The sequence below is a fragment of the Oncorhynchus mykiss genome, chromosome 22 (genome assembly GCF_013265735.2).
Source record: "Oncorhynchus mykiss isolate Arlee chromosome 22, USDA_OmykA_1.1, whole genome shotgun sequence".
Taxonomy (NCBI): Eukaryota; Metazoa; Chordata; class Actinopteri; order Salmoniformes; family Salmonidae; genus Oncorhynchus; species Oncorhynchus mykiss.
Genome location: NC_048586.1, coordinates 17,226,573 through 17,370,751, shown reverse-complemented (window position 1 = coordinate 17,370,751; position 144,179 = coordinate 17,226,573). Strand labels below are relative to the sequence as shown.

Below are 144,179 nucleotides of genomic sequence, written 5' to 3'. Positions count from 1 at the left end.
ACAAGGAACCCAAAAGAAACACATCTATCAGATTGGTTTGGCACCTTTCGCCCGCGGCGATGCAGCATACACTGGTATTAGTTTTAAATACAGATTGCTGGCAATAACACAGCAGAGGGGTCTCTGTCTGGTACACAAACCACAGCCAGGATTGCTTCATATAGCCGACTCTCTGTAAAAGTGAGACACCTTCAATCAAAAAGCTCAAATCAACATAGTTCTTTAGCTCTGTCAACTGTAAACTGTTATTGATCCCAACAAATGAAATTAGTTCACGCTGATCGATCGAACACATTATCTGTTTTTTTTCTCCAGTCTATTACTAGCAAGTGGAAACTCAAGAGGCATCAATAAATATAGCCGGGTCACCCAGGATAGATTCCCTCTGCAGCCAGAGGGCTGTAAAAACAGGTGGCCAAACATAAGCACTTGTACTTAAAGGTAATGGACCTGTATTGTGACTAAACGTTAAGTGCTCGAAGGTAGGACACAGGATGGAGCTCCGTAGCACCTCCAAGGTCTGTCTGCAGGCACTTGTGTTTTGTTTGTCTCTCTTTTTGCCCCCGCTAATATCTCTCTCTCACCCCTGTGTAAGCCTTCCAGCTGGCATGCTGCTGTGCTTGGCAGGTTGGGGGAACATGAGAATTAAACCTATATCGCACCAGCTACCAGTTCTCAAATATCAGCGGAGTCCAGCAGTTCACAAGGGACGAGTGGGAGGAAAGCGTGTCAACGGTAAAAAAAAAAAAACAGTTCATCCTGGCAGAGCTTCACTGAGCTGTTCATAAAGTTTTCATAAGAACGTGTGCGCGCACTGCACATCCTTCACAAGCATTTTTCAAAGATGGATTACATGGATGGAGCCATCAGACCCATAACTAATGTGTGTGCTCTAATTCATGGACAAACGTGCTGGTAGAGTTGCTGGAAAGGCACAGGCAGGACAGGTAATGGTTTCTCCAGAATACAGTAGGAGGAGGGGGAATAGTGACTCTCCATAATTCCTGTCACTAACAGGCTTAGCGTTTCATCCTTTCATTACCAACATTCTGAACTGCTACAGTAAACCCTCTGCCACCTCTACTGCACTGACCAGACAGGGAAAAGCATGATGTTGTTCTGTAACCCCACTAAAGCAGCCTTCTCAACTATTGGGTGCCCCCCTGCCCCCCTTTCAGTACAACCATGGCTCATGGCCCAGAAATGCATTCATTCCCTTCTTCTAAACAAACAGAAGCCGTTCAACCCAAATATCAATAGTATCAAAGTCATTCATACAGTACTAGTAAAACTAAAGGTTGGGGGTGAGTTTTATCCTATAAAAACACGATTCAGTTGACATTCTTATGAAATTCCATAGGACTCTTTGTGATCATGACCTCTTCAATACCTGAATGAGCTTAAAGACAGATCCAGATACTGTAAACAAAGAGATACAGACTATACCACAGGAAATGACACGTTTGGCTGACATGACACCATAAAAGGTGCCTTTGCCTGGTGCCTGAGAAGAACTGTGGTGTAATTGTTCCATCCTTAGTAAAAAAAAAAGCTGTCCAATGTTCTCGATACTCTCTGTCTAGGTCAACTGAAATAAAACCCTTCGACCATGTTAAGAAGCCTTGCCTGAACTTAACCCGAAACTACCTTCTTCAGTCCTGTTGCATTTCGTCTGGATACCAGGAGAAGAGTGACACCTTGTCCACAAACCAAATGGAGACTTCTAGAAATATGACTATCCGCCCCTCCACTGTGATAGAGCAAGGCTGATAAGTCCTTTATTATGGAAAATTATTTTAAACAGCGTAAAATGTTGGAGGCTCAGTTTTTTCCCGTGTTTCTGCCACTATCACTCCAGCTATTGATAAGATGTCTAAATTTATTGCGGAATAATTCTGCAGGAAAAGAGATAAAAGGTTGCTGAATAAAATATGAGGTGAAGGCTGTAAATTGTTGCAATGCATATCATCTCATTCAAATGTAGGACGCAATTACCATCTGCTACACTCATCAGTTCCCTCCTTTATGACTTAATTATATGTTTAATGCTATCAGATCAAGGAAAGGGCAAAACAGATGAATGAGGGAGAAAGAGAGAAGATTCCGCAACAAGACAAAAGGCAGATGAAAAGTAACAAAAATAATGGAATTGATCTCATTTACCGGGAAATGGAAGAAAAGTTAATTTAGATACAATGTTCCCTAATCTTCTTTGCCATTGTGAGATAATAAAGAAGCGTGTTTGCCAATAGGTCTCATACAAATTGAACAAAAGGAGTCAAGTTCCTCAAAACACGCTGTCTCCGCACAGTCATTTCTAAAGTATTGTGACGGTGCGAACGTTTTCAAAACGTTGTGTGATCACTGGCAAGGACCAGTCTGGTGCGAATCTCTCATTAGCATCAGTGCACGATTTAGGTAAAAGTCGGTTACAATGCTAAACTTAATTTAACTCTCTCACTGATGGACAGCCTTAAATAAAAGTCCAATGTAGCCCTTTTTTTTCCTCAATATCAAATCTTCTGGCTAACAATTCAGTTTTTTTTGTATCACTTTGGATCAATTTTCACATGTATGTGGTACATTTTCACAACTCTAAGCACAACAATCTAAACTGGCTCGTTTCAAAACATGGCACATTTTCAATTGACTAAAGCAAAACAAATCAAATTCACAAAGTCACTTGTTCGCTGCACCAAATGATTCTTTCAATTTGGATGTATATTCTGCTTCTCAAAATGCAATATTCACTTTACTTTTGATATGATGTTCTTGCCATTTGTTAACAATGCGATGAACGATCACTTAGTCAAACTGCTCAAAACTGATTCAGTAACTTCTGAACCAAAATGATGTATTGGGTAGTTAACATGTATAGTTTAATAACTGCTGAACACTGTAAATTGATAAATAAATGTATCAATTTGACATCAATTTATGTTGGAAGGTAAAACCAAATTCATAATGGATGTGGCTGTAAATACTAGCTCATTCTCCATCAGCCAGTGTGCTTCAATAGGACAAAGTGGAAAGAGTTCCTATTAACTGCCATTTGTAATTCTAATGTAACGTACAATGCACCGCTGAAATGCCTGGGTTGTATATAACAATATTCCACTCATTATCTGAATTTCATTGATTGAGCATAGATTGGCGTCGCACACATCGCTCACCCCTGAGTCAATAATGCCAAATCAAAGTTGTCTGTGAAATACAATGACAGCGTTTTGTTGTAAGCTGATGAATTTCAAGGAGGCAGATCAGTTGACATGTCAAGTAGAAAAGGCGATCTTGTACAATGTTGCATTGGGCAGAAATGGCATAAAACACTGTGCTCAACCAGCACTTGAAAAAGAACACTTTGGAAATGTGTATCTTGTATTTTTTGCTATTTGATTAAATGGTAAAGTTAGTTAAAATTACTAAATGGGGACTAAACAAAATGTTGTCATTGTATTTCACAGACAACTTTGATTTGGCATTATTGACTCAGGGGTGAGAGATGTGTGCAACGCCAATCTATGCACAGGCAAAGGTTCTGAACATAATATAATATATTATAAGTGTTATCAGTTTAGAGTTTTGCACTTCTCATTGATGAACATTTATGGAGAGGCAGCGCGACGAGATTTCAATTTATGTAATATGTACATAAACTTTTCAATTTACATGACATCCTTGCCTTACCTTTCATTGTGGATGGCAACGTGACATTCTTGCTCTGCAGCTCCAAACTTACAGTAAATATCATTAGCCATTGACTGGCCAGTAACATTTTATTTTTATTGAACCTTTATTTAACATACATTAAGCTTGCAAAGTATTCAACAATGTGAGCAACTTTTCCTCTAAAACATATTAGCTAATGCAACCAAGCCACATCACACTCTTGAAAAATGTAACATTTCACATGCAGGTGCAGACAATTAAAGGGTTAATTTTCTTATTCATACACGCATCAGCTAAATGTAGCTTGCAAGGTAATAACGCAGGTAGCATGCTAGCTAAATGGGTTAGTATATGAAGCATTAACGTTTAATCCCTCTCATAAGAATATAAAACTACAGTTTCAGTATATTAAAGTTACCTTTGAACAAACCAGACTTTATTTGATCAATATCATGGAAGTCATTAAATGAGGTGAACGCAAAATTGTGACTGAAAACATTGATCATTCCCTAAGTTGATCAGCTTTTTGCTGCATTTGCCTGGGCGGTGGCTTAGACCAACCAAAGGGGGGAAACATTGTTGAACTATGGCGACAATTTCAGGTTCTAACTGCAATTTCAGGTGAAAACTCAAGTCTCAAATATAATTCAAATGTCTATACATTTCAGCTGTTTCAAAAACTATGTCTCCTATTCGTATTTTTACTGTATGAACGTTGGGCTCAACGAGACAATTCTGTTTACACTGCTCTGCTTAGAAGGGAGCAACTGTCAGGGTAGTGTCGTGATCGACCACTGGAGGTAGCCTTCGAGACCTGAGAAATAGTTTACATTACAGTAATGTCTCTCGAGAATCGATACCTATCGAGAATCTCTCGAGAAACTGCCTTTAATTCTCGTCAATGAGAATAGACCCCTTAGAGTTTTGAAAATATACCACATACATAAGAAAATTGTGCCAAAGTGATTGAAAAATATTGGGAATACCTTACTGTGATTGTTTTCTATTAAAATCATCAAAAAGAAACTAAATAGCTTTTTAAACAAAACAGCAATTTCTCAAGAAAAAATGTAGCTAGGTCTGTCTGGGAGTGTTCTTATTGGGGAGGGGAAAACTGAAACTAGCTGTTATTGGCAGAGAGGTTTGGAACTCTATTTCTTATTTGTCTATTAACACATTTCCCAACTGGTGATGTCACCAGGCAGGCCAAAACTCAACCCCACCAAAACAGGACATTTCAGGAGGTCATTTCAAACAGCTCTTACACTAAAAGGGCATTATCATAATTGTCTCCGTTTCACCGTATTAATCCAACCTCATAGTGTGGAAATATATAAAACACAGGAATATCACGTTTTTGACTGCACCGGGCCTTTAAGAAATCAGTCTATATATCCTTATACATAAAAATCAGTCATAGTAATTGGAAATACTTAGCAGTATTTATGATAAGCATTGGCTTATTGATGATACACTGTCCATATATTTAGGCAGATCACATCTTTTTACTTGTGTTTTTATATTGTGTGACATCCCATCCTATGATGTGTCTGCTTATGTAACAGCATGTTCAAATAAACCTAAACCAAACTCACACCCCGAATTGGCTAAAACTTTGTTTGGATGCACGTGGAGTCCAAACGGCTAAAGGGGTATGTGGCTGTCTGGCCAGTGGGCATCCCAGGTGCCAGCAGGCTCCATGTCCTAACTGTGTACCTTTGGCCAGAACTCATTACAGCTTGACATTTAGGACTCACTGCCCATGCCAAGTCAGCCCACTGGATTGAGACAAATTATGTAGTTATTTTTTATGTCACACATTAACTCGTGTCCAGTGGGAGCCACATTTGCATCACCTTCATATCACCTGGTTAAAGGAAATGGATTTGACCATGGTGTTATGCTTCTTGCCTCCTTCTCTGGATGATGTATGTGAAGTTTTATTCACATAAGCTGACTAAATACTGTGTCCTGTCAGCCACATTCCCTGTGTCCGGGAAGCAGCCCCTAAGAATGGTAAATTCCTGCTGTCATGTGACGAACCCTATAGAATCAGAGCAATGAACTAGTGATGCACATTAAGCGGTCACGTATCGTTAAAACTCATCTTTGTAAGAAGGCAACCGAATATTCAACGTTAATATTTTTTAAATATGACTGACAAGTTGTTCAACTTTACCCGAGGAAAATGTGATGATGTTCCCCCAAAATAAGAAATAAAAGAGAGACATAAGAAATCGAATGAACAAAAATGCATTTAATTGATTCTCCTCTGACAGCATAACCTATATTCTATCTTCAATTACATCATCTTCATCTAAGTATAATGATAATGAATATGTTTGACCATTCTACATTTTGAAACTAGTCCAACTATTCATATGAAGACAGAGGACTGAGACGACAGAACGAGACAGATTTCTTTGAAAACATCTTCATTTTTATATTTTAATGGGTTACAATGGGACTATGATTTGTCTAACAAAGTGCTGGAATTTCTCATAAAAGGTAGGGGTTGGATTTTGGACCACTCAACCAAAAGAAAGAACACGAAAAGCACAAAAGCTCCATCTTGTGGTGTGAAATGAGAATGTAACGTCAGAACAAACCAGTAGGCTACATTCCCAGATACTCTATTGTGAGGGGATACTACTGTGAGTAGTCTGGATACTATACTAAGCCTCTGATAATATAATTATTAGAACTATCAGTAGTCAGCAAGTGGAAAAATACTACATGCAGGTAAAATATTGTTTCATGTCAATCTGTGAGATTGAGTACAGGAAACTATTGTGGGACCTGATACCAATGATAATATTCTTGCACACAAGAAATAACAAAATGAATGAAAAGAGCACGTGTGCAGGAGAGGTTTAAAAAGGTGAAAGCGTTGTAAGGCACCTCCCCCTTTCAAATGTTTATAGAACAAAAACAATTGATGCAAACGAATTAGGCTAATTAACTGGGAATCTAATATCCCCCTCCCCCCCCCCCCCGGGAGCAAAAAAAGTTATCATATGTAACGGACCCATGTGAGTTGTGAATGATATGGCAGACAATGTTCTGCCTGGTTGAAGGCCTAGTTTCATCATTATGAAGGCCTATATTGCACATAAGGAAATCAGTCAATTGAAATGTATAAATTAGGCCCTAATCTATGGATTTCATCTGATGAAACATGGGACCAGCACTTGCATGTTGCGTTTATATTTTTGTCCAGTGTATATGAAACGCTTAATGGCTGATTAAAGCCAGACAACCACTGTACTGGTAGATATGCAGGAGATGTACAGTCTCTTGAGTTGACAGTCATTAAGTAAACTATCTCAGTGCTTAGTTAAGAGATAGACTGATAACTAAAAATGTAGTCTGGATCATTTATCTGACTTGTACATTGTTAGGGGAATTTGAGATAATAGACCATTAAACGAAGCTGGAGTAAAAACCCAGTTGATGCATGTGCCATGTACATTTTTCACACAAATGGAAAATATGATACAAAGAGAAAAAGGGAAGTAATTGATTTCAAATTAATTGTGCAAAGGTCTCCCTGATGGGTACCATCTGTCAAAACAAGCTGTACGTTCAGTAAATCTAATCATAATGAATTAAACGGCTAACAAATTACATACATCATAGTTAACACAGGGAGAAACTACTGCAATGAACTGTTATGAAACAAATTAGGTTAAACAATGAAAGAAAATGACATCACATAAACTAAATATTACACTCATTTCCGCAAGCCATATCTCTTAATGAATTCTCTAATTAATTTAATTCACACATTGTGCATAATTTGACACTGAAAATGTCAGTGGGTCAGACTTAACCATATTCTTACTGGCTGTCTGTTTCAACAAGAGACATATTAGCAAAACATGACCTCTATGTAAATTACAGAGACCAACTGTTGTCATTTTAATTCCAAGGTCTGATTAGCATGTCCTAAAGATATCATTTTATATTTTTTTTTACATTTGACACATGCCAGTGCCAAATTAAGAGCTTCGGTAATGTTTTGTGCATAATCCCTCTCAGTTTTAAAGAAAATGCCTACCAGTAAACAAGGACAACTTAGAGCATATCCAGAATTTAGTACTGTACCTTTCCCTATAACACAACATAGACTGTATATTCACCTTGAACCAAAAGGGCAATCTATCCCCCAATAATCACTGCATGTTTGTGGGTGCCGCAATAAAAAATAATAATGAATACATGAATAACTTGTCCAATGAATAGGACATATAAACTGACACATGCATTGTGAGGCTTCAGGGCTTTCCTGGGACCAATCATTTAGCCAAGCCACTAATGAAAGCCCATGTACTGTGGGTTAAGGGCCAGGGGCGGATTGGCCATCTGGCAATTCTGGCAAATGCCAGATGGGCTGGACCATTTGTGTGTCTGGTCGAAATTGACACAGACACACAAATATTTTTTTATATCGAAATAAAAGATGAAAAAGGCAGACTGTGGGCCTGTTAAGACTTCGTAAAAAAAAAAATGTTTTTAAACATGCTCAATTTCTCTGTAATACTAATCGATAGTGAGACTGGCTGATCAGTGCAATTGACCCTTCTCGATCAGTGGGAAATGGAAGGATGAGCCGGCCTGGTTGTCTGATAGGCTGAGCTGACGGCACGGGAACATACATTCAAAGTCAATCGCGGCATCAGAGTGCATTATCCTCATGATTCTTGAACTGAAAGTGTCTGCCCCTGTGCCTGTTTCACTGTGCTGATTGAGCCACTCTCCTTTCTCCCGTTGTGCTTAATTGAAAAATGGGTTATTCTGATCGTATAACATTTCTACATGCAATTCGGGAAAACACAGCTTTGGAAGCTTCTTCCCCTTGTCTCAGTCAAAGAGAGGGGGTCGCAGCTTTCTGTAGGTATAATTTTTATTTCTCAACTTTCAATATTCAGCTCAGTTGCAACTATATTACAACAAAGATATGATATGGCTTTGAGATATGGAGTGGTGCGGGAATAGGCCTATAGTTCTCATGGGTAGTAGCCTACAACTGCAAAGTTTCTTTAGGACATTACATTTACTGTTGGATGAATGCATGGCCACTAGCAGTGAGTAGTCCATTATATTTACATTTATCAATCTAGTTCATGAGTTTTGATTTTCCACTTCCTCAGAGGTGGAACCCCAAATTAATTAGCCTATGATATTAGTTAGTGCACATAAAGATGGCATTCATTTTTATTGAACAAAACAAAAATCTGGAAATTCTGGAGTCCTATTTCGAGAGTAAACTATAGCAACTATAGTGTAATTATCAACCTAAAATTCATGCCAATCACTGGATAAAGTTGCACGTCAAAATGTGTTGAGTCATGCATTCCTGCTTGGATGTGTAAGATTAAACAACTTATGTCTTGAATAGCTCAGGAGTTTATTTATTACACTTCTTAATAAAGCACTATAAATTACTATATAAGATGATATGACTGGTGCCACCAACTGTAAAAGTGAGTGGCACCAGTGACACCAAGGGAAAATGTTAGTCTGGAGCGCTGTACTAATTAACAGTTACAGGAGGTGTTGATTCAGGGGAAAACTTATGACAGGCACTAATTTGCAATATAGCCAAAGTCGTTACCTTGCCTTTTATAACATATAAAGCTTAAGCAGAAAGGCAGAAAGTCAGACAGATAGTGAAATGGACTGGAGTGGATAAAAATGCCAGGGTCTAATTCTTATCCAAGTCCGCTCCTGCTAAGAGCAGCAACCAGGAGAGACAACACAACAAGCTTAAGCAGAAAGGCAGACAGACAGTGAAATGGACTGGTGTGGATAAAAATGCCAGGGCCTAATTCTTATCCCAGTCCGCTCCTGCTAAGAGCAGCAACCAGGAGAGACAACACAACAAGCTTAAGCAGAAAGGCAGACAGACAGTGAAATGGACTGGTGTGGATAAAAATGCCAGGGCCTAATTCTTATCCCAGCCCGCTCCTGCTAAGAGCAGCAACCAGGGGAGACAACACAACACCCATCTTGCCTTGCCTCCCCGCGCTCTCTCTCTCTCTCTCCAAATGTTCGTGACATTTAATGGTCTAGTTGGACCCAATAAGGCTCCTAAGAGATGCCTGGTGAAGAAGTATTAACTCTCGTTTGAACAATGTGGCAAAATGTATAACACCCTAAATGTATTATTTTTCATTAGATGGTCATAAACAATATCTAGTAATGCTGCATAGTTCTAGAAAGGTCTGGAACTCACCTTTCTGATAAAAATGTATATTCATGTATTAGGTGTAATCACTTTTGAGGAAACAAGCTCAAGTGCAAAAATTATGAAAATGTAAAAAATCAAATATGATTATTTTCAATTCAACACAAGTGAAGAAATAGGGCTTGGAATTACTGAAATGCTCTCTAAAAATTGTACACACGCGTTACTATAAGAGTTTCTCTTTCGTATAACTGTTAAAAAATTATATGATCATAGTTAGTGAAATTTAGCAAATGTGGCCCCATTTCATGTAACTGATGACAGAGCATTTTCTGCCAAACCTCCTCTGAGTGACGCACTGACACTATTTGAATGCCTGTGGACTCGTTACAACTTCAACTTTACGATAGAAGTGATTTCGTCCCGTTGTGACCAAGAGAAAGTGGTTGTGTTTTAGTGCTACAAAATTATTTTGTATTTTTTTCATGTTGGGAGCTCATAATCCGACTAAGAATATCACAGCAAATTGAAACCAGCTAGACCGGCTCCGTCGTTCAGAGGGAGGACAAATCGATTCTTTGTTTGGATAGGCTAGAAAATGTTACGCATCACTCCATATGCAAATGCAGGGTGTGAAACCCGACACAACATTCTAATATCCTTAATGTTCTTCGTAGAACCTTAGGGCACTTGAACTCTAAAAAAGTAAAGGTTCCTGGAGGATCCTTTAGGGCAATGGTTCCCAAACTTTTTATAGTCCCATACCCCTTCAAACATTCAACCTCCAGCTGTTTACCCCCTCTGGCACCAGGGTCAGCGCACTCTCAAATTCAGTTTTTTTCCGTCATTGTCAGCCTGCCACACACACACTATGCAATACATTTATGAACATTTATTAAACATAAGAATGAGTGTGAGTTTTTGTAAACGCGGCTCATGGGAATTGACAAATAGCTCTTATAGGACCAGGGCACAAATAATAATATAATAATAATCAATAATTGTGGTTTTTATTTGACCATCTTACATATAAAACCTTATTTGTTCATTGAAAATTGTGAATAACTGACCACAGGTTAATGAGAAGGGTGTGCTTGAAAGGATGCACATAACTCTGCAATGTTGGGTTGTATTGGAGAGAGTCTCAGTTTTAAAACATTTTCCACACACAGTCTGTGCCTGTATTTAGTTTTCATGCTAGTGAGGGCCAAGAATCCACTCTCACATAGGTATGTGGTTGCAAAGGGTATCAATGTCTTAACAGCTCGATTTGCCAAGGCAGGATACTTTGAGTACAGCCCAATCCAGAAATCTGGCAGTGGCTTCTGATCAATTTCCATTTTCACAGAACTGTTTGTTGCAATTTCGATGAGGCTCTCTTGTTCAGATATTGGTAAGTGGACTGGAGGCAGGGCATGAAAGGGATAATGAATCCAGTTGTTTGTGTTATCCGTTTCGGGAAAGTAACTTGTGTAATTGCGAACCCAACTCATTTAGGTGCTTCGCTATATCACATTTGACATTGTCCCTAAGCTTGAGTTCATTTGCACACAAAAAAATCATACAATGATGGAAAGACCTGTGTGTTCTCCTTGTTAACGCAGACAGAGAAGAGCTCCAACTTCTTAATCAAAGTCTCAATTTTGTCCAGCACATTGAAAATAGTTGAGGAGAATCCCTGTAATCCTAGATTCAGATCATTCAGGCGAGAAAAAACATCACTCAGGGGCCTTGCTTTAATTAACAAAGTTAACCATTTTCACTGTAGTCTCCAAAACGTCTTTCAAGCTGTCAGGCATTCCCTTGGCAGCAAGAGCTTCTCGGTGGATGCTGCAGTGTACCCAAGTGGGGTCGGGAGCAACTGCTTGCACAAGCGTTACCACTCCACTATGTCTCCCTGTCATGGCCTTTGCGCCATCAGTACAGATACCAACATGAGCAGCATTTGGCTACATACGGATCGTTAGTGGAAAATATTTAAAAAATATATAAATGGACTGTTTGAAAATGTGAAGAAGAAAATGTTAAAAAATAATTGTTATTTATTATATGATATTTATTATTTTTATCCCATTTGGGAATACCTGCTTTAGGGGTTTTTCAAAGAAACCAATAAAAGGACCCCTTTTAATGGATCCTCGAAGAACATTTGAAAAAACTTTTGAGGTACATTTTTTAACTACCCCCCCACATTATTATTAAAAAATGTACCTCAAAAGTTTTTTCAAATGTTCTTCGAGGATCCATTAAAAGGGGTCCTTTTATTGGTTTCTTTGAAAAACCCCTAAAGCAGGTATTCCCAAATGGGATAAAAATAATAAATATAATATAATAAATAACAATTATTTTTTAACATTTTCTTCTTCACATTTTCAAACAGTCCATGCATAACAATAACAACAATAACACAATATTTTAATTCTCAGTGTTTATTATGATTTTAGAGGCAAAGCATAATAAAAAAATCTAAATATGAGGTAAACTCCCAGCAGAGCCCCAAGTCCAATGGGTATATCCTCTGGCTTGTTGATGTTAATGTGTTGATGTTCTCCGTATCCATAGCCAGAATGATTTTGCAGTGCATGATCATCAAACAGGTTTCCTGTTGTAATTCATCAGAGATATAGGGAGGGTGATGTCCGTGAATTAAAACAATTAGAATTATACAGATGTTTAAAGACGCTAATGACCCTCTGTGGCTAAGTCATGCTGATGCAATTTACTTTAGGGGAATCCAGCATCCTAACAGTGCACTGTGCACCCGCTAAATTTACTTTCCAATTCACAAGAGGTTGAAACCAGATAACTGTATATAATGATGAGATTACATTTTACCTTTATTTAACTAGGCAAGTCAGTTAACAGCAAATTATTATTTACAATGACGGCCGCCCGCGGCCAAGCCCTGACCGGGACGCTGGGATAATTGGGCACCGCTCTAAGGGACTCCCAATCACGGTCTGGAATTGAACCAGGTCTGTAGTGCCACCTCTAGCACTAAGATGCAGTGCCTTAGACCGCTAGCCCAGCATCCGATACATGGTCTACACATACTGAGACAGAGAGGCGCTGTTTCGCTCGCTCGGATGCTTCAACTGCGATGTATGCTTTTTTTTCTGTCCGGGCGCGTCTTGGTCAAATAAATTATCAATATTTCAATGTTTTATTTGAACGGGCAAGGAGGACCTGGCCCGCCCATAACGCTGGACCTGGGCCACACCCTCTTCCACGCCACCTTTCCTGTGCACTGAAACGGTTTGCATACAATTAAGCTATCTGTCCAATCACTGTGTGTGCTCTCAAAGTGCAAAGTTGAAATGTGTCGTAGACGGGAGGTACTTCCACGACAGAATAGGGGTAAATGTGGCTAAGAATTGAATGGATGTCTGTGGTTTTCGCATTCTCTTCAAGGAAATTATGTAATTTCTCATTCAAAGACATTAGTAGAGGGCAAGTAACAGAATGCAAGCTAATTGCATTGCATTCCCAGAAAAGTGGACAGCGCATGGATAAGCTACTTGATACATTGTAACATTCAGGGAAGTAAATGGACAGCATGGAATTTCACAAGTAAGTTTTACTGATACATTTTTCGCGTTATTGTTTATGGGTTTTTTTTGCTACAGAATGCACACTAGTTCAATGAAGGATATTTGACAGAAGATTCCCGAAAGTAGTTTGGCCAAAGCAATCTTCTCGGCGTAGAATGCCACGCAGGCAATAGCCTACTACTACTACTACTACCCAAACTAAAGAAACGAAGTTGAATGGGGGTTGATAAGTAGGCTATGACCCGCGAATGCATTAATAAGATACTGTGACATTATATCTAGATTTAGGCCAACTAAAATGAGGGCGATAAAGATAAGGAAATACTTTAGGGGTAGTGGGAGGGTACTTGCATTTGTTTTCATTGCATCTATTATTTGGCTGCTGTTCGACATGGCAGCGCTTCGCCTGTCATTAAATGACGTTAACAGCCAACTTTTAAAAGAAAGCGTAGTGAAGGAAAGGCAGGCTGTCAGACAGCAGGCCACGAAACGTACTAAGTTAGTGCATAGGGGGTTTAAAAATCCAGTACAGAGAGTAGACTTGGACCTGGACGAGGCAGGTAATAAAGATCCACTCCAGGATGAAAATAAAGTCCTTGAAGTGTACAGGAAGCGAGGACCCGCTGTCAAAAATGACCCACAGTTTATGGACAAAGTAAACTCGCATGAGCAACAAGGAGGGAATGCCCAACCAAAGTTAGAACGTGCTGTCATCTTTAAGCATAACCAAATCGAGCCTGTGCATCATGTCACAGTACACTTGAGTGTGCCTTTGAATACGAAAGTGCCTGTCAAAGATCCTTTGCCCGTCAAAGATGTGTCAAAAAAGGCAGTAGACTTGGTGCTGGAGGATGGGAAAGTAGGACCTACGGAGAGGGATAAGATTGTGGCATTCCCTGCAGCAGTAGGCTCAAACTTTACCAAAGTGCCACCTGGTGTTCAGGAAGGAAAACATGTTGAAACGCCTGCCTCAAAAAATACAGGAGAGAACCAAGAGGGAAATATAGACCTACTGCAAAAAGGCAAAGAAAATATTGACTCCAAGACACAGAAGAAAGTCAAAAACTCACTTGAGCCTGGCAAACAAGAAAGCTTTATTAAAGACAAAGTTGCAGTGGACTACACAGTTAAACCTGTCAAAAATGATGTACTAAAAGGAGAAGAGGTGATTGTCAACAAAGAGGACAAACAGATCAATGAGCTTGATAAAGGTAACCCTGAAGCCCTAAAGGAGTCCTTACCACCTACAGCAAAGCCAAAACGCCAACAAGGAGTTCCCACAAATTCCACAGTAGTTCGAAACACAGGCGTCCACAAAGTGCTGGCATTAGACATGACCCAAGCGCCTAGAGATGCCAACGCAATTGGGCAATTTGGGCAAGCAGCCATGGTGCCCAGTGACAAAGAGCAGGAGGTGAGGAACCGTTGGAATGAGGGCCATTTCAACGTCTACTTGAGTGACCAGATCCCTGTGGACAGAGCCATCCCAGACACCAGACCTCATACGTGAGTCACACTGTTGCCTGGACCACACCATGATTACTTACTCACCCCCACACTCCTGTCACTCATACAGTATACTAATGGTTAGTGTTAAGTAACCTCTCTTTCCATTGTTGTTCTCCAGGTGTTCTGAGAGTGTGGTCCATGATTACTTGCCCACCACCAGTGTGATATTCTGCTTTGTGGACGAGGTGTGGTCCACTTTGCTCCGGTCTGTCCACAGTGTCCTCAACCGGTCTCCACCACACCTTCTCAAAGAGATCATCCTGGTGGATGACTTTAGTGCCAAAGGTAAGAATGGGGAAAGGCTATAGAATTGTTTAGATGTACAGTACCAGTCAAAAGCATGGACACCTACTCATTCAAGGTTTTTTAAATGTATTTTTACTGTCTTCTATGTTGTAGAATAATAGTGAAGACTTATAAAATATGAAATAACACATGGAATCATGTAGTAACCAAAAAATGAAAATATATGGTAGGTTCTTCAAAGTAGCCACCCTTTGCCTTGATGACAGCTTTATGCACTCTTGGCATTCTCTCAACCAGCTTCACCTGGAATGCTTTTCCAACAGTCTTGAAGGAGTTCCCACATATGCTGAGCTCTTGTTGGCTGCTTTTCCTTCACTCTGCGGTCCAACTCATCCCAAACCATCTCAATTGGGTTGAGGTCGGGTGATTGTGGAGGCCAGGTCACCTGATGCAGCACTCATCACTCTCCTTCTTGGTCAAATAGCCTTTGTACAGCCTTTACATTGTCCTGTTGAAAAACAAATGATAGTCCCACTAAGCGCAACCAGATGGGATGGCGTATCACTGCAGAATGCCGTGGTAGCCATGCTGGTTAAGTGTGCCTTGAATTCTAAATAAATCAGACGTATCACCAGCAAAGCATCATCACACCACCTCCTCCATGCTTCACAGTGGGAACCACACATGCAGAGATCATCCGTTCACCTACTCTGCGTCTCACAAAGACACAGCGGTTGGAACCAAAAATCTCATTCTCAAATCAAAGGACACAATTCCACTGGTCTAATGTCCATTGCTCGTGTTTCTTGGCCCAAGCAAGTCTCTTCTTATTATTGGTGTCCTTTTAGTAGTGGTTTCTTTGCAGCAATTTGACTATGAAGGCCTGATTCACACTGTCTCCTCGGAACTGTTGATGTCTAGTACTTGAACTCTGTGAAGCAGTTATTTGGGCTGCAATTTCTGAGGCTGGTAACTCTAATGAACTTATCCTCTGCAGCAGAGGTAACTCTAGGTCTTCCTTTCCTGTGGCGGTCCTCATGAGAGCCAGTTTCATTAAAGCGTTTGATGGTTTTTGCTACTGCACTTGAAGAAACTTTCAAAGTTCTTGAAATGTTCCGCATTGACTGACCTTCATGTCTTAAAGTAATGGACTGTCGTTTCTCGTTGCTTATTTGAGCTGTTCTTGCCATAATATGAACTTGGTCTTTTACCAAATAGAGCTATTTTCTGTATACCAACCCTAACTTGTCACAACACAACTGATTGGCTCAAAAGCATTAAGGAAAGAAATTCCACCAATTTAACTTTTAACAAGGCACACCTGTTAATTGAAATGCATTCCAGGTGACTACCTCCTGAAGCTGGTTGAGAGAATGCCAAGAGTGCAAAGCTGTCATCAATGCAACGGTTGCCTACTTTGAAGAATCAAAAATATATTTTGTTTAAAAAATACATATATATTTTTCGTTGGTTACTACATGATGTTATTTCAGAGTTTTCATGTCTTCACTATTATTCTACAATGTAAAAAATAAAATAACCCTTGAATGAGAAGGTGTGTCAACTTTTGACGTGTGTGTGTGTGTGTGTGTGTGTGTGTTACACACATTTAATATGATGTCTTTGGGAGGGGCTTTCCTGGTAAACTGTACAGATGGTGTAATAGGAATTTCCAAGTGAACAATAGAGAACAGCAGTTGCAGATTTAGTCAACAAAAAATCAACAGGTAAACAGAAGGAGAGCAAATGTCTAACTGGCCTCTTGGAGACGGGCACTTTTCTATATACTAATCAGACAGCACCAAATGTTCTGTAAACACCAGCCTGAGAAGCGTGTAGGAAGTCAATAACAAAGTCGGTGACTAAAATAAAGTGCATTTAAAATCGATGTGTTCGCAGTCCTTGTACCTCCAGTCTGCGTCAATCATTATCAACGGATACTACAGAGAATAATCCTTAACGTTCCACAAGTCTAGTGACCATCAACCCGCACCTTGAGTTTCACAAACAGAACACTGGAAATGATGTGTATTACAGGAAGGGGAACTGTATAAATATGCTTAACATTGTGTTAAAGTGTTGTGGTTTTATATAGAGGTTTGTATATTTTCAGCCAGTAGTTTTGAAAGTAGTGCTCACAAGTCTAAACAATCTTCAATGTCATCCATTTCGTATATGTTACGTCCAGCAATTCGTATGACCTGTTACCAATTCCAATTGATACAATATTTTACGACTGTGTAAGTGCTTTCACTATGAAAGGGATGAGCGTGAAACTCAATTGAACAAAATATTTGAACTATTGATTGTAAGGATTGCTTGGCGTTCTACACCAGGCGGTGATTAGATGTTTTGTTATGCATGTATAAACTGTAAAATTACACGTGGAGTTCAAAACATAAGGTTTAAAAAAAAAATATACAGACGAGGTTTTCAAGATCCTGTTCATTCTCCTTTAATCGCTATAAACTAAATATGAACTTTATTAATCTTGGAGACATCTTAAAGAGTTTCCTGAACAGGTGATGTCGCTCTCTGCCCAAATGACTTATAGCTTACAATTAGGGCCTGGAGTTTTTCCTGGCCAGGTGTCATGGCCGGGAGGATAAACTCAGAGCTGTAAACTTACTTGCCCTCAATCCACTCTCTCAGAATATCTCAAGGACCATCTGGATGTGTACATGTCCCAGTATCCCAAAGTACGGATCGTCCGTCTGAAGGAGAGGCAGGGCTTGATCCGAGCTAGGCTGGCAGGAGCCGCCATTGCCAAAGGTAACCAACCACATCCTGCCGTCACCGCTTTCTCATTCATTTGTTTGCTGTATAAACAAAATATCCTATACAAATAATCTCAATCCTGTCCTCCCATGTATGTGGCAGCCAAGCGTCCCTGTGGATTTTGTGTTTGTCTTCAGCGGGTTTGTTTGCATTTCTCACAGGTGACGTTTTGACCTTTCTTGACTCGCATATCGAATGCAACGTGGGCTGGCTGGAACCTCTGCTGGAGAGAGTGTACATGGACCGGAGGAAAGTGGCCTGCCCAGTCATCGAAGTCATCAGTGACAAGGATTTGAGGTAATGTGTTATTACCATTATACATTATGCCTGTGTCCCAGAGCCCCATGGGCCCTGGTCAAAAGTAGTGCACTATATAGGGACTAGGGAATCCTTTGGGACGCTTCCTGGGCCATATGGACAAAAATGCATATCAGGATAAATTGACTGAATTATCATGATAACTAATGATAAATTGAGCGTTAAATGTATAACATTGATGTGCATCAGTTACTTTTCTAGGAGCCTCTGAGTGTTGTAGCTATCAATTGTCCCATTTAGTATTAGCAGCCTTATTCCATTCTCTAGTGTAGTCTGCTTATCGTAATTATGAGTAAAATGTCCTCGGCGTAGTCGGTTCGGTCGGCATTGATCATTTTCGTTTTATGGTTCTAGTTTGAGTTATTATTCAACCTCATTGTCCACATTTTGGTCTGTCGGTACCCTGTGGGGGGCACAATGTCTCATAGTGATATTTCTAAAGGTCTATGCACCTAGTGGGCCATTCTCGCTCGGACAAAGCTCACTTAGCTGACTATGTCCCTAGTGTTGCAAAATGTGCAACGGCAACGGTAGCTGTCTGTGTGTTACCTACACGTAACACATCATTAGAACACTTTTATTCACAGCTATCCGTCTGACACGTTTTCAACAGACCTTTGACTGCAAGGGTTCGTATTGGAATTACCTGTCTACATTGGTGTTAAAAAGAGAGAGTGATCACCATAGAGTCCTCAGCTTCTTTTTATACATCCAGATTTGATGCAACATCCTGTTTACTGGAAGTCGGTCCTTGTAATGTTGATTTCAGGCTCCTGTGTGATTTTAATCCGATTCATCTGAGTTGTATGCATTTCATTCCCTCATGCATTATTCCTCCAGTAGTGTAATATTTGGTTGATTGTGTTTTGTGTTTTTACAGCTATGTGTTGGTTGACAACTTCCAAAGAGGCGTGTTCAAATGGCCCTTGGTGTTTGGGTGGAGCACGTTATCAAAGGACACCATCAAGAAGAATCACATGAAGGATTCAGATCCCATCAGGTAGTGCTGTATTTCATTACACCCCTCGTGACTGTTCATTCACATAGTGATAGTTGCAGATGAGTTCAACAACATAAGGGCCCTGTTCCAAAACCATCATACCATACATGATTGGATGGGTCAAAGCTAGGTTACGCTTACTTATTACTTTCACCAATCCAACCAATTGAGATCAGTGATTACTTGAAGGGGCCAAGGTCTGACTCATATCCTGATTCCTTTGTGAGAGTTGATAAGACCTAGGAGGTGCAAAATGTTTTGCAACAGAAAATTAAAACAAGTATTTGTAATTGGACAAGTTCAGGTAGTCCTTCCCTGTTTCAGTCCATTTTCTTCCGTTTGGTGCCTAATGAATACAACCCTGGACTGTGTTTTGTTCCTCAGATGTCCTGTCATGGCAGGAGGCCTTTTCTCCATCGATAAGAAGTACTTCTATGAACTGGGCTCTTATGATCCTGGCCTGGATGTATGGGGTGGAGAGAACATGGAGATCTCTTTTAAGGTAAGTTGTAGAACTGGGCGATATGGTCAAAAGTCCATATCGCGAGAAATTGTCTGAATTGATGCGATAATGATAAATGGAAGGTTTACTTTTAACATTAATGTGCAGCCCAGTTGTTTTTGTAATGGTAATTTAAACCAGAGTTTGCTATACTGCTACTTATTGTAATGAACGATATCAGCAAAATGCCTGGGTTAAATGTGTCTAATTGCCGGTTTATCGTCCCAGCTCTAGTCATTTGGACACATTTTCCCATGTTTTATTAGCGATTAGTCTGTTTGCAGATCAATTTGAACAAGAGGTTTGTTATTCGACAACCTGTCCCAGGATTACACCGTTAACTCTGACTCATGATCAAGGCTGCTTCGCAAATGGCATCCTATTCCCTACATGGTGCACTACTTTCGCCCAGAGCCCTATGAGAAAAAAATAGGGTGCCATTTGGGATGCTTCTCAAATGATCTGATCACACCCTATGTTTTCTTTTTTTTGCAGATTTGGATGTGCGGAGGTGAGATCGAGATCATCCCGTGTTCTCGAGTGGGCCATATTTTCCGAGGCGAGAACCCGTACAAGTTTCCCAAGGACAGGCAGAAGACGGTTGAGCGTAACCTGGCCAGGGTGGCAGAGGTGTGGCTGGATGAGTACAGGGACCTGTTCTACGGCCATGGATACCTCCATCTGCTGGATAGGAGTGTCATCGACATCGGGAACCTCACAGACCAGATCGAACTCAGGAAGAAGCTTGAGTGCAAGAGCTTCAAGTGGTACCTGGACAACGTGTACCCAGACATGGTCGCTCCACTGGTCAAAGCTGAGGGGCTGGTAGGTGTACTTTTTTTACAGTAGTAAATCATATTAATGGATTAGGTTTACAGTATGATGCTCAAAGCGTTTAAATTGTATTATTGCTGCAGTTTATAACTACGTTTGACACACTTCTAATCATTGTCTTTTATTAAGTGATTTTTTTTATTTTTTGATTCATCAATAGGAATCTAGTTTTTACTTTTAGGCTGTTTACCTTAGACTATATCGCATTGTCGCTCTTTTTCGGGGAAACGATTGTTACTCTTACTTTGTTTGTTTCTCCAGTTAAATTATCCCTCATCTCGATGTTGAGAGACAATTGTACTTTTTTTTCTGGGGGGGGGGGTGTTTTCTTGTCTCCTCTCAATGCCTCTGTAACTCAGACAGATGTCAATTGTACTCTTATCTGAACAAAGAGTGGCTGTCTCGTCAGGCTTGTGACAGTTCTGTCAGCATTTGTTGAAGGCACAGAACGAAAGAGAAGCCTTTCCACTGTCAATATGGTGCAGTGACACTACCTATGTAAGCAAATTTTATGACTGCTCTAGGCATTGTCATGTGATGTTATACCTGTGATCCTCCTTTGCTAGGTTTTCAATCGCGGAGTCAGAAAATGCCTCGCTCTGCAGGATGGCTCCCTTGCCTTTCAGACATGTGATCTCAGCAAGCTGGTAAATACTCCCAGCTTCCCCATTTGATATGAAATGCTTTTGTTTAATGGCTATAACACATGGCATAGCTCCAGATGTGCTCACTATGGGATTCCTGTTTAATTCAACACACACCCAACCGGTCTTGAAAAACCCCCGTAGTTGTCATGAAGTCTAATTTATATGATCGACACTAAGGATGCGTCCCAAATTACACCCAATTCCCTAGATGATGCACTACCCTACAGGCCCTGGTCAAAAGCAGTGTAGTATATAGGTAATAAGAGAGCCTGCATCCCTAATTGCAAACTCTACCCATCTGTCCCTAAACCTCAGAGTCAACACTTCAATTACACCTGGATGAGGCACGTTCGCCAGAAGGATGTCTGTGTCACTGCTCATGGCAAAGGGACCAGTCTGGCTCTGCAGCCGTGTGACAACACCAAGCCACAGCTACGATGGCTCCACAAGGCCACCAACTCTGCTCTGGTAGGTTCACTTTACAATGGTTGTTTTCTGAATCTTGGTTTTGAGATAGAGTATTAAGTCATTCCTGAGCCAAGCCGCTTATAAGTGTCAGCGTTGCATGCAGCATATTTCCAGTGTGTGAGGAGGAAATTCAGCAACTCTTTGGTGGATGGCAGATGTTGAGAACGGATTCTTTACTGTTGAAACCAACTGTTTTCGTCCCCTCGCTTTCATCAGGGTTTTTGCACATGAATTCGCAACACCTTGGTTGGAGCGGGAGGTAGCCAGCAGTGTTCCTTTCAGTTGCTGGATGAAAGTTACCATTATGCTGATGGTGATTTCAGTGGTATTCCCCCTGTGTTCTCTTTGCTCAGGTGGAGCACCTCATAGCGGAGCATAGTCCCCGGCGTCTGTGCCTGGAGGCTGGGGCTCTGGATGACAGCATACAGCTGAAGGAGTGCCAGTCTACCAGTCCCTACCAGAAGTGGCAGTTCACACATTACCACACTGTGTGATGGGAGTACAGGGCTACAGCACTGTTCCTGCATTAGAGATTGACACTAAAGTACTTGACTGTATGCATTTGGATGTGTTCAGTGTATTTCTGCAATGGGATATGCATGGTGCTGCTGGTATGTTGGTGTGAGGGTGGTGTTGGGACGTGCAATGCTTTTTTACTTCTCCTTTTTATCATGATCAAGCTTCACTTTGAATTTTTAATTTTTGCATGACTGAGGCCCCGGAATGATTTGAAAGGACAGCTGTTACACAGTGTAATTACAGTTTTGTATTTGATGGCATAGTTTACTGGTGTAGGCTATACAAATAAATAATAGTTGCATACTCGTATACAGTGGCTTAAGGAAGTTGTATCATTTGATTTACACAACATGCCTACCACTTTGAAGATGCAAAATATTTTTCCTTGTGAAACAGACAAGAAATAAGACAAAACAACTTGGGCATGCATAACTATTCACCCTCCCAAAGTCAATACTTTGTAGAGCCACCTTTCGCAGCAATTACAGCTGAAAGTCTCTTGGGGAATGTCTCTCTATAAGCTTGGCACGTCTAGCAACTGGGATTTTTGCCCATTATTCAAGGCAAAACTGCTGCAGCTCCTTCAAATTGGATGGGTTCCGCTGGTGTACAGCAATCTTTAAGTCATACCACAGATTCTCAATTGGGATTGAGGTCTGGGCTTTGATTAGGCCATTCCAAGACATTTAAATATCGCCCCTTAAAGCAACACTTGAGGGGTTTATGCTTAGGGTCATTGTCCTGCTGTAAGGTGAACCTCCATCCCAGTCTCAACTCTCTGGAAGACTGAAACTGAGACTGTATTTAGCGCCATCCATTCTGACCAGTTGCCCAGTCCCCGCCGATGGAAAACATCCCCGCAGCATTATGCTGCCACCACCATGGGGATGGTTTTCTCGGGGTGATGGGTGTTGGGTTTGCCCCAGCCTTAGTGTTTTCCTTGATGGCCAAAAAGCTCAATTTTAGTCTCATCTGACCAGAGAAACTTCTTCCATATGTTTGGGGAGTCTCCCACATGCCTTTTGGTGAACACCAAACGTGTTTGCTTATTTTTTTTCTTTAAGCAATGGCTGTTTTCAGGCCACTCTTCCGTAAAGCCCTTCCGTAAAGTGGTCCTATGGACAGATAGTCCAATCTCCACTGTGGTGCTTTGCAGCTCCTTCGGGGTTCTCTTTGTTGCGCCTCTGATTAATGCCCTCCTTGCCTGGTGTGAGTTTTGGTGAGCGGCCCTCTCTTGGCAGGTTTGTTGTGGTGCCGTATTCTTTCCGTTCTTTAATAATGGATTTGATGGTGCTCAGTGGGATGTTCAAAGTTTCAGATTGTTTTTATAACCCAACCCTGAATTCTCCACAACTTTGTCCCTGACCTGTTTGGAGAGCTCCTTGGTCTTCATGGTGCCCCTTGCTTAGTGGTGTTGCAGACTCTGGGGCCTTTCAGAACAGGTGTGTGTGTATATTTACACTGAGATCATGTGACACTTAGATTGCACACAGGTGAACTTTAAAAAAAACAACTAAAAATGTGACTTCTGAAGGTAATTGGTTGCACCAGATCTTATTTAGGGGCTTCATAGCAAAGGGGGTGAATACATATGCACACACCACTTTACCGTTTTCATTTCACTTCACCAATTTGGACTTTTGTGTGTGTCCGTTAAATGAAACACATTTAAATTACAGGTTGTAATGCAACAAAATTGGAAAAATGCCAAGGGGAGTGAATACTTTTACAAGGCACTGTGTGTACGTATGTATGTGTATATAAGCTCTGTGGTTTACTGAAATTACTGTGAGCTTGTTTATAGAGGGTGTGACTCTCTTTAGCTTTATAGCCTACAGTTACACCTCTACTAACTTATCTGTGTGTGCCAGCTCATGCTTTTCACTAGTGTACAGTTGTTTTCACTTTGAGGTCTTTGGTTTTACATGCATGTTCACCAGCTTTGCAAAAAATGAATTCTCATGCCGTGGCAAATCACGAATGTGCCTTTTTGATGATTTACATGAGTAAATATTTGTTTCCTGCAGATGTCCTATATACAGTTGAAGTTGAACGTTTCAGGAATTGTATTTCACAATTCCTGACATTTAATCCTAGTCCCTGTCTTAGTTCAGTTAGGATCACCACTTAATTTTAAGAATGTGAAATGTCAGAATAATAGTAGAGAATTATTTATTTCAGCTTTTATTTCTTTCATCACATTCCCAGTGGGTCAGAAGTTTACATACACTCAATTAGTATTTGGTAGCATTGCCTTTAAATTGTTTAACTTGGGTCAAATGTTTCAGGTAGCGTTCCACAAGCTTCCCACAATAAGTTGGGTGAAATTTGGCCCATTCCTCCTGACAGAGCTGGTGTCACTGAGTGAGTCAGGTTTGTAGGCCTCATTGCTCACATGCTTTTTCAGTTCTGCTCAATTTTTTTTTTATAGGTTTGAGGTCAGGGCTTTGTGATGGCCACTCCAATACCTTGACTTTGTTGTCCTTAAGCCAACTTTGGAAGTATGCTTGGGGTCATTGTCCACTTGGAAGACCCATTTGTGACCAAGCTTTAACTTCCTGACTGATGTCTTGATGTTGCTTCAATATTTCCACACAATTTTCCTTCCTCGTGATGCCCTCTTTTGTGAAGTGCACCAGTCCCTCCCGCAGCAAAGCACACCCACAACATGATGCTGTCACCCCCGTGCTTCCCGGTTGGGATGATGTTCTTCGGCTTGCAAGCTTCCCCCTTTTTCCTCCAAACATAACAATGGTCATTATGGCCAAACAGTTCTATTTTTGTTTCATCAGACCAGAGGACATTTCTCCAAAAAGTACGATCTTTGTCCCCATGACCAGTTGCAAACCGTAGTCTGGCTTTTTTTATGGCGGTTTTGGAGCAGTGGCTGCTTCCTTGCTGAGCGGCCTTTCAGTTTATGTCGATATTGGACTTGTTTTACTGTGGATGTAGATACTTTTGTACCTGTTTCCTCCAGCGTCTTCACAAGGTCCTTTGCTGTTGTTCTGGGATTGATTTGCACTTTTCTCACCAAAGTACGTTCATCTCTAGGAGATAGAACGCATCTCCTACCTGAGCGGTATGATGGCTGCATGGTCCCATGATGTTTAGACTTGCGTACAATTGTTTGTACAGATGAACGTGGTACCTTCAGGCGTTTTGGAAATTGCTCCCAAGGGTGAACCAGACTTGTGAAGGTCTTGGCTGATTTTTTTAAATCTTGATTTTCCCATGGTGTCAAGCAAAAGAGGCACTGTGTTTGAAGGTAGGCTTTGAAATACATCCACAGGTACACCTCCAATATACTCAAATGATGTCAATTAGCCAATCAGAAGCTTCTAAAGCTATGACATAATTTTCTGGAATATTCCAAGCTGTTTAAAGGCACAGTCAACTTCGTGTACGTAAACTTCTGACCCACCGGAATTGTGATACAGTGAATTAAACTGTCTAAACAATGGTTAGAAAAATTACTTGTGTCATGCACAAAGTAGATGTCCTAACCGACTTGCCAAAACTATAGTTTGAACAAGAAATTTGTGGAGTGGTTGAAAAACGAGTTTTAATGATTCCAACCTAAGTGTATGTAAACTTCCGACTTCAACTGTATTTTAGCACTCCATTTGACCGCACAATTGCCCATATCTGTTTCAGTGCCAGATGGCTGGATATTTTATGCCACTTTGATTTCATGTAAATAGATCTGTTTTGTCCGTGTACCATTTTTACTGTTTGAAATATCATTTTGATGTACAAAGTTAAATGCATGCAGTGTGCATGAGTCTGTGTTGGCATTACATATCACAGATAGCTTTGCTAAAGACATTTTCTTTGAGATAAAATAGTATTGCATTATGAGTCAGCTCCGGGTTGAAGTTTTCCCTAGGTACAGATCTGTGATCAGCTTCCCCTCCCCAATTATAACCTCAATGATTAGTGGGGAACACTTCAAACTGACCCAAGATCAGTGTCTACGGGCAACTTCACCCTTCACTTTATGGCTCGCCTGGTATAATAAGAGCTGCTTGTTTTTTTTACTATGGTTGTAGGTTTAGTGCATACTGTATGTACATTTCTTTAACAATAGAGGGAACTGTTGATACCAAAGATGAACGATGGGATTTTCTTTCTCCAAACTCACACACATCAATGTTAATTTCCTTTTAATGAATAGATATTAAAGTTTTATTTTTCCACATTTATGCAACAGATATTCCAGGAGAACATGTACGCTATACTCATGGAAATATTACAGTATGGAAAGGTATGTCTGTTACAGCGTTATAGGGGTTTAACATTATTAGTTGGTTCAGTTCTTATAGCCCAAGGCGAACGCGTGTGTGTGTGTGTATACATTTTAAATAGCAGAACTTTACATATAGGGTTGATCACCTGAAATTCAGATTTGCAGTGCTTAGCAAAGTGTATTGAAATGTTTACAGGCCAGGAGCCCCTGGGGAATGCAAGTTGTAATGTTTTGCTAGTAGGATTATTAGCTCCCCAAGCCTCTTTTTTAAAAAAAAAAAAATGTTTTATCTGCTTATCAAATACCTGCCTTACATAATCAAATGTTCCCTGTTAATTTTCTAATTAAATAACAACACTATTATGCATATTGAGCTCCTCTCAGCAGTCTTTTCAAGTCTGTGAGAACTCTTTACATGTCAATCATTCTTTTCGCTTCAGTAGGGACTTAACGTTACAGTGAAATGTCAATATTTGAAATATGATACTGAAAATCTGTTAGGATTGTGTATTAGACAGACTTAACCAACGACGACAGGTGATCGTTATTCCAATTTGCATAGCGACTGGTTTAGCATGCCCCCATCCAGCTCCATGCAGTTGAAGTAAAGCTGCACCATCTTCAAGATATTAACTTGATGTAACGTTATAGATTCATCTTGGACTCAAACTCGTCGATCTTCTGGCGAGTGTTACCTTTGCGTATCTTCCTGTAGGAGACGGTGCTATATTTGGAACTGGTGTTGTGGTCGGAGGATTTCTGATGACGGGGCCGGCCAGACTTCTGTCCTTCTGAGGACTGGGAACTTGTACCCTGACAGGCCAGGGAATCCTGGGAACCTTTGTCTGTGTCCTCCTCATCCTGACTCGCACTGTTGGGCTCGTCACCAGAGGAGCATGGGGCCTCTGCCGCCCTGTATAGCTGAGGTTCCTCAGGTACAGGCGGGGGAGTAGTAACAGGTGTCTGCTCCTGTGTATCTTTCACCTCCATCTTTTGTGAAGCAGAAGCTTAAATGCAGAAGTACACATTTGTCACAATTTTAATGTTCTGAGTTCTCTCATTATAGTGTACTAAATAATATCAATCTGCTTATAAATGTGGTTATGGTAATTTTACCAAAAATATTCATTGTGGAATGAATGTGCTGGATTATCGATACTGACAATTTTACTTTGATTGAATGGAATATTCTCCGTATAATGCTGAGTTCCTTACCTTTGTTCATCAATGTGTCCTGTCTTGTATGTTTTTGTGGCTCTGCAAGTGTTTGAGTTGGGATTTGTGCCAATGTTTCTGTCTGGACTGTCTGGGGCTTAGTTCGGCCACTGGCGGTGTGATGTGGCCCAGTATCACCCTTACCCGAAAGGGAAGAGCTCCGACGTTCTCCTCCTTCCGTGATGGGATCTTTCCCTGTTCCATTCTCCATGACTACACCAGCTGTCTCAGCCTTGAGTAGGCTCACCTTCCCATTCTGTGGTTGAGCTGATTTCTCAGTGGACCCACAGACCAAGGGACAAGACCTTCCTTCCCCATCTAATGGAGCATCACCCTCATCATAGAACACAGAGTCATCTCCCTCCTCCTCCTCTTCCACAGCCTGCTCCAGAGACTGGATGGCTCCCAGACTCATCCCACTGATGATCTCCACCACCTGGGATGCCACCCTGTTTGTATTCCCCTCCATCCCGTCCCGGTCTAGTGGAGGAGGATTGCTCTTTTCTCTGTCCATAGTTCTTTTTTTATCTCCCTTTTGTGGTGTTGAAATAATCAGACTTCTCCGACTTCGTCAATTGTCCACCTTTTGATTTTTCCCGACGAGTATTTTGTCGTAGCAGTTGCCAGACAGTTTGAGTGTCTTCAGCCGGCCAATGCGGTCATCCAATCAAAATACTAATTCTCGGTCCTAGTTATCCCATTGGCTAGTAAGGGAGAGTACCATCCTGCATTTTAATCAATGATGTGAGGCCGAGCTGTCTTTTTTTTTTTTTTTTTTGTGCTAGTGTGCGATGTAATTCTTTAAGCATGTTTGAGCCAATGAAGAACAGAGGTTTTGTGTTGGACCAACAAATGGCTCTTTGTCTGTGTGACTTGGACAAGTGAACTGATTGTACTGATTGTTTAGTATAATCCATCCTGAGTGACCACCTCCCCTGTGCCATTCTGAGACCAGATGAACGTTCTCCTGTAGGTTTACTCATGTGGAAAGCAGGGTAAGCTACGGCGTTGAGGGCACATGCTTAAGGATCCCTTAAGAGATGGTAACAAGAACACCTACCGTTGCTGGCTAAGTTGCATCATTTCATATCACATATGACAGTAAGTCACTTTGTATAAAAGAGTCTGCTAAATGGGATAGTCATATAGCTGTGTAAAGAGAATATAAGGTTTACATTCTGTATGCTCTCATTCTCTTTTCTTTGTTTACTGTCTTCTCATTTGACTCCAAGCTAACAGAGAATGTAAGAGAAAGGAAGGATAGTCTCAGTATAGCGCTGACCACCCTGTTAACCTCCGTCTAAGCCGTTAGTGCCCCCCCACCCCCCCTCTTCTACGTTAACAAATGGAATTTAAGATGGTCATACAATGGATCATTTAGCTATTTGATTTTAAATTAAGACCCCTTTAGGCCCCCCCGCCAAAAAATGTAAAGGCCAAATTATTTTAATCAAATAACTTTTTTTGGGGGGGGGGGGGGGCCTAAAGGGGTCTTAATTTAAAATCAAAGAATGTTTAAGTGTCTGTCCTATATCTAGGAGATATAAGAAAGCTCAGGGTGTGTATATACACTTTTTTCGCCGCAGAACTACTTCCATTTGTTACTACGGGTTACCTTCACAAGTGTCGGGACTCGTCTGGAGGTCGTAGAGAAACAGAACACCATGTTTTTATTAAGGGGTTAATCTGGTCCCTGGTCTGGAGGAATAAGCATGGAGTGCTTTGGGATTCCAATCTTCTGGTGTAGGTCAACAGTATATGTACATTTCCTTTAACTGTCCTACTTATATTTCACAGACACACTTATCAACAGCAACTTACAGGAGCAAATGGGGTTCAGTGCCTTGCTCAAGGGCACAATGAGATGTTTCACCTAGTCAGCTTGGGAATTCGAACCAGAAACCTTTTGGTTACTAGTCCAACGCTCATAACCACCAGGATACCTGCCGCCCCACTTCAGAACCCCACTGGCATCACATTAGGCAAGATATTGTGAACCTCATTCTTTTACAGTGTGGCATTGTACTGTATGTTCTGATATAATGCTTGCAATGCCATCTAGTGGATGTTAATCTTTTTTTTTTTCACTCACAGATGTACTTAAATAATAGAAGGCAGTATGAGAGAGAATATGTAAATAGTTGGTTCCTAAACTGTCGCTATACACTTTATTTGTGTAAAATTATACAGTCACTTGTCTTCAGGGAATTTTAAACATGTCTTTTGAATCTCAATGCAAATGGCAAACATACATTCAAAACAGTCGAGTATCATTCCATGGCACTCTGTTAAAATGCCATGAATTAGAGGGAAGACAGTTCTTATTTGTAGTATAACTATCAAGACTGAAAGTAAGTTGTAGATAACCTGAAACTTGGGTATGGGTACAAAAATAGTCAAGAAAGTAGCTCCTTCTCTGCCCACATCCTGTTTTGAACTATGAAGTTAGCTACCTGGTTAAGAACTCACACTTTTTAGGTGACAGACTTGCATGCATCAAATATGCAAAGCATAACACTTCTCAAGTTATATACAAGCAAAATATTGAATTGAGGAAAATCATGGCTTTTCATGCATAGTTATCACCCTACATACAATGGTAACATTTTTGGAAATGGCAAGCACAATCTTTGTTGCACTGTCTGCACACACATGAACTGAGTTCCCGTGTTCTATATTCCAAATAATTGTTACCCTTAAGGATTAATGCTGTTTTCTCATTATGAAAATTGTGCATCATGTATACAGTATCTATAGATAACTGAAGGCCTTTGTCCAAGGGATATTTCTCTTTATCCCAATAATGTTCACTGAGTGGCTACTCCTGAGCCAGGGGCACGGTGTCCATATTGGCAATGCTTCAGTCTCAGCAGGAAATGTTTGTATTGAACATCACATCAGACACAGACCTACTGTAGTGTTCGTTCATAGGTCAGGTGTCCTCCTCCTCCACTGAGTGGTTGAATCCAGGGATGAACTTCAGGATGTGTTTGCGGACGCTGGCTCTCCTAGCCTTCCTGGGGAGTGTCCCGAAAAGGGAGGCTCTGGAGGGGTCCCAAGAAGAGGAGGAGAGGGAGCCACTGCTGCCAGCCAGGCTATCGCTATGGGGACGGCTGAGGCTGGCCAGGGCCCTGGGCATTTCCTGGGGGAAGTCTGTGGAGAAGAAGCAGCTATCATCTGGACTGGCCACATTGCAGGGGCTGGGAGAGCTCAGGTCCCCAAACACACTGTCCTCTGTCATCCCACTCCGGCAGCTACTGTCACTGGAGAAACGGTGGCCACTGTGTCCAGACGGAGACAGTAGAGACATCAGGGAGTCCATAGAGGGGTGTAGAGAACTGTCATTCAGGTTACCTGGAGACAAGGGAAGGGCAGTTAGTTGACTTCTCCAACCACAGTATTCATGTGCACTGTGACGGATGTGGTTGATTGACAGGACATTTTTATATCAATTACTTCTCAGTTAATGCGTCACAATGACAGTAAATGAAGCTCGTTAATGCACCTCAGCGTTTACTTGTCATTTTCACATCAGCTAATGAGACAGGAAGTTCTATGGTTTCACAGCTGGGCAAAACCCCTCACCTTGCGTAAGGCGGTTTTCCTGTAATGTGAGTGCTTGCAACTCCACCCATTTCTCTCCCAGGGTATGCTGTGTGGACAAAAAACATAGAATGACATGATAATTAAACATGATCGACTCCGCTACACATTAGACATGATTGAAGTCAGCTATACAGTACTGAACATAGCCTCTATAATAGTGTGTTTCCCTGTGACCCAATTCATCTACATTAGGATTTGTGCATGGAATTGTGTAGTATACTTAAGCAATAAGGCCCAGGGAGTGTGGTATATGACCAATATACCACAGCTAAGGGCTGTTCTTACGCACAACGCAACGCGGAGTGCCTGGATCTAGCCCTTAGACGTGTGGTACAGTATATTGGCCATTTCCACTAATCCCGAGGTGCCTTATTGCTATTATAAACTGGTTACCAACGTAATTAGAACAGTAAACAGTAATGTTTTTATCATACCCGTGGTATATGGTCTGATAGACCATGGCTTTCAGTCTTCAGGGCTTGCACCACCCAGTTTATAAATAGCTATATGGAACCGGTCTATAGTTTTGTAATGTGTGCTCTTTTTATGGGGGGTGGAGTTATGTGGTACTGCACAGTGCACACCACCCATATTTCCCACTATGATCTGTTATTGAAGCCAAACATCCGCCCTGTCAGAGAGACACACCTTGAGCAAGCTCATCTTCTTCTCCAGTTCAATCCTCTTCACCACCGTCCCACACACCGTCTCCATCCTGAGATTACACAGAGGCAAGATGAGCACAAGCAGACATACACATCCTACTGACCCTTCTAGAGGATAGAGTAGATTTATGTTTCCTAGAGGGAGCTATTCAGCAAGGTTGAAACCAAGGCTAATGCCAATATCAAGGTTTTATAAGCATTTTAATATGTTGAACGTTTTTCTCACATTCTTCGGAGTTACAGACAGTAACCCTTTGGGTTTTGGGTGTCATCGCTGGTTTTACTCACTGTAAAAAGTTGGTGGATTCTCGAATCAGGTCAACGATGCGCTGATGGGTCGACCCCTCAATGCTGACCCCATTGATGGTGACGATAACGTCACCTACATGCACAACGACAGCGAGAGGAAGATAGAGAAAGCGAGAGCGTGGGAGATATGTTTAAAGGGTTAACACGCAAGCAACCAATCTTAATCTCGGCTGTGGTGCTGGGAGTTTGACTGACCCAAAAATCAGCATTGTAGAATGATTATTTCTTGCTAAAGATATTGTAACACAAACGTCGACCACAATAAAATGCGTGTGGGAGAGCTAAAGAGAGACAGCGAATGTGAGTAGTTAGGCGTCGACTTGTTGGCCTTTCTATACGTGAAAGTTCGATGTATTGTAATGAGTGTAGCGGGGACATCTCTCTGTGTGAAAACTATACTTGCGCAGCGTTGAAGCTGAGTCTGGGCCATAGGGAGAGGAAGTGGGTGGGTGTCTCACCGGTGGTCAGGCCTGCACTCTCAGCCGAGCTATCGTCCTGCACCTTGCACACAAATGTGCACATCTCCACCGCAGTGCTGTTCTTCAGCTGCACACCATATGTCTACAACAAAAGGAGTCACACTGTCACTAGGCCGGACTGACAATGCAGTGAAAGCATTTAAAAAAAACTTTTTTTTAAATGTATTTCTTAATAAATAAAAAAAATGATCTTACCTGAATTTCAAATCCAAACGTCTCATTGTCTTGCTTTTGCATTGTGACAGTAGTCCTATATGTTCAGGAGAAATGGGGTTACAGACTTGTCCCACCTTGGGTTATTAAAGCACAAATTGTGTATGTATCATAGTGTTAACGGTGTAAATGTTATTACAGATGAGAGGGCTTGTATTTACCGCTGAGGGTCCGAGTAATCCACCAAGGAGTTTGAGCGGGTTCTGTTGGACTGGAGAGTCAAATGTATATTTCATATATTTGTACAGTATATATTTTAGAAATACAACTGTGAAAATAGCTATTCTCAACCTGGTCACAGCACATGTATTTCATTCCATGCAAAATAGACTAGATGGACGCCAGTCTCTTTATATTCTCGGTAAGAAATTTGACATATTTTCATCGTAAACATATACATCACAGGTATTTTTTCCCCAAGTATTTTTCCTGCTTAGTGAACTAGTTTGTCCAAAAAATTTAAATTTGTCAAAAGGCTTTTTGTCATTGCAAGTTCTCGGTTGTGGTTGTACAGTACATGTTAATGCAAACCTCTCTGATGCCACTCTGAAACCGTTTTATGTCGTCTCTACTAACATCAATGACCTCTAAGAATACTTATAGCGTACATGACAATTGATATACAGAGTAACTGTTAACTCTATCCTGTTTCTCTCAAAGCTTTCTCGCTTACCTGTTTCCAGCCTCTTGGCAGAGTCCCGGGAGTAGTCCCCCCATTCTGACTGGGTTTGTCATGGCGTCCCCTCAGAGAGCCCCGATACCATAGATGACCCTTCTTCCGCGGAGAGACCTCCATAATGTAACTGTCCTGGCTGCCCTGTCGCTGGAGCCCATTGAAGTTCGTGGTGGATTGCATGGTGGAGTGGAGCTCGCTCCCTCTTCACAGCGCCATAGTGTAGCTCTGGTACAGCTAGTACAGTAGAGTAACTATGCATGTGTTGTGTATGTGGTGTGTCCCTGCCACTGCTGCGCAGCTTAAAGTAAATGTGCCAAAGCGGAAATCCACACCATGCGATTATGATGCTCCTGTGTTAGCCGATCACAGCCCTTTGCTCACTTTCTTTCCACCCTTTTGTGTCTCTTTTTATTTTTCTTGTGTACCGTTTGTCTGCTCTGCTGTGGCCAGGAAAAGGAAAATCGGGCATACTTTTTTTTTCTCTCTCTTTTCAAACAGCCCCCTTTTTTTGTGCAGTCTGTACGATTTGATTTATGGTCTGTCAGAAATCAGCAATGCATGAAAAACTGCCACCTCTGTGGTCTAGACTAGCATCAGCACCTGCTTCCACTCACTCCAGTTTCTGTTTTCCGAATGGGTTGGAGTCAACCTGAGCCTCTCTGGTCCGCCAAGCAAAGAGATTTGTCTTGTGAGGACAGACAAAAGCAGGCTTTCGCTCGGGGCTAGAGACTTGCTTTACAAACACACAGCATGGGTCAATGGCTAGAAGGCATCAGACATGGTTTGATCCAAGAGGAAATCACACACAGGCCAACAGTCAAGACTAAAATCAATGTCAGATATGTGATGTGTTGACAATTTTTCTATTGTTCTTTGATAGTGAAGTATTTTTTTCCTCATACATTTTTACAAGATAAACTATATGTATTTTATGATCGTACAGACAGTACCTTATCCATTCAAGCACCCCAGAACTTTGTGTTTGAGACACAAAACAAATTCAGTAGGAATTAGTCAAATAGGAACATCAGAATGTCCCACACTTAATTTTTTTTACATTTTTTAAGTTCACCCTATGGACGGGCTCTGGTCAAAAGTAATGGATTATGTAAGGAATAGGTTTCCATTTGGGACAGGCCCAATATGAACCCTCTGGTAATACCCTCCTCACGAAACAGACCAATGAACAGCAGTGTTGCCTCATTGCATTCCCCTTTGGCCCATTGAACGTGTGACCCTTAGCAGTGCCAGCTCCCAAGCTCCCACGGGACTGTCTGGCCAGTAGAATCTCCCTCCACTGTAACACTGTACAGACAAGGAGATCTTCCCAAATGGCACCCTATTCCCTATATAGTGCACTTCTTTTGAGCAGGGCCCTGGTCAAAAGTAGTGCACTATGGCAGCCCAATTCTGATATTCTTTTCCACTTATTGGTCTTTTGACCAATCACTACAGATATTTGTTACAGCTGATCTGGTTGGTCAAAAGACCAATTAGTGGGGGGAAAACGATCAGAATTGGTCTGCCTGTCTAAACGCAGCCTAAGTAAGAAATAGGGTGCCATTTGCGACGCGTCACATGAGTTGCAACAAGAAATGTAATGGTTGTCACCCTTAACATATTGCAATACCTCACCATCAAGACAAATGTGTAGAACAAACAAACAAAAAAAGTCCCAACATATCCGCACTATTTCAAATTTTAGATGATGCCGATCGGCTTTAAGTTGCTGGGATATGAATTGACCAATTATCTGAACGTAGGAAGTTCACAGTCAGTTGTTGAAATAGGCTTTGCCTAGTTGGAGATTCACTCCTGTCCTGCCCTTCAGTGTGAGACTGGAGCAGTGGAGTTTTATAAAGTGTGTGCACTACTGGAAGTGGTTTTATGACAGTTTTATCTCAACTCTGCAGATCATTCAAATCAATTATTTTGAGCACATTAACACTTTCTCAGGAAGTCACTTCACCATTGAGAAAACCAAGCCTGGCTTCTGAAATGTAAAAAAAAAAGCCACATCTAAATGAACACGTTATGACTGTCCATGTTCTCAGTCACTGTGCCGTAGAATCGAATGGAGAGTCAGTTAAACCCAAGCACAGCACATTCAGGAGCGGCTGACTCATCTGAGTAGTGCTGCAAACAGCCACGGTGGCAATGCTTACTTCCTCCAGTTAACAGACAAAAGTGTCTATAATTGTTAAGTGCGCTGTAATGCTTTCTGAACCACAGATTCATTGCAGGGAAAAATAGATAGTTTACCTGAAATGACAATTTATTGTGTATGCCAACTAAAATGCTCTCATTCAGGAAGATCAAATCGTGCCCTGATTCTATCATAATCTGTCATGGGAATTACATTTGGTAAAAATGATGAAATATTAAACTACTCAGAAAAATCTTGTGTTCAATGAAAAGTTGTTTATTGATTCACTGTTGTCACGTATTCATAATAAATAGTGTAAAACGGAAAGACAATGCAATGACACATCATATTGACAGATATCATGTCCGAGTTCACAACACTAAATAGCTGTATTTTATTTATTTAACTAGGCATGTCAGTTAAGAACAAATTCTTATTTACAATGACAGTGAAATTGTTGTTCTGCCTTGTTCAGGGGGCAGTACGACAGATTTTTACCTTGTCAGGTCTAGCAACCTTTCGGTTACAAGTCCAACGCTCTAACCACTAGGCTACCCTGCCGCCCCCAGTTACTAGTTACTCTAGTCAACAGAAAGAACGATGCTAATTGATTGGAGGATGACATTTCCCAGCATTAATCCTTCTTTATGAAAGTAGCATCGCATTCCCAGAGCAGGCAAAACGTGTCATACACAATCTTCAAAAAAGATATTTGACCAGAAATTACACAAATACTATTTTCTTTGGAATGACTGATGGTCTTAACAGAAGCAAATCTATTCTGATATTTTTTTTTCCACTAACGGGTCTTTTGACCAATCAGATCAGCTCTGAAAAACAGCCTGTGTGAAAAGATCTGATATGATTGGTCAAAAGGCTAATTAGTGGGAGAAAATATCAGTATTGGGATGCCTGTGTAAACTCAGCCATAGAAACTGACTCGACTGTAGGCCTCGACACATGACAAAAGCATGACTGTATTCCAACTTAGACAAATAACATTTGTTTGTCCACAGGATACAGGCAGAGCACTAAATACTGCAATGTCAATATATATTTTAGTTTTTTGTTGTTACATAATTTGTCAAATGATTACACAGATATTGAGTGAAACAAATCATTGTTTTTACATACAAAATGTCATTGTAACATTGACTTAATGATACGGTTATATGTGCAGCAGAGCAGCGAACCGGTCATTTACACCCCATGAAGCAACTACAGAGGCTACATTGACCATGCTTCATAGATACTGTACTGCCACCATCCCATCCACAACACAGAGTAAATCTACATACAAGTAATTAAAAGGCAGGGTATGGATCAGTAAAGTGTATTATTGATATGGATCAGTAGTGTATTATTCTAAAACAGCACTCATCTTAAACAATCTCTGTAATGAATTGGAGACTTTGTTTTTTAAAGTCAAATGACACCACAGACAATACATATGTACATTGGCAACATGTCTGTGCTATAATTCTGATTGAACATGCTTCAGGCCTAAACAAACAGAGCACCAGGCCTGCCCTGTGGTGTACAGTAGACACCCACACAATATTTCCATTCCTAAGCCTGTTATGGAAAGGGTTCACAAGCCAGATCTCACAATGGTATTAGTGTTCACATGAGCAGCCTGAACACAGTCCTTGTTGAAACGTACGGCTGTGCTGACGACTCACTGTAAAATTCCTCTTTAGTAGATAACCAACAATTAATTAAAAACACATTTTCGACTGAAAAGCATTTACAAGGGGCTTATCATATTCCAGGCGATTAACAAATGTCAATAAAAAAAAGTGACCGTGTTTCTTGATAACACAAAAGCTCTAGCTAAAAAACAATTTCATGTGAACAATTTGAAAATGTTCAGTCATGTATATTATCTTGGGTAAAGGGTGTACTGCTTGAGTAACTCATAACAACAATGTACTGCATGAAAAAAACATATCTAAATGAAAAGATTAATTAAAATAAAGTACAAAATGTATATATTTTCACATTGGCCTTTCATAGTGTCTCTACATAGTACAGCATTCAATTAAAGGCCTTGGATATACAGTATAAATATATCCCTATGAAATAAGTGTTTCCATAATTATGTATTAAACAACAAAAACATCTAAATATACTGAACAAAAATATAAATGCAACATGTGAAGTGTTGGTCCCATGTTTCATGAGCTGAAATAAAAGATCCCAGAAATGTTCCAAAAAGCTTATTTCTCTCCAATTCTGTGCACAAATTTGTTTACATCCCTGTTAGAGAGTGTTTCTTCTTTGCCAAGATAACACATCCACCTGACAGGTGTGGCATATCAAGAAGCTGATTAAACATTACAAAGGCCACTCTAAAATGTGCAGTTTTGTCACACAACGCCACAGATGTCTCAAGTTGAGGGAGGGTGCCATTGACATGCTAACTGCAGGAATGTCCACCAGAGCTTTTGCCAGATAATTTAATATTAATTTGTCTACTATAAGCCGCCTCCAATGTCATTTTAGAGAATTTGGTAGTACGTTGAACCGGCCTCACAACCACAGACCATGCCAACCCCGGACCTCCACATCCGGCTTCTTCACCTGCGGGATGGTCTGAGACCAGCCACCCAGACAGCTGATGAAACTGGGTTTGCACATCGAAAGAATGTTCTGTACAAACTGTCAGAACCGTCTCAGGGAAGCTCATCTGTGTGATCCTTGTCCTCACCAGGGTCTTGACCTGACTGCACTTCGGGGGCGTAAGACTTCAGTGGGAAAATGTCACCTTCGATGGCCACTGGCACGCTGGAGATGTGTACCCTTCACAGATGAGTCACAGTTTCAACTGTACCGGGCAGATGGCAGACAGCGTGTATGGCATTGTGTGGGCGAGCGGTTTCCTGATGTCAACGTTGTGAACAGAGTGCCCCATGGTTTCGGTGGGTTTATGGTATGGGCAGGCATAAGCTAAGGACAACAAACACAATTACATTTCATCAATGGTAATTTGAATGTAGAAATACCGTGACGAGATCCTGAGGCCCATTGTCTTGCTATTCATCCATCACCTCATGTTTCCGCATGATAATGCACAGCCCCATGTCGCAAGGGTCTGTACAGAATTCCATGAGCTGAAAATGTCTCAGTTCTTCCATGGCCTGCATACTCACCAGACATGTCACCCATTGAGCATGTTTGGGATGCTCTGGATCAATCTTTATGACAGTGTTCCAGTTCCTGGCAATATCCAGCAACTTCGCACAGCCATTGAAGAGAATTGGGAAAACATTCCACAATCAACAGCCTGATCAACTCTATGCAAAATAAATGTGTTGCGCTGCATGAGGCAAATGGTGGTCACACCAGATAGTGACTAGTTCTGAGCCACGCCCCTACTTTTTTTTCAAGGTATCTGTGACCAACAGATGCATATATATATTATCCCAGTCATGGGAAATCCATAGATTAGGGCCGAATCTATTCGTTTCAATTGACCGATTTCCTTATATGAACTATAACTCAGTAAAATCTTTGAAATTGCTGCATGTACATTTTTGTTCGGTGTAGTTCTCTCTTCTGTAATATAACAGAAGTTGTGCTTCTCAGAGAAGATGCTGTTGTTAGGGAAAATACATCTAAATCATACATTATTTGTGCGGTTGTGTTTAAAAGAGACAATCTGTGTTTGCTACATAGTTGTTTTTTTAAAACTTTTATTCAATTGATGATATTGACTCTTGAAGAATATAATTTATACATTTTGTCATGAGCTTAGTAAGACTGTCGTACCACATCAGAACCGAAAATGCAAGCTTGTTTTACTCCATTGTTAGTAAACAATGCAATTGTTTGCATTGTATAGCCTCAAAACATGGTGAAAACTATCATTTTGATATCATGGATGATCAGTCGTTGCATCCACACCCGTCTATGAATTGGAGAGTAGTTACATTTCTCCATCTCCATCCCTCAGCTGTTGACAAAAACAGGGGTGGGTTGCCGGCTTTGTCATTGTTACACCTACAGATTGCACCTTTAAAAATCATAAATTTTATTATACAACATATTGGACTATGTTTGACTTAAATACATAGTATAGTTGAAATAGGCATTATTTTCAAGTCTTATATAAAAAAATATATATATAGATGACAAATATAATAGGTTGGGGTGGGGGAGGGAGGGGTAGCTCCCAAGTAACAATTATCTTTATGGGAATAGACCTTGTGTGTCCTGTACAAATCAGGCATAGCAGTGAGTGCGTTACTCAGTAACATTTAGCATTTACAGTCATTTTGCATGTTGCCTAGCACTACATACAGTATAATATGGCACGAAGCGTTCAATGTGCAACTTCAAGCTTTGGGCACTTAAAAACATCTGAGGTAGCAGAGGAAATCGGTACATTGTAAATCATCCATCTTTCTTCTGATAGGTCACAGTTTCATTTCCTGTTCCTCTGGATTGGTTGATCCAGTTCCAGGCAGTCACACACTGCAGGGCTGGACAGGAGTGTTCCCTGCTGAACAGCAGCAGGCTCTTTTGGCATCACAAGCTGAGCATGCTCACTGCTGGGTCGTATTCATTAGTGCACTAAAACGCTCATCTAAATATGGCCGATTCACGATATACATCTTGATTTTTTAAAAATGTTTTCTTTAAATAAGCTTTGTTGCACAATTAAAAGGTCAAGACACCGCATTTCCAACGGTCAGGAATAATCGAATGAATTCAAGACTTTTGAAGTTATACCTATGCTAAATATAAGCCTTCCACAACCATAAGACCCATTAATAATTACATTGTTTTATCAAATAGTATTTAACCTGTTTGTTTGCAATAATCACTGATCTGGCTTTCAAGTCTATGAAAATGCCCTTTTCTTTTTCTTTACCCGAACCATGCACTAAAAATGACCAACTTCTCTTAACAGGCATTATAGGAAATTAAAACAGGTCTCATAAACAATCTCTCAAGCACAAGCCCACGCGCTAGTGAGTAGCCAGCTAATCTCTACATTTAAAGTCTAGCCAATTTGGATCTATTTGCTTGCTAGCAAGGTAGCTAGAACAGTTGAACTGTTCTGAACACAACCTCCTGTCCGTCTCCAACTGTTTGAACAGCATACTAGCCTGTCCACTTTGTTCAGATGTTGGAATCAAGTGGCCTACCTTATATAAAATGCGGCTTCTTATGCTCGTTGCACATTTATAAAAACAGACTAGACAGCTAGCACATTAACAGAATGTGGCTAAAATGCTCCTAGCAGAACTTGGTACCAAGTACTGCATTTCTGTCACAGTGTGACAGAAACTGTGCATTAAATGTTCCACAATCATGTTCACTGATCCTCCAGTTCTAGGAGGGTCTGGGAGTCGAGACATAAAAAGGGTATCGTTAGAAAAGGTAACTTCCCCTCTGTTACAGTAAAATAATGTCTCATTGTGTTTGGGTGTCCATGTGACCAATTCTGTTGGACCAACCCTCAAATGCAAATAGGCTTGGTGTGTGTGTGTGTGTGTGTGTGTGTGTGTGTGTGTGTGTGTGTGTGTGTGTGTGTGTGTGTGTGTGTGTGTGTGTGTGAAGGTGCAAACAGCACAGAAGGAGCGAAGGAGATGAGACCAAAAAGACTTCACGAGAACAAGCGGACATGAACGCTCATAAAACAAAACAAATCTTGATTCTTGCGATACAGGCATTTGTAACACCATACTAAAACCTACATTTACTAACACAACAAAACCTTTTGTAATGAGAATGTCTTATTGGATAGGTTTAGGTAGTCCCTCCCCATTTTCTTTTGTTTGGTTTCTAATTAATACGACCCAGCTGAGTGTTTCTTGTTTCAGCGTGGTCTTGAGGATGCTTTGCTCCAGACCAATAACAGTACATTCTGGTGCGCCAGCCAGTGGGCTAGCTAATCTTTGATGTCCTTGAGTACAGTCACCTGAGAGACGGTTTTCTTGACCCTCAGCGCGGTGAGGCGAGCTGCAGCGTTGGCATACCAGCACTCGCGCATCAGCTTGCCTATCACCCGCAGTGCCTGGTGAATCAAGAAGGATCATGTTAAATCAACAGGTCAAAATTGTACATTTTTGGCTATTTAGCAGACACTCTTGTCCAGAGCAGATCAACTTAGAATTACAGTAAGTGCATTCAAATGAGTTAGGTTAGACAACCCCATATCAGTCATTGCAAGTAAAACCTTCCTCAAAAACAGAAGTTCAATTTACAGAGGTACAATTCTAAATGCTAACCAAGCTAATATACATAATATGGCTCTGTAGTGGAAGCTAAATGATTCTTGTTTATTTTTTTTAAGTCTAGGGTTGTAAAATTTGTCCAAAAATTCCTAGGCTTCCCGTTCTGAGGATTCCCGGAGTTCCTGCTTATTCCCTACCGATTCCAGGAATCATCCAACCGGGGTTTCTGGAAAAGTTGGAAAAGTTGCAACCCTATCCCAGTCAAAAAAAAAATCTCTCACCTCACAGCTCTGCCACTGGTTGGGAATGTTGGGTCTCAGTTTCTGGTCACAGACGATCTTTCTCATGTCCTCCACAGAAGGATCTGAAGGCACCATATCATAGTAAGGCACCTGAAAATCTTCTTGAAGTCCTGTGGGTGGGGGGGGAAACAAGCACATTTCTTCATTTCCCTGGCACAAATGTACCATCCTTCATCATCAGTTCCATGGCAATATGAGAAATTGTGTTTACTTAATATCAGTGGTAAAATTATAATTGATTAATATTCATTAAATGATGAATCACTGAATAAAGTATATGCATTGCCTACCAAATAAACCAGTAACTGCATCAATCACTACTCCAGTGTCATTTCTCTGAGTGCATTAGCTGCACAGACTAGACTTCCCTTTCATTTGCTTAAATGTTGCTTTTGTACTAAGAGTTAAATAACTTGAAGGTGTCGCAAATGGCACCCTATAGTGCATACAGGGAATAGAGTATTAGCTTCAGCTTTAAATACTGCCATTTCTAGTAGCCTTCCATTGTATTTGCTTCCGGTCGCTTTTGTACTAAGAGTTTTAAAAAGACGTACCCCTGATGGAACACCTCCTTGCCAGTTCCCAGAATACAAGGCCCAGGGAGTAGATGTCTGCCCGCTTGAATGACTCAAAGCTGCCAATATTGATCGTGTCATCCAGCAGTTCTGGGGCCATGTACCTGCCGAGGGAGGATGAACACGTTAACTACTAACCAACAGGGTATTAGTGGGAGTGAGTCAACACTGACGCATCTGAAGACACTCAACGTCCTGGCAGAGATACACAGACAGGCAGGGTTGGAAATGATCACCATCCACCCGCCAAATGAGAGTATAGTTTGTCATCGGCGGGTAAGAATGTACTATAGCTATATTTCACACGCCATGTTGGCAGGTGGTCACACAGAGCATTTGGGAACTGTTTTTTTCTTCTATCCAAAGCCCACACGTAGTGGTTTGTCGAACTGACAAGAAAGGCTACTAAATGTGTGACTTTGTCGTTGTTTCTTGGACAGTGTTCACATGCTAGGTTGTTTATCAAAGTTAGTTTGAGTTTGCTGCAACTGTCTGCTGCTAGGAAGACATCGCAGTCTGAGATGATTTTTTTCTTCTCCATCACAGACAAGCAAGTGCCACAGCTGGTCCCTTAAAGGGCCAGCTGAACATTTTTGTCTCACCTAATGACTGTGCTTGATTGAGGATGGATCACTCCCACAAACTTTTATTAATTAACCTTTAGTCGTTGCTCTCCTTGATTTATTATTGTGCTTCTACATTTCTACTCATGAGAACATCATGTACTTCTTGTAAAAAAATGTCAGCATTGAGCCCTGAACTAAAATAGAAGCTGTATCACTCAGCATTTTGTGGCAGGGCAGGCACTTTGTTGATTCTTGATGTTCAGCTGTAGAACTGTTTATCTGTTTGGCTTGTTGGATCGAAATGATTCATGTTAACATACATTGCTTAAAAAGAAGCAGGTCACAAAAATGAAAGGAAATTAAGAAATATAAACAATTACTTCTTACTAGTAATACATTTTTGGGGGGTGATTTGTGGTGTAATTGCGGAGAAAAATACATTTTGGACAGTAAAATAATCTTCCTCCAGTGGCTGCTGGACCAAAAAGTTCATTTCCCACCCTGCAGACAGGCAGCAGACAGGCAGCAGGCACACAGAGACACACAGACAAAGACATTTTATTATTATATAGACAGAAGACAGGGCTCCATGTGAGCAGCGGTCCCATCACTATATTAACAGTTAACAAACGACACATGGTGTCCTAAAAATAGGAGCTCTGAATGATGGAGGTAGCGCGTGGAAGAGGATACCTGTCGGCTAGCCATCAATTTCATAAACAAACGAGGGCAAGGGAGATGTAAAGACTTGGATGCTTCCCAAATGGCACCCTATTCCCTAGTGCACCATTTCTGACTCGAGCTGTGGCATTTTGGACACACTCAAAGTCAACGTGAGACCTTCCTGATTGTCGGCCAATATTGCTCCCTCCATCTCTCTAAAAAGATATAAAAAGATCAAATACTAATAATTGAAAACGTTGATCAAAGTGCCCAATAGACAAGCCCATGGTATTTTCTCTCAGTTAAAAGCTGCCTAGTTACCTCTTTGTTCCTACTCTGTGATTGGCCGGTATATCAATGATGTTGGTACTGGAGTCGTGTTTCACAGCCAATCCGAGGTCTGCTATGACAGCCGTCCCATTCTTCTTCACCAGAATATTTTTAGACTTGATGTCTCTGTGGGCAATGGCAGGTTTCCCTGTAAAACACAACACAACTCAGTTTTATTACATGTAATTTAAATAACTTGCTAAAGTGATACATGGGTGTATTGTCACTGTTGTATGGCCCTTGCAAAATACATGTCTAGTGCTATGAATGGATGCACACATTACAACATAGTTATTCAGGGTTGGGTAAGTTACTTTCTAAATGTAATCTGTTACAGTTACTAGTTATCTGTCCAAAATTGTAATCAGTAATGTAACTTTTGGACTACCCAAACTCAGTAATGTAATCTGATTACATTCAGTTACTTTTAGATTACTTCCCCCTTAAGAGGCATTAGAAGAAGACAAACATTATGTTACCAATTGAACAACATCTATTGCAGGATAAAGCAATGTTAAAGTTTACATAGCTGGCCATATATGGATGTTAAATTTTAATTTATGGGTTGGTTATGTAGGCTTCCTCTAACCCATCGCTTTCTACTACATATAATAATACGATTAAGTTCTATCTTTACATTAAAAACCAAAGTCTATCAGAATTCCAGTCATTCCAGTAAATGTTATACCCTTGATATTCAAGAATAGGACTTGGAAATATGGAAGTATAGATTAGCCAAATTGTTTTACCTGAGCATAACCCCAAAACTAAGGACTTAATAGCCAGGCCTACTCTGTTGTTCATGATTTTGTTGTCATGGAGGACTGATTGGGCTCATTGATTCAGGTTGAAAAATAATGCTGCGCTCATGGAATGGTATGCTTTGAGCACTACTGAAAAGTGCTACTTACATGTGAAAAATGAATGCCATGTGCTGCATTTGCTATAGGCCTATTGCTTACCTATTTGGTGGTGACAATTTGATATCTTGATAATGTACAGCTTTTTAAAAGGGCAAATCCACAGATGAAACAATAACAAAATGGTCGCCCCTGTTTTGGTAAAAAACTGAGGGATGGGCCTGGAGAAATGTAACCACTCTAAGATTAATAGACAGAGCTATGGATGCAAGGACTGACCATACATAATGTGCTGATGCTTTGATGGTGACACTGATATTTTTAGAATTCAAGGCATACTTAAACAGCATGGCTACAACAGCATTCTGCAGCGATACGCCATCCCATCTGGTTTGCACTTAGTGGGAGTATAATTTGTTTATCAACAGGACAATGACCCAACACACCTCCAGGCTGTGTAAGGGCCAGATGACCTGGCCTCCACAAACACCAGACCTCAACCCAATTGGGATGTTTGGGTTGAGTTGGACCGCAGAGTGGCGGAAAAGCAGCCAACAAGTGCTCAGCATATGTGGGAACTGTTGGAAAAGCATTCCTCATGAAGCTGATTGAGAGAATGCCAAGAGTATGCAAAGCTGTCATCAAGGCAAAGGGTGGTTACTTTGAATATAAAATATATTTTGATTTGTTTAACACGTTTTGGTTACTACATGATTCCATATGTACTATTTCATAATGTTGATGTCTTCACATAAAGAAAAAACCTGGAATGAGTGTGTCCAAACTTTTGACTGGTAATGTATATATAATTTATAACTCCAAAATGGATGTAGCAACTACAGACTGCCCCTTTAAGTCTATCAAACGTGTGCGAGTTTGAGCATGTCTCCATTAGGCATATGGATTTTTTTTTTTTTTTTTATCGGCATGAATTAGATTGAGCAATAAAAGCCCCACTTTTATTCCATAGGCTGGGACCCGCACTATGCAGCTGTTACAAGAGCGCATATTTCACTGGCTGTCCACTGGTTTCAAAAACAATGATTGATAGGCAGCTTAAACTTCTTGAATTCAACCATTATTGGGTTCAATATATATTTATATTTGTGAACAGCCATCCACAACAACCACAATCCATAAGTCACAAATAGCTAAATGACAGAGCAGCAGTGTGATTCACGTTAATGCGCTATGTAGATATCAATAATAAGTGTTAGCTGTATCGCCGTAGACTACACCACTGCTGTCATCCTTACCTCCAAGCGTTTATTCAAGTTGGATAATCTTCTGATGCCGACAGCAGTCGCACCATTGGAAGACATAGTTTGGGCTGTAGCCTACAAAAGCCCATTCCTGCTCCTTTCCCACGAGTCATCAAACACATTTGGTGTGTAATCATAGTGGTCTCTGACTTGTGGTCAGACTTGCTCAAGGTGGAACAAATTTAAACTTGGACCTTCTTTCAATGCTGATTTGAATGTCATTGAGAAAACAGAGAAGTGTCAAATATTTCTTTTTGCAAACATCCTTTCCGAATTTAAAAGTAATCCGTGAAGTAATCATCTAGTTTTTCAAAAGTATCTGTAATCTGATTACAATATTTACAGTAACCAGTTTTTTGTAATCCCTTACATGTAACGGACTACATGTACATGTAATCCGTTACTCCCCAACCCTGGTTATGGTTATATTTCATGTCTATTCAATAACTTGCTAACATCGACAGATGTTTGTTGTCACTGTTATATTGCCCTTGCAAAATAGATGCTAACAATAGATTAACAGTAGTACTGTGCAAACATGTTAAAGAAAAATAATCCAGAAGAAACCATTTGTATAGAAATAAGGCTATCTTTGTGACTGCAACAAGCTCACATCCGCAAGTAACTAGCAACATAAATAAGTGTGCTTTGGAAAGTAGCTTTTCTAAGATTAGAAAGAGGATTTTCTATGGTTGTTCTGTTATAAAAGGAGGCCCTCGCCAAGTCCCTGTAATTATAGTTCTGACCTTTGGTGAATCATTATTTCCACTACGAGAAAACATGCCAATCCTGTGGGATGTTCAATAGAATATCTAAAGTGGAAATGGCATCAGTCCAAAACTAGACTGACAGATACATAGGTTTTCTATTGTTATTGAAGCCTATACCACACTACAAATAAGCCTTGTAGTGCGTGGTATATCTGTGGACCTGTAGGATACAGAGACCCTAAATATGCTACATTATATCAATCACTCTGAATCTAATAATGATAGTCATCTTAAATTTCCATTACGGGAAGGTAAAAGGTGCCAACACCTCACCCTGAGTGCCAATGATCTCCATGTGGAGGTGTGCCAGGCCGCTGGCGATGGACAAGGCCAGAACGATCATGCCGTCCACAGACACCGTGTACCTGTTCAGGTAGTCGAACAGGGAGCCGTGCTCGTGGTACTCGGTCACCAGCCACAGCTGGGTCCAAGAGCCGTTATCTGCAGAAGACAGCAAAAGGGCATGGTCATACACCTGGGGTTAGTGTACGTGTACAGTCATACTTGAGAAAGCTTCTTGTCACACCTTAAAACAATGTACATGACATGAAATGTAGTTAGGGCCAGGAGTTTTTCCTAAGTCACGACATAGTCAAAATAGCATATCAAGGGCAGTTATATCAAGGATGCGTCCCAGATGGCACCCTATTCCCTATATAGTATATAGGGCGCTGGTGAAAAGTAGTGCACTATATAGGGAATAGGGTGCCATTTGGACCAAATATGTCAATAAGTTCCTTTGTTATCAGCTGCAATGAATCCCAGGATATTCTCGTGTCGGAGCATGATGGTCTGATAGATCTCTGCTTCTCTGAACCAGGACCTCTCGTCACGGGATGAAAAGATCTTCACCGCAACGTCCTCCCCTCGCCACTTCCCTCGCCACACCTCCCCGAAGCGGCCCTTCCCAATGGTCTCCTGTAGCACGATTGTCCGAGCTATTGTCCTTTGTACCAGCAGTGGTAGCCCTGTAAAACAAAACAAAAATCAGATGAATCCGTTGCAAATGCTCCGTCAGGAACATAATCCAATTATAATCTCTGAACTCAGTGTGTTGTTACTCACACTTGCTGCCCAATTTTCAATATTAAAACATCAAATTGATGTAAAATGCTAAGTTGGTTATGAGGTCCATCTATCAGAGCACCATTACCTGCTCTCCCCCGTGCATGCCTAAATAGAATCCCCATTAGAGACCCATGGGCTTGATGGGGGATGCCCATTGTAGTGATTATGTTTCTATGACTGTACATTGAACCATACATGTATAGACTCTCTCTTACCGGAGCCTGAGCCGGAGGTGCTCATATCGTAGATGAGGTCTTTAAGACACTTATCGGGGGACATAAGACTTTGGTCATCCAGGGGCTCCTCCGCGTCATTCTTGTGGGCCCGGTTGTAGGCACAGGGCTGGCTCTGCACCACACACACACCCAGCAGGATGCTCACACAGAGCAGGGTAGAGGGCACCAGGATGACTGCTGCCAGCTCCAGTCTGCCCCAGCCGGGCTCCTCCGAAGGCCTCTCTACATAGCCTACACAGACACAGCAACATACTGTAAGAACACTATGTAAGAAACAAAGAGGGTCTTACAATAACAAGACTTGATCAGTAGATGAATGTGCAATGGCCCCACACATTTGGGATATAAGGTTTAAAAAGGTGGATGGGGATTTTTACATTAGGGATAAAAATTAAAAAATTAACTTCCTGAACCCAAATCATACATAGGCTAATACTTAATTATTTCCATGTCCTCTAGTGGTGATTTCCAACCACTTTACACCCATTACTACCAATAATGTAGTCAGTCGTTACATGCTGTTGCAGCTTCTGATCAAAATGTGAAATCTCTACCAAAACAAATTAAAATTGTATTTGTCAAATGCGCCGAATCTAACAGGTGTAGACTTTACCCTGAAAAGCTTACTTATGAGCTCGTTTTCAAATGTAAGAAAATTAGCATATAGAAAATACACAAGGAGTACCAGTACCAAGTCAATCTGCAGGGATACAAGGTAGTTGAGGTAATACGTACATGTAGGTAAGGGTTCAAATGTATTAGGCAATCAGGATAGATAATAAACAGAGTAGCAGCAGTGTGCGTGTGTGTTTGCGTGTGTGTGTGACGTCAATGCGCATGTGTGTGTTTTGTGTGTGTGAGCGTGCGTGTCTGTTGGAGTGTCAGTATGTCTGAGTCTGTGGGTAGAGTCCAGTGAGTGTGCATCGAGTCAGCGCAAAAATGGGTTAATGCAAATGACCTGAATGCCAAAACAGAGGTGCTCAAAGTTGACCCATTTTGCATACCACACCCTACATCCATGTCTTCATCACTGAAAAAACGGTTGAGTTTGATATCATTTGAAAGCTTACAAACAGGGTTATCAAACAAGTTGTATCATTTGACTACATTATTTTTTACGAAAAAAACGTGTAAACACGTATGTTGTAGCCAAGAACCTATTTTACATCATCCGAGGTGTCCGTGTTGTGCCCGTCATCGGTAGAATGAGCCTATCCCAAGTTCAGACCACTGCAATTTAGCCGGTACACTATTGAAATATAAATTAAAATGTAAATGTTCACTTCTAAATATAGCTGTGAGCAGCAATGACCGGGATACACAGGATGACAGAAAGGACAAAGCAAGCCCTCTAGCATGTAGGCGCTACCTTCCTTTATGGACAATCAGAGGAAGCATTACCATGTTTACCTCTCAATACCACAAGGATGACGCTAGTGAAGTTTAGTCTAGTATTGATTTTTTATACCAATTCTGTGGTCAATTTGGCTAATGGTTTAAGTTAAGGAAATATTTTTAGGAAATATTTTCAGTCTTATTTTCAAAATGTTTCACATTGTTCATCTGCATAATTTTAATCTAACATTAATTTTCATGAGACAAAGTCTACTTGATCTATAGCTATTGCTATAGTATCCTATGGTGCCACTGTTGCCAATGACATCTATAGTGCCACCAACTGGTCTGGTGCAGCTAAGGTTGCAGTGAATTTATATTCATACAGCTTCTAAGGACATATACATAAGGCATACATACCAAATTTCATGGCCTCATGTCCATTGGTTCAGTTCTTATATCCCTGGTGTGATATGGTGCCATCTAGTGGTGTAGCATGGCCCACTTTTAATGCAGCAACTAATCATTCTCAAATTCATTAGGCTAATTACACTGAACCAAAATATGAATGGAACATGTAAAGTGTCCCATGTTTCATGAGCTGAAATTAAAAATCCCTGAAATGTTCCATACGCACAAAAAGCTTATTTCTCTAACATTTTGTGCACACATTTGTTTACATCCCCGTTACTGAGCATTTCTCCTTTGTGAAGATAATCCAGTCACCTGACAGGTGTGGCATATCAAGAAGCTGATTAAATGCCATGCCATTATACAGGTCCACCTTGTGCTGGGGACAATAAGAGGACACTAAAATGTGCAGTTTTGTTACACAACACAATGCCACACATTCTCCAGCATTGAGGGAGTGTGCAATTGGCATGCTGACTGCAGGAATGTCCACCAGAGCTGTTCCCAGAGAATTTAATGTTAATTTCACTACCATAAGCTGGCACCCCTGGTCAGTTATGTGAAATCCATAGATCAGGACCTAATCTGATCAACCAATCTGATTTATGGTTCATGAGAAAGATTTTTTAAGTATACATTTTTTCATTAGCATATGTGCATCTATAGTTACAGTGCGGCCATATTTGAATGCAACAAAAACAAATCTCAAAACCATTAAACACTGATGTAGTGGGTCTAAATACAAAATGTGTGGAGAATCTGACGTATGGTTCTGGAGGAGATGATTACAGGTGATTTTCAGCCTTCGCGTTATATATGTAAAGAATGTATTAATAGTTTCACTGTTGTTGTTTTTTTTTTTACATAAATACCAAATTCAGCGTGGTTCATCTTAGGGATGTCCATGATAGCGATGATAAGTTTCAAGTTGATACGCCACTGTGGAGTGGATTTAAATGGACACATAAAAATCTGATTTTTGATAAGTCAGCCATCTTTTTACCCAAACTAAGCTAATACGGATCATGGGTCTACATTCCGAATTTGGTGCCATTTGGTCCTATGGTTTATGAGAAGACGTTTTTCTAAGGTTTTCCCAAATGTCCAAGATGGAGGAAAATCTATCCTGATAGACATTATGGGTCCTTGATGCAAATTTCTTCACCATGACGAAAGACCCCTACATACATAGTTTCAAGTCTCTAGGTTACACGGGCAGATATGAGGGTTTAAGAGAGACTGCTTATACAAGCACCACCTGTTGGCCAATCGGTGCCACTATTTTTTTACCAAGTAACTCATGGCATCTAGTTTCTGTGTGCCAAATTAGAATCTAAGAATAACAATATAGGTTCATAACTTCGCTGTGAACCCCTAATTACTACCAGAAAGATGGCCACCGGTCCACCCTCTGTTTAATTTAAACTTGAATAGGAATGTCAATTCTATTATCTATATTTCTATGATTTCAAAAGGTTTCCTATGGAAGATTGACAGTTTAATTTAAAACGATATATATTCTCACTCAAATCAACATTGGCTGATGTGTTGACCTCCAACCATCTTTGTGGTACAATTTGAAAGTTGAAATTAAAATGTTATTCACATTTTAGTACATTAAATCAAACAAAACATGACGCCCACCCTGTATTGAAGAGCATGCGATGTCTCAAACGATGGTGAGCACAACAACTAAAATAGGGTCTACAACATACAGTCAGTGGCCAGAACCGTAAGGCTCTCCAGAGGGTAGTGAGGTCTGCACAACGCATCACTGGGGGCAAACTACCTGCCCTCCAGGACACCTACACCACCCGATGTCACAGGAAGGCCATAAAGATCATCAAGGACAAGAACCACCCGAGCCACTGCCTGTTCACCCTGCTATCATCCAGAAGGCGAGGTCAGTACAGGTGCATCAAAGCAGGGACTGAGAAACTGAAAAACAGCTTCTATTCTCAAGGCCATCAGACTGTTAAACAGCAACCACTAACAGTGAGTGGCTGCTGCCAACATACTGACTCAACTCCAGCCACTTTAATAATGGAAAAATTGATGTAAAAAAAATGTATCACTAGCCACTTTATACAATGCCACTTAATATAATGTTTACATACCCTACATTACTCATCTCATATGTATATGTATATACTGTACCCTATATCATCTACTGCATCTTTATGTAATAAATACATGTATCACTAGCCACTTTAAACTATGCCACTTTGTTTACATTCCCTACATTACTCATCTCATATGTATATACTGTACTCGATACCATCTACTGCATCTTGCCTATGCCGTTCTGTACCATCACTCATTCATATGTTTTTATGTACATATTCTTCATCCCTTTACACTTGTGTGTATAAGGTAGTTGTTGTGAAATTGTTCGGTTAGATTACTCATTGGTTATTACTGCATTGTCGGAACTAGAAGCACAAGCATTTCACTACACTCGCATTAACATCTGCTTACCATGTGTATGTGACAAATAAAATGTTATATGATTTATTCCTGCGACCAGTCACTTTTCAGCCCTGTTTACATGTACAGTAAACCGAGTATTCAGACAAAATTAGTATACAGTAGTAACAGATATGGAGAACCTTCCGAATACGATTTTTACACAAGTATGTTTTGTAATTATCCGTGATCGTGATTTTCAGCTGCCAGCACGCATGTTTCTTTCACTCAGTGTGAAGTGCTGTGTGCTGTAAACAACTATTGGATAGTTCTTCTGTCTGTAAAGAAATGGGCAGGGTATCGGTTGAGCCTGCTGCAACAATTGGATTTAAACAAGCCGCTCTGGCTGTACCTTTCCTTGTGGCGTTGCACTGCATCGCAGCGCTAGCTGTGCCACCAGAGACTCTGGGTTCGCGTCCAGGCTCTGTCGCAGCTGGCCGCGACCGGGAGGTCCGTGGGGCGACGCCAAGACAAGATAGTAATTACTAACAATTGGATACCACGAAATTGGGGAGAAAAGGGGGCAAAATTTAAAAAATTTAATTACAAATAAATCTTGGTGATATGTCCAGTCAGGTCCATAATTATTAGCACCCTTGATAAAGACAAAAAAAAAGATATGTTATTGATAACAAGGGTGCCAATATTACCCTAGCGCACGCCCCTTGTGAGGATAACATCGTCACCGTTTCGAATCCGAGTGCTAATGTTTTTTTATCAATCTCCAGGCGGTGCTCTGACATGACATGAAAATAGAGCTCTTTGGCCACGCACACCAGTGGTGGCGTCAAAAAACAGAAGCATATGCAGAAAAGCACCTTATACCTCAGGTCAAATGGTGGGGTATCTTTGACGTTATGGGGCTATTTTGCTTCCACTGGTCCTGTGGCCTTTGTTAAGGTCAACGGCATCATTCATGCCATTCATTACCAAGTATCAGGACAATTTAGATAAAAATCTAGTTACCTCTGTCAGGAGGCTGACACTTGGCCGCAAGTAGATATTCCAGCAAGACAATAACCCCAAGCACACATCAAAATCCACAAATACATTTTTAATTGACCACAAAAATCAACATTTCGCAATGGCCTTCTCAGTCTCAAGTCCGCTTGAACCCCATTGAAAACCTGTGGTTTGAATTGAAGATGGCAGTCCATAAGCGCAGGCGAAGGACAACATGGAGGAATGGTCTAAGATCCCTCCCTATGTGTTCTCCAATCTCAGAAACATAAGGGGAGGGTGATAGAGTATTGAAAACAGGGATGACAATCATTTTGACCCCTATCTTTCTTTAGATTTTTTGTATTAGGCTACTTGTTCAACCACATCTATTTCTCTGAGCAATTGTATTAGTATAACGTTTCCAAATTTTCTGGAGCATGCAATATAGCTCAGTATTTATATTATTTATTTTATATAGTCTTTGTTGCTCATCTTTATCAAGGGTGCCAATAATTATGGACCTGACAGGATCTTGACTCTGAAATCATCCATGTACTGCCAGACACGTCTGTACTGCCAGACATAATCCTAATGCAGTGCAAGTATAACCTTGTCATTATGTTTAAATAATGAGCAGTTGACATTTTACAGTCCTTGATTTTTTTCAGTGGGTGGATAGGGACAATTTGGTTAGAAACAACCATTTCAGGGACAACAACATCTCCTTCTCAAAACCTCACACTTTGATAACAGAATGCTAGAATTCCCATGGCACTACTAGTGTAATAAAGTAATACAAAATGACGTCATAATAAAGTAATGGAAAATAATGTACTAAAGCAGTATTCTTTCTATGTTGAACAGTTATTTTTCAAAGTTGAAAATAGCCATAATATCAACAATACCAAAACTGCACTCAGCATAGAGCTGTTACACAATTTCACGTCATTTTAGCTGCTTGCAACAGAGTTGCTTTTCTATTGCTTTGTGAAACAACCCCTGTAATATTCATGTGTGTCAACATACTGAATTGTAATTGGTTGCATTCTACCGTCATATCATACTGCACTATGATTGGTTAAGACCACCCAGGTCATTGGGTATTTTCCGTTGATCATGACCGAAGACACATGAACGCGCCAGTTATAGCTAGCTAATAAAGAGCTATGTTGTTTTATAAAGATCCTGTCATGCTGCATTTTATACAAAGCGTGCAAAACAAGACACTCCCCTGACACTAATAAGCTGCTCATCTGAAACTTTAAATTTCATCTGGATGCATCCAACCTTGATTGGCTGTTGCTTGCAACTAGTTGCGCAAATCAAACCCTTTTGTCACATGAGCCATTCGATGGTTCAGAATTTCGACCAAGTTGTCATGTCAACACAGCTGTCAGTGCTGTGCAGCACAACCCACGATCTGCGTTGACAGAACAGAGACTAGCACCACAGATTGAACAATGAGACAGATATTTCACCGGATGGAGATGTGAAGCATCCGCTTGGCGTTTCCACTCACTACCAAATGTGGTAGTGAGAGGAAGCCCACTAGCTGGCAATGGGAGAAGATGGATTTTACTGTATTGAGATGGATTTTGGCTGACATTCTGCTAATTGAACTGTGTTAGCCATCTTAGTTCGTTGCTAGAGTGGTTAGCTTGTTGCTAGCTAGCTAGCTGTCTTGGTGTTTGCATTGTCATTTTGGCTAGCTAGCAATATTTTACAGGCTGCATGTCTTATATATATCCTTGCTGTTACAATAACTAAATGGTTGGATAAACAAATCATTTGTGAAACCCCAATGTAACGCAGCAGATGACATGGGGTGAGAATGGAATTCTCAAACAAGCAGCTTCAATTTGATTGGCTCTTGCATGCAATTTTATCCTAGTGGTTAGAGCGTTGGGCCAGTAGGTTGCTGGATCAAATCCCTGAGCTGACAAATTCAAAATCTGTCGTTCTGCCCCTGAACAAGGCAGTTGGCCTACCGGGGAACAGTGAGTTGTCATTGTAAATAGGAATTTGTTCTTAACCGACATGCCTAGTTAGATAAAAGGTTACATTTTTTTTTGTAAATGAGTTGCTTCATGTAACAGCAAAGTTGCTTGAGATGATGTCACTTGCAACCAAAGGAGGTTGGTGGCACCTTAACTGGAGAGGAAGGTCTTGTGGTAATAAATGCAACTAAAATTGTATGAAGTTGCTTTGTGTAACACCAGGCGAAAGCTCAAGTGGTGTCATGTTTGTTTAACCTGGTGGTCTTAGCTATCCCCAATACAGCAATAGTCTTTGAGTGTCCTCATCTAGTAAGATGTCTTGCAACATCGACAGAGTGAGAACTGTACACAGAGTCAGATATGTGAACACAAGTCGACAACCCAAGTCAAGTATTTCATAACATGTCTTTCCCTTTTACCTAAAAGCCTATTCTAGGTCCCAGTAGAGCAAAGAAAATCACTCAAGGAAAAGTGCAAAACAACAGGAAATCAGCCTCTAACCTCCATTGCCCTACTGGTTAAAAGATACTGGAATGTTTTTCAACATGCATATCAGTTGGATGCACTTAGGACATATCTACTTCCCCGTGTGCTTTGAGTAGGCCACTAATCTTTTTTGTCTAATGTTGGGAGGCTACTTTGGGGGCGGCATGTGTTAGGGTAGCAATCTCATGTCATTCATCGTTTTTGACAAATTCAAACGTTCTTATCCAAATCACAATACCTCTATCTCAATGTTTATGAGACGGTATGAAAATAGGCACATTTATAGAAATCCACATCAGCTGTTTGAAATAGAGTACCTCGTTTCATTTTTCCCCAAAACACAGACGGCTCCAATGGTTTACCTCAACATGGAGGCAGTCATTCTGACAAGACAGATACAGTATTTTACACGCACAGACACATGTTACTATAGATTTTCGGTATGTTTTTACATTTCTAAAGGAATCTTTGAAGACTAGCCCTTGGTGGGCTAAAAGAGATCCTAATCGAATAAAACGTCTAACATTCCAACTGTAATGGGCTAACGTCATCTCATCTGCCCTTTCAGTCATGTGGTCTACTCTTTACAATAAGAACCAAAAACATAGCAGCAGTGGTGTAAAGTACTTAAGTCAAAAATATTTGAAAGTACTACTTTAGTCGTTTTTTGGGGTATCTGTACTTTACTATTTATATTTTTTGACAACATTTACTTCACTACATTCCTAAAGAAAATGATGTACTTTCTACTCCATTTTCCCTGACACCCAAAAGTACTCGTTACATTATGAATGCTTAGCAGGACAGGAACATTGTCTAATTCACACACTTATCAAGAGAATATCCCTGGTCATCCCTACTGCCTCTGATCTGGCGGACTCACTAAACACAAATGCGTAGCTTGTAAATTGTCTGAGTGTTGCAGCGCGCCCCTGGCTGTCCGTAACTTTTTTTAAATAAGCAAATGGAGCCATCTGGTTTGCTTAATAAACTCAGCTAAAAAAGAAACGTCCCTTTTTCAGGACTCAAAGATAATTCATAAAAATCCAAATAACTTCACAGATCTTCATTTTTTCAGGTTTAAACACTGTTTCCCATGCTTGTTCAATGAACCTTAATTAATGAACATGCACCTGTGGAACAGTCGTTAAGACACTGACAGCTTACAGATGGTAGGCAATTAAGGTCACAGTTATGAAAACTTAGGACACTAAAGAGGCCTTTCTACTGACTCTGAAAAACATAAAAAGAAAGATGCCCAGGGTCCCTGCTCATCTGCGTGAACGTGCTGTAGGCATGCTGCAAGGAGGCACAAGGACTGCAGATGTGGCCAGGGCAATAAATTGCCATGTCCGTACTGTGAGACGCTTAAGACAGCGCTACAGGGAGACAGGACGGACAGCTGATCGTGCTCACAGTGGCAGACCATGTGTAACAACACCTGCACAGGATCGGTACATTCGAACATCACACCTGAAGGGATAGCTACAGGATGGCAAAAACAACTTCCCGATTTACACCAGGAACGCACAATCAGTGCTCAGGCTGTCTGTAATAGGCTGAGAGAAGCTAGACTGAGGGCTTGTAGGCCTGTTGTAAGGCAGGTCCTCACCAGACATCACCGGCACCGTGCTCTTCACTGACGAGTCGTGGTTTTGTCTCACCAGGGGTGATGGTCATATTCACGTTTATCGTCGAAGGAATGAGCATTACACCGAGACCTGTACTCTGGAGCGGGATCGATTCGGGGGTGGAGGGTCCGTCATGGTCTTGGGTGGTGTGTCACAGCATGACAATGCCACCAGCCATACTGCTCGTTCTGTGCATGATTTCCTGCAAGACAGGAACGTCAGTGTTTTGGCCATGGCCAGCGAAGAGCCCGGATCTCAATCCCATTGAGCACATCTGGGACCTTTTGGATCGGAGGGTGAGGGCTAGGGCCATTCCCCCAGAAATGTCCTGGAACTTGCAGGTCTCACAGCAAGAACTGGCAAATCTGGTGCAGTCCATGAGGAGGCGATACACTGCGGTACTTAATGCAGCTGGTGGCCACACCAGATACTGACTGTACTTTTGATTTTGACCCAGGGACACATTATTCAATTTCCGTTAGTCACATGTCCATTTCCGTTAGTCACATCTCAGTTGTTGAATCTTATGTTCATACAAATATTTACACATACATGTAAATAAATGCAGGTGACAGTGAGAGGATGTTTCTTTTTTTGCTGAGTTTATAAGGAATTTGAAATGTATACTTTTATTTTACTACTTAAGTATATTTTAGCAATTACATTTACTTTTGATACTTAAGTATATTTAAAACCAAATACTTTAGGACTTTTACACAAGTAGTATTTTACTGGGTGACTCACATTTACTTGAGTCATTTTCTATTAAGGTATCTTTACTTTTACTCAAGTATGACAATTGGGTACTTTTTCCAACACTGCATAGCAGTAACACTTCATTTGGATAGTAACATTTTAACTAAACATTTACTAACCGTAGCCATAAACTTACCCCAACTTTAACCCTTATTCTAGACCTCACCCTAATCGTAACCTTAACAAGCAGTTACTTATCAACATGTTCAACTTCATAAAAAAACAAGTTTTCCCATCTCAATTTACTATAGTAAGTGCCTATTAAGTGCCAAATAAAAAGTAACAGGGTTGACCATGTCATCTTAAAATCAGCCATAAACCCCCTTGTGACATGGGGAATGGAAGCTTGTTGTGTACAACAGGGAGTGATAATTGAATGCAAGCATAACAACAAAAATGTGTTCAAATATGTCTAACCTATGGGTAAACAGGATTGACATGTTACGCTCGACCACACCACAAAACACCAGAAAATGGCCAAAAAGAGTAGAACCAGCTCATCTGATTTTACCCTATGATTTGACAATTAGATGTTCAATGTCTCTTTTGAAAACAATTTTTGTTTAAGGAATATATTAAAATGAGAGTTTAGTTCACATAACAGGGTTGACCTTAAAATGAGAGACAGACAAAAATAAATGACGGGTCGCCACTGAGCTCGGGCAATTTGGAAGCATTTGGACCGCTCTGCTTCAGTCCCTCTAATCAATCTGGTAACCAGGGGAACTGTTATTAAGGGCTGAGAACAGGCACTGATGAATAAAGGGTAGAGTGTAGTCAGTACATCTCTTAAACAGAGCGGCCTCAGCAAGTGTACCGTTTCTTTTCCAAAACATCAGCAGGCAATTCAACATGCTAATCCAATCCATTCATAACCAAAGGGGATCAACAATTGATGAATGTTACTTTTCAAGAATGTTGCTTTCACTATGTGTTTGATTATTTTTCACATTAAAACACCAGGGTCTAAAATGATAATGATGATTGGTATGCGATGTACTTAAATGTATATTGGATTCTTGTAATGCAGTTATTACTAACCCTGGACCTGAAGAACTAAAGGATGTTCAATCCCAGCACTAAAACACCTGTTTCAACGACTCTAAGCTCCTCATGACACTCACTGTATATAATACCTGTATAGAACAAGTCAGATGTGTCAAATCAGAGGATATGAAGAGTACCTGATCTTCTATTCTAGGATATTGGGCTATTTAGGGATTCCAAAAAAGTGAAGAAAAAAATATTCTGAAATCTTTCTTGCCTACTACTTAAAATGCATACTGTGTACTAATCGTACGACATACTATTTATAACATTCTGTTTAGTATAAATGTAATGCATTAAGCAATAAATAACAGCATACTAGGCTCCTCCTTCTGAGAACGTGTCATCTAATACGTCAATTCCCACCATTCGTTCATTTTGGTACAGAGCGTCAGCTATTGTCAGACAGACATGGGCCTCAAAATATGATTATCTTCCTCAAGTGTGCAGCAAAGTCTACTAGGTGAAAATCTGAAAGGAGTGTGACATCCTGGCATTTAAAGCACAATACATTTTCCAAAATTTCACATACTATAAAAACATTAGTAGTAAAATTGGACTGAACATCACATTTCCATCCCACGTGTGATCAAAGAAGACATTCACAATGTAATCAAATTAAATAAATTAAAGAAACAATGTTTAGCACTAGTTTGCGTCAAGCCTGTCTTGAGTATTTGGCCATAGGTGCTCATCGAAAGCTCAGTAAATATCCTCATTGTTCATGCACCTGGGGGAAAACCTTTTGTCACGACGGATCTAAGCCCGACATACAATGCCTTCAGAACGTATACGCCCCTTGACTTTGAAAGTTTCTTCAAGTGCAGTCAAAAAAACCATCAAGAACTATGATGAAACTGGCTCTCATGAGGACCGCCACAGGAATAGAAGACCCAGAGTTACCTCTGTTGCAGAGGATAAGTTCATTAGAGTTTAAAGCCTCAGAAATTGTAGACCAAATAAATGCTTCAGAGTCCAAAGTAACAGACACATCTCAACATCAACTGTTCAGAGGAGACTGTGTGAATCAGGCCTTCGTGGTCGAATTGCTGCAAAGAAACCACTACAAAAGAACCCCAATAATAAGAAGAGACTTGCTTGGGCCAAGAAACCCGAGAAATGGACATTACACAGATGGAAATCTGTCCTTTGGTCTGGAGTCCAAATTTGAGATTTTTGGTTCCAACCGCCGTGTCTTTGTGAGGCGCGGTGTGGGTGAACGGATGATCTCGCATGTGTATTTCCAACTGTAAAGCACAGAGGAGGTTTTATTGTGTGGGGTTGCTTGCCTGTGACACGGTCTGTGATTTATTTAGAATTTAAGGCACACTTAACCAGCATGGCTACCACAGCTTTCTGCAGCGATATCCCACCTGGTTTGCGTTTAGTTGGACTATCATTTGTTTTTCAACAGAACAATGACCCAAAACACACCTCCAGGCTGTGTAAGGGCTATTTGACCAAGGAGAGTGATGGAGTGCGACATCGGATGACCTGGCCTCCACAATCACCCGACCTCAACCCAATTGAGATGGTTTGGGATGAGTTGGACTGCAGAGTGAAGGAAAAGTGCTCAGCATATGTGGGAACTCCTTCAAGACTGTTGGAAATGCATTCATCATGAAGCTGGTTGAGATAATTCCAAGTGTGCAAAGATGTCATCAAGGCAAAGGGTGGCTACTTTGAAGAATATAAAATATATTTTGATTTGTTTTAACACTTTTGGGGTTACTACATCATTCCACATGTGTTATTTCAGAGTTTTGATGTCATCATGATTGTTATACAATGTAGAAAATAGTAAAAATAAAGAACAAACCTTGAATAAGTATGTATATGTTCTAAAACTTTTGACCGGTAGTGAGTGGAGTGTTGTTTCTCTTTGCTTATTTGAGCTGTTCTTGCCATAACATGGACTTGGTCTTTTACCAAACAGGGCTATCTTCTGTATACGACCCCTACCTTGTCACAACACAACTAATTGGCTCAAACACATTAAGGAAAAACATTCTGCAACTTTTAACAAGGTACACCTGTTAATTGAAATGCATTCCAGGTGACTACCTCATGAAACTGGTTGAGAGAATGCCAAGAGTGTGCAACGCTATCATCAGGCAAAGGGTGGCTACTTTGAAGAATTTCAAATATAAAATATATATTTTTTGGTTACTACATGATTCCATATGTGTTATTGTCGTCACTATTATTCTACAATGTATAAAATGGTACAAATAAAGAAAAACCCTTGAATGAGTAGGTGTGTCCAAACTTCTGACTGGTATTGTATATGGAAAATAAAACTAAAATATTTTGGTTAGACAATTATACAACCCTCAACCCTCAATACAGGTTATAATCACCATTGGCAGTGACTACAGCTGTGACTCTTTCTGGGTAAGTCTCTAAGAGCTTTCCAAACCTAGATTGTGCAACATTTGTCCAATTCTTCAAGTTCTGTAAAATGTGTGGTTGTTTATCATTGCTAGGCAACCATTTTCAGGTCTTGCCATAGATTTTCAAACAGATTTAAGTCAAAACTCTAACTAAGCCACTCAGGAACATTCACTGTCTTCTTGGTAAGCAACTCCAGTGTAGATTTGGGCTTGTGTTTTAGGTTATTGTCCTGCTGAAAGGCAAGTTCATCTCCCAGTGTCTGGTTGAAAGCAGACTGAACCAGGCTTTCCTCTCTGAGCTTGCCTATGCTTAGCTCGATTGCGTTTCTTTTTTATCCTGAAAAACTCCAGTCCTTAATGAATACAAGCATACCCATAACATGATGCAGCCAACAGTACACTTAAAAATATGGAGAGTGGTACTCAGTAATGTGTTGTATTGGACTTGCCCCAAACATAACACTTTGTATTCAGGACAAAATGTTAATTGCTTCCCCACATTTTTTTGCAGTACTTGTTGCAAACAGGATTCATGTTATGGAATATTTTTTATTCTGTACAGGCTTCTTTTTTTACACTGTCAATTAGGTTAGGAGTAACTACAATGCTGTTGATCCATCCTCAGTTTTCTCCTATCACAGCCATTAACCTCTGTAACGGTTTTAAAGTCACCATTGGCCTCTCCGGCAAATGATTTAGGAAGGACACTTGTATCTTTATAGTGACCATCCAAAGTGTAAATAATAAGTTCACCATGCTCAAAAAACAATAAAAAAAAAAAAAAAGGGGGATATTCAATGTCAGCTTTTTATTTTTACCAATCAACCAATAGGTGCCCTTCTTTGAGAGACATTGGAAAACCTCCCTGGTCTTTGTGGTTGAATATGTGTTTGAAATTCTGAGGGACCTTACAGATAATTGTATGTGTGGGGTACAGTGATGAGGTAACAAAGGGGTTGAATACTAATTGCCTCAAGACACTTCAGCTTTTAATTTCTTTTTTATGTTGAAAAAAATCTAACAACATAATTCCACTTTTTTTTTTTTTTTTTTTTATTTTTTTTTTTTTACCTTTATTTAACCAGGCAAGTCAGTTAAGAACAAATTCTTATTTTCAATGACGGCCTGGGAACAGTGGGTTAACTGCCTGTTCAGGGGCAGAACGACAGATTTGTACCTTGTCAGCTCGGGGGTTTGAACTCGCAACTTTCCGGTTACTAGTCCAACGCTCTAACCACTAGGCTACCCTGCCGCCCCGCCACTTTGACATTATGGGGTATTGCGTGTAGGCTTGGTGACATAATAAATCTCAATGTAAACCATTTTAAATTCAGGCTGTAACATTTTAAAAAATGTGGTAAATGCCAAGATGTGTGAATACTTTCTGAAGGCACTGTTGGTCTAGATTGAAATCAATTGCATGCCTCATCCACGGCCTGAAGGAGGGTGGTACGCTCATCGGGATGGCAATCATACATCTTCCACCTGTATTGTAATTGTGTATTGTATTTTATTGTACTTATATATTGTAGTGGCCCTGTACGTGGCTCAGTTCATAAGAGCATGGCACTAGCAATACCAGTTTTCCCACTGGGGTCACATACCAAAATGTGTGGACTCTACATGGCATATATTACAGTGGTACTGTACTGTATTGGCCAATGCAATTTTAGTAAAGCAGTGGTGAAAAGTGAGTGTATCATTTTGTGTATTGTACTTAGTCAATTGAAAATTGCCTTTCTGATTATCTGTTTTGAATTTGACTAAAAGTTGTGAAAATTTACCACATACTTGCAAAAATTGCACCAAAAGTGATAATAAATAAAATGAACTATCAAAGCTTCGTAACTACCTGGATGCAGATGCAGGGTCTCGTTGTTGCAGAAGTCTGTGAAGCAGCAGTTCCTCTTGGAGACGTTCCGGGAGCTGTAGCAGAAGACCTGTCCCCTCATCTCAGCCGGGGACAGACAGGACTTGACGGCCTCCTCCTTCCCGTTGATCAGCATCACAGAGTTCCAGCAGGCCCCGTCCGCGCCTGTCTCACAGGTGTTGTTGTTACATAGCTGGCACACACACTTCAGAGCTGGAACAACAGGGTGACATCAGACGTCTGGCTTAATGACATGTCTTCGTACAACTCTTACGTTTGTGATTTTCTAGAGCCTTTCTTGCCAGGCTTTGCATACCACTTAGACTTCTGAAGAACATTAACAGCTGTATAACTCATGTTTTAGGACAAAGCCATATCAGCTACAGCATGGAAAACAGTCTTTTTTAAAAATCAATTCAGGGGCGGGGGAAACAAGTATAATGCCTGTTCATTTAGAACCCAGATATTAACACCCAGATAGTCCTGTGCTCTTCCTGGAGATTCTACACACTCCTGTCCTGATTTGATAAAGCGATGAGGACAGCATGGCTTTCCTACTTATAAGGTCTATACTATCAGTCTGTGTCCATCTTTTATAAGGGCAGAGAGGTTTGCCTGGTTGGACCTGTAGGGAATCTCTCGGATCACTCTCTCAGGTCCCTGCTACATGTCTGAGCGAAGCTCGATTTCTCTGAATATCAGAACGCCCTCAGATGTTCGACAACACTACTGATGGGAAGATGAACAGGCTAATCCATTCCAAATGTATGTTGCGTTCAAAACAGTGAAATGTGGTAATGACTTCACTTGTCCAAGTATGCCTTTACAAGATTCCTGGGTGACTTCCTCCATCGTGAAGTTGGAATTTCACTTTTTAATAAGAGTACGAATTCATTTTTTGTATATACACACACACACACAGTCACAAAAGACTTTGGGCCCGTTTCCCAGATTGCGCATATTCCTGACAAAGCGAGCAAACTTTTTGCGGCAGAAGTAGGCATCAAATAGGTCTGGCTACCTGACACTGACTAAATGATGACCAAAACACACCTTAATTGCAGGGTCAGTCCCCGATAAGATGTACTTTATTGTCCCTTAACTTAGTGAACGGAATCGTGTCTTTATGCTCACAACTCAACCGAGACACACACACACACACACACACACACACACAAACCCGAGGGTCTGGAAGCAATGGGTCAGCTGCAGTGCAAAGCCCCTAGAGCAATGGCAGGCAATGGTATCTAGGATGATGCCAGCGACCCACCGGTTGCCAGCGCACTCCAGATTTTGCCCGTCTGAGCTGGGATCGAAACTAGGCTACCTGCCGCGCCATCTACCATTGAGTGTTTACATTATACACTGGCTATCGCGAAAGAAGAGGGTTGTATGGCAAGCATGGACAGGCACACTAAGATACAAGAGAGTTTCTAGCATAAGAGGCACACTATTGTGAACAGTTGGATGTCTGGTAATTTATACCTACTCATAAAGGCAGCAAATTACACAGTGCCTATGTACAATAAAGATCTAACTAATGGGGAAACCAGCTCTGACATGCAGGCAACCTGTGGCTCTGGATACTATGTCTTGATTGCCATCTGTGGTTCACAATCATGACATATCACTATAAAACCGCACTGCAATTGTTACTACAAGCAACTCATATACTGTAAATGGTTTAATGGTCACCTCAATTATCTTATAGTGATGATTGGGTCTCACTTGTTGTTCTTGCTTATCCCCATGGGCTTGTAGAATTTTGGATAATGATTAATTGTCATGCAAATGACCAGAATTACTGTAATAATTGTTCATTTTTGTTGAAAAATGTAACCTTGTAATGCATCTTAAAATGTGTTAGACATACACTCCCCTCCTTATGCATTTGGACAGTGAAGCTAAAATGTTTACATTTGGCGCTATACTCCAGCATTTTGGATCAAATGTTTCATATGAGGCGACAGTACAGAACATCATTTTATTTTAAGGGTATTTTCATTCATATCTGTTATACTGTTTAGAAATGAAAGCACTTATATCTAGTCCCCCTATTTGAAGAAGTCATAAGTATATTTGGACAAAATTCACTTAGTGTATTAAAGTAGTCAAAAAGGTTAATATTTACTTTAAGTTTAATTTATTTGCACAAAAGAAAAACAGGTTATAAACAACAATATAGACAAAAAAATAAGTATATATATTTAAAACCGTGTGCAGGTGTGGTTGGAAGCAATATACCACAGGAGGTCGGTGGTACCTTAACTGGGGGAGGACAGGCTCCTGGTAATGGCTGGAGCAGAATCAGTGGAATGGTATCAAACACATGGTTTCCATGTGTTTGATGCCATTCCGTTTGCTCCGTTCCAGTCATTATTGAGCCGTCCTCCCCACAGAAGCCTCCACTGCAATATACAATACACAAGTACAAAAATAAAAAGGTTTGTTAAAACACATAAAACCTGCTAATTATAAATGTTAAAAAGTATCAGTAGTCACAAGAAAAAACTATTAAATGTGTGAGTGTGCGAGAGTTAGGCTATATAGAGGATGCCATGATTAAGAAAAATGATGAATAATTCATTAATAATGATGAGTGAGAAAGTCACAGAGGCTACAACCAAACATGCCAACCTTTGTCCCTCTAACCCTCTCATCAGTCATGAAGGTTGCTTCCACATAAATGTAAACGTGTTCAGAAACATCTTCACGTGTGCTAGCAATGCAGAGGTCCTGGGTTCGAGCCTCGTGTGAGCCGAATCTAAAAGAAGGAGTGGTCCTCACTAAGCAAGCACCGTGCTGTCCTTTACTCAAGTAGACCCTTCTTCGAAATAGCAGCTATCAGCAGAATAAGTGCCAATGCCAGGATTTTAGATCATAGTACACTATAATATGACATAGCTTCGGTAGTCTCTTCAGTAGTCTGCACCATCAAGGCACAGACCATACAACATTATGGTAGGATATGGTCCAACCAAAACCCTTGAAAATGGCTGGTATTAGAAAAGATGAATGAGTAATATCTAACTATTTTCTGTAAACAGGACTAAGTAAGAAAAACAACTCCTACTTTATCAGGGGCTTCACTGTTGAATATAAAGAGCCTCTAATCATGAGATAACATTACATCTACCCATTCATAGAAAATCAACTTTTCATCATAGTACTGTCAATAAAGTTTTAAAAGCACCGTAATAATAATAAATAAACATGTAAAAGGTATTAACATTTGTGTTCGGTTCATTTTACAAAGGTGGAACAAATTGAGCCTCAGGAAAATACAATTCATTTTAACACTATAGAGTAAATTAGGTTTATGACATAGTAGCCTACACAAGTCATATTGCAGATGAACCTGTGAACGTCTATCAAGTTGATTCAAAAATAAACCACGTTTAAGACTGATCTTTTAACATTAGCTATTTTTCAGATGATTATAATGTAGATATTGCATACTGTTCAGGGGTACAAAACGTGTTCACAAAAAGATATGTAGCAAACTGTATCATACATGAACGGCAGTCAACATATTACTGAGTCTCCTCAAACTATCAGGCTGTAAATTTGAAGTCCAACTATCAAACGTTCCAGCATAAGCAGTACTCGACTTGAACTGAAATAGGTCCCGGTAATCATTGTGGGTGCCGGTACGGTTTATATTTAGGTGCAGGGGCCGCACAATGCTTTTGAGCTAATATTCTATAAAAGGAACAGGAGCTCAAGCAGTATAACGTTTGAGTTGCCAGTCCTCCGATGAGCTCCTGCACGTCAAGCACTGAGCATCAGACACAGCAAAAGAGCCTATAATTACCGCCTAAACAACCCATGATACATGCAGTGGTCGCACAGTTTCAATAAGAAACCCAGCGAACGTTTCCCATATAGCCTACCTGTGCTCAGCTGTGCGACAGATAGAAATATCAACGCCGCTTCAACCGTGGGGAGCCTGGTACGAGTCATGGCCGGAGGAGCACCATCTGCTTGGTTCGCGGACGCCTGTCTATACCGTTTTCCTAAAGTAAATCATTACTTTCGTGGTAAATCCGTCATGTGCACACTTCGCATTGCTCCAATCTAAATAACAAGTGAGAGAACTGAATACGCAGCAGGGTGATTTGCTCCGCCTCTGTCGACTGGAATTTAAAGGGATTAACGCTCCAGCCCACCGATAAAGACATGCGAATGAAATAGTGCTGAACGAACGCCCCTTAACTGTCGAATGTCTGAGAAGTTGTCCTCTATAGCCTATGTCAATGGCAACCATTTCATCGTGGAGCACACTTGTTTGTCATAAATAAACATTTGCGCCTACATTTAACAAGTTTCAAATTTATAAAATTGTCCTGTGCTTGGGTTAAGGTTTTCCCAACAAAATCATAGCAGTACAATTAAAACATGTTTGTGAGGACTGACGAACCCACCTCTGCAACTGGCACCACAATCAGCTGCATTCTCCTTTACCTATTTAGACATTTCAGAAGACAATATTGCTGCAGTAAAGCAATATTGTCATCAGTCAAAACATTAAGATAAGACGATGTAAAAAAAATACATCCAAGTCTAAGATAAGCAATATTTTGTTCTCCCATTTCACGATCTATAAACTAGTTTATAAATCGTTTCAACGTTTATTCGTCACGTCAGTGGCGGTTCTAGCGTGTATGGCTAGATGCTGTACAGATGCCGAAGCGGTATGATCCCACCTCCTCTGACAAGGACTGGGCCTCAATCTTTATCACAGGGTCTTTGGTTTGATCCTTCACCTCAAATCAATGTTTCTCTCGCCGCTGCTGCCTGATACCTCAGTGGCTCGACACCCTTAACGTTACTCTCCCACCTTGTCTCAGTCCACATCTTCAAAGTGATGTCCACATGTTTTTTCAGGATGGCCCATCACTATGTGGAGGCTGAGAACAAGGCGTACAGTTTGTATAAGATGCCAAAGTGGCATCGACAGAGCTTTTAACAGCATCAGCCACAACCAGGTCCAATGTGTGAGCCCCACATCGCACAAATAGAACTCTTGGATTCATTTCCAGGAGTCTGGCTTGGACACCTTTGTTTTTTCCTCTCATGTTGGCCCCATTATCATAAGACTGTCCTCTGCAGTCCTCAAAGGGAATTTTTAGCTCCTCTAATCTTTTGAGAATCAGGGATGCCAAATGTTGGCCTGTGGACTCCCCTGCTTCCAATAACCCCATAAAAATGCTCCTTTATGTGGGGCTCCTCCTTCAGTGAGACAATTTTAATCACAACTGACAACTGTTCAGTGTGGCTGACATCTGGGGTGCAATCTAGAATGAGAGAGAAACATTGTCAGCTTGATATCACTCACCATAATTGAAATGACCTTGCTGCTCAACAAACCAATGAGTTCCTTCTGTATTTGGTGGCCAAGGTACCTGGCATTCTGTATTTGGTGGCCAAGGTAGCTGGTGGTGTGACTCGAGGTCCCTTTTTGGAAACGGTTAAGGTGCTCTTTCATGACTGGATCAAATTGTGCCATCAGTTAAACCTTTGAGGAAATTTCCATTTGATTGAGAGTACAGTGTTTGTGTGTCCCCTTAGTGCCAGATTTCTAATTGCCGGAGACTGCACAGTAGCAGTCAGACGTGTCAACACCTCTCTCTTATCCTCCATAAGTGCTTTCCCCTTTTTTGATCCTCATTGCCAGTTCTTTCCATGTTTTCATGCAGTTTTGGTGTTCTGGACTGTTGTCGTGTGAAGTCAAAGAACGTGCATGTTTCCAGTCTGTCAGTCCTGAGTTTTCTAAATTCATTTTCTTCTTAGAAACGAGTGTGCAGCAGAAGCAGAAGAGGCTGTTTCTTTCAGAATACACCAACCAACTTCTAGGGTTTTTTTCACCACTCACCAAGATCTTCCTGAAATACTGGTGGTGGCAACTTCTTCCAACTCTCATTCCTTGGGAAAACAAAGTTAGGTGGTACCGCTCTTGGTCCTCTGCAAACTAGTTGTTTACGAATCAGTCAGAACAGAAGGCCAGTCAGCAGGGTCTGTAGACAGTGGTTCATCCTCAGCAGCAGGGTCTGTAGACAGTGGTTCATCCTCAGCAGCAGGGTCTGTAGACAGTGGTTCATCCTCAGCAGCAGGGTCTGTAGACAGTGGTTCATCCTCCGCGGCAGGGTCTGTAGACAGTGGTTCATCTTCAGCAGCAGGGTCTGTAGACAGTGGTTCATCCTCAGCAGCAGGGTCTGTAGACAGTGGTTCATCCTCAGCAGCAGGATTTGGTGGGGATGCTGCTACAGTACAGGCATTTCTAATGGAGAGCACATAGGCATTAGTTTACACAGTGTATTCACAGCATTTAGTGGTGGAACATCCCACATACATACCCAGTAATAATAAAATCATCACTGTTACCTACAATATGGAAACCTCAAACTTTGCAAAAGGGAAATTATTTATTTTGTTTACGTAATGCAGGGAAGCACACAAACACATGTGCGTGTACCCACACACACCTACGTGCACCCACACACACGTGCACCCACACACACACACACACACGTGCACCCACACACACACACACCTGAAGAATCCTGCTGGGGAGAAGTGGAAGCGATCAATACAAATCACAGAAAACCTTTGTCACCTCAATGAAAGTTAACCAAATCAATAATGTGCTAGTCAGGTTGTAATCGTTTTGCTGCAGGCTACACACAATTGAATATAATTTCACACAGTTTCATCATGACAATGTTATGTAAGCTAGTTGGACAGAAAACGGAATACTTTAGCCCCATGTATAATATCATAGCAAGCAACATAGTGTAACAAACATAAGTGTTATACTAGCCTCTCTCATTACTCATAAGAGAGATGACATAGCTGCATACCTTTATCTTTTATGCGTTTCTCCTCTTCTTCTTTCCTCTTTTTCCTAAACTGGGCACCTGATGGCTTAGACCTTTTCTTATCCATTTGTGTTGATTTGGCAGTCGAGCATCAATACATTACCCATCCCCCAACACTGTCAACCAAGAGTCAAGACTAAACCAATTCACCTTGGTGGTGTGCAGACTGGTTTTATATTACTCTTAACCATTTCGCAGAAAAAAACTGAAATAAAAAAATGCAACAATATGTATGTGAAACTATATATTCACAGTTCTATGAATTAATTGTGGTTTATTTGGTAGCATTTCATCGTGTGACTGATTTTACTAATCACATTAGTACTGTACAAAGTTAAATGTGCGCTATTTGATAGATTCCCCCGCTCCCCCTTCCTCGGGCTTCCAGTGGGGAGACCGGAGGTCAACCTACCCCCCATCTCGTACTTCTAAGTGGGAGACCATCCCAGGCAATAGCCTGCCTAGCTTACAAACTAGAATCAGGATGCCCACTCCAACAAGGTTAATTGACCCACAGTCCCACACAGTGACATGATATTATTGGCGTAACGTGCAAATTAGCAATAGAAAACCGATCGCACAAATGTCACCATTCCAATTTTTTTTTGTGCCCCGTGCAACAGGTGTAAAACAGTACAGTGATAATTATAATTATAATAAAAACCACAAGAACTATGATGCGAGTTAGAAACATGAGAATTCAAGTATATACAGGTCAGTGCCAGTACCTCATTCAATGTGCAGGGGTACTGGAGTGCCTGAGGTGGGTATAGACAAAGTAGTAACTGGTAGTAGGATATACAGAGCTTTCAGAAAGTATTCATATCTCTTGACTTATTCCATGTTTTGTTGTGTTGCAATCTGAATTCAAAATGCAAAAAAAATAAATTATAATCTCACCCATCCACACACAATACTCCATAATGACAAGGTGAAAACATCTTTGAAAATATAAAACAGAAAATAAATGTACATAACTATTCACACCACTGAGTCAATACATGTTAGAATGACCTTTGGCAGCGATTACAGTCTTTCTGGGTAAGTCTCTAAGAGCATTGCACATCTGGATTCTACAATATTTGCACATTGTTTTTAACATTTTTATGCTGTCAAGTTAGTTGTTGATCATGGCTAGACATCCATTGCCATAGATTTTTAAGCCGATTTAAGTAACTAGGCCACTCAGGAACATTCAATGTCATCTAGGTAAGCAACTCCAGTGTAGATTTGGCCTTGTGTTTTAGGTTATTGTCCTACTGAAAGGTGGATTTGTCTCCCAGTGTCTGGTGGAAAGCATACTGAACCAGGTTTTCCTCTAGGATTTTGCCTGTGCTTAGCTCCATTCCGATTTTTTTTTTTTATCTTGAAAAACTCCCCAGTCCTTGCCGATGACAAGCATACCCATAACATGATACAGCTACCACCATGCTTGAAAATATGAAGTGGTACTCAGTGATGTGTTGTGTTAGATTTGCCCCAAACATAACACTTTGTATTTAGAACATAAAGTTAATCTTTGCCACATTTTTTGCAGTTTTACTTTAATGTCTTATTGCAAACAGGATGCATATTTTGGAATTTTTGTATTCTGTACAGGCTTCCTACTTTTTACTCTGTCATTTAAGTTGGCATTGTGGAGTAACTACAATGTTGTTGATCCATCCTAATTTTTCTCCTATCACAGCCATTAGACTAACTGTTTTCAAGCCAGTATTGGCCTCTCCGGCAACTGAATTAGGATGGACACCTGTATCTTTGTAGTGACTGTGTGTATTGATAACACATTGAATAATACATCAAATAAATAATAATTTTAGCAACAGCGTAGGTTTTGTGTCTAAGTGGGCACAAACCTGTGGATGTGCATAGAGTCAGTGAGGATAGTCTGTGGGAGAGGGAGAGCAGTAGCTGTTACCCACTGGGCACACCCCCTCATTTCAATGTGGAAATGTGTGTAATATTTGGTTGAGACGATCAATGCGATTTCAAACTTTATTCACCCACTCATAAAGACAGCCAGAAGTTTGTGTTTTCACTATGCTTTCAACCATCTAAAAGCACAGCAAATTCCAATGGAAAAACATCTAAAAATGTGTAATCACTACGCTTTCAACCATTTATATAAAATTAAAATTGGGAATACAATGTCAGATATTTTCTATTTATACAACAATTTAACGTGTTAAAGCACAACCAAATGACTTGGATTGCAGTTGAGATTACATTAAAAGTACACAGTGCAAGTGATCAATGTTGTACAAGATTCTGTGCAGATTATTTAAGCAATTGTGAAGATCTCCTTAGACCTGCGACCTTTGCATGCTCTTGAACATGCATGCTTTCTATGATTACGTAAGACATTTATTGTTACAGTAACCTCAACATGTGGCAATGGATTTGTAACTCATTTTAAGGTTGAATAAATACAGTTACATTAGCTTGTAACATAGGCTATTTACTGCATTTAAAAAGTAATTTTGAATTGTGTTTGGTTGACAAAGAAACCAAATATCAAACATTTCTAAGGATCTCGCATGCTTGGATAGTTTCATTTGAACCACTGGCTTAATAGTATTCTTTAACTTGTATTTTTGGTTTAGATGGAGACATGAATGCAACTTGTCAAGTTAATAGGTTATTTACTGTATTACAAAAGTGATATTGAATTGTGTTTGCTGAAACCAAATATTAACATGAAGGAGATGTAGCTTTTATGCCACTGACTAAGTCCGGCTTTAATTCCAGTTAGTCTACAACTGAATCATTGATATGTTCGATTCACATCTCCATCTCAACCAAGAATCAAAGTTAAAGAGTAGGACTAAATCAAATCAAACTTTGTTGAAAGAGCATTTAAGGTTAGATTAGATTTACATAGTTCTAGTATTTAACTTAAATAGATTTTTGGTTGAGATGGAGACATGAATCCAACATGTCATTTATTCATTTGTAGACAAGCTGGAATTAAAGCCAGACTAAGTCAGTGGCACAGATGGAACTATCCAAGCAGAAGATACATCTCCTTCAAATGTTGATATAAATCACAATTCCAGTGGGTCAGAAGTTGACATACACTAAGTTGACTGTGCCTTTAAACAGCTTGGAAGATTCCAGAAAATGATGTCATGGCTTTAGAAGCTTTGGATAGGCTAATTGACATCATTTGAGTCAATTGGAGGTGTACTTGTGGATGTATTTCAAACTCAGTGCCTACCTTCAAACTCAGTGCCTCTTTGCTTGAATTCATGGGAAAACCAAAATAAATCAGCCAATACATCAGAAAAAAAAAAATTGTAGACCTCCACAAGTTTGGTTTATCCTTGGGAGCAATTTCCAAACACCATGGGACCACACAGCCATCATACCGTTCAGGAAGGAGACACGTTCTGTCTCCTAGAGATGAACGTACTTTGGTGTGAAAAGAACAAATCAATCCCAGAACAGCAGCAAAATACCTTGTGAAGATGCTGGAGGAAACAGGTACAAAAGTATCTATATCCCCCAAAAAAGCCAGACTACGGTTTGCAACTGCACATGGGGCAAAGATCGTACTTTTTGGAGAAATGTCCTCTGGTCTGATGAAACAAAAATAGAACTGTTTGGCCATAATGACCATTGTTATGTTTGGAGGAAAAAGGGGGAGGCTTGCAAGCTGAAGAACACCATCCCAACCGTGAAGCAAAGGGGTGGCAGCATCATGTTGTGAGGGTGCTTTGCTGCAGGAGAGACTGGTGCACTTAACAAAATAGATGGCATCATGAGGAAAGAAAATTGTTGCTTCAATATATCCACATCTCAAGACATCAGTCAGGAAGTTAAAGCTTGGTCGCAAATGGTTCTTCCAAATGGACAATGACCCCAAGCATACTTCCAAAGTTGTGGCAAAATGGCTTAAGGACAACAAAGTCAAGGTATTGGAGTGGCCATCACAAAGACCCGACCTCAAACCTATAGACATTTTGTGGGCAAAACTGAAAAAGCATGTGCGAGCAAGGAGGCCCACAAACCTGACTCAGTTACACCAGGAATTGTGAAAAACGTAGTTTAAATGTATTTGGCTAAGGTGTATGTAAACTTCCAACTTCAAACTGTATGTTAGATTCACGTCTCCATCTCAACAACAACAAAAAAAACAAAAAAACAATCAAACTTTAAAATGCACTTTAAATAAAAGTCCTGTTCTTTAAATTCAATTATTGGTTGAGATGGAGACGTGAATCCAACAAATTAATGACTAACATTTTAATTCAACCAAAGCTTGAAACCTTAGGCATATACATTTATGTATTGTCAATTTTTAGTTGAACCATGGGTTGAATTGAAACAATAGCTGGTGATGACTTTTGCAAATGCTATATTTTAGAGTCTAAATAGACTCACTGATGATATATGACTTGTAAAAAGTATGGTTACATTTCGATAGCAACAGTAAATATATTTAGTTATTTAAAAAAATCTCGAGAATCATTCTCATTATAGCACATTGGTGTGACAAATATCGAAGATAATTAGGGCTGGATGGTAAACCAAATGAATAACTATAGATAGATCAACTGTCCAGTAGGAGGTGCAGCTCAGACTATTGTTTTTTTTCCTGATAGTGGATATAACGTTGAAGATTGACATAGTTTCAAAAAAAAATTGTACATGTTGAAAATTGTACATTGTACATGTTGTACATGTTGAAAATTGGTTACAATGGGGACCTAATCCTGTGGTTGAAATGTTCGTTGATTCAACCAGTTTGTGCCCAGTGGGTAGCCATTTAACAGGCTTATGGCCAGGGGATAGAAGCCGTTTAGGAGTCTGTTAGTCTGAGCCTTGATGCACGGGTACCACCTGCTGGACGGGATAATGGAGAACAATCCCATATCTCAGGTGGTTGGAGTCTTTGGGAACTTTTCGGGCCTTTTTCATACACTGCCTGGCATGTACATCCTGGATTGCTGGAAGCTTGCCCCCAGTGGTGCGATCTGACATCTGGTCAGGATGCTCTCAATGGTGCAGTTGTGAAAGCTCCCGAGGATCCATGCCAAATTGTTTCAGCCTCCTGAGGGAGAAGTGTTGTTGCCGTGCTTTTTTCAAGACTGTTCTGGTGTGAGAGGACCATGTTAAGTACTCAGTGATGTGGACACTGAGTAACTTGAAGCTCTTGACCCTCTCCACTACATCCCCATCGATGTGGATGGGGGCGTGCACCCCCGTTTCCAGGAGTCCACGATCAGCTCTTTGGTCTTACTGACGTTGAGCGAGAGGTTGCGGTCTGACCAGCTCCCGGTTGGCTATCTCATTGCCATTGGTGAACAGGTCTAACACTGTCGTGTTGTTGGCAAACTTGATAAGAGTTGTGGGTGGCCACACAGTCGTGGGTAAACAGGGAGTACAGGAGCGGTGTAAGCACATAGCCCTGAAGGGCCCCCAGGTCAGCCTGGCAGAGGTTGTTGTTGCCTACTCTCACCACCTAGGGTCAGCTCATCAGGAAGTCCAGGATCCAGTTGCAGAGGGAGGTGTACAGCTCTAGGGTCCAGAGCTTCGTGACTAGCTTCGGGGGCACTATGGTGATAAACCAAATGTTCGGGTGCCTGGGATGGAGGTGATGTGTGCCATGGCCAGCCAGTCAGAGCACTTCGTGTTTAAAGATCTTAGTGCTACAGGACGGTAGTCATCGTGGCAGGTAGCAAGAGTTCTTGGTAAAAGGAATGGTGGTGGTCAGCTTGAGTCATGTGGGGATTACAGACTGGGGAAAGGAGAGGTTGAAATGACAGTGAAGGTACCTTCCAGCCCTGGAATATCGTTTATAAACTGCTCATAAACCCTATATCATGTTTATAAAGGGTAGCTTGATGCAAAGTGCTGTATATACCAACTAATTGTCTATCTAAAACTAATGGACAGACAAACCTGGTACATTTGTAATTCACCAGGTATACCAACAACACAACACAATTGTTTTAATGAATTGATAAAAACCCATGGAGAATGCAATCTGCAAATAGGGTCTATACCTGTAAAATACTGTTTCTGCTGTTACAAATGTGTAGGGCTTCACCTGAGCTGAACCTTGCAGCTATTAGTGTACAAAGCCATTACACCAAGGTGTCTGACTGAGCCACTGAATGAAATCACAAGTGATTTACTTCAGCCTCTGCCTTTACACTCGTCGTGCCAAACCACATGGTACAATAGCCAGGCCTAATGGCTAAAGAGTTTGGCATGTTACCCAGACAACACTAGCACCCTAGATGCACTACACTAGCACCCTCATTCTCTGTTCTACAGTACCTCAGGCATCGGCATCCCTCCTGGTCAGATCACACGGTTAGGAAAAACTAAGCTACTCGGCAGCACCATGCCCGTTATGGCACCAATGTATCGAATTTAGAAAAACGGTTTAGAAAAATGAGCCCCCTGCTTCTGATGTAGTCTGGGACTGTCCATATTAGGTCCCTAATGTAGATCGAAGGGCTGTAACTTCCAGAATGCAGAGGTCATCCAACTGGGCAACAGAATAAGGTTAAGGGTATTCCATACACAGACCCAGGGCAACAACCACTCAAGAGTACTGTTGTTGACGGAATTCTTTCAGGACAGTGGAACTTGATAAAATAAAATAAAGCGCTTCTTTATTGACCAATGCATCCTTATAGCCTTCATCGGTTTAAACAAATAAACAAACATCAACTTCCACTGTCCTCAAAGAATAGATTCATTTCTCTTTACTTCAATTTGCTGGTCAATCCATGCACCTTGGTTGAAAAGCAAGGTTGAGGCAGTGTTCCCTTCAAGGTTGAGGCAGTGTTCCCTTCAAGGTTGAGGCAGTGTTCCCTTCAAGGTTGAGGCAGTGTTCCCTTCAAGGTTGAGGCAGTGTTCCCTTCAAGGTTGAGGCAGTGTTCCCTTCAAGGTTGAGGCAGTGTTCCCTTCAAGGTTGAGGCAGTGTTCCCTTCAAGGTTGAGGCAGTGTTCCCTTCAAGGTTGAGGCAGTGTTCCCTTCAAGGTTGAGGCAGTGTTCCCTTCAAGGTTGAGGCAGTGTTCCCTTCCCTTTCAAAGTGAATCTGACTGATGGTCTCCCATACAGCTACCTGCATGAAAATCACTACACACCTTCAAATCAGAGGTGACCACATTGTCAGTGCATTTCCATAGTAACCTACAGGAAACTGCTCAAATAAAAACCAACATAAAGAGTCTGAAATCAGCCGTTGAGCCACCACGAGCCAGAACAGCTTCAATGCACCACTCGTGCCCTGTGGATGGGGGAAATGTCATCCTAGGCATAGCCACGGTAGCCAAAATATTGTCCTGCCCAGAATGTATATCCGTGACCCTAAACATGATGGGATCAATGATGGGTGAATTGCTTAATTAACTCAGGAACCACGTGTTGAAGCAACTGCTTTCATTATACTTTCCCTCATTTACTCAAGTTTTCCTATGATTTTGGGCAGTTACCTGTATTTCAAACGCATTAACAAACCCACTGAATGTAGAGGCTATTTTCGCTTTCTTCAAGGTCAAGGCTACCGACGCGCTCGGGGGGGGGGGGGGGGGGGGGGGGGAGACAGCAATTGAGTGGGAGAAAGAAAGAGGCAGGTGTGTGTGTGTGTGTGTTTTCCGTGGTGTCCGTTTGAAGCTGAAAAAGAAACGGTCTCTCAAAGAAAGCAGTTTGCCAGCTTAGTGACGGAGTTGTACAAATGCACTCTGGGAATGAACGTGCAGAATGAATTCAAGGCCATCTGTTGAAGGATCATCATCACCACAGGCAACACTTTGCTTCAATGTTTTAATTTAAAAGCTACCAAAACCTAAAAGCTGAGGGGAAACAAGTACACAAATAATAGGCATTACTGTCGTCTTGCAGTACTGTGTTGGGTATTACAGTTTAAAATCATTCTGCCATTTGCTATAATTTGTAGGCCTACTGAGATGCACAGTGAGTAATCAAACGGCCTGACACACAAAGCAGAAAAATGAGACCTTGCTAAAAAAAATTAAATCTGGTCATTGTGGATCCGATGTCCACAGTAACACAGACAGGAGATGGCTGAAATTGACCAGTTAATATGGACCATGAATGACTCCCAAAACGGCACACTGTTCCCTATATAGTGCACTACCTCTGACCAGATCCCTATTGGCCTTGGTCAAATGTACTGAAAAAGGTGCCATTCTCAGGATGTTTGTAAAATATGCAACAACAAAAAAATTGTGGGGGGGGGCACAGTAAGTCCTGGCAGACAACTGACATAGCCATTGCTTTGCCCTTCACTGGTCCCAAGTTGATTCCCGAGTATGAACCACCGCAGTTGGCACCATTTACCATTCTAGACCTGCCTTTTGTTTCTCTTCTGGCAAGTGCTCCACAATTCAAGCAGTTCAATTTATAGTCATTAGGGCCTAGCGAACCCTCTGACATTTTCCCAAATGGAAATGAATTGGTATTTTACAGTCGAGATTGAGAGGTGTTCAGTATGGAAATGGATTAACATGCCCTACATACTTCGCTGCATTTCATTATTTGTTTAGTAGTTCAATGACTGGACACAAGAAAATGTCCTTTGTGCACTGAACAGCTTACGTCTCTGCGGCAGGTCAGTAAAGACTGCACTATGCAAAGGAACTGTCTAGTCCGGGGGGGACAAAGGAAAATATTCAGAGCTGTTGAAATGAAAATATGCTCTTAGTGGTTTGCGTAACAACCACTACTCGTACTCACCACCAGCATATTGCTTATCCTGACAGAGTTGCAAAACTGTTAACGTTCCCAAACTTCCCAGTAATCCTGGTTGGGAGTATTCCAGGCGTACCGTTTATTCCCACCTATATTTTGGGATTTGGAAAGGTTACCTGATTTTTGCAACCCTGTCATGACTTGTAAAAATGCTCAGGTTTTAGTAGATGGTGGACAAACTTCGTGGCAATCATTCCAATGATACGTTTTAATTATGAGAGTAAAATGGTTCATTTGATGTTGTGACTATGACATATGAGACAGATAGCATCTATATGTTTTTTCTATTTAATGAATAGAAATCACTCCTTGATATAAAATATTGAAGAAATGGAAAAAGCCTGAAGATCCACCTCAATTACTTAGACACGCCTTAAGACAATATTAGTGCCCCTGTATGAATGGAGTTCGGTGTCATCTAGTAAATATTTTATTTGCTCTTTTTAGCATTTTGTCTCAAGAAAGCTGATGAAACAACCAAACAAAAGAACAGGTACATAATGTCAAAATGTGTGGTGATATACAAAGTTTCTACGACAGGATACGTTAAGACAACAACCTCCGAAGGACGAATTAAAGAGAGGGCCTACAACTGTCCGCAGCACAATCCTACAACAGTGCGTTAGCTAAATAAGTTACAGCTTGGACGAAATACCAAGAGAATTGGTCTAACAATTTCGTAAAACAGCGGTGCAAGAGATGCAGTCCCAAGTAAAACTTAAAAACATTTCCCTAATTCTGATTACTGTTACGATATGGAGTTCGTGTGGCCTATATTAAAAAATTTAAAAGAAAAAAAAAAAGTTTTTGGCAAGTTGTGTTTTTTCCCCAAATACATCCGCAACAGTGCATGTCAGGAATGCAAACATTGCTAGTGCAATAACAGCGATAAAGCACGGCCAATATTGCTGAATGAAATACGTTCATATGTTTCTCAAACTTAAGTCGCGTCAAAAAGAAAAATATGAGTAGCTCTAAAGCGACAAACGGTACTCAAATGCCCAGGTAACAGTCTTCTTTGAAGAACGTTAGTTCAATATTCCTATGTCTTTAAAGTGATAGTCACCTACATTTCCAAGACTATTGGCAGTGTTTTAAATGCCCTGTAAGCCATCTTTGGATGCCAAAATGTGTCCCACCAAGAGTGTTTCAAATAAATACAATGTGCCACTTCACGAGCACTGAGCCCAACCAGTCCCTTTTCTCCTGTGTGTTGTCCAGGAAACCAAACTGCCTGACATCTTTAAAAGGTCAATAGGTCTTCGCTCCCTCTGCATCAACGAGGAACAAGCTCAACAGTCCGCTTTCATTTTGTCCAGAGAGTTGTCGATTTTTGTCAGAGTCTTTTTGATGCGTAGCGCCGTTAATCTGGCAGAGGGATTCTGATACCAGCACTCCTTCATAAGTTTGGCGATGGACGTTAAAGTCTGGAAAAGAAGAAGAAAAACTGAGCAAATCTGTTAAGAGTCCCACTCCACTTGTTTTGAGTCTTTTCCCCATTTAAAAATGTCCTGAATATGTAAGTATAGTAATTTGCACAACAAAACAATACATTGGGCAAAATACTATTTTTAAGCCTCAACCGCAAAAGTCTATTGTTCTGCAAAGGGTAAAGCAATTATTCTTAAACACTAGAATTCTAAGCACAAAAGATTTTAACTGCCCATCAGACCGTATTATGTATTCAATGGTCCTGAGAAATGAGGTGGGTGGCTGACAGGCTGTTTTCAAAGACTCAAGTGAACTGAACGTCTGATGAAGCAGGACAACCTAGCAGGCAGTGCTGAATTCTGCACGGCTTCTAAATTGACACATTTGGAGCAGCTCCTATTCTCCATGACAACATATTAGCTAGTTCCCTCTCCACCAGTAAACATTTAACTCAGATCGCCTCGTCTGGTCTCGGTGTACTCACTGGGTCTGAGAACCATCTGTTGGGGATGTTGGGTCTCTGCTGGTCCACACACACAACCTTCTTCATGTCTTCAAAGCTGGGGTCACTGGGCACCACATCATGGAAGGGAGGTTTGTAGTCCTCTACAATGCCTACATAGAGTATGGGTGTAAATACACAACACAAATGTCCATAAGATGACACAATCATCAGCATGACAATTTAAAGTAAGTAAAGTGACATAAAAAGTGTCAAACAATATGTGAGATAGCACAAGAAATTGCTAATTTCCTAACAAAGGGGATTTGTTTTAATAGTTTCTCTCACCTGCTACTGTGTACCAGGTGGAAAGTCATGTGGAAAGTAAGATTGCGGTGTCCTGCATTAACCAATACCCTGTGTGTGGCTGTCAGCCAGGTTCAACTATAAATAACCACGAAGTCATTTAAAATGGGAGTGGAGAAAGCAGGATCCATTTCAGATAAGACGCCAGCTCCTTTTAGCACCAGACTAGACCACAAACGCATGGAGAAATGTGTGTTTGTCACTCCTCTAAAGTCACATTGTCTCATTGATGAAATGAGTGACTGACTAAGTCTCAGCCCAAGTATGGATTTGAATTATTGGCTTGTTCTGCCAACGGTTGATGTAACTTGGTGCTTAACAAAGTGATATATGGCAGTTATGCCATCAGATTGCTGAAGACTTTCTGCGAAAATAACACTTCCTCTGAAGTGGTGAAATCAATCTTTAAAAAGCCAGCTGGACACTAAATTATATTGGACATATTTTTATAGGATTTTACTACACCCTGACAGGGGCATCAGAGAATATTCCAAGAAAAGCACACGTGCCGACAGACAGGCAGGTAACATACAGTACATATACCTAAAGCAACTGTATGATGCAACTACTATAGGAAAGATGTTTACCATGCTTTGTCATATTGTCCTAAATGCATGAAATTCTAGGTGGTGTCTTTTTTTTAAATCCTACTTTTTTTTTTATGGATACCTTGTATAGTTGCTGCACTGTTCGAGAGGAAAGCTTGCAATTAATGATCAAATTGCACCGTGTACACAACGCCGTATTCTGTGCATATGACAAATCGACGTGGATTGGACGGAGTGGGGAGTGAGAGAGGGAACAGAAGAAACCATGGACCATGGATCGTACAGACCGTTGCTGACCGTCCTCCTGGCGATCTCCCACAGGACCAGGCCAAAGGCCCAGATGTCCACTCTCTTGAAGGACTCAAAGCAGTCCGTCTGGATGGAGTCGTCCAGGACCTCTGGGGCCATGTAGCGCTTCGTGCCCACTTTAGGGTTGTTGCCCACGTCTAACTCGTTTGTGTCTTGGAAATGCATCACAGCGAGACCTGGGACAGAAAAACAGGCTTCCGTTAGGATATCCTATCTATATCAAAAATGTTCAAAATAATTCAAATACAAAAAAACAAAAGAGCAAAATAATTTAAAAGAGGATAAAAAAAAAGTGTTCTAAGTAAATAACCCAAATGAATTTATCCAAAGAACAACTTAACAGCAGTGACGGCCGTGACCGCAGTAGTAGTCTCAATTAGTAGCAGTAGATTGCGTGTGCCACCTGAAATAGCTCACACTTATCTTTAGCACAGAGAACATTGGAAGTATGCGACATGGTGCACAAGAGTACCCCTTAATGCATTTTTGGTTAAGATTTAAAAGAGCCACCGGCTCTGCTGTTCTTCATCTAACGATCAACAAACATGGAGGGAAATGGGTTGGAGTGTTCGGTGGCATAGCCCACTGTACTAGCAAATCTTTCCAACAACAAACAGAGCCGGACATCCTCTCCACCCACAGACAATGTGGACAACATTCCCTGCTATTTTTGTATATATTTTTTTATCACAATACATAATATGGACACAATAACAGAAAACGGTCATGTAAACAACACATGTTGAATGAAAGCTCATTATACTTATGCTTCCTGTCCGGAACACTGTGCTCTTACCCAGGTCGGCGATGCAGCACTGGCCGTTCTTGTTGACAAGTATGTTTTTGCTCTTAAGGTCTCGGTGGGCGATGGCCGGCTTTCCCTGGGTGCCGAAGATCTCCACGTGGAGGTGTGCCAGGCCGCTGGCGATGGACAAGGCCATGCGCAGACAGCTGGCTGTGTCCAGGGTGCTCAGCTGCAGGTAGTCGTACAGGGAGCCCATCTCGTGGAAGTGTGTGATCAGCCACAGCTGGGTGCTCGAGTTTCGGGAAGTCATGTCCGAAGCGATGAAGCCTGCAGTCAAAGAGACAGACACAGAGCTGTTCGAACTCAAGGAAAGGTCTTCAAAATCAATATGACACAGACATTTTGTCACTAAGATGTAACACTAAAACACTGCCGGACAGAAAGAATTCGCTCCTAAGTCATATGTTCCCTTAGTCTCCCAATGACATCAATGCATGACTAAGTGAAAAGTGGAAGTTTGGATTTGTCCCATGGAGAACAGCTCCTGTCCAGAACATGGCTGGAGGTACATACCCAGGATGTTCTGGTGCCTCAGCAGCACTGTGTTGTAGATCTCCGTCTCTCTGAACCAGGACTTCTCATCTCTGGAGGAGAAGATCTTCACAGCCACACTCTCCCCCTGCCACTGGCCCCGCCACACCTCACCATAGCGCCCCTTACCTATAATAGGGCGAAGGAAATAAAAAAAGGAAATAAAAGGAAAAAAAGATTAGAGCAAAGCAGTACGTCTGAAATGTCACCATATTCTTAATATTTGTGCACTACTTTTGACCAGAGTCGTATGGGCCCTGGTTAAAAGTAGTGTACTATATAGGGAATAGGGTGCCATTTCATACAGCCATTTTTAATGAATTACTGAAAATGCGATTCATCAAATACAGTGGGAAAATAGAGCCTCTCTGACAGGAATAAACCCAATGTTAATCTCCAACGCAAATGTCAGATTATTATTATTTTTTTATTTCACCTTTATTTAACCAGGTAGGCAAGTTGAGAACAAGTTCTCATTTACAACTGCGACCTAAATAAAGCATAGCAGTGTAAACAGACAACAGAGTTGCACATGGAGTAAACAATAAACAAGTCAATAACACAGTAGAAAAAAAGAGTCTATATACATTGTGTGCAAAAGGCATGAGGAGGTAGGCGAATAATTACAATTTAGCAGATTAACACTGGAGTGATAAATGATCAGATGGTCATGTGCAGGTAGAGATACTGGTGTGCAAAAGAGCAGAAAAGTAAATAAATAAAAACAGTATGGGGATGAGGTAGGTAAATTGGGTGGGCTATTTACCGATGGACTATGTACAGCTGCAGCGATCAGTTAGCTGCTCAGATAGCAGATGTTTAAAGTCAGTCTATCATGTAAAAATGATGAATTCTTTGTAAAAAAAAAAAAATTATTTAGAGAGTTTCACTGATTTAAAATGTATTTTATAAAGGCAGTGTTACACAAAATTCTAGACCAATAGAACTGTGTGGAACACACAGTACAATTTCATTTTGGTCATGCTACTCAACCTTGACCTTCTGCATAAACTAAATGAATAACACTACAGGTACCGTAACTGCCCAAATAAAGGAAACACGTCAGTAAATTAGAGATACAAAGTATATTGAAAGCAGGTATTTCCACACAGTGGTGGTTCCTGAGTTAATTAAGCAATTAACCCATCATTAATCCCATCATGCTTAAGGTCATGTATAATAAAAACGCCCAGTTGCCCATTATTTTGGCTACCCCGACTAGAAGAGATCTCAGTGACGTTGAAAGAGGGGTCTCAAAAAGATAATTTAATTGTTTTTAAATGTTTTATCTAAACCTTTATTTAACTAGGCATGGTCAGTTAAGAACAAAATTCTTATTTACAATGGACCGCCTACCCAAGCCAAACCCGGACGACGCTGGACCAATTGTGCACCGCCCTATGGGACTCCCAATCACGGCCGGATGTGATGCAACCTGGATTGAGGTTTAAAGTGTGTGTGTCTAAGTCACCATATCTCATCCCAATTGAACACTGATGGGAGATTCTGGAGCGGCGCCTGAGAAAGCGTTTTCCACCACAATCAACAAAACACCAAATTATGGAATTTCTAGTGGAAGGATGATGTCGCATCCCTCCAATAGAGTTCCAGACACCTGTAGAATCTGTGCAAAGGTACATTGAAGCTGTTCTGGTGGCTTGTGGTGGACCAACACCCTATTTTAGCCTAGAAGGCCAGTAACCGAAAGGTTGCTAGATCGAATCCCCGAGCTGACAAGGTCTGCCTCTGAACAAGGCAGTTAACCCACCTAGGCTGGTTAAATAGGGTTAAAGGTTAAATAAATAAAAACAATTAAGACAATATGTAGGTGTTTACTTTATTTTGGTAGTTACCTGCATAGCCCCATTTACATTAAATGAAACATATTTTTTTGTGTGTTAAATTTTTGTTTTACCCCCCCTTTTCTCCCCAATTTCGTGATATCCAATTGTTAGTAGTAGTAACTTGTCTCATCGCTACAACTCTCGTATGGGCGTCCTCCGATACACGACCCAACCAAGCCGCACTGCTTCTTATCACAGAGCGCATCCAACCCGGAAGCCAGCCGTACCAATGTGTCGGAGGAAACACCGTGCACCTGGCAACCTTGGTTAGCGTGCACTGTGTCCTAGCCTGCCACAGGAGTCGCTGGTGCGCGATGAGACAAGGATATCCCTACCAGCCAAACCCTCCCTAACCCGGACGACGCTAGGCCAATTGTGCGTCGCCCCACGGACTTCCCGGTCGCAGCCGGTTGCGACAGAGCCTGGGCGTGAACCCAGAGTCTCTGGTGGCACAACCACTGCGCCACTAGGGAGGCCCCTTAAATGAAACATGTTTGTTAAAAATATTTTTGTTGGCAGTTTATACTCGACTAGACCCACAAATCAAATGTGTGCAATGTTGGTTTAGGGAGTTGAGTGTTACATTGGCCATCTGGCCATGTTTCAGACTGAACTCTAGGAAAACTAAGAGAAATATTAAGAGACACTACTGAAAAAAACTAACTATTCTAAGAAATCTCTCAGGGTCAGAGAACAGCAGTGGCTCTGTTTTGCAACACAAATCTCTGTTCCAACAGTGCTACACTTTAAGAGGTCTTACATTTTTTGGGGGGAAAAACATTTACTCCAAAACCTGCACTGAGGCTAAACGTACACCTTAGCCACTGAACAAAGAGATCAGGCTCTGATTGGATACTGACCCACACACTCGTTGAGTGTGATTTGTCGGGCGACAGTTCTCTGAACGAGGAAGGGGAGTCCGGAGCCGCTTCCCGACGTACACGAGTGGTCTAGCAAATCCTACGAGAGAGAAGAGGGACAGACAAAATAAATGAACTGCAACCAGAGGAATATGACCGGCCTGTACTCTCTCTAGATGAAGGTGGCCCAGCCCTCAACACAGCAGAGCATCTGTGATTCAGTTAATACGGCTGGCCTCCCTCCTTATGATGTGGCCCACGTTGGGGAGGCTGAGTGAAATGGTTGATGATTAGTGCTCAGACTCCAAATGCTGGCTATCTAGCTGTCAGTCTGGCCATTCTGAAGAGTCAGTCAGTCAGTCTGGCCACCCTGGAGCAGCAGAGGGCCCTCTGGGTAAACAACAGCAGTCCCTGGTGATTAGTGAACTGAGGGGGCTGAGAGATTTGATCTAATCCCAGCCCCAGACTCCAAACAGACGCAATGCTGCTAAGCCTTTTATTTTTTTAACTCCTCTCCGGGCATCTGCAGGGCATCATGGCTGACACAAGGGGGTAGTGTTCCGCAACTCCATCAAACATGCCTGAGAAAAACAGAGGACTAAAATGGAAAAACTAAAAAGATGCCACATGCATAAAACACACGCTGTGTACAATTTGGGAAAGGAGAAAAATACTAAATAGAAGCCGTAAAACCAATGACAACACATTTTGTTGTTAGTTAAAGTCCCTGTTTAGTGGGAGGGCAGATCTGGGCTGTTCTGTTGAAGGGGGGAATTCAGCCACAGCATTACCACAATAACCACATTTTTAGGCATCCAGGGCTACTGGGGGAGGTGTTTTAGGGAAATGTATTTTTCTTTTTTACTGTCACCATGGTTTATAATAACTTTTATCCGGGTTGCTGCCAAGCACTTTTTAATTATACTGAAACAAAAAAAAACATTACGCAGCAGCATATTTGGGGTTTACACTGCCAAGTGCTCTGATGGGCTTTGAAAAATATCTAGAAATAGATCCAACATCAGCAATTCCTCTAGCGCACCTCAGCCCATCAGTGTTATCAGTGAGACTGGTCTCCCCAATGGAAACAGTCAGCCTGTTTAGGGTTTTCCTTAAAGTTTTTAATTTAAAAAATAGATGGGATTGGTCTGGGTCTTCAGGTGGGTGGACTGCTGAAATTAATCAAACAAATGCTGATTAGAGATGCTAAGCTCAAAGCATTATTTCACTAGAGTAGCCAACATACTTGCAAACAAAACGGGCCATTTTGTTGAAATCATGTGTATCTGTGAAACACATGTGCTCAATATGCTCTGGTAAAACAATGGGCATATTCTCCATCACAGTGGTGGAACAAATTATTTCATTCCCAATTCCCACACAGGAATGTAATCCTGACAGGGTTGATATAGGTCTACTACATGTGCATGACTACCTAGCACAAATTCAGACACAAAATGGTCTTCGGGCTCAACATAATGACAGTTTGAGAGTGTATAAATGGTGTTCAGTACTGGACTGCGTGGATTGGAAACATACTATCCACAGCTCCCCGACGAGCCCAGGCCTGGCATGCTCTTATTGTAGGGTAGCAATGTCCCAAAATTCCCTGGTTTTCCAGAATTCCTGGTTAGAAGAAGCCCGGGAACAGGAGGGAATAAGCAGGTAATCCAACCAGGATTTCCGGGAAATCTGGTAATTTTGGGAAAGTGACCAGCATTTTGCAACCCTAATGACCATGTCTTCCTCACCGCCAGTGTGCTCTCCCCCACGTTGGAGGCGATGAGGCCGTCTATGGTGCCGTACTCAGCTTCTCGGGCCGTCAGCCTCTCCATCTGGTTCTGGTGGATGCGTCTGAACACCAGGATGGCGATGCCAGAGAGGACGACCAGCACGATGACCGGAGCCACGATGACGATGGCCAGTGTCGTCAAGCTGTAGTTGGGCAGGTTGCTTGCTACGAGGATGAGAAAGAGGTTTAGGTTTATTTGAACATCCTGGTACGTATTGTATGTAGAAACATAAATAATGCGATGTCATACAATATATAAAAACGCATTCAAAAAGATATGATCTGCCTAAATATATGGGAAACAGACAAGGAAGAGGGTGTTTTTTGTTGTTGTCCCTGCACTACTGTCCAAGTCAGAGACAATTAAGCAATAAGGCACGAGGGGGTTTGGTATATGGCCAAGGGCTGTTCTTGAGCACGACAACAACGCGGAGTGCCTGAATACAAGCCCTCAGCCGTGGTATATTTGCCATATACCACAAACCCTGAGGTGCCTTATTGCTTTTATAAACTGGTTACCAATATAATTAGAGCAGTAAAAATACATGTTGTCATACCCGTGGTATACGGACGGTGTGATATACCACAGCTGTCAGCCAATCAGCATTCAGGGCTCAAACCACCCAGTTTATTATAAAGTATATCACACATCATGCCAGAACCAGATGAAGACAAAATAAAATCTCCAGCAACATAATCGCCTTTAAACACGAACTACATTCAATCCAGTACCGTGTTTGGACAATGAATTTGAAATCTGCAGTACAACCAAGTTCCTCCTCCGTTCAGCTTAGCCAGGTGCCCAGCTGCCCCGGGGGATCAAAACACAGCGTTTACTAAAGCCCTAAGCTTTGGGAGGCATCATTCAAGGAGAGGCGATGATAATTAGGCATGTTAAAGAACACGTTCTCTCCCTCCTCCCCCGTCCGCCTGCCTGCTCTGCCTGGACCAAACAGACTGAGGAACCTGGCTCCAGGGTTGAGGGGGAGGCCAAGGTAAGAGCACACTGCAGCATATATCCACGGGTGGGATAGGCCACACATCAACAGGCTGCACCATCACCATGCCTGGAGATCTGACTACCACACACTCCAGGGAGAAAAAAACTGCCTAGCCCTCAGCACAGACAATGCTCCCTCTTTTCTCCCATGCATACTGAACTCTTTCTCCTTCTCATAGCACTCTTGGGGAGTGGAATTCAATGAAGCTCAACAAGCTCAGAATAGACAGTATAGAAAACAACAGATTTTAGACCGAAATGATGGCAGAGTGTCAATGTCTCAATGTTTTCTACTGTTCTTGTTAATGCAGAAACATAGTTTTTGGTAGATGCTAAGATCTTCTTGTGTGTTGTGTGTTTAACAAAAACAGGGACTAACCTCAAAGAAATAGATATTTAGGAAATAATTCATTTTTATACATACCTAGCATACTTTATTTTTTATTTTTTACTGTGGATAGGAGAGGAGAGTGAGTTTTAGAGAACAGAGCTATACATTTCATTCAGGCCGTATCCCAAATGACCCCCTATTCCCTGGTCAAAAGTAGTGCACAATGTAGGGTATAGGGTGCCAATTGGGACGCAGACACAGTGTCCTCTCCTTTCCCAGGGGGCTCCGCTCTACACTGCCTTACAGGTCTGTGTCAGACCGAGCAAACAATCTCAGAGAGGACATAGGAGGAAGTAGACCGTGACTAAACACAATTCTAATGTTTGTCTCTTTTTTTTCAGGCTGTCCCCTCCTCTGCTGTGGAGGTGCTCGGGGTGTAACCGCCACACAAGCCTGAAAAGCAGACCAACAGAGGACCATGCCGCAAACGACTATGGCAGACAATTTCATGCACCGCAGCATCGCGTCCTCGCTGGAGAATGGCCAAGTGGACACAATCAATAGAGCACCTGCCTCTTCACGTCAGTCAACCGATCACAGACAGCAGATCACTAAGAGTATATGGTGTTTTCTTCTTGGCAGTAATTCTAATCAAATGTTATTGGTCACACACATATTTAGCAGATGTTGTGGGTGTAGCGAAATGCTTGTGTTCCTAGCTCCAACAGTGTAGTAGAATCTAACAATTCACAGCAATACACACAAATCTAAAAGTATTAAAAATGGAAACGAATAAGTAAATATTAGATCGAGCAATGTCGGAGTGGCATTGACTAAAATACAGTAGAATACAATATATACATATGAGATGGGTAAAGCAATATGTAAACATTACTAAAGGGACGAGGGTTCCATTATTAAACTGGCCAGTGATTCCATGTCTATTTATATAGGGCAGCAGCCTCCAAGGTACAGGGATGACTAGCTGGGTGGTAGCCGGCTAGTGATGGCTATTTAACAGTGATGGCCTTGAGATGTAAGCTGTTTTTCAGTCTCTCGGTCCCAGCTTTGATGCACCTGTACTGACCTCACCTTCTGGATGATAGCAGGGTGATCAGCCCGTGGCTCGGGTGGTTGATGTCCTTGATTATCTTTTTGGCCTTCCTGTGACATCGGGTCTGTAGATGTCCCGGAGGGCAGGCTGTGTGCCCCCGGTGACCGCACCACCCTCTGGAGAGCCCTGCGGTTGCGGGTGGTGCAGTTGCTGTACCAGACAGTGATACAGCCCGACAGGATGCTGTCAATGGTGCATCTAAACCTTTCTGAGGGTCTTAAGGGCCAAGCCGCATTTCTTCATCCTCCTGAGGTTGAAGAGGCACTGTTGCGCCTTCTTCACCACACTGTCTGTGTGGGTGGATCGTTTCAGATTGTCAGTGATGTGTACGCCGAGGAACTTGAAGCTTTCCACCTTCTCTACTGCGGTCCCGTTGATGTGGATAGGGGCCTCACAAGGGTGCGTGCTCAGCCCCCTCCTGTACGCCCTGTTCACCCTGTTGTACGCCCTAGCTCCCTCTGCTGTTTCCTGAAGTCCACAATCAGCTCCTTTGTTTTGTTGATGTTGAGGGATAGGTTATTTTCCTGTCCCCGCTCTACCAGGGCCCTCACCTCCTCCCTGTAGGCGGTCTCGTCATTGTTGGTAATCAGGCCTACTACTGTTGTGTCGTCTGCAAACTTGATGATTGAGTTGGATGCGTGCGTGGCCACGCAGTCGTGGGTGAACATGGCGTACAGGAGGGGGCTTACCACGCACCCTTGTGAGGCCCCAGTGTTGAAGATCAGCGAAGTGGAGATGTTGTTTCCTACCTTCCTGACGGGCCGCTCCCCAGGTAGTGAAGTCCAGGACCTAGTAGCACACGGTGGGGCTCAGACCCAGGGCCCCGAGCTTAATGATGAGCTTGGAGGGTACTATGGTGTTGAAGGCTGAGGTATAGTCAATGAACAGCATTCTGAAGTTGGTATTCCTCTTGTCCAGATGGGATAGGGCAGTATGCAGTGCAATGGCGATTGCAACGTATGTGGATCTATTGGGGCAGTAAGCAAATTGAAGTGGGTCTAGGGTGTCAGACAAGGTAGAGGTGTTATGATCCTTAACTAGCCTTTCAAATCACTTCATGATGACAGGAGTGAGTGCTACGCGGCGATAGTAATTTTGTTCAGTTTCAAGTGCCCCCACCAAAACTGACAGACCAGGCAAGTAGACATTAATCACAGAGGCAACAAACAGACATAAGATAACCCTGAAGGAGCTGCAAAGCTCCACAGAGGAGATTTGAGAATCTGTCCATAGGACTTAAGCCGTACATGCCACAGAGCTGGGCTTTACAGAAGAGTGGCAAGAAAAAAGCCATTGCCTAAAGAAGAAAATAAGCAAACACGTTTGGTGTTTGCCAAAAAGGAATTTGGGAGACTCCCCAAATATATGGAAGAAGGTACTCTGGTCAGATGAGGCTAAATTTGAGCTTTTTGGCCATCAAGGAAAATGCTATGTCTGGCGCAAACCCAACACCTCATCACCCTGAGATGTTTTTTCCATCAGCGGGGACTGGGAAACTAGTCAAAATTGAAGGAATGATGGATGGTGCTAAATACAGGGAAATTCTTGATGGGAACCTGTTTCAGCCTTCCAGAGACTTGACACTGGGACGGAGGTTCACCTTCCAGCAGGACAATGACCCTAAGCATACTGCTAAAGCAACACTCAAATGGTTTATTAAGGGGAAACTTTTACATGTCTTGGAATGGCCTAGTCAAGTTCTGCCTTGAGGAATGGGCAAAAATGCCAGTGGCTAGATGTGCCAAGCTTATAGAGACATACCCCAAGAGACTTGCAGCTGTAATTGCTGCAAAAGGTGGCTCTACAAAGTATCGACTTTGGCGGGGTGAATAGTTATGCACGCTCAAGTTATTTATTTTTGGTCTTAATTCTTGTTCGTTTCATAATAATAGATATTTTGCATCTTCAAAGTGATAGGCATGTTGTAAATCAAATGATACAACCCCCCGAAAAATATATTTTAATTCCAGGTAGTAACGCAACAAAATAGGAAAAACGCCAAGGGGGTGAATACTTCTGCAAGCCACTGTACCTTTGCTTTCTTGGGTACAGGAACGATGGTGGACATCGTGAAGCAAGTGGGGACAGCAGACGGGGAAAGGGAGAGAATTAATATGTCCGTAAACACTCCAGCCAGCTGGTCTGCGCATGCTCTGAGGACACGGCTAAGGATGTCATCTGGGCCAGCAGCCTTGCGAGGGTTAACGCGCCTAAAATGTCTTACTCACGTTGGCCTTATACAGGTTCAAAATAGCAGACACGGACATGCACCTAAACTGGAACGCAGTGGCTGTAAAGTAACATGCTATACATGACGTCAGAGCTCAAGGTCTCGCTTCACAGCGCAGTATGGGTTTTGATTGACAGCAGTTCTGAACTTGAACACCACTCGCTACAAGATGTTTCCGCCCCATTTCTGCTGCTAAATGGGCAACTTTTGCAAATGTTTTGTTTTCTGAGTAAGGGAAATACTGCAAATAAAAGAGGACTAGATGTATTTTGTAAGATGAGACGTTGAGGATTATAATAATTACCGATTTGATGTCATATAAGCAAGCCAAACAGCCGTTAGTCCAAACGTGAAATTCACATTTCCATATCACACAACTCATGTAATATACCGTGTGAACGTTTACAATCACTATGTTTGATGTACAGTTACAAGATGGCATCATACCCTGGGTGGTTCTGAATAGAATGTAGCCTATGTTTGTATTGTAAAGAAATCTGGCAGAGAACAGGCATCTGAATGCAGTCTACTCTATTTCGCACCACAGGAAGGTGTTTGAGGGGAGGACGGATCATAATAATGTCCGGAACGGCGCAAATGGAATGGCATCAAACACCTGGAAACCATGTGTTTGATGCATTTGATGCCATTCCACTGATTCCGCTCCAGTCAGTACCCCCGAACCCATCCTCCCCAATTAAGGTGCCACCAACCTCCTGTGATCCGCACCAAAATGACGATCTGCTTCTCTGAATTGCCTTTTGAAAACTACGATTATATTTTGTAATTTAGCTAGGGATGTTGACAATAGAACACGTTTTCAAATCATGCCCACCCGACCAGGCTGCGATTTATAAATGAACTGTTTTTTGGAATGTGTAAAACAACAGTAATTGTGTAGAGGCGGGGATGCAGGGCTGTGTTCCAAAGAAAACAACTACAAGTCTGCTTGCTATAGTTCCTCAACGGCACAGCTAGGCGAGCTCAAAATAGCACCTTATCGTTGAAGACTCTTCTTTGAGTGATAAAAAAAATGCAATGAAATCACGTAGGAACTGTGTACATTTTGGAGATGTGTGGGGCCACTTGGAGACACCAGTTAGACCTCTCACTCAAATCCTTAACATTTTTTTGTTTTAATGGTTTATGCACCTACACCAAATTGTCCAATGTTATCATGATACTGAACGTATCCAGAGTATTTTCAGGTTTCGATATCAACAAACACGGCAGTAACTAAAAATGAACATAAAATCCAGTGTAATGTTTGGATTCAGTCTTTTGTCCGGTTAACTGTTTTGTTCTCATCTTTAGTCTAACAATTTCCCCATAATCTACAAACTGTTCCCTTTTGATTGCTACCATGGTTATGCATATGCTTTCCATATTTCTTCTGTAAGAAACATTGAAATGTAGCCCTATCCATATAGGCCAATACAAGGGGTGTAAGTGGTTAATTAATAACCTTGGTTTAAATGCAAATGTGCACCATATAGATTATGAATGAATGTGCACCATTGTGTGTGTCCCAAATACGGTGCCAAGTAGCCAGTGCATTAACTTACCGATAACAGGCAGCTCCACAGTGATGTTCATGTTACACAGGTGGCCCTGGCAGCACTCCACGATCTGGTCGCGGGAAGGCGGCGTCTTGCAGGTCATTCTGCTCTGCTCGTACACCTTGAAGCAGCCCTTCTGGTAGACCAGGGCTCCGTCGCTGACTGTCAGACTGGAGAAACAGTGCTGGCCCATGCAGCGCTGCCCGGTGGCACACGACCGCCCCTTGCACACGCACTCGTGCTCGCCGGCGGACTTCACTTTCTCCTCTGGACAGGAAACAGAATAGATAATTATTGCTCATGGAGTAGGGTGATGCTAGAGCTGCCCCAGTCAACTGGACGTGCTGTTATTGTGAAGTGGAAACGTCTAGGAGCAACAACAGCTCATTCGCGGAGTGGTAGGCCTCACAAGCTCACAGAACAGGACCGACAAGTGCTGAAGCGCATAAATATTGTCTGTTCTCGGTTGCAACACGTACTACCGAGTTCCAAACTGCCTCTGGAAGCAATGTCAGCACAAGAACTGTTCGTCGGGAGCTTCTTGAAAAGTGTTTCCAAGGCCGAGCAGCCGTACACAAGCCTAATATCACCAGGCACAATGCCAAGCGTCAACTGGAGTGGTGTAAAGCTCGCCGCCATTGGACTCTGGAGCAGTGGAAACGTGTTCTATGGAGTGATGAATCACGCTTCACCATCTGGCAGTCCAATGACAAATCTGGATTTGGCGGATGCCAGGAGAACGCTACCTGCTCCAATGCATAGCACCAACTGTAAAGTTTGGTGGAGGAGGGATAATGGTCTGGTGCCGTTTTTCATTGTTCAGGCCCCTTAGTTCCAGTGAAGGGAAGGGAAATCATACAATAACATTCTAGACTTTGTGGCAACAGTTTGGGGAAGGCCATTTCCTGTTTCAGTATGACAATGCGCCGTGCATAAAGCGAGGTCCATACAGAAATGTTTTGTGAGATCGGTGTGGAAGAACTTGACTGGCCTGCACAGAGCCCTGACCTCAATCCCATCGAACACCTTTGGGGTGAATTAGAATGCCGACTGCGAGCCAGGCTGAATCGCCCAACATCAGTGCCAGACCTCACTAATACTCTTGTGGCTGAATGGAAGCAAGTCCCCGCAGCAATGTTCCATCATCTAGTGGAAAGCCTTCCCAGGAGAGTGGAGGCAGTTATAGCAGCAAGGGGGGGAACAACTCCATATTAATGCCCATGATTATGGAATGAGATGTTCGACGAACAAGTGTCCACATACTTTTGGTCGTGTAGTGCATCTTCGTAAATATGAATCACCTCTGATATGCAAACCTATCTTCTTAAAAAAAATAAGTTGCAAGTAATATATACAGTGGGGCAAGAAAGTATTTAGTCAGCCACCAATTCTTCATGTTCTCCCACTTAAAAAGATGAGAGGCCTGTAATTTTCATCACTGGTACACTTCAACTATGACAGACAAAATGAGAAAACAAATCCAGAAAATCACATTGTAGGATTTTTAATGAATGTATTTGCAAATTATGGTGGAAAATAAGTATTTGGTCAATAACAAAAGTTTCTCAATACTTTGTTATATACCCTTTGTTGGCAATGACAGAGGTCAAATGTTTTCTGTAAGTCTTCACAAGGTTTTCACACACTGTTGCTGGTATTTTGGCCCATTCCTCCATGCAGATCTCCTCTAGAGCAGTGATGTTTTGGGGCTGTTGCTGGGCAACACGGACTTTCAACTCCCTCCAAAGATACGGGGTCGAGATCTGGATCTGGAGACAGGCTAGGCCACTCCAGGACCATGAAATACTTCTTACGAAGCCACTCCTTCGTTGCCCGGGCGGTGTGTTTGGGATCATTGTCATGCTGAAAGACCCAGCCACGTTTAATCTTCAATGCCCTTGCTGATGGAAGGAGGTTTTCACTCAAAATCTCACGATACATGGCCCCATTCATTCTTTCTTTCTTTTACACGGATCAGTCGTCCTGTTCCCTTTGCAGAAAAACAGCCCCAAAGCATGATGTTTCCACCCCCATGCTTCACACTAGGTATGGTGTTCTTTGGATGCAACTCAGCATTCTTTGTCCTCCAAACACGACGAGTTGAGTTTTTACCAAAAAGTTATATTTTGGTTTCATCCTACCATATGACATTCTCCCAATCTTCTTCTGGATCATCCAAATGCTCTCTAGCAAACTTCAGACAGGCCTGGACATGTACTGGCTTAAGCAGGGGGACACGTCTGGCTGGCACTGCAGGATTTGAGTCCCTGGCGGCGTAGTGTGTTACTGATGGTAGGCTTTGTTACTTTGGTCCCAGCTCTCTGCAGGTCATTTACTAGGTTCCCCCCCGTGTGGGTCTGGGATTTTTGCTCACTGTTCATGTGATCATTTTGACCCCAGGGGGTGAGATCTTGCATGGAGCCCCAGACCGAGGGAGATTATCAGTGGTCTTGTATGTCTTCCATTCCCTAATAATTGCTCCCACAGTTGATTTCTTCAAACCAAGCTGCTTACCTATTGCAGATTCAGTCTTCCCAGCCTGGTGCAGGTCTACAATTTTGTTTCTGGTGTCCTTTGACAGCTCTTTGGTCTAGGCCATAGTGGAGTTTGGAGTGTGACTGTTTGAGGTTGTGGACAGGTGTCTTTTATACTGATAACAAGTTCAAACAGGTGCCATTAATACAGGTAACAAGTGGAAGACAGAGGAGCCTCTTAAAGAAGAAGTTACAGGTCTGTGAGAGCCAGAAATCTTGCTTGTTTATAGGTGACCAAATACTTATTTTCCACCATAATTTGCAAATAAATTCATTAAAAATCCTACAATGTGAATTTCTGGGTTTTTTTTCTTCTCATTTTGTTTGTCATAGTTGAAGTGTACCTATGATGAAAACTACAGGCCTCTCATCTTTTTAAGTGGGAGAACTTGCACAATTGGTGGCTGACAATACTTTTTTGCCCCACTGTATTTATTTAAAAACTACAATAAGTGAGAGATGAAGCTTCAAGTGAGGGCAAGATTAGGAAAAATTATTGAAATTATTTCAGTGAAACCAGGGTAGTGCGTTACCTTTTGCTGGTGCTTCCACGGTGACGTTCATGTTACACAGGTGCCCCTGGCAACACTTGACTATGTGGCTGGGAGAGGGAGGGGTGGCGCAGGTGGCTCTCCCCTGGTCGTCATCCTGAAGGCAGCCCTTCTGGTGACCCACATACCCGTCACTGATCTTCACAGAGGAGAAACACCGCTGGCCTGTACAGCGCTCGCTGCCCTCACATGACCGTCCCTCACACACACACTCATCGTCTTGCAAGGCAAGTGCCACTTCCTCATCTGTTCAATAAGAGAGGCCAGACAAATCCATGAAACCTTTTAATTCTCATTCATTTAAACAAATATAACGACTCTTTAGGTAGTTTTGTTTATGGAAGCATTTCACTAATGTACCCAAATGGCCTACACGCAAATGAAAAACTAAATGTAAATGTGTTATTAACTAAATCATTGTGCAAAGTGGTGATGTGCTGCCTAGGTAGGTAGATATATGATGTGGTAATGTGAGTGACTCAGCATGCTGATATTGCTTAGCCTACATTGAGGGAGGGATAAAAGCGTGAGTGTAATGATTTCAATGAAAACAGTGCGGTCACCTCTCTCTGGGTCTGCCACTGTGACATTCATGTTACAAAGGTCGCCATGGCAGCACTCCACAGTCAAGTTATGGGACGGGGGACTTCCGCAGCTTATGGACCCTTCGTCACGCCCCACAATGCACCCCTTCCGTCGGAAGAACGTGGCGTTCTGGATGGAGACGGCCGTGGCGTTCTGGATGGAGACGGCCGAGAAGCACTGCTGGCCAATACAACGCTCTCCGCTGTCGCATGATGGCCCGTCGCAAACACACTCATAGTCGCTCACGCTGCCCTTATCTGCACAGTCATTAGACCAGACAGACATTCATTTCAAACTCAAACAACATCACAACACATACTGATGGACAGAACTGAAAAGAAACACATTTAAACACCAAAGGCATAAAATACGCAGACATTCGGCATTGTTAAAACTTCTTCGGGATCGGTGTCCCTTCAATGGGACGATTGAGCTAACATAGGCTAATGTGATTAGCATGAGGTTGTCAGTAACAAGAACATTTCCCAAGACATAGACATATCTGATATTGGCAGAAATGTTTAATTCTTGTTAATCTAACTACACTGTCAAATGTACAGTAGCTGTTACAATGAAAGAATACCATGCTATTTTTTGAGGAGAGTGCACAAGTTTGAACATGAAAAGTTATTAATAAACAAATTTGGCACATTTGGGCAGTCTTGATACAACATTTTGAACAGAAATGCAATGGTTCATTGGATTAGTCTAAAACTTTGCACATGTACTGCTTCCATCTAGTGGCCAAAATCTAAACATTATTATACATTATGGTCTTTCACTTGCATTTCAAAGATGGTACAAAAAAAATACAAAAGAACGTTTTCTTTCTTTCTTTGTATTATCTTTTACCAGATCTATTGTGTTATATTCTCCTACATTACTTTCACATTTCCACAAACTTCAAAGTGTTTCCTTTCAAATGGTACCAAGAATATGCATATCCTTGCTACAGGCGGTTAGATTTGGGTATGTAATTTTAGGCGAAAATTGAAAAAAGGGGACGGATCCTTAAGAGGATTTATTAATATGTGAATATTGTGGTCATATTAGTGTAGGAGATTTGCTATGTTCAACCTCCCTCATTCTTATAATGAGCGTGTCATCATTTAGCTGCTACACTACAGTAGGCGATGCAGAATAATAAGTATCCCCAGCCAGCCAACCAGTGACAGTGAGAAATCCTCAGTTCTCCCAGAGCACAGTCTGCGAGCCTGTCACTGCAGTTGTTAAAAAAAAGGCTGTGAGACAGCGGGGGGGGGGGGGGGAGAGACAAAGCACGCCCTTGACAGAAAAATGTAAACTCACTACGCAGATTCGAAGCCGTGTACTTGGCCGAATGTATGGGGAATGGTACCGAATGCGTGTAATCTCTGAAGCAGCTACCTAATGTACCGAAAACTCTTTATTTGTGAGAATAAACAGGTTTTTTAAATTTATTTTTTAAGGTGTCAAATTCTTACCTTCCACACTGGAAGAGGGTAAAACCAGAAGTATGAAGACCAGAATAAACATGTCATCTAACATCGTAGACCTGGAAGAGACAGAAGTTGTGATTAGACGACCAGATGACATTGGAATGCCGTGTTCACTAAACATAGACATTCAAAATAGCTTACAATTTAGAAAGACAAGATACATACATTTATTTGTGTCACATCATTTGACAAATCAGCGTCTATGTAAATGCCTTTGCTATGTCCACTAAAACGATTTCAAGCCACTGGCTGTGACAGGATAAAAGGATGGAAAGAGAGGGGGGGTGTTGATCTAAGAGCACCATCATAATGGCATTTTTACTCAAAGAGAAAGACCTTTCCTTGTTTTCAATAAAGAGTCAACACCAACTTTAAAATGCTCAAGTAAAGTGGGTCTCATGCCTTCCTGTTGTCCTGGCAACAAGGTGTTGAGTGGCAAGCAATGGGGAGACTGGTGCGCTCCTATTGGCTAAGCTGTAGAGAGAGCGAGAGAGACAGCCTTCTTGACAGCAAGGGGAGCAGACAGACGCGGCAGGAGAACGAGGAGGACCGGAGAAGGGCACAGCAGGGAGCACCAATGTGGGAGCCCAAATAGAAAGATTTCAAATGAGGAGGCTGGGTCTTTAAAACCTTCTATATGTGTCTTTAGGCACATCGACATACATGTACATTGACGTCGGCTTGATTTCGGCTGTGATCCGTCCGATTCAAGCAGAGCCCACCGCACTCTACAGCAACACATCCGTACTCCATTAAAACAGGATGCATGTTTTACAAATCTATTCCTGTACCAATTCCACACCGATAAGATTTGATGCGGGAGGATATCTCCCTCCAATCCCGCCACCTTTTCCCCATGCAGCGTGTTTACGACATACTAAGCCCGGGCTGATCGTTATCTTGGCAGTGTGTGTCTGCCCACTGATAAATATCCCAGTGGTGTATTCCCAGAGCCTTTGTGCCCGCTTCCAGACATAATTGTTAGCATTACCCCAACACCGCCTGTATGGCCCGGCTCACACAGACCACATGCTGCTCCTTTAATCAGAGCACAAAACAGAGGCAGCCACTGAGAGATAATCAGGGGCTCTGTGCAGAGTGGGGACAGGGAGGGGTCAGGAGGACCGAGGGGGGCACCCATGTATGGCCAGGGGGCAACGAGAGGGCAGGGGGACAAGGGGGGGGGGCCTGAGGAGGAATGGAGGGTGGCAGATGGATAGGGGGCCGCACAATTAACGAGGACTGGGCACAGACTGGCAAGGGAGGACAATGAGGGGCTAGGTCAGTTAAGGTGGACGGCATACTTTGGTTAGGGTCTGGTTAAGGTCGCTAAATTACGGTAACGTTTCCAAAATTCACAGGTTTTCCAAAAAAATCCTTGTTGGAAGATTCTGATGTGCATATTCCCTCCTGATTGCAGGAATTTTGGAGAAAGTTAATAGAATTCTGCAACCCTAGTTGGAGGTGAGAACACACACAGTGCAACAACATATAGGGATGCATAGCATGACACAGATCTCCTCAACACCCTGATACAGAATGCTGTCCTCCAGGCACCTAATATCCATCCCTGACAAATCAATATATCACCTCAATTATCTGCCCAGTGAACCTCAGCCACTTCATCTGCTCAATCAAAATCAAAACAAAATGTTTAAAAATATATTTAAAAATCACTGACAGTCTGCAGTCTGCATTCATACAAAGACGAGAATGCGACCACATCCTTTTTGTTTGAGGATAGCCTAACTTTTGCAGCATATCAAAAAGGCAGAAACACGATCGCCATCTTACGAGGACAGCGAGCAGCAATGCCTGTGTTGAATAACAAACCGGGTCGTGCAAGGCAGAGGCAGACTGATCTGATGCAGTATTTGTGTTGAGGGATTAACATGTGCTCCTCCTGATATTGGAGACCTCAGAGTAGGTCCTCAGAGAGAGAGAGAGAGAGAGAGAAACAAGGCCAGCAGCATCTGCAGAACACGTTGCGCGAAGCATAGAGAGGTAGGTTTTTCCCAGAGTTGTGTGCCTGTGCTGGGCTGTGATTATGCTCCCTCTGTCCCTGCATATTGAATTCTCTGGCAGTCCCCTGGCTGCAGTGAGTTCACAGAGCTGACATCCTGACAGGGGGTGTGCCGCTTCACCCCCCCCCCCCCACCCCACCCCAGTCTCAGGGAGGGAGGTCAGGCAGTTCTCATTGGTTGCCATTTTCTGTGTATCTTGAGCTAGTATCACTGTAATACAGTCAGCCAAGGGAAGGATGAAAACATAAGAGGGAGATCAAATACCGATCGGCCACTAAAGTACATAAGCAGAGAGGATTGGAAGGCGTGGTGTTGGTAGTGGAAAGGCTTTGCTGTTGTCCAAGGACCAAGTGGGACCAAACAAAAATGTGGCCAAATTGTGGTTGAGGCAGTTTGAAAAATAATCAGGTTTCATGCAGTCCTTCTCATCTCTCTAAAACGATCCTGAAACGATTCAAAGTCCCTGCTCCTTCAAAAGCTCACATTTGCATCAAAATGAACATTTCAGTGTTGACTGTTGAGCCACTTGCACGCCCCAGATATTTGGATGGATTCTTCCTCTTTCACCCAACCGTCATGATTTAATCACGCGTGGTTGCGATATGCTTAGATCGTGCTCAGGTAACGAACGATTGGTGCGATGCAGTGTAGAACCTTATATTTTGTCTGATGTGAGATGTCTGGTCCTCCCAGACCCGGTGTGTGTGTGACGCTGCATGGGCCTGGGAGCCCTAGCAGGAGCTGCTGAGTCATCGTGCTGCCGAGCTGGGAGACAGGAGGTAGAATCTGTGTCTGAGCTGGTGCTGGCATAGTTACCATGGCACAAATAGGCCCAGCACCAGGGGAGCCGCAGGGAGGGAGAACTGGGCATAGCCGACCAAGTCTGGCCTGCTCCGGAGCCCATGCCTCTACATAACATGTCCCCGTCCCACTCACCAAAGAGTACGACACCAGAGAGACGGAGATGGCCCGCTCCAAGGTGAGCGTGGGTGTGACACAGACAGCGCCGAGGGCGAATTAGCCCTCGGTCTGTCTGTGCTCACCTGGCATTCACACAGCAGACCAGATCAAAGGGGCAGCCTCTGCTTGCAGCCAAACAGCCAAGTGAATCAGGATGAACAAAGTCAAGCTGACATAGGATCGCAGTGTTTATTTGGTTGTTTACAAGACCTGTCTGGAAACTCTCAAAGAGAGAGAACCAAAAATAGCCTTGGTTAGACAGGTGCAGCTACGGCAAATATAAATACTATAGGTTATTTGGGGGAAAGGCGTCTCTCATAACTGCACAACAGACTGCAGCCCACGACTGGTTGTGACATGCAGAATGCCATACAAAACACAAAACAATTGCCCATTCAAATTGAAAACGGTGTGACTTCAACACACACAGGATGTTTTTTAGATGTGTTGAGTATTAGTGTACTAGGAGCAGGGAAGAAAATGTCCTTGCTTCCAGTTGAGCAGCAGAGAATGGCTCCTGTTAACTTGGAAGTGTAGTGCTTAAAACCAAGAACGACTTCTGTCGCACCCAGGCCCTGCTGTTCAACTCATCCAATGGCTAATCAACATTCTTTCAGCATTCAGCTATGCAACTTAAAAAATTACAATTTTAATCATGAATTTATGCCACATTTGGGACATTTAGGGACATTGCACTTCGAGAACGTGTCATCCTACAACAAAAACACAAACAAAAGAAGAAAAGAAATGTACAGATGAGCTTTTACAGAGCAAGTCAAAAATAATTCTGGGACTGAAAACAACTCGGCCATGATAGTTAATTACAGCGTGCTAGACAGCTAACAACTGGGGGTTGCCATAATCACACTAAATCTGAAAAACTCATTAACCTATGGAAGGTCTGCTCCACCCTTGCCAGGGGCCTCATCAAATGGGAGATTAAAAGAGATAAAGGGAAAAGCCCACAGGCAGCCCTCCGTGGCCCTACCCCATTCAGTTCATTCTGGCCCTGCCGGAGCTATCGTTCCTTTCTCTCTCTAGGACTTCAACTCAGCAGCCGACTCTCTCACAATGTAAGGAATGTAATCGAATGCAAAATGGCCCTTTTCTTGTAAAATCACAATACTGACACTCCTGTCCTGGTAAGAGGCGAGCGAGCGCAGCAGGTTTGGTTCCAGGATACGGTGCAAGAAAGGGTCATTTCTGACTGACACACACACACAGGGGCCCATGTACTAGATCATTTAAAATCAAGAGCTGTATTTCCTTTCAGCAGTACTATTCCCCCCATCATTTTGGCTTGGACAACGCCCAGAGAGACCCTCCTGAAACCATTTTGCCTTAGATGACCTACTCATCACAAAGTAAAATTGGGCGGCAGGTAGCCTAGTGGTTAGAGCGTTGGACTTGTTGCAAGATCGAATCCCGAGCTGACAAGGTACAAATCTGTCGTTCTTCCCCTGAATAAGGAAGTTAACCCAATGATCCTAGGCCGTCATTGAAAATAAGAGTTTGTTCTTAACTGCCTGGTTAAATAAAAGGTTTTTTAAAAAATGAAGTTTGATTTCTTATCAGACAACTCATGATACCCTGGGATGGTGTTGGCAGAGTCTACTGATGTGGTCAGACAACCTTGTTCACTTTGAAATTACATTGGGAGTGAGGAGATGGGAAACAGATTGCTACAGCAAAGCAAGTGTTTTGATTCCATCGAATGCAGCAGAGGATCTTCAGCCTCAACCGCTAACACGTTGCACAGGTGAGACGCGAGAGCAAGAAAGAAAACAATTAACGACTGCACCACCACAGAAGCTCTCAAATGTCCTAAAACCCCAAGCAACGAGAACTCCAGAACAATTAAATAAAAGTGCTCTGTGCTACAGAGATGAATCAAGGGTAATTATTCAAGAACAAAGTTTATAGCTTCGAGAAGACATTCAAGACAAGAAGTCAGCATATTGCACCGGGCAGCCGTCACCATGGCACTGCGGAGTTCATTGTAGGACCACCATCACAACACTCGCCACGGCCAATTCAAACACTGTCTTTATGACCTTTAGCAATGTTTGCAGAAAGTGGAATGCACAAACATTCTCCCTCCGATTGACCCTCTGACAAAGATCGGTGTGCTGGAGCGTCAGGGCCCTCCGAGAGCACCCTGATTTGTACCACCTCTTCTCCACCGTCAGACCTGATTGGTCACATTGGGCTCGCGGACAAAGAATCAAGTGGGCTACGAGAGGAGAAACCTCTTATTAAAAAAATACTCTAAAATTACAGTATGGAAGCAACATGAAGAATCGTAGGCGACATCACCAAGCAGAGGGAATTTCAATACGTTTCTATTGACTTTATGTCCTGTGGCAGAAAGTGAGCTTCGCCGTTGAGAGCGGGTTTAACAAGACCAGTCCCCCAAGCCACACACACACACACACACACACCACGCCCTCCATGTCTACCTGTCAGCGTGAGTCTTCCCACGCTGGCTCAGTACCACACAGCACTACTGCAGCTGGACCATCACAGTCGCACCCTCCTGTCAATGGAAACTTTATGACCAGGTATTCCTGATAGTCAATTGCTCCTTCAATTACAGAGGATAGGTGACGGGACAGTATAATTGGATCTCCTCTCTCAGTGATCTTGAAGCACACAAAAGTGGCACTGTTCAATAGCATTATCCAGGGCTCTTTTTTTGGTTCTCCCTACAAGGGTCATGTGCGTGCCTAAGTTGAAAAAAAAGTAGGTGTACACAAAAATGAAGGAGAACAAAGAAAAATATTTTTGCTAATACAACTAGAATCCTTCATTTTTTTCCTAGGCACCCTAGCACTCTTTAAATTGAAATTCCAGGTCACACAGCAAAATATTTAGGCACATATGCAAGTCAAATGGTGGCACTGTAGATGCCTGTTGTCTTGGTTATGAGGTTTTAATAATTTGGGAACATAACGTCATTACAGGTGAGAGTGACAGATTTGGGGTCTATTTACTTTCTAAAATATTTAGTGTTTGGCCTCCATCAGACGCTTCACCTAGCTTCCTCACAAGGCCATGGAGAGACAACTAACAGCACACAACAGACAAGGAGGTCCAAGTTGAACTGCAGCACAGCACATCAAACACACGTTTGATATTAGCGAGTGTGACTAATGCTAGTCTTGAGACGTAAATCCGGGAAACATATTTGTTTGCAAGAGGAGAGGCTAGGGTTCTCAAACTCGTGTACTATGATACTTCGGAGTATTTACACACCATGCCAAAAATGGCTGCCTCGGTTTTATCTTCTACTACCGGCTCGTTACATACTGTAGGTATTAGGACAGATCCCACAAAATCGTACGTATAGGCCTTACTCTAACACTGCTCATTTAAAACTTTCCAAAACACAGACTTAACTTTTAAAACATATCATATCACATCACTTTTACAATCAAACATATCAAGGGATCGATCAAACAGAGGTCCCTGCTCAATCACACGCCGTCCGCGCTGCGAGCGAGCGTCGCATAACAAATGTACACATACACGTTAATCATTTCACCCCCGTCGCTCGCACGCGTGAACGAGTGTCTGCGTAGCCCAGAACTAAAATAGAACTCGGTTCTAATTTCAGATGCTCCACGCGCTGCAAACCCCCCTCCTTATTGGATATCAGGTAGTTACAAACACACGTGGATGCTTGAAAAACAAACAAGGAGAGGTTAAAAGACAACTAAAAACTAAATAGGTTTCCCTTTTTAAACGGTGGATTAAATCGTCAGAGTAGAGAAAGTCAATTTTGATTGACTCGGTAGGGTGTCCAATCAAAAAGGCATATTTAAAATATGTTAATTATGTAGATAATCTAAGAAAAACAAATGGTCCAAACTTCATGACTCTATCATAATCCGTTCAAAAGTTATTGGAGTTTTTAACCCTTGTAGGATGGCCAAAATTAGGCTGACTAAATCAATGGAAGCTAGAGGGGGGGGTACAAGAATTGCACAGCGCCGTGTCAGTCAGGCTGAACAATGAGAACATTTTCAGGGTCTGCTGAGCACAAAACTTGAATGTTGTGAAAATTCTGTACAACTTCCAGCGCACGTTTACTGTGAACACTGAGGCCGTACCCTCTGTTATAACAGTGGCTAAGTAGGCTACTGTGGCTATTTTATCATAATGTAGACCTATCAGAGTGGCCTACCATCAAAAACAAAATGGAGAAAACGCATCCCATAACATTTTAACATGGAAATAGCTGTTCTATCATTCAGCCTATAGGGTCAGCCAATGTGTGGTGTTCAATGTAGGCCTACATCCAATGAGACTTTTGAAAAAAAACAAAAACATGCAGAGCTTGACATTATGCTCTTTATCCACTTGTCCTTCAGACAAGGAGGTGACTGAAAATGGTGTTGTGTTGTTTGATGCAAGAAAACACTTTACAAAATAAAATGCATTATTATTCCCATACCATTATTACAGAGAATCAAACAAATGATGCTGCCCTCTGCCTATTGGCTACTTAGCTTCTAAAAGCCTGTCTCAAAATACAACACTGCCCCTTTAAGACATAAAAAGCTCTTTACTGGACTCTCTTTTCGAAGATGTCTAGAAATGTACATGGTTTGTGCTATTGTAGGAAGCAATCCCTCCCCTATTACTGACTACAAATTATCTATAGCTGGGCTCATAACTCACTAACTAGCAAAGGATATATAACAACAATTTACACAGATGGCTACATGTAGCTCTCGCTTTGATCTGACAACAAGCTCATCTACTCATGACCACAGCTGTAAACACAGTCGGGTCGAAGTAAATGGCACAGATCCATATATGGCAATGGTCAATTTGCATATAGGCCTATTGCAGCACTGATTGGTTATGAGATTCTAGTTTTCCCTGTTAACACTATCAACGGTTCCCTTCGCTGTGGCAATTGTGATCAAATCAACGCTATATTAGCCACTTTCAATGCAACATACGGAAACAAAAGGAACTATAAAATGTCAACAAAGCACTGAGCATACCACTAGCTTTGTATTTTCAAAGCCTTTTACATTTAACTCAGCTCGTGTCTTGCTAATTCAGCTTTTTGCGACCCGCAGAAACTACTTTGAAGATGACCCCCACAAAAGTCTCCAAAGGTTGCACCGTTCTGTCAACAGAGCTCGGTGATCATTATTGGATGTATTAGATTACAAAAATTAGACTTATTGGATATACTGTTAAAGTATTGTTAGAGAAATACCCCCACTGAACTATTTAGAACATGAATAATCAATATTTGTCTTCGTAAAATGTTTAACATAAGGAACTGACATTTCATCAACCAATGCGCATTCTCACCCCCTCGGGGTAGAGTGGGAAGACACCCTAGACTCCAGGTCAAACTTCTACAAAGAACCAGCTAAAAAGAGGACAATATGCATGTCAAGTAAAATAACAACCCAATGTTAATCTCCCAGGACAAACTAGCTTGCAACAGCTAGCGATCTTTAAATGTCCAAGAATGTTTCATGCGATTCGACAAATTAATATACTGTATGTTCAGAGTTGGATTTGATATTTTAACCTGCGTGTCCTGATCGCATCAGGCGCGGATGGATAAAAATCAACATGTGCTCAATGGCGTGGATGGTGTAGTCCGCATGTTAGGGAATTGAACCTGCAATTACAATCCTTTAAAAAAAAGGCACACTATGCAAAAATCGCTCCGCCATTTTCTGGTTGTAAAATTCTAATAGTTCACCTAATTTCAGTTTATGACAAAACAAGCATCTAAACCACTGAAATATGTTTTCCATAACCACGGTTATTGTATTTTCAGCTGGTGTACAAAACACAAAAATAATAGTACGGGAAGCATAGAAATAGTGCACATCGAACAGATCTACCGCTTCTTAGACTTGCTTTCAATGAGAATGACAGATCAATGTAAATTTGGTTGGATCACCCCCCAAAAAAACATATTGCAGCTTTAATTCTATTAGTATTCTATATCCACTCCAAAGCCCAGGAATGGAGAGCAAGGAGAGGCAGAGAAACCAAACAGGGGGGGAAAGTTATGGCTCTAACAGCTGAGCAATAAGAGCACTGAAGTGAGTGAAGCGCTCATAAAATGTGTATTGCAGACTGTCTCCAGTGCAGTCTCGGGGTAATGGGAGAGTTATGAACACTGCGAGGAGCCAGGAACACTGCGGATCTGTGTCTGCTCTAGGCTGCGCAGACGGCAGACTCCCGTCTCCATTTGCACAGAGGATAGAAACAGAAATCAATAACCCAAAGAAAGGAGAGGCACCCGGCGGCAGGAGCAGACACACACAGCACACACACAGAAGTAGGACCAAAGTCTGGCTGGGGCACAGACATTCTCTGTCTGACTTCCTGTCTCGCACTGAGCCGAGGCTGCAGAGCCCGCCAGGCCCCAGACGACTAGGTTACACTCATCCTAATATGTTTCGGCTGCACAAGGCTTATGATTATTAAAGCCTCAAGGATTTCGACTAAAAATAACATGCAGACAGAGGCCACGTCCTAAAAAGCAGTAGACAGGGGTGACACAGGCCAAGCGACCAATATGCTGTGTTCCTCCTCAACCCCACTGCCTCCACAACTGTCAGGTCTACTGCTAATCCAAATAGAAAATTAAAAGCACAACTTACTCGCATGTCAGCGCCGGGCACACATGGTCAGCAGCGCCAGCCTCGCAGCTGATGGGTCCTTAAAGAGATTGCTACTCCGTTGCTGGAGTCTCTGCCAAGTCCTGCCCCCCCCACCCCACCCTCTCTCTGTCCCTCCCTCCCACACACGCACATTCATACACGCAGGTCCCTCCCTCCCACACACACACATTCATACACACAGGGATGCAACCAACCACACTCACAGTTACACACCTCTTCTCTTACCCTCCCAGGCTGATTTGAGACGGATCTACCTACACCACTGAGCCTGAGCCAGCCCCAGACTCCGGCTCAGACTTGAAGCTCTGTGTCTCTGTGGACGGCGCAGTCTGTTGTTAATGACAGTGTGTGTAACCTTATCCTCCCACAGGCCAGTCATGGCTCTCTCTCTCAAACAGAGCAAGGCAAGCTCTTCTCTCTCTGCTTTGCTCTCATAATGCTCCAGCCTATACTGCCTGCTGTTTCTGACAGCCAAATGACTGTGTACAGAGAAATGATTGCTGTCGGAGGACTGTTTCCCCCTTCTCTTCTCTTTCGCCTCTGTTTTCTGAACTGTTCAGGGCCTCTGTGGGCAAATTATGCACTTTACGGCGCTCTGAAAGAGCAGCAGCAGAATGGATCTGGGGAGGAAAGGCCAGCACATCTGCTCCGATAGAAAGTGGATATCATGTAATGTAGAAGTAATGATTATGGGAGAGAATTAGAAAATCGGTTTAAAACAGCATGTTGGGTCAGAAACGAGTTGTGTTGAACCCACTAACCCAACATGAACACATGGTGTTGAAATGGCCTTGATCAGAAAATAGAACACTACTGGTTGCACTTAGGCATAACAGCCCAGTAGGTAAACCGTGGATGACTCAAACAGCATCTAGAAATTACACTGTGAATCTACTATCATCTAGTACAGGGTTTCCCCAACCTCGGTCCTGGGACCGAGGTTGATGAAACCAAAATGTGCACCCAAAACCAAAACGTGCACCCAAAGGGGGCACCAGGACCAAGTTTGGGAAACCCTGATCTAGTAGATAAAAGTCCACAATTAAAATGTTAAAGTTTGAAAAATCATTATGGCGCTGACAAACATGTTAATATCCAGAATCACATTGGCACAATATCATTACAACAATACGTTTTGTTCCACCATCAAAAGAGCTTTAGTAAACCTGTTCCACTGCTTTAAACAGAGTTGTTAACTGTCGTTAACTGTGACAACATTAAATGAACATCTTCATGAAAAAAATAGGAGTCCTACATTTCTGAGCAGCCTACCAGAGATTTTCCCAACATTCACCACAGTGTCATTGGGCCAAAGCACAATGATTGCATTGTCAGGAAGGACACTGGAGAAAGAGCGCTAATCAGGGCATTATGGGTGAGCAGGCAAAATCAAGTCAGACCCATCACCTCAGTTGACTAGAGCAGGAGCCCTGAGCGCCCCTTGGGTCTGACCCGTGTCTCTGTCCAGACTGACGTCCCGCTATCTGACCGCTTATCAGCAGACTCCAGGACACGAGTCACTGAGCTCACCAGGCGCCCACAAAGGCAACATGACCCCAGTGAAGAGGCAAGGAATCAGCTAAACTTGCGAGACACTCTCCAGATCACTAACCACTCACTCACTCAGTCAGTCATACAGCTCCATTAGTAGGTACAAACATCCAGCATAGTTCTACTATTCTGAACAACTTTCATCAAAGCAAATTCTATCAATTATACTGAACAAAAACATACAAGGCAACATGCAAAAATGTCAGATTTAGCTGAGTTACGGTTCATATAAGGAAATCAGTCAATTGAAATAAGTTCACTAGGCCCTAATCTATGGATTTCACATGACTGGGCAGGGTCGCAGCCATGGGTGGGCATAGGCCCACCCACTTGGGAGCCAGGCCCAGCCAATCAGAATGAGTTTTTCCTCACAAAAGGGCTTTAGAAATAATCCTCAGCACCCCGCTCCCGCTCCCCCCAAACGATCCCGCAGGTGAAGAAGCCGGATGTGGAGGTCCTGGGCTAGCGTGGTTACACGTGGTCTGCGGTTCTGAGGGTGGTTGGACATACTACCAAATTCTCTAAAACGACATGGCTTATGGAACATTGGATTCTCTGGCAACAGCTCTGGTGGACATTCCTGCAGCCATGACAATTGCACACTCCCTCAAAACTTGAGACATGTTTAGAGAGGCAATTTTATCGCCCCCAGCACAAAGTGCACCTGTGTAATGATTATGCTGTTTAATCAGCTTCTTGATATGCCACATCTGTCAGGTGGATGGAGTATCTTGACAAAGGCTTAAACGCTGGCTAACAGTGAAACAAATTTGTGCACAAAATTAGAGCGAAATAAGCTTTTTGTGCATATGGAACATTTCTGGGATCTTTTATTTCAGCTCATGAAACATAGGACTAATGCTTTACATGTTGTGTTTATATTTTTGTTCAGTGTATCTGCACAATTTCTACCACTGTTTTATAGACCGGTCAGAGCTCCAGATTCCCTTCAATATTGATACCAACAAAATAAATGACAAGTGATCAACACTCCTTCGTGTATTACAAACTGTCTAGAAGCCGATTTCACAAGCAAATTCACACATCGTTCACATCTGTGACAATGTCAACAGTAGGGCCGTCAACTATCAGCTTCAAAAAGATACTACTTTCAAGGATCACGGCAAGCTGCGAGGTATGCCTGCCTCGACACATCCCGATGATCTTACACAGTCGCCACCGTAACTTAGTCACCTTAGACAGCTGAGCATTTACACATTATCATCATCATGAACTCTTGACTCATTTGTGAATGGAGGCTAACCTTGGATTCTTTATGACACACTGGAGAGACACTGATGCCAATGGGATGTAAGGAGATGATTTGTTTCATCAACTAGAATCCATTAAAGCGACTAAGGGACAACTGATTGATTCACAGCCAATAACTGACAATGTGAGCGTATAACCACTGAGAGGTTTATTGAAAAGAGCAGGACCTCTAAATGGTGATACCAATGACTTGTATGTGTTATGTAGAAGGGGCATACATATCAATATGATGCACCAGAAGTGTTAATATTATGTAATGTAGCCCAAGTGAGGCCAAAAGTCCTTAGACAGTGTGTTGTCTGTGCATGCTCTTCTTTGGTCCTCTTTTAAATTAAAGCACACAAAGAAGTGAACCGTGAACTATCAGGTAGCAATCAATGTTTTTTGAATGGGATCGTCTCTCAGATGGGACATTAAACAGGTGACCTGACTCTCTGTAGTCACTAAAGATCCCAAGGTACTTATGTTAAGAGTAGGGTTGTTAACCCCAGTGTCCTGGCTAAATTCCCAATCTGGCCTTCATACCATCATGTCCACCTAATCATCCCCAGCTTCCAATTGGCTCATTCATCCCCCCATAACTATTCCCCGGGTCATTGATGTAAATGAGAAGGTGGGTGTTCTCAGTCAATATACCTGGTAAAATCTGGGATAAATACAAATTTCCCCCAATGTCGGGAAGTATGTATAGTGTCTTCCCCCTCTCCGACTACAGGACCATTGTGATGCTTATTGCCCAGCATGGGATTAATGGAGGCACACAATCAAGGAGTGGTGCTCCCAACAAAGTCTACATGACAAAGGCACACTAACAACATGAAAACTGGATGTCATTTTACACCTACAAATGACTAACCCCTGAGCATAAAAAGTTGTAGCCGTAAGAAGTTAAAGGGGCAATCAGCAATTGCTACATCCATTTTTGGTCTAATAAATTAATGGTGTGCACCCATTGATTCTTGAAGAATAAAACTTGTCTCATGAGCTTAGTTCAATTGTCCTAAACCATAAGAACCCAAAATAGAAACGTGTTTTACTCCCATGTTTGTAAACAAACACTATATAGCCCCAAAACATGGTTACAACTCTAATGTTGGTATCATGGATGGTCAGTCCTTGCATCCATAGCTGTCTATAAATTTGAGATTGGTTACATTACTCCAACCCCATCCCTTAGCCTTTTACCGAAATAGGGGTGGAGAATACGCTTTAATACTGTTTCTGCTGCTGATTGCCTGCATTAAACAAATCCAAATGTAGCCTACTATCTAGATCTTGCCACTACATTATTTAATTGGGTTAAAAGCTGCAATATGCAACTTTTTGGGCGACCAAACCAAATTCACATAGGTATGCGAGTTATAGATCTGTCATTCTCATTGAAAGCAAGTCTAACAAGCGGTAGATATGTTATATGCTTCCCGTTCTTAAGTTTCGTATTTGCTCTTTTACTTTCGGTTTTGTACACCAGCTTCAAACAGCTGAAAATACAATATTTGTAGTTATGGAAAATATATTTCTACACTATACTTGCTTGTTTTGTGCAAAAGTGAAATTATGCTTACCATTATATTTTTTTGTAACCAGAAATTGGCGAAGCGATTTCTGCATGGTTAATAAGGGGAGTTTGGGTTACTAGGTTATTGTGGCGTTCCCATCTATTGGAAAAAAACAACAAAAATGTTATCCTCCAGAACATTATTCGTTTCTCTCCAGATTGAAAAAACAAGGTGGCCTAAATGATAGTTTATAGGCCTAGTATTTCAAAGAGAGAAATTTACATTTTCTGGTTAACTTAAAGTTTGTAAAGTGCCATTCACTGACTTTCCCATCGGGATAACTAAGGCTGTAGCTAGTCTACAGGTTACTTTGGACTATTTAGGATCCGCGCAAATCCAAAGAATAGGCTACGCCTAAGACTCTCTACAGGTAGCTAGCTACATATTCCAAATAAAATATACAAATATAAAAACAAATTACTTACCTTACATGTAAAACTTACTAAGTGCGTTGAGGACGCGCAGACGTAACCTTATGTGCTAAAAGCACAAGTCAGGCTAGTCTGCCATCTCCCGAAAATTCACCGAAAATAGCCTATTTGTTTAGATTCCTTCAAAAGCAAGATTCCAGTTTCAGCCGACATTGCCCTTCGACTTTGATGCAATGTTACAATTTAACGAACGTTCATAATCCAAAGTAATACAAAGTTGCGGCCAATAACTTGGCCAGCGTTCCAAAAGCTTCGATGTTCCTCACTCGATATTCTTATGGAGTGGAGCTACGCTACGACAATTCCTAGGAGGAAGTAGCCTTGCAACTCACTGTAATTAGAGGACCATTACAACATCATTTCCTCTGCGCATATTCCCACACCAGCCACCTAGTTAGGCGGTCACCTATGATATTTGAATTTGAAAATGTATTTATTTTCAGTAATCTCATATCTGTATTGCAAAACATGCATGTAAGGAAAACATTATAGCCTATGTTCAACAAATTCTCATTCATGAGACTTACATTCAAGAAAAAAAGTCCATGAATAGGATACTTAGACAATACAAGGAGCCATTATATATAAAACCTTACACCTATCAAATCGTTTAAGATCAGAGAAGGGAGGAGATAAATATGTATTTTCATCTGCTGCATTGCAATCGCCTCATACGAACCATCCTGATCTCGCGAGTTTAGCGAAACAGAATGTGAGCTGACAAGATCAGGATGGATCGTACGAATCTAAAATTTCAAGCCCATTCATGGAAGATTTGCCTAACATTTGAAGACTAGGAGTAATATAGGTCTAATTAGAAAGTTTTCAAATAATAAAGAATATCAAATATATTTTTTTTTTATTATTGAAATTATGTATATATTTCAAGCCCATTCATGGAAGATTTATTTATATTTATGTATATATATATAAATATGTGTGTGTGTGTATGGTGGGAGCGGTAGGTAGCCTAGTGGTTAGAGCATTGAAACTAGCAACTGAAAGGTTCAAAGATCGAATCCCCAAGGTGAAAATCTGTCATCCTGCCCAGTTAACGTCACTGTTCCTAGACCTTCATTGAAAATAAGAAATTGTTCTTAACTGACTTGCCTAGTTAAATAAAGAATATATATATTTACATACCAGTCAAAAGGTTGGACACATACTCATTCTGGCGTTTTTCTTTATTTTCTATTATGAAATAACACATATCGAATCATGTAGTAACCAATAAAGTGTTAAGCAAATCAAAATATATTTTATGTTTGAGATTATTCAAAGTAGCCTTAATGACAGTTTTGCCCACTCTTGGCATTTTCTCAGCCAGCTTCACAAAGTAGTCACCTGAAATGCAATTCAGTTTTTATTTATTTTTTTTTATTTTACCTTTATTTAACCAGGCAAGTCAGTTAAGAACAAATTCTTATTTTCAATGACGGCCTGGGAACTGCCTGTTCAGGGGCAGAACGACAGATTTGTACCTTGTCAGCTCGGGGGTTTGAACTCGCAACCTTCCGGTTACTAGTCCAACGCTCTAACCACTAGGCTACCCTGCCGCCCCAGTGTGCCTTGATCAAGTGTGCCTTGATAAAAGTTAATTTGTTGAATTTCATTCCTTCTTAATGTGTTTGAGCCGATCAGTTGTGTTGTGACAAGCTAGGGATGGTATACAGAAGACAGCCCTATTTGGTAAAAGACCAAGTCCATATTATGGCAAGAACAGCTCAAATAAGCAAAGAGAAACGACAGTCCATCATTATTTTAAAACATGAAGGTCAGTCAATCTGGAAAATTCAAGTGCTATGATGAAACTGGCTCTCATGAGGACTGCCACAGGAAAGGAAGACCCCCCTGCTGCAGAGGATAAGTTCATTAACTGAGTTAACTGCACTTCAGATTGCAGCCCAAATAAATGCTTCACAGAGTTCAAGTAACAGACACATCTCAACATCAACTGTTCAGAGGAGACTGCGTGAATCAGGCCTTCATGGTCGAATTGCTGCAAAGAAACTCCTACTAAAGAACACCAATAAGAAGAAGAGACTTGCTTGTTCCAAGAAACACGAGCCATGGACATTAGACTGGTGGAAATCTGTCCTTTGGTCTGATGAGTCCAAATTTGAGATTTTTGGTTCCAACCGCCATGTCTTTGTGAGACACAGAGTAGGTGAACGGATGATCTCCACATGTGTGGTCCCCACCATGAAACATGGAGGAGGTGTGATGATGCTTTGCTGGTGACACTGTCAGTGATTTATTTAGAATTCAATGCACACATACCAAAGCATTCTGCAGCGATACACCATCCCATCTGGTTTGTGTTTAGTGGGACTATCATTTGTTTTTCAACAGGACAATGACCCAACACACCTCCAGGCTGTGTAAGGGCTATTTGACCAAGAAGGAGTGTGATGGAGTGCTGCATCAGATGACCTGACCTCCACAATCACCTGACCTCAACCCAATTTAGATGATTTGGGATGAGTTAGAGGAAAAGGAAAAGCAGCCAACAAGTGCTCAGCATATGTGGGAACCCCTTCAAGACTGTTGGAAAAACATTCCAGGTTAAGCTAGTTGAGAGAATGCCAAGAGTATGTAAAGCTGTCATCAAGGGTGGTTACTTTGAAGATTCTAAAAATGAAAATGTATTTGGACTTTTTTGGTTACTCCATGATTCCATAGATGTTATTTCATAGTTTTGATGTCTTCACTATTATTTTACAATGTAACTTGCAAATAAAGTGTTGGGTGGATTATTCATAATTTAAATATCTTTATTTTCATTTAATAAACAATAAAACTTTTTTTTTTTAAATCTCAGCTCTAATTGAAAGGAATTTCACATAATTTCTGTTTTTAAACCCATTCACGACAAGCGGTTCTTGAACACGTCCCTAAAATGTCAACGTCCCAGCCCTGTTTCCATGGTAACAAAACTTTGGGCACAGTCTGTTGGGCACAGTCGGACGTTTGTCTTGTCACTCGTTGCAAGCTAGCTCTAAACCTATACTCGGTTTTCTCCGCGCTCTTTGCCAGTGTCCAGATTTGCAACCGCTGTATAGCTGGAGATGTAAGTAATGTTTTGCATTGATTCCTGAACATCACATCGCCTTGCTAGTTACCCACACTTACATCCATGTGCTTAAACGAACACCTATACTGTTCGCTTGCTTTGAACTAGCTAATGCTAGCTGGCAACGCCTTATTGCTAAGCTAACGGTAGCTAACTGACTAGCCATTTGGCCAGCAGTGTTGGCAAGGATGACAATGTGCTGCGTTCTTTTTCCATCAGAAAGACAACATTAGACATGGACACTGACACAGATCACCAACAAAACAACGATGGCAAGTAACTTACAGAGGGTCTTCAAATGTGCAAAGTTGACCAGCATTTATTTTTATTAATTAACTGTTACCGTTATACTAACGTTAGCTGTGAAGGCCCAGTACTATTTGGCTAGCTACATCTCAAATGCTAAACGAGCATCTCTAAAAATGTACCAGATGAATGTGTTAGTTGAAGTGCCTAGCGAGCTTGAAGCGAGGCATATTATTGTGTTTGTGTTTTTAGACGTTAACAATGGTGATGATTGTTCAACAAAAGCTGCCCCGACCTCCCAGATTCCTGGGCTGTCTGAAGATGCTAACAATGGTCCTGAGGAGAGGAGTAAAGGGCGCCGTACGGGAGTTAATGAGTCCGATTCTGCTTATACTAAACTGGCTAAACAAGGAGGACAGAGGGGTAAACATGATATTCTGTTTTAAAAGGGACTCATTAACGATGATCTATCCTTTCATCTGTGGAAATAAAGTCAGATAACGTTATATCTAGCTATCTGTGTAAATAGGAAAATGACACACCCATCCAGATAATTGGAAGGATTGCCACGCGAGACTACTAACGTTAGCTAGCGAGCTAACTAGCAAATAGCTAGTATACAAAATGGATAGCCAAGTTCTTCTCATCATTTACAGGTTTATTGTGGCATGAGGAGACCAACTTGGACACCAAACCTAACTCTGCATCATCTTACAAGCCTCCTAACTGGTTCTCTGGTTCTCCAAAAGCTAAAGAGCAAGCAAGGTAAAGGCAAATTAAAATGAGAGAAATGACTGTGGAATAAAAAAAAAATGTCTGTGTTAGCTAGTAATTTTATGGCTACTTGGCTAGGCCAAGTTGGATTGTTTGCATTAAACATGCAAATTACATATTTGTTTGTGGATGTATGGCATGTACCCTATTGTAAAACAGGGGTGTGTTCAGTTTATTACACGTTTTGCTACGTTGCGTGATGGTTTGTACCGAATAACACGTTTCCCTCACAGTGCACTTTCCTTCAACAACCTTTGTATGTTTGCTCCCTTTTGGTGGTTGTGGCGAAGTGTGGTCGGATCAATATGGGTGTGGTCACCATTTGAAAACTCATGCAGCACACTGTAGTGTATACACGATCACCCTCTGGGCCACCATTATCATCACAACATTCTTCAACTGGTCATTCAGAACAGCACCGTCCCCGTTGTATCAAACATTGCACACCGTTGAGTCCTGCTGAACGCAGCCCTGTTATACCAGATAAGTCTACTAGTAAAATGGGTTATTTGTCCATTTTTCTTTCTTCCAGCCCAACTGAGAGTTTCCAAAACTACATGTCAACTAATGCTCCTTTTGGGAGTGATAATAAGTCAACTTGGGAAAGGGACTTTGATGACAAAGAGAAGGTGAAGGGAGAAATCCTTGCAATTTCCTAAAACAACTGTAACAATATTACACCCTCCCTATTGTGCCACTAAATTGAGTTTATAGTTATGTGTTTCAAGTACATTATGCAGACAGACCTGTTTAGATCTAGATTTACTGATCTATATCAGACATTGACTTTTTTTGTCAGCATTATATCACCTGCCTAGTATCATGAAAAGCCTAATGTTTTTGGTGCAGTAAAATAGTATTAGCTAACAAGGAATAGAGTTCTCAAACTTAACACCTACCGTATCCTGAGAACCTGTAACCAACCACTTAACCACCATCTTTGGCTATGTCCACCATTGTTGGTGAAATGTATTTGGTTAGCATCAAATTGTCACTGACGTTTATCATATTTAAATGATTCTAAATGTATAAGATTCCTCTCTTGCAGTTGCATGGATAGAGTAGAAAGTGACCTAGTATGTCCAATAGAGGCTGACGTTGCCAACTGAAATAGGGGGTTTCATCTCTTGTTCAATACATCTTTCATCTCTGTTCAATCCTGGTGTGATTCCAGATGATAAATGACTATTCAAGACACCTTGTTTTTATTGTCAGATATCTCCCAACAGCCAAATGGAGAAGTTGTCCTTAGCATCAGGAAAGAACGAAGAGGCAGCAGGCAATTTCAAGAAAACGTGAGTACGCCCTTTGAAATACTTGCACCAGATATCCACAAGATGGCAATGTTCTATTTTTCATGCACAGCAGAGTTGTGCCTCCAGACAGCTTGTGCAACTTGACAATATGTCACTTTATTATAGGCTCAAAAGCTCAGTCATATACATTCAAATAATTTATGTCAAATAGAAAGGGATTTCAAACACATTACTTCAGTATGTAATTCCTATTGATTGTTAATGAGAGGGGATTATTTACACTGTGAGAATACAATGAATGATATACAGTGCCTTCGGAAAGTATTCAGACCCCTTGACTTTTTCCACATTTTGTTACGTTACAGCCTTATTCTAACATTTTATTAAATAGTTATTTTCCTTCAATCTACACACAATACCCCTTAATGACAAAGAAAAAACAGTTTTTTTGCAAATGTGTTAAAAATGCTAAACTGAAAAATCACATTTACATAAGTATTCAGACCCAGACCCAGAACTTTGTTGAAGCACCTTTGGCAGTGATAACAGCCTTGAGTCTTCTTGGGTATGACACTACAAGCTTGGCACACCTGTATTTGGGGAGTTTCTTCTCTGCAGATCCTCTCAAGCTCTGTCCGGTTGGATGGGGAGTGTTGTTGCACAGCTATTTTCAGGTCTCTCCAGAGATGTTCGATCGGGTTCAGGTCCGGGCTCTGACTGGGCCACTCGAGGGCATTGAGATTTGTCCCGAAGCCACTCCTACGTTGTCTTGTCTGTGTGCTTAGGGTCAAGGTCCTGTTGGAATGTGAACCTTCGCCCCCAGTTGGTGGTCCTGAGCACTCTGGAGCAGGTTTTCATCAAGGATCTCTCTGTACTTTCCTCTGTTCATCTTTGCCCCGATCCTGACTAGTCTCCCAGTCATCTTAGGGATGGTGCCAGGTTTCCTCCAGACGTGAGGCTTTCAGGCCAAAGAGTTCAATCTTGGTTTTGTCAATCCAGATAATCTTGTTTCTCATGGTCTTGAGTGTCTGTAGGTGCCTTTTGGCAAACTCCAAGCGGGCTGTCATGTGCCTTTCTACTGAGGAGTGCTCACTCTACCATAAAGGCCTGATTGATAGAGTGCTGCAGAGATTGTCCGTCTGGAAGGTTCTCCCATCTCCACAGAGGAATTCTGGAGCTCTGTCAGAGTGACCATTGAGTTCTTGGTCACCTCCCTGACCCAATAACTTTCTCCCCCAATTGCTCAGTTTGGCCAGGCGGTCTGCTCTAGGAAGAATTTTGTTGGTTCCAAACTTCTTCCATTTAAGAATGATGGAGGCCACTGTGTTATTGGGGACCTTCAATGCTGCAGAAATGATTTGGTACCCTTCCCCAGATCTGTGCCTCGACACAATCCTGTCTTGGAGGTCTGTGGACAATTCCTTTGCCCTCATGGCTTGGTTTTTTCTCTGATGTGCTCTGTCAACTGTGGAACCTTTTTTAGACAGGGGTGTGCCTTTCCAAATCATGGCCAATCAATTGAATTTACCACAGGTGGACTCCCGGTTGTAGAAACATCTCAAGGATGATCAATAGAAACAGGATGGTCAAGTGGTCTGAATATTTTCTGAATGCACTGTATAATATTCTAAATATTAAACAGAATTATATTAAAAATGACAGAATTACTATTACAGACATTTTGCCAAAATGACAGAACTTTTTTTTACTGTCTTTTGGATATGACTTCAGGACCCATCCCACTTGAATTGCAGTTCCACTATTGCACAATGTTTCTGTTTGGCAACAAAAGCATTTGATCAGTTTTCTAAGGACAAATTCTTGGAAAATGTGATATTTAAAAATAAATGTATAAAAAAAAGTTGAATATCATGTGTGTGTGGGGTTATTGTCTTGCTGGAATATCCACTTGCGGCCAAGTTTGTATCCTGGCAGAGGCAACCAGATTTTTGGGCAAAATGTCCTTGTACTGGTTAAAGTTCATAATGACGTTGACCTTAACAAGGGCCACAGGACTAGTGGAAGCAAAAATGCCCCATAACAAGATCCCCCACCATATTTTACAGTAGGTAAGGGAGTCTTTTCTGCTTATGCGTTCTCACACAAGGGCTCAGATAACTCTCTGAATGCGGAACGAGGGAGAGCTCGGTTTTATTGTTTTGAAAGTGTATTGAAAGTCTTAGTTATTGGATCCTGCGATGCAGTTGGCATCAGTTTCTGGGACTGCTAGTCTCTGTCCAGTGATCCTGCCAACCAAGGACTGGTCTAACGAGCTATTTGGCGTAGCAGTTAGCCTAGCTGCTAGCTGGATTTTCTTGAGGGCTTGAATGCAGCTCGCAATGCGTTTAGCCATTGTGGCTGGGGCCATGGATTGTCCTGGGTTTGTGGCTGTCTAGATCCCTGCTGTTTTGTTTTCAATCTTCCCTGTGACCTGCCCTGTCTGAAACTGTGAGGAGTAACTGCGTATCCTACATTTCTAGCTGCCATGACAAAGACCAAAGCCAGTGGGAGTACCGTTAAGGACAGTGGTATCTCTCTATCACGTGAATGAAAGTGTTCTACAAGCAGTTGTTACAACAGTTTGCAGTTCTCCCAGGGTCAGCTTGATGAGTTGAAACAGGAAAACGGCAAGATGACAGCAATCAGTAAGTCATTGAGAGAGGACATCAGTTCTGTGTGTGAATCCATGATAACAATGACAGATACATTTCGAGGGACAATCAAGGCGGAACAACATGGTTGTGGATGGAATTGCAGAATCTCCACATGAGACCTGGACAGAGTCTGAGGACCAAGTGAGGGAAATGATCTCTGAGAAATTCAAGATGGACCCCCAGAAAGATTGAGGTGGAGCGCGCCCACATGACTGGAAAACCCACCACCGGCCCAGGTGACAGGCCCAGGCTTATAGTGGTCAAGTTCCTGAGGTTCTGTTCTGGAAAGAGCCAATGACTTGAGAGGACCAAACATCTTCCTCAATGAGGACTATCCTGAATCTGTATGCCAGAAGAGGAAATAACTTATTCCAGCCATGAAAGCTGCCAGAGCGTGTGGGGACATTGCTTACATCTGCTATGACAGGCTCATTGTCCACCCTCCCCCCCCCCCCCCCCCCCCCCCTCCCAGAAGCCTGGAAGGGATGCTTGAGCCAAGCCTATGGGTTCGTAACTTCAACCCCGCAACACACACATTGATTAATTGACTGCTTAATATGTATATATTTTTTTTTATCTAGCTTTGTTTGCTCTTTTCAGTATTATGTATATCTCTGATAAGCTACCCAGGAGCTGAAAATAGCCCATATTTATAGATAGTAGCCTTAGAAATAAGGTTCATGAAATCAACTTGCTAACATCAGATAACATTCATATATTAGCCATTTCTGAGACCCACTTAGGTAAGTAATTTGATGATACAGCAGTAGCAATACAAGGATATATAGAAGAGACAGAAATGCTTATGGGAGAGGTGTCGCTGTATATATTCAGAGCCATATCCCTATAATGCTTAGGGAAGATCTTATGTCAAGTGTTATTGAAGTGTTGTGGTTGCAGGTGCACATCTAAAGCCTTTTCGTTTGGGGTGTTGCTATAGGCCACCAAGTGCTAACAGTCAGTATCTAAATAATGTGTGAAATGCTTGATAGTATATGTGATTTTAAACAGAGGTCTACTTTCTTGGGTACTTGAATATTGACTGTTTTTCATCAATCTGCCCGCTCAAGAGGAAGCTTCTCGCTGTAACCAGTGCCTGTAATCTGGTTCAGGTTATTAATCAACCTACCAGGGTGTTTACAAACACAACAGGAACAAGATCATCCACATTTTTACTAATATTGTAGAACTTTGGATGCAGTGATCACAATATAGTGGCTACATCCAGGAAAGCCAGTTCCAAAAGCTGGGCCTATAAGTGTATAAGAGATCATACAAAAGATTTTGCTGTGACTCTTATGTAGATGTTAAAAATATTTGTTGGTCTGATGTGAACAAGGCAGTTAACCCACTGTTCCTAGGCCGTCATTGTAAATAAGAATTTGTTCTGAACTGACTTTCCTAGTTAAATAAATCAAATGTGATTAATAAGGAGCATCCAGACGCTGCACTTGATGAATTTATGAAATTGCTTCTTCCAATTATTGATAAACATGCACCTGTTAAGAAACTGACTGTTAGAACTGTTAAGGCTCCATGGATTGATGAGGAATTGAAAAACTGTATGGTTGAAGAGAAGTCTGGCTGCACATCTGACTTACTACAAATTGAGAAATGATGTAACTAAACTCAACATAAAGAAGAAACTGTTATGAAGCCAAGATCAATGATGTAAAAAAACAACAACTTTGGAGTACTTTAAATTAAATTATGGCCAGAAATACATTCACCTCCATCTTTCATCAAATCAGATGGCTTATTCATCACCACCATTTGATGTTGGCAATTATTTTAATGATTACTTCATTGGCAAAGGGGGCACATTTAGACAGGAAATGCAAACGATGACAATGAGCCATCGTATTCATGCATAAAAAAAAAAAATAATAATAATAATAATGAAAGAAAAGCATTGCAAGTTTGAGTTTTACAAAGTTGGTGTGGGAGAGGTGGAAAAATTGTTATCGATCAATAATGACACCTCTTGGCATTCACAACTTAGGAGTGGCTATAGTCAGCTACCATCCCAATTAGCTTTCCATCTATCTGTCATATCTTTAATCTGAGCCAAGAGGAAAGTCTGTTTTCAGGCCTGGAGGGAAGCCAAAGTAATTCCGCTACCCAAGAGTGTTAAACCGGCCTTTACTGGTTCTAACAGCAGACCTATAAGCTTGCTGCCAGCTCTTAGCAAACTATTGGATTTTGTTGTTGACCAAATACAATGATATTTCTCTGTAAACAAATTCAGACCAACAGACGTTCAACATGCATATAAAGAAGGGCATCAACATGTACTACACTGACACAAATGACTGATGATTGGTTGAAATAAATTGATAATAAGAAAATTGTGGGATCTGTACTGTTAGATTTCAGTACAGCCTTTGATATTATTGACAATAACCTGTTGTTATGGCTTTTCAACCTCTGCCATATTGTGGATTCAGAGCTATCCATCTAATAGAACTCAAAGGGTTTTCTTTAATGGAAGCTTCTCTAATGTAAAACATGCGCATCAGCAACCACAGCTTATGAAGTCACTGAAACCCTTAACAAAGAATTGCAGTCTGTTTTGGAATGGGTGGCCAGTAATAAACTGGTCCTGAACATCTCTAAAACTAAGAGCATTGTATTTGGTACATACCATTCACTAAGTTCTAGACCTCAGCTGGATCTGGTAATGAATGGTGTGGCTGTTGAACAAGTTGAGGAGACTAAATTATTTTGGCATTACCTTAGATTGTAAACTGTCATGGTCAAAACATATTCAATGTGTGTAAATATTGGGAGAGGTCTGTCGGTAGTAGATGCTCTGTTTTTTGACACCACATTCCAAAAAGCAAGTTCTACAGGCTCTAGTTGTGTCTTATCTTGATTATTGTCCAGTCATGTGGTTGAGTGCTGCAAGGAAAGACATAGTTAAGCTGGCCCAGAACAGAGCGGCACGTCTTTCTCCTCATTGTAATCAGAGAGCTGGTATAAATACTATGCATGCCAGTCTCTCTTGGCTAAGAGTTGAGGAGAGACTGACTGCATCACTTTTTATAAGAAACAATTGTGTTGAAAATCCCATTGTTTTCATAGTCCACTTACACACAGCTCTGACACACACACCCCACCAGACAGTCCTCAAATCCAGAACAATTATTGCATGAAACTCCGTTCTATCTCAAATTGCTCAAATAAACAGCAAACCTGTTGTTGTTTTTTTAAACAACAGATAAAGCAACACCCTCATGCCACAACGCCTCTCCCCTATTTGACCTGGATAGTTTGTGTGTAGATATTGATACGCCTCTCCTTAACATTTTTTTTAATGTAGTTCTGTTCTTGTCTATTAATGTTCTGTATTATGTCATGTTTTGTGTGGCCCCAAGGAAGAGTAGCTGCTGCTTTTTCAACAGCTAATTGGGATACTAATACAATACCAATTTCGACGCCAAACCCACTACTGGTGTGCATGGCCAGAGCTCTATTTTCATGCAGTTTGACCATAGCATCAATTCCAATCCAAGTGCCAATGCCGTTTAACAAACTCCAGGCGTTTACATTTGCTGGATGACATGGAAATAGAGCTCTTTAGCCACGCACACCAGTGGTGGGTTTGGCATCGAAATGAGAATGAATGAGCAGAAAATAATCCCATACCTACTCTAAATTATGGTGGTGGACCTTTGACCTTATGTGGCTATTTATATTACTTGTTAAACCAAATCTGTTTCGCTGAATTATTGGGCCTTATTAGTATCAAATAATGTCATTTTTAATTTACGTGAATTATTTTATACAGTCATCTTTGCTGATCTTTTTCAAGGGTGTCAATACTTCAGGATCCCACTGTACAGTGTGCGTACAGATTGTTTTATGAGAACAATTTGTGGAGAATTTCAGTAACAGCTAGGTGTGTGGGGAGGGGGAGCCACACAGAGGAGATGCATGTCTCGTCATTGGCTAGTCTAAGACCTCCCCTGTAAAATTAGACGTATTGTATTCCTTCATGGAAGCAAATGGGTGAAGAGAGATGTGCATGTTATGTGGTAAATGTGAAAGTAGACTGCAATATGTGAAAAGTTGGTTCATTTTTACCAAGCACAACTGTTTTTATGAGTGTTAATTAAAGCTACACTCCTGGTGTATTTGTGTTTCAGCCCAGCAGCCCAACTACCAATTGATGGGGCTGAAGAAAAGTAACTATTTTAACATTTACAGACCACTTTTGCATGCAATTCAATGATATCATCAAAATAGTTTTTACCATTTCTGAAGCTACACATTGTTAACGAAGTCACTTGTTTAAAAACATTGGAGCAAACATTAGATGTCGAGTTATGAATGGTTAAGACTGTTTTTCTCACAAGCTCATGAGGCAAGTTATGTTATTACGTTATTCAAGAATCAGTAGGTATAAGCCTCATATCATTCATTTTGGTGACTTAAATTGGCTACAAATATCCCAGATTGCACCATTTTAAATCTGTAAGCTTCTGGAGTAACAGTGTGCTGACAATATTCACTGTGGTAGTCTTGGACTTGGCTTCCGTAGTTCTCATACAATATTGCACTACCCAAAACTTCTCCCCCAGACTTTTTAAAGAATGGATAAGGCCCATGTGATGTTCGCTAATGCATAGAGTTAAAAGACGCATCTTTGTATCTGCCCCATTATGGCATCTGTGACGGCACGGGTAGCACCATTAAGGCTATTTTGAAGTAGTCAATTTTCTTCTTTTGTGTTTTGAAAAAAATAGAACGCTAATATAGGTGCTTTTACCGCCAAGATTGCTGGCGTCCTGACCCAAATCTTGTCATTGATTTATTGTGGCCACTAAGATGGTGTTGATATAGCTTAAAGAAATTTACAAACCATAGTTAACCCATTTTGAAGAAGTAGATGATTATTGGTTGATCGCACCCACCCGTGCGAATCCCCACTCAGTTGACTGCTTAAAAATGGTGGAAGGCCTAAATGGCAATGTCCATGCAAAAACAAGTTTATATCCATGATGAGTCCTCTAACTCTGTGGGCCAATGCCTACGTGCCTGGCTGCAATGCTGCTCAAAGAGTACAGATGTCCTCACTCGTCGTTCCACTCAGTTAGCTTTATGAACCAATACATCAACAAACAGCTCGCTAGCTTCAAATAGTATTACTCCACAATGCAAGTCATTGTGCAAATGTTTCTTTTTACATTTGGCACCTGTCAGTGACCTGTGGCGACCTGTCACACATTGCATTTTTTATTTAACTAGGCAAGTCCGTTAAGAACATTCTTATTTACAATGACAGCCTACATGAACCAGAGATGTCTCTTCTAAGCATAAGGCATGACATCAGAGACAGCAAATAGCCACGGCTACACAGTCTGTTCATTCTTAGAACCATAATGAATAACAGAACATGTTAAAATTGGAAGATATAGTTGACCAATTGCCAGGGTATAAAAACATTTATTTAATTATTAGCTCGACTGTGTCTCAGTAGAGGTAAGTGTTTTCAGTCCAAACTCAATGTTTGCTGTTGATTTACTCCCCTTCACCGTGTCAATATTACCATCAGCTGACCGATTCTCCCACTGTTTTATGATTGTTGTGAAGTTTTATGGTTGTTGTGAGCCCTCGACTAAATCTAAATGCTCAATTATTTTCATGTTTTGTTTCCACATTTTGTTTAGAACACATTTTGCCCCGCCGCCACGCTGTGATTAAAATGCTTGCCTTTTGGTTTTGCAGATCTCAGAATTCGAACCCTGTCAACATGGGTACGCTCTTGAGCTTCGGCTATTTAGAGGACAAGAAAGGGGCACCCAATATGCATTCATCAAGTAAGTAGCTGTTAGTGACTGTGGTTTGATGTTCCAACTTCAAGATCATTTGAATTCAATTGGCAATTTTGTCTCATTGCTCAGAAGCACATTGACTAACTAAGGAAATATTGAATGAATATGAAGTTTATGAGACAATAAATAATGTACAGATCTACAGAATTGATACATGGGGCACCAAAGTAGAGTTGCGAAATTACAATGCATGAACCATTCAGACATGATGATATGCCTGTCGACATCAGTCGGGAACATTTTAATCCTGACTTGCATTATTAATGCATTGTTGTCAGTGATCATGTGATGGGATGGCAAATTTAAATGTGTGAGGAAACACACACACACATACACACACACATACACACACACACACACAAATTAACCTGTGTGTATCCCTGCAGATTCCAAGGAGTAGAAAGGAGCAAAGGCAGTTGAGGACGACTGACTCCTCAATGTTCACCTCCACAACGTTCCTTCACCGGGGTTTGCCTGTTCAAAACCGCATATACTATAGGTCAATTAAAGCAGTTAATTTTGGTTAGAGTTTTAGCACTCTTGTTATTCCACCTCTGTGTGTGCTCGTTCCAAGAAGTATACACAATTGCAAAACTAGATTCTACGTTAGTTTGCGCTCACAGACCCGTTCTGTGCCTGAAGTTGTTGCTAATGAACTGCATTTGCACTGTAACACTAACTTAATGTACTAGCCCGAGCTATGCTCTTGTTTGTCTGTTGTAGTAGTTTTTTTTTTTGAATGATGGTTTGCTTTTTAAAAGGTGTCTGTGGCTTAGAGGGGCTCCTCTAAAAATGCCTGCTGTTTTGAAGTGTCTTTGTTTTGTGCCTCTGTGGTTGCTATAAAGATTTCTGTTGAAAAATAAATGTGTTGTGCATAGGAACTCTGGACGTGTCCTCATTCTCTTTATGTGCTCAATGAAGCACTCGTCGCCATTTTGAAATGGCATCTAGACATGTATTTGTTGACTCCTGTGGTCTCCACGAATTGATCCTCTTTACCACCATCATCATAGTAGAAGTTCTATGGATGTAATTGACACAGGATACAAAGTGAATATGAAATATAATCCTCCCCGTAACGCTGAAATGAATGACTAGGATATGAGGCATATCAGAAAAAAAGTGGTTAACATAATGTCAATGTATTTTATTGATATACACACACGTAGTCAAATATTTGTACACGCTCAATTGCTTTCGAACCTGAATGTCATGAGATGCCCAGGATTCTGAAAATTACATAATCGTCTTAGCTCATGTTTGAAAACTTGTCAGGACATAGAGATGTGTGTTTATGTAACTTGAGTCCACCTGGCAATTTATTTGCATGGCCATTTGTATTTTACACAATGGAAGTAATTCATTGTTAAAAATGAATGAATAAATAAAAACAATTATATAAACTGTGTCTAGTCAAGCTCTTTGGATCTGAGCCAAGTATTTGTAGCATCTGTCAAAGCATTTGTTTTAGATCAGTTAGAGACCAGACAGTCACTACTCCTCCCTCACTAACCAATCATTCCTGAGAGGTCACAGGGCAAAGCTATATCAGCCCCAGAATCAGAGACGCCACTTTTATTTCCTTCGAGCTGAACACGTGTCAAGAGTATTTGGAAACTGCTACACAGCACAACAGCGAATACCACCTGTATTATTTTTCTGTCTAGCCTGAAAGGTATGTATTGCACTTGTGGCTGTAGCTAATATTGTGGCTCTTAAGTATTTTGTTTGTAATATTGTGTTATATAGTTGATAGCAATTATTCATTTTTTTTAGTATATCTACAGTGTCATCTATTTTACTCAACTGTATGGGGACTGTCTCGGACCATTCTGAATATAGCGAGTGAGTATTTTTATTTTGCTTTGAGGTTTCCTTACACCACTAGTTCTTGTTCTGCATTAGAGAGACTTTTATTATGACGCTTTCATGTGCTCGCTCTTATGTCAATGTTTTTACAGACCGGAGGTCCTTTTCAAGAACCCACAGATCCATGTTAAAAACCCCCACTTGGATACAATGGAAGAGGACATTCTCTATCACTTCAACCTGGGGACCAAGACCCACAACCTACCTGAGATGTTTGGAGACGTCAAGGTTTGTGGAAGTTGCCCAGACAAAATACTTGAAATACCTGATTTCGAAAAGCTACTCTCAAAGACAGTTGTCTTTTATGTCTCCCCCATTGCAGTTTGTGTGCGTCGGCGGGAGTGCCAATCGGATGAAGTCCTTTGCTCAGTTCATTCACCAGGAGCTGGCCTTGCCCGGAAACATGGATAATGTCACAGATATCTGTGAAGGAACCGACCGCTACTCCATGTACAAAGTGGGACCCGTACTTTCTATCAGTGTAAGTATTGCACAATGGATAAATCTCCTTCACAAGATAATGGTCTGACTTGACTTTCGATATTAAGACTTTAAGACAACTTGATAAGTGAAAATGATTTATGTAAGCCAGTGACTGACACCTGAAATGATGTAATATTATTATCAGATGTTTGGTGTATTGCTGTGTCTTGTAATAATAATAACAATAATTGATTGGGTTTATATAGTGCTTTTCCACCTAGGTGCTCAAAGCGCTTTACAATAGTAAGGGGGAATTCACCTCTACCACCACCAATGTGTGGCACCTACTTTAATGATGCACGGCAGCCATTTTTGTGCCAGAACGCAGCTAGCATAGTGGAGAGGTGAGGAGTTATTTATTTATATATACAGTATATCACAAAAGTGAGTACACCCCTCACATTTTTGTAAATATTTGAGTATATCTTTTCATGTGACAACACTGAAGAAATGACACTTTGCTACAATGTAAAGTAGTGTACAGCTTGTATAACATTGTAAATTTGCTATAACAGTGTACATTTGCTGTCCCCTCAATATAACTCAACACACAGCCATTAATGTCTAAACCACTGGCAACAAAAGTGAGTACGCCCCTAAGTGAAAATGTCCAAATTGGGCCCAATTAGCCATTTTCCCTCCCCGGTGTCATGTGAGTCGTTAGTGTTACAAGGTCTCGTGTTAATGGGGAGCAGGTGTGTTAAATTTGGTGTCATCGCTCTCACACTCCCTCATACTGACTGGTCACTGGAAGTTCAACATGGCACCTCATGGCAAAGAACTCTCTGAGGATTTGGGGTCACTTAGAAATGTTGTTGTTTTTGTCCATTATAATAACATCAAATTGATCAGAAATACAGTGTAGACATTGTTAATGTTGTAAATGACTATTGTAGCTGGAAATGGCACATTTTTTATGGAATATCTACATAGGCGTACAGAGGCCCATTATCAGCAACCATCACTCCTGTGTTCCAATGGCACGTTGTGTTAGCTAATCCAAGTTTATCATTTTAAAAGGCTAATTGATCATTAGAAAACCTTTTTGCAATTATGTTTGCACAGCTGAAAACTGTTGTCCTGATTGAAGAACCAATAAAACGGTCCTTCTTTAGACTAGTTGAGTATCTGGAACATCAGCATTTGTGGGTTCGATTACAGGCTCAAAATGGCCAGAAACAAAGACCTTTCTTCTGAAACTCGTCAGTCTATTCTTGTTCTGAGAAATGAAGGCTATTCCATGTGAGAAATTAACAAGAAACTCAAGATAGATCTCGTACAACGCTGTGTACTACTCCCTTCACAGAACAGCGCAAACTAGATATTTTTGTCAGTTACTATGGAATACTGAAGTATAATTACAAGCGTTTCATAAGTGTCAAAGGCTTTTATTGACAGTTACGTGAAGTTGATGCAAATAGTCAATATTTGCAGTGTTGACCCTTCTTTTTCAAGACCTCTGCAATCCACCTTGGCATGCTATCAATTAACTTATGATAGCTGATGGTAGCCCATTCTTGCATAATCAATGCTTGGAGTTTGTCAGAATTTGTGGGTGTTTTGTTTGTCCAGTCGCCTCTTGAGGATTGACCACAGGTTCTCAACGGGATTAAGGTCTAGGGAGTTTCCAGGCCATGGACCCAAAATATCAATGTTTTGTTCCCCGAGCCACTTAGTTATCACTTTTGCCTTATGGCAAGGTGCTCCATCATGCTGGAAAAGGCATTGTTCATCACCAAACTGTTCCTGGATGGTTGGGAGAAGTTGCTCTCGGAGGATGTGTTGGTACCATTCTTTATTCGTGGCTGTGTTCTTAGGCAAAATTGGGAGTAAGCCCACTCCCTTGGCTGAGAAGCAACCCCACACATGAATGGTCTCAGGGTGCTTTACTGTTGGCATGACACAGGACTGATGGTAGCACTCACCTTGTCTTCTCCGGACAAGCTTTTTTCCGGATGCCCCAAACAATCGAAAAGGGGATTCATCAGAGAAAATGACTTTACCCCAGTCCTCAGCAGTCCAATCCCTGTACCTTTTGCAGAATATCAGTCTGTCCCTGATGTTTTTCCTGGAGAAGAGGCTTCTTTGCTGCCCTTCTTGACACCAGGCCATCCTCCAAAACTCTTCGCCTCACTCTGCGTGCAGATACACTCACACCTGCCTGCTGCCATTCCTGAGCAAGATCTGTACTGGTGATGCCCCGATCCCGCAGCTGAATCAACTTTAGGGGACGGTCCTGGTGCTTGCTGGAGTTTCTTGGGTGCCCTGAAGCCTTCTTCACAACACACGCTCTCCTTGAAGTACTTGATGATCCGATAAATGATTGCACCTAAATCAATCTTACTGGCAGCAATATCCTTGCCTGTGAAGCCCTCTTTGTGCAAAGCAATGATGACGGCATGTGTTTCCTTGCAGATAACCATGGTTGACAAAGGAAGAACAATGATTCCAAGCATCACCCTCCTTTTGAAGCTTCCAGTCTGTTATTCAAACTCGATCAGCATGACAGAGTGATCTCCAGCCTTGTCCTCATCAACACTCACACCTGTGTTAACGAGAGAATCACTGACATGATGTCAGCTAGTCCTTTTGTGGCAGGGCTGAAATGCAGTGGAAATGTTTTTGGGGGATTCAGTTCATTTGCATGGCAAAGAGGGACTTTGCAATTAATTGCAATTCATCTGATCACTCTTCATAACATTCTGGAGTATATGCAAATTGCCATCATACAAACTGAGGCAGCAGACTTTGTGAAAATTAATATTTGTGTCATTCTCAAAACTTTTGGCCACGACTGTACAGAGGCCCATGGGCCCTTCACTGCCCTGGTGGCCATGGGATCTCCTTAGACCAGCAGCCTGGTCTCATAGACTAGACTATTGTGTACGATATGTTACGTTTGGTATGGTTACATAAGACAGACGGTTACATAAGGCAAAAACAAATGTAGGTGGTTGGTCAGGGTGGATGGGTGAGCATATAACACGAACGTCTAGCAACCCTAAGGTTGCAATTTCGAATCTCACAACGGACAACTATAGCATTTTAGCTAATTAGCATATTTTCAACTACTTTCTACGTTTTTTAGCAACTATTTAGCATGTTAGCTAACCCTTCCCCTAACCTTAACCCTTGTAGCTAAGCATAACCCCTAGCCAGCTAGCCCCATAGCTAGAATTCATAACATTCCATACGTTTCACAAATAATTTCACAAATAGCAAATTGAACTCATATAGTACGAATTGTAATTCGTAACATATAATACGAAATGGGTGATGGACATCCACAAATTAATACATATCATACCAAATGGTGTCTGGGATTTACGTACAGAATAACACAAAATGCTCTGAGACCAAGTTGAGATCAGAGGGAAGAGTGCCTGCCAACCCGAGTTGCTTCAAACTGGGCAGCTGTATCATGGTGTCGCCGGCAGTAGTTAACGTGACCAAATGTTTTCCTCCAATATTTTATTCCATGGATCATGGCAGCTTTCATGAATTATTTTGTACAAAATTTGGTAACCATCTGGATGTCACCGTGATACCATCTACACATTGGGGGGAGCATGCACGGCGACTCAGTGTTTCACAACACCAAGTACTACTTTCCCGCAGTTCCGTTAACGTTAGTAAAGATTGTTAACCTCACCCCTCTGTCTCTGCAGCATGGTATGGGCGTCCCCTCCATCTCCATCATGCTCCATGAGCTCATCAAACTGCTGCATCATGCCCGCTGCATCGACTTCATCCTCTTCCGCATTGGCACCTCCGGTGGAGTCGGTCAGAGCGTACTCCCCCCCCCCCCCCCCCCCCCCCCTTTCCATTCTTCTTTTGGATGTTAACACACATTTGTACATGTTGATATAGTCGGGTAACACAGCTCTCTAAATCATGTCACTGGTGACCCATTACAGGTCTGGAAGCAGGAACAGTAGTGGTCACAGACAAGGCGGTGGACTGCTTCTTCCGCGCCCAGTTTGAGCAGGTGGTTCTAGGTAAGGTGGTCACCAGGAGCACAGAGCTGGATGTGGGCGTATCCAAGGAGCTGCTGCAGTGCTCGTCCGAGTTAGACGACGTGCCAACCGTCATCGGAAACACCATGTGCACCAGTGACTTCTACGAAGGTAACCACGTCCCCCACCGCTGTACACTCAGCCACTCAGAAGCCCTGAGTTAAAGCTACAGTCTGAGTTTTTTTTTTTTTTTTTCTTCGAATGGCTAGACTGACCCTTTATCTTAGGATGTACAGTACATTCCCAATGCTGCCTACTAGCCTTCTGGCTTTGATCTAACTCAGCCTGTGTTCTGTTGTGGTCCACCAGGTCAGGGTCGGCTTGATGGAGCTCTCTGCTCCTTCTCCACTGAGGACAAGCGGGAGTACTTAAGGAAAGCCTATAACACAGGAGTCAGGAATATTGAGATGGAGTCCACCGTCTTCGCAGCCATGTGTCGTGCCTGTGCCATCAAAGGTGTTGTTCAAAATAAATCCGTCTCCAATGTCACTAACTTTCTTTGACAGGAAAAATTCAGTAATCAATTTTAATGACCTCATCATGTAAAAATAAAGTGTTTTTACATTTTGTAACGGATGTAACCTTTCTCTCCCCAGCGGCTGTCGTCTGTGTGACTTTGTTGAACCGTTTCGATGGGGATCAGATCTCCACCCCTCATGATGTGCTAGTGGAGTACCAACAGAGACCTCAGGTTCTGGTGGCCCACTTCATCAAGAAACGCCTGGGCCTCGTCGTCTAAAGCTCCCTCCGATCACATCTGCTGCCCATGAACTGCACATAGCTACAGCCTCGACTGTTACGTGGACATACACGGAGTGTAGAAAACATTAGGAACTCCTTCCTATTGAGTTTCACCCCTTTTGCCCCTGACTGAAGTGGATTTAACAGGTGACATCAATAAGGGATCATAGCTTTCACCTGATCAGACTGTCATGGAAAGAGCAGGTGTTCTTAATGTTTTGTACACTCAGTGTATGTATACAGTCATGTTGATATGTTAAGATATTATTTAAAGTGTTCTAAAAGTACATGAAGATTTGACAGATGTGTTGTATCGTGTATGATTTGTTAAATGAAGCTCAAAGAGTGGGCTCATACGCAATTGTGTGGTATATTTGTAATGGTATTGCAGTTGAAGTCGGAAGTTTACATACACCGATTTTGGAGCAGTGGCTTCTTCCTTGTTTCTTCCTTGCTGAGTTTATACTTGTGTACTATTGTTTGTTCAGATGAACATAGTACCTTCAGGCATTTGGAAATTGCTCCCAAGGATGAACCAGACTTGTGGAGGTCTACAATTTATTTTCTGAGGTCTTGGCTGATTTTCTTTTGATTTTCCCATGATGTCAAGCAAAGAGGCACTGAGTTTGAAGGTAGGCCTTGAAATACATCCACAGGTACACCTCCAATTGACTCAAAGGATGTCATTAGCCTATCAGAAGCTTCTAAAGCCATGACATAATTTTCTGGAGTTTTCCAAGCTGTTTAAAGGCACAGTCAACTTAGTGTATGTAAACTTCTGACCCACTGGAATTGTGATACAGTGAATTATAAATTAAATAATCTGTATGTAAACAATTGTTGAAAAAATTACCTGTGTCATGCACAAAGTAGATGTCTTAACCGACTTGCCAAAGCTATAGTTTGTTAACAAGAAATGTGTGGAGTGGTTGAAAAACGAGTTTTAATAACTCCAACCTAAGTGTATGTAAACTTCCGACTTCAACTGTATATATTGTGTTGCTTTTGACTACCTTGACTGTGTAGATGAAATTGTTGGTTTCTCTGTAACTACACGGAACAGAAAGATAAACGCAACCTGTAAAGATCCCAGAAATGATCTATATGCACAAAAAGCTTATTTCTCTAATTTTTTTTGTCACAAATTTGATTACATCCCTGTTAGTGAGCATTTCTCCTTTGCCAAGATAATCCATCCAGCCAACTGATGCGGCATTTCAAGAAGCTGAATGAACAGCATAGGTGCACCTTGTGCTGGGGACAATAAAAGCCCACTAAAATGTGCAGTTTTGTCACACAACACAATGCCACAGATATCGCACGTTTTGAGGGAGCGTGCAATTGGCATGCTGACTGCAGGAATGTCAGCCAGAGCTATTGCCACAATTAAATGTTTTATCTACCATATACCGCCTCCAATGTCAGTATGTTCAACCGGCCTCAACCGCAGGCCACATGTATGGCATTGTGTGGGTGAATGGTTTGCTGATGTCAGCGTTGTGAACAGAGTGCCCCATGGTGGGGATATGTTATCGGCAGGCATAAACTACGGACAATGAACACAATTGCATTTTATCGATGGCAATTTGAATGGACAGAGATACCATGATGAGATCCTGAGGTCCATTGTCGTGCCATTTATCTGCTGCCATCACCTCATGTTTCAGCATGATAATGCACAGCCCCATGTTGCAAGGATCTGTACACAATTCCTGGGTCTGAAAATGTCCCAGTTCTTCCATGGCCCACGTCCTCACCAGATATGTCACCCGTTGAGCATGTTTGGAATGCTCAGGATTGACGTGTACGACAGCGTGTTCCAGTTCCCGCCAATTTCCAGCATCTTTGCACAGCCATTGAAGAGGAGTGGGACAACATTCCACAGGCCGCAATCAGAAGCCTGATCAACTATGCGAAGGAAATGTGTCGCGCTACATGAGAGAAATGGTGGTCACACGAGATACTGACTGGTTTTCTGATTAACACCCCTACCTTTTTTTCTAAGGTATCTGTGACCAACAGATGCATATCTGTATTCCCAGTCACGGGAAATCCATAGATTTGGGCCTAATGAATTTATTTCAATTGACTGATTTAGTTACAGGAATTGTAACTCAGTAAAATCTTTGAAATTGTTGCATGTTGCGTTTCTCATTTTGTTCAGTATACCCGATGACATTAAGTCCTATGCCTTTTTAAAAATGTAATAAGGATTTAGAGAAAGATGCTCTCTTCTGACTGTAATTTAATCAAATGGCTCATGGCTCAGGAGTTAGGCACTGGCGTAGCGGAACTATAAATAGAAATTGAAATGCATCTCTGACTTCATTGTACCTGACATTTTTAAATCCGGAATAAATTCAGTTCAGGCCTGGCTGATATGGGTCCACATCCTCTTATTCAACATGGATTATTAAGAAATGACTAGCTTCAAAATGGAGATGAGACACTAAAGGATTGCAAAAATAGGCCAGCAATATTTATCTGAACTTTGCACTGACACGTAGCCCAATCAGCTTATGGTTATAACATCCATGTACACTGAGTGTACAAAACATTAAGAACAGCTTCCTAATATTGTTTTGCACCCCCTTTTGCCCTTAGAACAGCCTCAATTCGTCAGGTCATGGACTACAATGTGTCGAAAGCGTTCCACAGGGGATGCTGGCCCTTGTTGACTCCCAATGCGTCCCACAGTGGTGTCAAGTTACCTGGATATCATTTCAAATCAAATTGTATTTGTCACATGCGCCGAATACAACGGGTGTTGACCTTACAGTTGGGGATGCAGGAAATATCGGTGAGCATATCGGAATTGGACAATATTATCTAAAAATGCCAACATCGGCATCGTCCCGATGCCTAGTTTAATGCCGATGTGCAAATCCGATGTCAAAGCTGAAGTGCATACCTATACAAGTGCGTAGAGGATGTAATGACGGCACAAAAAATACAGCGCCACACAGAACAAAAGCAGAAAAATACTAAGCACATACTTCCAAGTCGAGCAGTCATTTGAAAGAGTAAGAACATTTCAGAGGCAAAATCCAATAACGGCAAGATAATGGAATTCTTTGCCCTTGACAATCAACCGTCCTCCGTCGTGGATGATGTTGGCTTTCCCCGACTGGTCGAGCCCCGGTACACACTATTTTTCAGATGTTGCCCTACCGGAGTTGCACAGAACTGTTGAAACGTACATCTATGATCCACTTGCTATGGGCGTCACTGCTATTAGCTTCACGACTGACATCTGGACCAGCGATGTCAGCCCCATGGGCATGCTGAGTCTGACAGCACAGTGGGTCGATGAGGATTTCTTACTGAGCAAAGCCGTATTGCTCAAGAATGTTCTGGTTCTCATACCGCTGCTGCCATTTCAATGGCATTTGAGAACATGTTTGAAACTTGGAAACATGAACACACTCCTAGCGCCATTCGAACAACTGCTGGATGGAAAGGTGGAAACGAACACAGTGACAGTGCGCACCGAGGAAGAGAGGCCACGGACAGACAGCTGAAACTTCACTGCTTGACATGTATGATGAAATCCTGGTGGAGAATGAAACGACTGAACAAATTAACAACAAAACAGCACAGCCAGTAAGTGAAAGAAATAGGTTTTGATTGTTTTACTGGTAATGGGAACATCAAATCAAATTGTATTTGTCACATACACATGGTTAGCAGATGTTAATGCGAGTGTAGCGAAATGCTTGTGCTTCTAGTTCCGACAGTGCAGTAATATCTAACAATAATGTCTAACAGTAATATCTATCAAGTAATCTAACAATTCCCCAACAACTACCTAATACACACAAATCTAAAGGGGTGAATGAGAACATGTACATGTAAGTATATGGATGAGTGATGTTGAAGGTGCAATAGATGGTATAAAATACAGTGTATACATGTGATATGAGTAATGTAAGATATGTAAACATTATTCAAGGGGCATTATTTAGAGTGTAAACTGATATTTGAAAATAAAAGAAACCTTAACTTGACAACAAATTAGATATTGGCAAAACAAACTAACAGTTAAAACTAAGTAAATATAAATAAACATATCTAGTATTGGCACAATGAAAGTGACTAGTGATCCATTTATTAAAGTGGCCAGTGATTGGGTTTCAATGTAGGCAGCAGCCTCTCTGAGTTAGTGATTGCTGTTCAGCAGTCTGATGGCCTTGAGATAGAGGCTGTTTTTCAGTCTCTCAGTCCCAGCTTTGATGCACTTGTACTGACCACGCCTTCTGGATGGTAGCGGTGTGAACAGGCAATGGCTCGGGTGGTTGATGTCCTTGATGATCTTTTTGGCCTTCCTGTGACATCGAGTGCTGTAGGTGTCATGGATGGCAGGTAGTTTGCCCCCGGTGATGCATTGTGCAGACCGCACCACCCTCTGGAGAGCCTTGCGGTTGAGGGCGGTGCAGTTACCGTAGCAGCCTGTGATACAGCCTGACAGGATGTTCTTGATTGTGCATCTGTAAAAGTTTGTCAGGTTTTTGGGTGGCAAGTACAATTTCTTCAGCCTCCTGAAGTTGAAGAGGCACTGTTGCGCCTTCTTCACCACACTGTCTGTGTGAGTGGACCATTTCAGTTTGTCAGTGATGTGTACGCCGAGGAACTTAAAACTTTCCACCTTCTCCACTGCTGTCCCTTCGATGTGGATGGAGGGTGCTCTGCTTTTTCCTGATGTCCATGATCATCTCCTTTGATTTGTTGATGTTGAGTGAGAGGTTTTTTTCCTGAAACCACACTCCGAGTGCCCTCACCTCCTCTCTGTAGGCTGTCTCATTGTTGTTGGTAATCAAGCCCACTACTGTTGTGTTGTCTGCAAACATGATGATTGAGTTGGAGGTGTGCATGGCTACGCAGTCGTGGGTGAACAAGGAGTACATGAGGGGGCTGAGCACGCACCCTTGTGGGGCCCCAGTGTTGAGGGTCAGCGAAGTGGAGATGTTGTTTCCTACCTTCACCACCTGGGGGCGGCCCGTCAGAAAGTCCAGGACCCAATTGCACAGGGCAGGGTTGAGACCCAGGGCCTCCAGCTTGATGATGAGCTTGGAGGGTACTATGGTGTTGAATGCTGAGCTGTAATCAATGAACAGCATTCTTACATAGCTTTTCCTTTTGGACATATGGGTTAGGGCAGTGTGCAGTGTGATGGCGATTGCATAGTCTGTGGACTTGTTGGGACGGTACGCAAACTGAAGTGGGTCTAGGGTGGCCGGTAAGGTGGAGGAGTTATGATCCTTGACTAGTCAGTCTTTCAAAGCACTTCATGATGACAGAAGTGAGTGCTACCGGCATTAGTCATTTAGTTCAGTTATCTTTACCATCTCGGGTACAGGAGCAATGGTAGCCATCTTGAAGCATGTGGGGACAACAGACTGGGATAGGGAGCGATTGAAAATGTCAAGGACTCGGCTAGGGATGCCGTCTGGCCACCAGCCTTGCGAGAGTTAACACGTTTAAATGTTTTACTCACGTCAGCCATGGAGAAGGAGAGCGTGGTGGCGCAGTCCTTGTTAGCGGGACTCGACTGTGTCACTGTATTATCCTCAAATCGGGCAAAGAAGGTGTTTAGTTTGTCTGGAAGCGTGACGTCGTTGTCCGTGACGTGACTGGATTTATTTTTGTAGCCCATGATTTCCTGTAGATCCTGTCACATGTCTCGTGTCTGAGCCGTTGAATTGCGACTCCACCTTGACCCTGTACTGGAATTTTGCTTGTTTGATTGCCTTGCGGAGGGAATAGCTACACTGTTTATATTCAGACATATTCCCAGACCTCTTTCCATGGTTAAATGTGGTGGATTGCACTTTCAGTTTTGCGCGAATGCTGCCATCCATCCACGGTTTCTGGTTAGGGTAGGGTTTAATAGTTACAGTGGGTACAACATCTCCAACGCACTTCTTTATAAACCGAGTCACCGAGTCAGCGTATAGGTCAATGTTGTTCTCTGAGGCTGACCAGAACATATTCCAGTCCGCGTATTCAAAACAATCTTGAAGCCTGGCTTCCGATTGATCGGACCAGCGTTGAATGGTTCTCGTCACCGGTACATCCTGTTTGAGTTTCTGCCTATAAGACGAAAGGAGCCAGATGGCGTTGTGGTCGGATTTGCCGACCATACGTAAATGCCAACAAAATAACTTTTTGGTCAGTGTGATGTATGGTGTGGTGTGTGTATGTGTAACCTTTATTTAACTAGGCAAGTCAGTTAAGAACAAATTCTTATTTACAATGACGGCCTACCCCGGCCAAACCCAGGCGACGCTGGGCCAATTGTGCGCCGCCCTATGGGACTCCCAATCACAGCCGGATGTGATACAGCCTGGATTCAAACCAGGTATGGTAGTGACGCCTCTTGCACTGAGATGCAGTGCCTCAGACTTCTGTGTGTGTGTGTGTGTGTGTGTGTGTGTGTGTGTGTGTGTGTGTGTGTGTGTGTGTGTGTGTGTGTGTGTGTGTGTGTGTGTGTGTGTGTGTGTGTGTGTGTGTGTGTGTGTGTGTGTGTGTGTGTGTGAACTATTTAACTGTACTGGATGCTTAAAAGGCTGCAATTTTTTAAAATATCGGTTATTGGTATATGTATCGGGTTTTTTGGCAAGGAAAATATTTGATATCGGTATCAGCCAAAACTTACTTTCTTTCTTTCTTTCTTTCTTTATTTCTTACTTTCTTACTTTCTTACTTACTTACTTACTTACTTACTTACAGTGAAATGCTTACTTACAAGCCCTTAACCAACAATGCAGTTTTAAGAAAAATAAGTGTTAGGTAAAAAATAGATAAGAAATAAAAATAATTAAAGAGCAGCAGTAAAATAACTGTAGTGAGACTATATACAGGGGGTACCGGTACAGAGTCAATGTGCAGGGGCACAGGTTAGTTGAGGTAATTGAGGTAATATGTACATGTAGGTAGAGTTAAAGTGACTATTCATAGATAATAACCAGAGTAGCAGCAGCGTAAAAGAGAGGTGGGGGGACAATGCAAATAGTCCGGGTAGCCATTTGATTAGCTGTTCAGGAGTATTATGACTTGGGGGAAGAAGCTGTTAAGAAGCCTTTTGGACCTAGACTTGGTGCTCCGGTACCGCTTGCCATGTGGTAGCAGAGAGAACAGACTATGAATAGGGTGGCTGGAGTCTTCGACCATTTTTAGGACCTTTGTCTGACATCGCCTGGTATAGAGGTCCTGGATGGCAGGAAGCTTGACCCCAGTGATGTACTGGGCCGTACGCACTAACCTCTGTAGTGACAGAGGCCGAGCAGTTGCCATACCAGGCGGTGATTCAACCAGTCAGGATGCTCTTGATGTTGCAGCTGTAGAACATTTTGAGGATCTGAGGACCCATGCCAAATATTTTCAATCTCCTGAGGAGGAATAGGTTTTGTCACGCCCTCTTCATGACTGTCTTGGTGTGATTGGACCATGATAGTTTGTTGCTGATGTGGACACCAAGCAACTTGAAGCTCTCAACCTGCTCCATTACAGCCCTGTCGATGAGAATGGGGGCGTGCTCGGTCCTCCTTTTCCTGTAGTCCACAATCATCTCCTTTGTCTTGATCACATTGAGGGAGAGATCTGTCTCTCCCTATAGGCTGTTTCATCATTGTCGGTGATAAGGCCTACCACTCATCGGCAAACGTAATGATGGAGTCGTGCCTGGCCATGCAGTCATGGATGAACAAGGAGTACAGGAGGGGACTGAGCACGCACCACTGAGGTGCCCCCGTGTTGAGGATCAGTGTGGCAGATGTGTTGTTACCTACCCTTACCACCTGTGGTGGCCCGTCAGGAAGTCCACGATCCAGTTGCAGAGGGAGGTGTTTAGTCCCAGGGTCCTTAGCTTAGTGATGAGCATTGTGGGCACTATGGTGTTGAACTCTGAGCTGTAGTCAATGAACCGCATTCTCACGTAGGTGTTCCTTTTGTCCAGGTGGGAAAGGGCAGTGTGGAGTGCAATAGACATTGCATCATCTGTGGATCTGTTATGGCGGTATGCAAATTGGAGTGGGTTTAGTGTTTCTGGTATAATGGTGTTGATGTGAGCCATGACCAGCCTTTCAAAGCACTTCTTGGCTACAGACGTGAGTGCTACGAGTCGGTAGTCATTTAGGCAGGTTACCTTAGTGTTCTTGGGCACAGGGACTATGGTGGTCTGCTTGAAACATGTTGGTATTACAGACTCAGTCATCTCCAGGGACTGGTTGAAAATGTCAGTGAAGACACTTGCCAGTTGGTCAGCGCATGCTCGGAGTACACGTCCTGGTAATCCATCTGGTCCTGCGGCCTTGTTGAACCTGTTTAAAGGTCTTACTCACATCGGCTATGGAGAGCGTGATCACACAGTCGTCCGGAACAGCTGATGCTCTCATGCATGCTTCAGTGTTGCTTGCCTCGAAGCGAGCATAGAAGTAATTTAGCTAATCTGGTAGGCCCGTGTCAATGGGCAGCTCTCGACTGTGCTTCCCTTTGTAGTCTGTAATAGTTTACAAGCCCTGCCACATCCGACGAGCATCTGAGCCAGTGTAGTACGATTCAGTCTTAGTCCTGTATCAACACTTTGACTGTTTGATGGTTCGTCTAAGGGCATAGTGGGATTTCTTATAAGTGTCTGGGTTATATCCCGCTCCTTGAAAGAAGTAGCTCCACCCTTTAGCTCAGTGTGGATGTTGCCTGTAATCCATGGATTCTGGTTGGTGTATGTACGTACGGTTACTGTGGGGGTGACATCATCGATGCACTTATTGATGAAGCCAGTGACTGATGTGGTGTACTCCTCAATGCCATCGGAAGAATCCCGGAACATATTCTAGTCTGTGCTATTAAAACAGTCCTGTAGCTTAGCATCTGCATCATCTGACCCCTTCTTTATTGACCGAGTCACTG

At 41.8% G+C, this 144,179-nt stretch overlaps 7 protein-coding genes across 17 annotated transcripts; 3 read left to right on the top strand and 4 right to left on the bottom strand.

Moving 5' to 3' along the window:
* Positions 1–13,140: 13,140 nt before the first annotated feature.
* On the top strand, positions 13,141–22,540 carry LOC110501523 (polypeptide N-acetylgalactosaminyltransferase 5). 2 transcript variants are annotated; one of them, XM_021579166.2, is made up of 10 exons: positions 13,141–14,916; positions 15,038–15,204; positions 17,818–17,937; positions 18,105–18,240; positions 19,142–19,261; positions 19,646–19,763; positions 20,259–20,588; positions 21,164–21,244; positions 21,560–21,712; positions 22,066–22,540. In XM_021579166.2, exons 1-10 carry the CDS (start codon positions 13,709–13,711, stop codon positions 22,204–22,206), a joined length of 2,574 nt encoding a protein of 857 aa, XP_021434841.2. In that variant the 5' UTR covers positions 13,141–13,708; the 3' UTR covers positions 22,207–22,540. The 2 variants fall into 2 exon arrangements, with proteins under 2 accessions (XP_021434841.2, XP_036814788.1); XM_036958893.1 differs by having other exon boundaries at positions 13,144–13,429.
* A 3,837-nt stretch (positions 22,541–26,377) lies between these two features.
* Positions 26,378–28,366, bottom strand: LOC110501522. Its single transcript, XM_021579164.2, has 2 exons — positions 27,693–28,366; positions 26,378–27,484 (listed from the first exon to the last, which is right to left on the bottom strand). The coding sequence occupies exons 1-2, from the start codon at positions 28,204–28,206 to the stop codon at positions 27,123–27,125; spliced, it is 876 nt and encodes a 291-aa protein (XP_021434839.2). The 5' UTR covers positions 28,207–28,366; the 3' UTR covers positions 26,378–27,122.
* Positions 28,367–29,826: 1,460 nt separating this feature from the next.
* LOC110501521 (cytohesin-interacting protein) lies at positions 29,827–34,295 on the bottom strand. Its single transcript, XM_021579163.2, has 8 exons — positions 33,638–34,295; positions 33,126–33,175; positions 32,947–33,001; positions 32,731–32,833; positions 32,252–32,345; positions 31,947–32,013; positions 31,278–31,344; positions 29,827–31,046 (listed from the first exon to the last, which is right to left on the bottom strand). Exons 1-8 carry the CDS (start codon positions 33,818–33,820, stop codon positions 30,625–30,627), a joined length of 1,041 nt encoding a protein of 346 aa, XP_021434838.2. The 5' UTR covers positions 33,821–34,295; the 3' UTR covers positions 29,827–30,624.
* A 5,172-nt stretch (positions 34,296–39,467) lies between these two features.
* LOC110501520 (activin receptor type-1C) lies at positions 39,468–68,152 on the bottom strand. Its single transcript, XM_021579162.2, has 9 exons — positions 67,831–68,152; positions 63,920–64,150; positions 48,583–48,834; positions 48,037–48,267; positions 47,573–47,740; positions 44,399–44,555; positions 42,828–42,952; positions 42,253–42,383; positions 39,468–41,811 (listed from the first exon to the last, which is right to left on the bottom strand). The coding sequence occupies exons 1-9, from the start codon at positions 67,898–67,900 to the stop codon at positions 41,686–41,688; spliced, it is 1,491 nt and encodes a 496-aa protein (XP_021434837.2). The 5' UTR covers positions 67,901–68,152; the 3' UTR covers positions 39,468–41,685.
* Positions 68,153–79,819: 11,667 nt separating this feature from the next.
* LOC110501518 (activin receptor type-1) lies at positions 79,820–114,872 on the bottom strand. 7 transcript variants are annotated; one of them, XM_036958889.1, is made up of 13 exons: positions 114,318–114,706; positions 113,899–113,991; positions 99,841–99,911; positions 98,356–98,634; positions 97,775–98,038; positions 94,714–94,974; positions 88,433–88,638; positions 86,682–86,781; positions 83,960–84,106; positions 83,438–83,713; positions 82,620–82,817; positions 81,461–81,591; positions 79,820–80,972 (listed from the first exon to the last, which is right to left on the bottom strand). In XM_036958889.1, the coding sequence occupies exons 3-13, from the start codon at positions 99,902–99,904 to the stop codon at positions 80,838–80,840; spliced, it is 2,061 nt and encodes a 686-aa protein (XP_036814784.1). In that variant the 5' UTR covers positions 99,905–99,911; positions 113,899–113,991; positions 114,318–114,706; the 3' UTR covers positions 79,820–80,837. The 7 variants fall into 7 exon arrangements, with proteins under 7 accessions (XP_036814784.1, XP_021434832.2, XP_021434834.2 ...); XM_021579157.2 differs by lacking the exons at positions 113,899–113,991; positions 114,318–114,706 and adding an exon at positions 114,851–114,872; XM_021579159.2 differs by lacking the exon at positions 113,899–113,991.
* Positions 114,873–117,224: 2,352 nt separating this feature from the next.
* On the top strand, positions 117,225–129,044 carry LOC110501517 (uncharacterized protein C7orf57). Of its 3 annotated transcripts, none has more exons than XM_021579155.2 (9): positions 117,225–117,393; positions 117,616–117,668; positions 117,895–118,065; positions 118,299–118,407; positions 118,949–119,045; positions 119,632–119,711; positions 126,475–126,513; positions 128,057–128,148; positions 128,550–129,044. In XM_021579155.2, the coding sequence occupies exons 2-9, from the start codon at positions 117,632–117,634 to the stop codon at positions 128,561–128,563; spliced, it is 639 nt and encodes a 212-aa protein (XP_021434830.1). In that variant the 5' UTR covers positions 117,225–117,393; positions 117,616–117,631; the 3' UTR covers positions 128,564–129,044. The 3 variants fall into 3 exon arrangements, with proteins under 3 accessions (XP_021434830.1, XP_036814783.1, XP_021434831.1); XM_036958888.1 differs by having other exon boundaries at positions 117,237–117,393; positions 117,928–118,065; XM_021579156.2 differs by lacking the exon at positions 126,475–126,513 and having other exon boundaries at positions 117,237–117,393.
* A 661-nt stretch (positions 129,045–129,705) lies between these two features.
* LOC110501516 (uridine phosphorylase 2) lies at positions 129,706–136,357 on the top strand. Of its 2 annotated transcripts, none has more exons than XM_021579154.2 (8): positions 129,706–129,838; positions 129,951–130,008; positions 130,125–130,260; positions 130,355–130,513; positions 134,184–134,298; positions 134,433–134,642; positions 134,841–134,987; positions 135,128–136,357. In XM_021579154.2, the coding sequence occupies exons 2-8, from the start codon at positions 129,974–129,976 to the stop codon at positions 135,268–135,270; spliced, it is 945 nt and encodes a 314-aa protein (XP_021434829.1). In that variant the 5' UTR covers positions 129,706–129,838; positions 129,951–129,973; the 3' UTR covers positions 135,271–136,357. The 2 variants fall into 2 exon arrangements, with proteins under 2 accessions (XP_021434829.1, XP_021434828.1); XM_021579153.2 differs by having other exon boundaries at positions 129,940–130,008.
* The last annotated feature ends 7,822 nt before the right edge of the window (positions 136,358–144,179 follow it).

Excerpts from the sequence above, each read along its gene's own strand:
- LOC110501523 (XM_021579166.2), top strand. The coding sequence starts at position 13,709 with ATGAGGGCGATAAAGATAAGGAAATACTTTAGGGGTAGTGGGAGGGTA. Across the intron at positions 18,241-19,141 it reads ATCAGTGACAAGGATTTGAG|CTATGTGTTGGTTGACAACT; the intron begins GTAATGTGTTAT and ends GTGTTTTTACAG. Across the intron at positions 21,245-21,559 it reads CATGTGATCTCAGCAAGCTG|AGTCAACACTTCAATTACAC; the intron begins GTAAATACTCCC and ends CCTAAACCTCAG.
- LOC110501522 (XM_021579164.2), bottom strand. The coding sequence starts at position 28,206 with ATGGACAGAGAAAAGAGCAATCCTCCTCCACTAGACCGGGACGGGATG. Across the intron at positions 27,485-27,692 it reads GGACACATTGATGAACAAAG|CTTCTGCTTCACAAAAGATG; the intron begins GTAAGGAACTCA and ends TCTGCATTTAAG.
- LOC110501517 (XM_021579155.2), top strand. The coding sequence starts at position 117,632 with ATGGACACTGACACAGATCACCAACAAAACAACGATG. Across the intron at positions 117,669-117,894 it reads TCACCAACAAAACAACGATG|ACGTTAACAATGGTGATGAT; the intron begins GCAAGTAACTTA and ends TTGTGTTTTTAG. Across the intron at positions 126,514-128,056 it reads ATTGATGGGGCTGAAGAAAA|ATCTCAGAATTCGAACCCTG; the intron begins GTAACTATTTTA and ends TTGGTTTTGCAG.
- LOC110501520 (XM_021579162.2), bottom strand. The coding sequence starts at position 67,900 with ATGACTCGTACCAGGCTCCCCACGGTTGAAGCGGCGTTGATATTTCTA. Across the intron at positions 42,953-44,398 it reads CACAGAGTAGGAACAAAGAG|GTACATGGCCCCAGAACTGC; the intron begins GTAACTAGGCAG and ends CTCCCTCGGCAG. Across the intron at positions 41,812-42,252 it reads ACCAGTGGCAGAGCTGTGAG|GCACTGCGGGTGATAGGCAA; the intron begins GTGAGAGATTTT and ends TTGATTCACCAG.
- LOC110501521 (XM_021579163.2), bottom strand. The coding sequence starts at position 33,820 with ATGCAATCCACCACGAACTTCAATGGGCTCCAGCGACAGGGCAGCCAG. Across the intron at positions 33,002-33,125 it reads GATTACTCGGACCCTCAGCG|GACTACTGTCACAATGCAAA; the intron begins GTAAATACAAGC and ends CTGAACATATAG. Across the intron at positions 31,345-31,946 it reads AGAAGATGAGCTTGCTCAAG|CATACCCTGGGAGAGAAATG; the intron begins GTGTGTCTCTCT and ends TTGTCCACACAG.
- LOC110501518 (XM_021579157.2), bottom strand. Across the intron at positions 98,039-98,355 it reads AGTGGCAGACCCAGAGAGAG|ATGAGGAAGTGGCACTTGCC; the intron begins GTGACCGCACTG and ends CTTATTGAACAG. Across the intron at positions 80,973-81,460 it reads ACAGATGGTTCTCAGACCCA|ACTTTAACGTCCATCGCCAA; the intron begins GTGAGTACACCG and ends CTTCTTTTCCAG.
- LOC110501516 (XM_021579154.2), top strand. The coding sequence starts at position 129,974 with ATGGGGACTGTCTCGGACCATTCTGAATATAGCGA. Across the intron at positions 130,261-130,354 it reads AGATGTTTGGAGACGTCAAG|TTTGTGTGCGTCGGCGGGAG; the intron begins GTTTGTGGAAGT and ends CCCCCATTGCAG. Across the intron at positions 134,988-135,127 it reads TCGTGCCTGTGCCATCAAAG|CGGCTGTCGTCTGTGTGACT; the intron begins GTGTTGTTCAAA and ends TTCTCTCCCCAG.